Here is a 120,970-nt window from a genome sequence, read left to right on the forward strand (position 1 = left end):
ACCAGCCAAACCCTCCCTAACCCGACGGCCGGCTGCGACACAGCCTGGGCTTGAACCCAGAGTCTCTGGTGGCACAGCTAGCACTGCGATGCAGTGCCTTAGACCACTGCGCTACCCATGAGGCCCTGACTGCTGACATTTTTCATGTGATTCTACGTGTAAAATCAGTGCACACTCGGTTCACAAATTACGTCCAGAGGTGCTAAGTACTCTGGGCCAGCAAACTCTGCTGGTTAGACTCAGTTGTTGTCAAGTTTGTTTTTCCAGTATCAGTGATTATTGAGCTATGTTTGGATAACCACTTGGGAAGCGTGTTATTCTATGAGTTGCCTAAGGGAGGTGTTATCACGTGAAGGAGAAGCGTGTTATTCTATGAGTTGCCTAAGGGAGGTGTTATCACGTGAAGGAGAAGCGTGTTATTCTATGAGTTGCCTAAGGGAGGTGTTATCACGTGAAGGAGAAGCGTGTTATTCTATGAGTTGCCTAAGGGAGGTGTTATCACGTGAAGGAGAAGCGTGTTATTCTATGAGTTGCCTAAGGGAGGTGTTATCACGTGAAGGAGAAGCGTGTTATTCTATGAGTTGCCTAAGGGAGGTGTTATCACGTGAAGGAGAAGCGTGTTATTCTATGAGTTGCCTAAGGGAGGTGTTATCACGTGAAGGAGAAGCGTGTTATTCTATGAGTTGCCTAAGGGAGGTGTTATCACGTGAAGGAGAAGCGTGTTATTCTATGAGTTGCCTAAGGGAGGTGTTATCACGTGAAGGAGAAGCGTGTTATTCTATGAGTTGCCTAAGGGAGGTGTTATCACGTGAAGGAGAAGCGTGTTGTTCTATGAGTTGCCTAAGGGAGGTGTTATCACGTGAAGGAGAAGCGTGTTGTTCTATGAGTTGCCTAAGGGAGGTGTTATCACGTGAAGGAGAAGCGTGTTGTTCTATGAGTTGCCTAAGGGAGGTGTTATCACATGAAGGAGAAGTTGGGGTGGACAACGATTTAAGAGATTGACGGATGAGGCAGCAGCATTCACAATGTGTCCCCAGACCAAGGAGTAAGTTACCATACCGAGCCATACAGTACCTGGTGAGACCGTCTTGATGCGGATGGGATGGAGGCAGGAGTTAAGGACCCCCCGGACATCTCCTAGTGTCATCCCAAACACAGGGGTACCGCCAATCTCTAGGATGATGTCGCCCACTGTGAACCCGCCCCCGGGGGCTGAGGTGACGAATGGGAACTCTCCATAGTCAGCTCCGCCACCCACCGCCACCCCCAGTTCCCCAGAGGAACCAACCAGGGGGATGAAGCTCTCCTGGACCTTGGAGCGCCAGTGCAGCTTCCTCACGGCTGCCTTAGACATAGCAAAAGAGCTGAGGGGAGGGGAGAGAGAGGGAGAGCGAGAGAGCGAGCGAGAGAGGGTGCGAGACAGAAACAGGGAAGACAGTGTCACTGACACAATCGTGTTATTAAAAGGTGTGATTTCATATCTGAGGATTTCATTAACCTGACGTTTCCCAAGGTACTGAAAATGTAAAGAGCATAGCATATCTTCAAAACAAAACAACTGCAGTAAAAGGACTGCGCTGAGTTCAATCTCCTTTAGCACAGAGGACCTGCATGTGAAGCAGAATGACATGGAAACTGTGTGTGTGTTATACAAACACTGTGTACTTGACCGTGGGTCGAACTGAAATACCGTAAACAAACTGTCAAGCGCTCAACTGTCACACTCAATACTGATGCTGCTTTACCTCAATGGAACACTTTCTCTATTGTATATACACAATATGCAACATAAACACACAAAACATACGGGTAGGTATATTCCCATCGTGGCAGTCTGACGGAAAGATCTAGTCTGTTGCCAGGGAGACCTCATAGGGTACTGTAAATGAATGCCTGTTATTGATATGGGTAATTCAATACAAACAGACAATTCTGAAATAAATTGACAGTAAAATGTTGTTGTGTCTCAATTATATCGACTAAGAATTGCATTTACTGTAAAATACTTCTATAAATCCTCTTTCCAGACATGAAGAATCATGATTATTCCATGTTCACTGAAACTCCTGCCGAGGAAACGTTTGCTTTCCAATCAGATATTGCAGCCTATGGAAATGAGTACGCAGTCAAAACAGACGTGTTGCACTGGACATGTTGCACTGTTGCACTGTCAATTGCATGATGTCTAGAATTCCAAAAGAACAGCAATTGTAAGTTGAGTTTGATGCCTCTTCCAACAGTTGACTTTTAAAAAGGTCTTTGTTGAGAGCCAGTGAAGTGGCAGGTGGGCGGCTCAGTGAGAGAGGGCAGGTGCTCCTACACCGTGACTGAGAGAGAGAGAGTGCCTCGGTCTGACAGGATGGGAGCAGTGCTGTCAGACTGTTACACGGGAGACACACGGATCTTAGAGACAAAGAGACGTTACACTTACCCAACACAGGGACGGATGGGGTAGGTGTATGGATGAAAGACTGTGAGACAACCAAACATAAAGATTTTAAGCGAGACACACGGTACTGAGGGACTGGCATATAATGAAAGGCAGGGAGAACAAAAGTTGATATGTTTAAGCACTGTGTGATTATTTTTTGGTCCTAATAATGAGTTCTCTGTTATCACAGAAGGCTCCCTGTGTTGATACCTTAACATGCGGTGACTTAGTGACCCAGGGATGGAGGGGATGGAGGGACAGGATGACTGGCTTTTAGCAGAGGAAGTGAGGACAGCAGGGTCTCCCCCCAGGCCCACCTGCCCAGGGCCAGCACACCTAATGACGCTAATTTATATAGTGTGAGGAAGGGACACGCCTAATCACTTCCTCTTGACTGACTGGCTGGTTGATCAGCCATGTATCCTCCTCCATCTTCCATCTCATCTCCTCCCTCTCCCCTGGCTGGTGGCGCCACAGCTGATAGGACGGGGGAGGGGAAGTGAAGGGGGAGGAGAGAGGGCGGAGGGAGAGATGGGATAGAGAGAGCGTGGGTGTGGGGAGAGGGGAGAGGGGAGAGAGGGAGAGAGAGTGGGAGAGAAAGCGAGAGACAGACACAGAGAGAGAGAGCGAGAGAGGGAGAGAGAGAGAGAAAGAGAGGCACCACACAGCCTGGGGTTGGCAGTGGAGTCGCCGGTTTGACCTTGCAGGGCGACAGGAGCCAGAGCTTGGTTACAGTCTGGTCTGCTCTATGGGGGCCAATGAGTTCTGTTTTATTTGAAACATCTCATCACTATGCCTCTGTTCATCCAGTCTGCGAATTGAATTGATAAAAGAGCAAAGTCAAGAGTAGGTACTGTTTCCAGAGAAAAAAATCTGTAAGACAATTCTGCTTATTTCTTAATTGATCGCTAATTGTCCTCTCTGCACACTCCCTCTCTTTCTGTCCTGCTGTGAAACCTTCTGCAGCTGAACCTCCCAACCATACATCCTTCCACCCACACACACAGAGTACACACAAACAAAGAGACCCCCAATCAATACAACACACGCACCAAATACAGAATGAGCGTGAAACAAGGCATACACAATCTAATGCCGCATGTAAGGGATAATCAACGAGGGGCTATGCTTTCTATGGAAAATAGTGAACAAAATGGAAGGTGTGTTCCACGACGCACTAGCGGAGTGGAACTGACCTTCCACGGAGTTGCATTATTTTCCAGAGAACGCATAGAGCTCCAAGTTGATTATCCCTATAATTTAACACATTTGCAGCGAGAAATGTGTTAATTTGCCAGTAGAAATGTGTTCAACATCCACTGAAGTAGCTAGCAAGTTTACTAGATACACTATATATACAAAAGTATGTGGACAGCCATTCAAATGAGTGGATTCGGCATCTTCAGCCACACCCGTTGCTGGCAGGGGTATAAAATCGAGCACATAGCTATGCAATCTCCATAGACAAACATTGGCAGTGGAATGGCCTTACTGAAGAGCTCAGTGACTTTCAATATCGCACTGTTATAGGATGCCACCTTTCAAAGAAGTCAGTTTGTCAAATTTCTGCCCTGCTAGAGCTGCCCCGGTCAACTGTAAGTGCTGTTATTGTGAAGTGGAAACGTCTAGGAGCAGCGTCGGCTCAGTCGCGAAGTGGTAGGCCACACAAGCTCACAGAACGGGACTAATCAGTGCTGAGGGGCGTAACGTGTAAAAATGTCTGCCCTCTGTTGCAACACTCACTACTGAGTTCCAAACTGCCTCTGGAAACAACGTCAGCACAAGAACTGTTCATCTGGAGCTTCATGAAATGGGTTTCAATGGCCAGGCAGCCGCACACAAGCCTAAGATCACCAAGCACAATGCCAAGCGTTGGCTGGAGTGGTGTAAAGCTCGCCGCCATTGGACTCTGGAGCAGTGGAAATGCATTCTCTGGAGTGATGAATCACGCTTTACCATCTGGCAGTCCGACGGACGAATCTGGGTTTGGTGGATGCCAGGAGAACGCTACCTGCCCCAATGCATAGTGCCAACTGTAAAGTTTGGTGGAGGAGGAATAGTTGTCTGGGGCTGTTTGTCGTGGTTTGGGCTAGGCCACTAGTAAAGAGAAATCTTAACGCTACAGCAAACAATGACATTACAGACGATTCTGTGCTTCAAACTTTGTAACAACAGTTTGGGGAAGGACCTTTCTTGTTTCCGCTTACAATGCCCCCATGCACAAAGCGAGGTTCATGCAGAAATGGTTTGTTGAGATCGGTGTGGAAGACCTTGACTGGCCTGCACAGAGCCCTGACCTTAACCCCATCGAACACCTTTGGGATGAATTGGAACGACGACTGCGAGCCAGGCCTAATTGCCCAACATCAGTGCCCGGCCTCACTAATGCTCTTGGGCCTGAATGAAAGCAAGTCCACACAGCAATGTTCCAACATCCTAGTGAAAGCCTTCCCAGAAGAGTGGAGGCTGTTAAAGCAGCAAAGAGGGGACCAACTCAATATTAATGCCCATGATTTTGGAATGAGATGTTCGACGAGCAGGTGACCACATACTTTTGGTCATGTAGTGTAGCTATAGTAGTTGCCGTGATAACCAAACAAACATACTTGCTAGTTTAGCTAACCATCGGTCCAAGCTTGCCATTATGAAAATTGAATTCAACAATGCCAATAATCTTTTCAATTCAACTTTTGCTTCCAAAAGTACGTAGCTCAAACATATAACATGTAAGAATGAACTATAACCATTGAACTCTACTGTGCAAATTTGACGTGCGTTATAGGGAATGCACACTCTAGAATGCCCTTCAAGACAACCAGAAACAAATATTCAACAATGCCATGGTATAAGAAAACAATAACGCATGACAAATGATATTGGCGTCGACATGTGTCATCTTTTCATCTTTCTGAGCGCATTACCCTGACTCCATCATGTTTGAATGAAATGTAAGTACGTTTTGAGACCCCAAGCGCTCTATCTAAAGATTTCTGTCTTCTGAGCTACATATGCTTAAATGCTATTTTGGTTCCCCCATGTTTGGGTTTTGCATGGCTCTGCCTCTGGCTGTGGTTACATTTACAAGAGATGCCCGCTGTGGTGTGGTGTTCATAGCTGCTGTCTTGATCTCGGTGGCTTCAGGGACAACAGTGTCAGCTCTGGTGAGGCGGAGTCCTCTGAGTCCCGCTCTCTCACACAGAGACAGCCAGTCAACACAGCATAGTTCCCTAGACTTTGTCTCTAGTGCTGTGTGATTGTACTGAAATGTCTTTCAACTGGTTGTGTTCGTCACAAAGTTGCCCTAAGATACATACAACATGTTGAACATTTTAACATTTGAATATTTAAAGAAAGAAAAAATGTGTGTGTCTGTCCTGAAGTCAGTCGTTTAGGAAAACCTGCCCGTTAAAAGATGGTTTAACAGCACATCGCTAAATTTGCAAGACACAAGAGCTGTCAATAGAAATCACACTTCAACTTCCGTAGAGAATCCTTCGGTAAGTCGATAACTCTCTGAAAGACACGTAATACAAATAGAAACAGCAATACTTCAGACTGCAACTGACTGGATTGACAGAGGAGAACACAATATACAGATTCAAGGATATCTAGCACTATAAAAAGCACCCCGTATTGAAAATGCTGGCCTTTAGCAGAGGGAAGAGCTGACCAATACATATCCTATTTCACAGACTTCCTCCTCCCAGTGATCTGTTCTGCCATCTTGTCTTTCAGAGGTAATTTCATACCAGTCCATCCTGACAGAGACCTTAACGTATTCATCTCCCCGTGGAAGCTATTCTTGGAGATCAATCTTCATTCCTATCTGATCGTTATTCTTTAATTCAGAAAGTATGAATAGCTACTGCTTCAGGCTACATATAGAGGGAAAACATGAAAAGCATAAACAGGCATTTGTTTTTCTCCATTTGAAGTATGTACTTTTCACCTCTAAGGGACATACAACATGCTTGTTTTCTTACATTGAATACTAAACAATCCATTTACTATACCGGATTGTAAATAGTTCATTTATCTTCCTCCTGTGAAAATAGGCAGTACTAGGATTGAATACTAATATGAAACCAAAACCAAACAGTCACATACTGTATCACACACTCACATATCACCTACATGACCCTCTCATTGTAATATAAATGCCACCAAACATTACCCCAAACAGAACCCCAAACAGCACCCCAAACAGTACCCCAAACAGCACCCCAAACAGCACTCCAAACAGAACCCCAAACAGCACCCCAAATGGCACCCAAACAGTACCCCAAACAGCACCCTAAACAGTACCCCAAACAGCACCCTAAACAGCACCCCAAACAGTACCCCAAACAGTACCCTAAACAGCACCCCAAACAGTACCCCAAACAGCACCCCAAACAGTACCCCAAACAGCGAGAAACTGCACAATGGAAAGACCCTAGAACCAAGCAATATCTTTAATTTCATGTGAAATTTTCCTGCCGCTTCTTTCAGTTCAGGTTAGACCTCAAGGGTGATAATTTATTCACAACATTAGTTCCCCACTAAAGAGAACACCATTTCAGATGAGGCCTTGGGTTTAGTTCAATCATTCAAGGTCTAGTAAAAAAAAAATGAAAACAAGTCAAGAGACACTATGATTGACATTGGAGGGCGTACAATACTCAAAAACCTTCAAGAAAACAGTGTAAGCAAAATGCCTCAATTAAGACAGTGGCTAATTGAATTCCACATTCTGCAGTGTGTTGGAAAATGGAAGAATTGTGGCGCTCTGTAGATGTATCAGGACAGGACTGGAGAAAACGAGGGGGAGAGAGCATTTAGACAGGCATCATTTGGAGCAGCATATACTATACTTTAAAAGGCCATTGGTCCGGACACAACACAGGCAATAAGCTATCTCAATTGCCTGTCCTGATTACCAATCTCAGTCCTGCTACAGTAGCCCCATGCTTCTTGCTATCTCACCCGGTATCTCACCTGGTATCTCACCCGGTATCTCACCTGGTATCGCCTCTGTAGTGATATTACACAATGCCTTCACGGTGAAGAGACTGTCAGATCTGTTGAGTATCTCAGTGCTTCTAGTGTCAATCTATCTGCCACCCTTCATCCATGTCAACGTGTTTTTATACATAGCTGCAGCTTTATCTCTCCCGACAAGATCTACTCTGATCACAGAAAACTTTGTTCAGGCATTATAAAGAGGAAAAACTAAGACAAAACACGTTTTCAAGTGCTGGTGGAACGAGGTCTGTATTTCTACACATTTACAGGCATTAACACTATTTAAGTGCCCCTGGTAAAAGCATTTAAAAAGCATTTGTAAAGATTGAACACACTGAAAAGATTGAACACAGTGGTTTCTGTTGCCAAGCTGGTATTGTATAACTGAATCAACATTATTGGAAGCCTGTTGGATAAATCAACCTCCGGTTTATTCCTTACATCTAACCCACTGTCACAACATCTCACCCTTCACCTGCACTAAGCCCTTTCCTTCATGAACTCTAACCTGTATTTATCTGAGTTCTCTGCTCCTAATCTCAACTCAAATCAAAATCAAATCAACGTTTATTAGTTGCGTACACACAGTGGTGTAAGGTACATAAGTAAAAAATCCTCTAAAGTACTACTTAAGTAGTTTTTCTGGGGTATCTGTACTTTACTTTACTATTTATACTTTTGACTACTTTTACTTTTACTTCACGACATTCCTAAAGAAAATAATGTACTTTTGACTCCATACATTTTCCCTGACACCCAAAGGCACTCGTTACATTTTTACTGCTTAGCAGGACAGGAAAATGGTCCAATTCACACACTTATCAAGAGAACATCCCTGGTCATCCTACTGCCTCTGATCTGGTGGACTCACTAAACACACATGCTTTGTAAATTATGTCTGAATGTTGGAGTGTGCCACTAACTATCCGTACATTAAAATAACAAGACAATGGTGCCGTCTGGTTTGCTTAACATAAGGAATTTGAAATGATTTATACTTTTACTTTTGATACTTAAGTATATTTGAGCAAATACACTTACTTTTGATACTTAAGTATATTTGAGCAAATACTCTTACTTTTGATACTTAAGTATATTTGAGCAAATACTCTTACTTTTGATACTTAAGTATATTTGAGCAAATACTCTTACTTTTGATACTTAAGTATATAAAAAGCAAATACTTTAAGACTTTTACTCAAGTAGTATTTTACTGGGTGACTTTCACTTTTACTTGAGTCATTTTCAATTAAGGTATCTTTACTTTTACTTTACGTATGACAATTGGGTACTTTTCCCACCACTGCGTACACAGATTTACAGTATACACAGTAGGGCAGCAGTATCCAAGGTGCAGGGTAAAGTACTGGGTGGTAGCTGGCTAGTGACAATGTCTGAGGTTCAGGGCAGGGTACCAGGCAGAGGCCGGCTAGTGATGACTGTTTAACAGTCTGACGGCCTGGAGATAGAAGCTGCTTTTCCGTCTCTCGGTCCCAGCTTTGATGCACCTTTACTGTCTCCACCTGTTAGCAGTGAGAACAGGCCGTGGCTCGGGTGGCTGGAGGTCCTTGATGATCTTCTTGCCTTCCTGTGACACTGGGTGCTGCAGATGTCTTTGAGGGCAGGCAGTGTGCCCCCGGGATGTGTTGGGATGAGTCAGCTGACTGCACCACCCTATGGAGAGCCCTGCGGTTGCGGGCAGCGTAGTTGCCGTACCAGGCGGTGATACAACCAGACAGAATACTCTTGATGGTGCATGATCTTACACCATCCTACAGTGGCTTGTCCGTGTTGGAGGTCAGCCTAACAAAGCATGTTAAATAGCCAGCGACCTTAAATATCAGTGTAACTAATAGAATGGATACAGCGAGGCCACTCTCTTTAACAGACAGGAAATGCAAATGAGGGTTTCTTCTAGCGTTCAATTTTAATCTTGACCTGCATCTTGTTTTTGGACCTCCCCTGCAGAATATTTACGCAAACTAGCTGTGCAGCAACGTGTGTTAAAACTCTCTGATGCTCACTCACTATTAAATCTAGGACATGGGATTGCTCAACACAAAACAGACAGCAGTGGAAGATTTAAAAATAAAAGATTAAATGCTTGTGGGATGAAAAACTAAAAATAACTCCCTCTGTTTCAAACATGCTAGCATGGACACACACACACAAAACCTGTGGCATACATTAACCCCAATGTAAGATGCATTTGTTTGTAAACCCGTCTATCCGATAGATTTTCCATTCAATAGCCTCAATCAGAGATGTTCTCTTCCTCTCCATGAATTGTGTGCGCCTCTAGTCAATTCATGTCATCCTCTTGTACCCCTCTCACAATGGTGCTTAACACACAGTACAGAATGGGAGTGATCTGAGGATAGACGGAAAATGAAACATGCAGACATATACACGGCCCCTCTCTTTAGATGGCAGTCTAAGTAAAGGTGACTCCCTAAGGAGCGAAGTACAGAAGCATTCAGTTGAACCTGAAACGAACACAGTAATGCATGGGGCAGGTAAGCAATGTTATTTAGCCATCCAGTAGTACTCCACTCCTATGAAGAAAAATACAACAACAGGTTCCTTATAAGTCTGCCAGGAAGCATATCACTCCTCAGTGAGGTCAGCGATGAGCTCTCATCGTCAGGCAGAGAGCTCACTTTAATTAAAAGGGTCAGTGAGGCATCGTAGCTCCTTTGACTCAGATTAGGGATAAGTACTCTCTCTGAAACACGAGACAGAGCGGAGAATGAAAAGCAGAAAGGAACGAAGGGGGAAAGAATGAAAGAGAATGGGATAAAAAAAAAAAGATAAATAAAAGAGAGAGAAAGTAGAAATTTAAAAAATAAAGGAAAGCACAAGAAAGAGAGAGGACCAGGAAATAAAGGAAAAATGAAACCATTATGGCTGGCTGTCTTTCTGGAGAAGCAATGAACTGATAAAAGGGAGGAGGAGAGGTGTGGTTTTGTGTTTTGCGAGGCCACAGTACAGTAACCTGAGGCAGAACTGAGGGGGAGTTGGAGAGCGTGTGTGCGTGTGCATGTGTGTTAGAGTGTGTGGGGGAGATTGTGCTGATTCAGTATGGATGGGTGAAGGTGACCCTCCCTCCACACTGCTCCGACAGTTCCCTGCCACCTGACATTGATCCTAGTTTTCACACTGACTCAAGCATACCACCGCCAGGCTTTTCAAATTACTGCAGTGCAATTGTTATTTCACACGCTGTTACTGATTTGTCATTAAATTGATTTGCATGCCCGATTGGAGGGTTATTTACGTCTGCACACTTAGCAAACATGTATCGAGTCAAAGTGTTGCTGTATGTCTGTGTGCCTATCAAATGATATGGATAGATGAGCAACACACATTAAATAGGGAAGAAACAATCTTGGAAATGGGTTCCATTTCTGTTCAGTACTAATAATAGAATGGCCAAGCCAAACATTAACTGCTACACTTGAGACAAGGTCTTAGAATAGACAGTGAACGCTACAACTACAGAATTCCAATGCAGTAACAGAGAGCAAAGATTCGGGCCACAGATGGGGGAGTGTCTGTGTAGCCCTGCCCTGTCAAGGGTAAACTACCGCACATCCTCCGTCCGCCACCTCCTCCTCCCCTAACCACACCTTAAAACCATGAATATGCATGAGTGTGAAGGGAAGAACAAGCACATCGTTAGAGAATCAACAACTCCCTGGTGACATAAAGTAATACTACAAAAGAGAATGTCACTTCCCACTTAATCTGCTACTCTCTCATTAGCTGGTTAGTGGGGAAAATGTTGTAGACTGCTGGCAAACGGCCAAATATATTTCAGGTTAATTGCAGATGGTTAAGACTATGTGAAAGAATGGATAGAAAAAAGGGGGGAGGAAGAGAAGGAGATACGAAGAGATAAAGCACATGCCAAAAACAAGACCTTGAAAATTCAAGGATATGCCATCAGCAACTGAGTCCTAAAATGGGTAAACCTGTGGGTGTCAATAGGTGAGGAGATGAGAGAGACAGATCAGGTCTCTCGGGGATACCGTGTGTGCAGAGCTGTGGAGGGACAGTAGTCTCCGAGTACAAGTGGCTGGGATAGCGCCACACGTTTCTGGTTCGCCTGGACTTAATTCATGATTCATAATACCACTATAACCTTGACTGCTCCCAGAGCCCAGAGCAACGTTCCGTGTGAAGTCAGGGTCACACGTCCATCACTTCAAAACAAGCAGGGACACACCCTGCACACCAACTGACAGTGAAACACACACAGAGACACACAAACAAACATGCACAAGCACACACACACACACACAATCCTACACATGCTTACTTACACAGATATTCAAGAACATGTGTGCATTTCATTTGATTAACAACATACAAGCTGTTTGTCACACAAACACACACTGCACAGTCGATTTTGCAGGCATGAAATATGTCAAATCTGTGTCCATGACAACACTAATTGCAAAACTTGTGCAATACTACTATTACAGTAGGACAACTACTTATTTTACTTCTGTCATTATTAACTGTTCTACATTTTTGTTTGGGTATCACACAGAAATCAAGGCATGAAACTAAATTATATTTCTTACAATGTTGAGACTGTCTTGATTATATTGTCTACTTCTTAGACAATAATATATATTTTTAAAAAATGTAAAAGATGAACAATCACATTCTGACAATACTGTACAAAGAAAACATTCAAGAAGCTAAAACTGAAAGCTAACCTACAGGTAAACTGTTGACCAGTCAACTGTCCCCTTAATCAGGTAGATCTCCTTCCCTCATCCTCTGTATAAGGAGCCCACACTCTCACAACACATGGTCACATTGGTATCCTAATATTTAGGGAAAAATACTGACCTGCCTTGGCGCTGACATACACACATTCTTTTCAAGCAATTTAGCCGATCAACGAGGAGACGTTTAAACGCGTCTATATACATTGACCCGACCGAAACTACACCTTGACCCCAACGGTCACAATTGAATATGAAAAAATAAAAGGCAAATAATTTTCTATTCTAAATGTATTCAATTCCAGCTATTTGAAATCGGACTAAGCGAGTTTATTGACAGCTGTTATCGATCGTTTCGGTAGAGACACTCAGACGCGATGTGCACGCCAGACGGAGTATTTGGACACTGTTGGTACAGGATGCTCTACAGCTGAGCACGAGACCCGTGATCTGACAGAGGAAAAAAACAGTCGGGCAAAAAAAACTGCAAATCTGACAGGTTTACTCTATAAATCAAGAGCCTGGTAGGCTATTCCATGGACAGCCTGGGGTTAGTTGTGATAATGGCTGCATGGCATGCGTGTTTAACTTAACATGTTTAACTCTTCACTTATTGGTTGGTAGCAGAAATGATGGGCTAACACACGAACCTCGTCCAGACACGGATGCTCACCTTCATAATTCCTGCTTTCTTCTCGGCATATCCCTTTGCTTTGTATCTTCTTTTGATAAATCAGTTTGGTTGTAGACGTTAAACCGAATTTTTACACGGTAGTCGAGGCCAATGATGTAAAGAAAAGACACGCGGCGATATTGATTTTAACTGGACAGAGGTGTTACGGAACTGGAGATGCGATGCTGTCAGAGCGCGATAGCGATGCCTTGCGGCAGTTGAACAGGTCACAATTGCGTGGGACTTGAGCATAATGTTCTCGGTCACAAAAAGCAAAGAGAAACAATGATAACGCAAATGAGCACCAAGGGAGGTGGGGGGTGAAGATGGGGGGAAAGAACCGCCCCTACAGTGCAGGCCTCCTGTATTATCCTTCACTTTATTTAGTTTGTCCGATCCGCTCATCTTTTAGCATTAGGCTAGTCTGATGAGAGGTTGACATAACACACATCAAACACAGTATGCTGAAGTTTAAGTAATGGACTAAATTTAAATAACACATTGGACTAACCCAGGTTGGGCTCGAATCTGCAACGCCTATTCTAATATAAAATAAAACATATATTAAAGGTACAATCGACTACTTTTCAGCCTAAAAAAATGTTTGGCTGTACAAGACTCTGTACATGTGGCGGCAGGAAGCCTAGTAGTTAAGAGCGTTGGGCCAGTAAGCTAAAGGTCGCTGATTCGAATCCCTGAGCCAACATGGTGCTGAACCCTGCTATTTTGCCCTTGAGCAAGGCAGTTAACCCCAAACAACAACTGTTCCCTGGGCGCTGATGATGTCAATTAAGGCAGCCACGCACCTTTCTGATTCAGAGGGGTTAGGGAAGCCAGCAAGCATCTGGCCTCTCTTGACAAAAAAAGTATAACAAATTTTCAAATCAGCATTGAGTAAACTGAGCAAAATCAACTGTGAATGGTCCTGGCGCACCCCCAAAAAAGTGTTAGGGGAAGCCAGCTTGGATTTTGGCGTTACTCCTATCAAATCCCATTTTAGAGCATACATCATGGACAGAAAAATGTTGCATCTCGTTGTGTTGTCCTCAGGTGGCTAGCTAGCCTGCTAGCTAAAATTGTCCCGTTCCTAAATTAGCCATGGATGGATAGGGATTTGGACTTGTGGTTTTACTTAATTCTCAGTACTGGCAAATGATTAGAATGGCGATTCTGATCCAACCATTAATAAATACATGGTGCCCCTGGCCTGAGAGGATGGAAGTTAAATATGTAGCTAGATGTAGAATGTTAATGTTAACTAAATAAGGCTGGTCATGAAATGAAGTTAGGCTAGCGAGCAAGCATTTTAGCCAGGTAGCCTAGGACAACAAAAAATAAAAGTGTCTACTGTATGACAGTGTGATAGACCGTTTTGTCAACATGAAAGAGAGGAGGATGGCGTTTCTCTACCAGTAAGGTGAGTCAACATGTTTTCTATTTGCACGAATGCGCACACATACACACATACATAAATCAGAACCATGGACAGCCACATATTTAGCTTACGTTGATTGGACTAAATTGTTTTTGGTATCTTTTAGTTGTCACTGTATTAGACTAAGCGGTCAGAAGTGATTTGTTGATGTTGAAGTTGAAATGGTGCTGGAATAGTGGAGGCAGTTCCTGTTTTCTTTGCAACTTGCGGTAACTCTTTGTGGTTCTAAATCAATAGTTGTATAGTGGTCCAAAATTTTCCAAAACATTAACTTGCTTGACCATGCTGTAGGTCATGTACCTACCTATCTGTCACAATATGCTTTGTGGACTTCACTGGACAGAGGTTGCTACCCGGTTTTGTGAGAAAACAAAGGTGTGGTTGAATTTATTATTATTATTTTCTCGGCCTTTAGGCCTATATATCACGGTTGCAAGACATATTAATTAACAGACTATTGAGCAAACAACGCAATTACCCCAGTGATTTTACCCACGCACCGCTACTTGGTATCTAAACTGATCCATCAAATCGCGCTGTCCGTCCACATAAAACTGCATTACCCAAAACTCTATTTTCTCTCCTCATACATCGCAAAAAACATGGTCCGTGCATATCCCAATATATATCCCATATCCCAAGTTTAAATGTAAAATGGTTATGCAAGGGTTATGTTTAGGGTCGGGACGTCCCAAGCATCCCAAATAGCATTTGCCTTGCAAACATGGCGGCCTCTCAACAGGAGCAAAACAGCAGGAACGTTCCTGTTGATACATCAACATCTAATGCACATCAACAACAAGGAGAGAGGAAATCAGGGGCTATATCTTTTGGTTTTAGCAAAACTGTAAGTAAATTAAAATCTAGTCGGGATGAAGCTATCAACGCAGATGAGCGAGATTATTTAACCAGAGTCGATGGGAAAGAATTGCTAAGGTAAGCTAACGTTAGCTAGCTTCTAATGTTGGTGTCTAAATACAGTTGCATTAATACATATTGTTGCCTAGTAGTCAGCTAATAACGTTACTAGCCTATATGTTGAATAAACATGTTGCTGTCCCTTTATGTATTCGCTAGTTAGCTATGTATTTAGCCACCGGTAGGAAAGACTACGGTTAAGAAACTCTTCGCCGGTAGAGTTGTAGCTACATGCCGGTAGCTACATTTCTTCTTTGGTAATATGGCGGCCCGCAAACAAATATTGGTCCATGTTACTATTCTGTAGTAGCATTGGCTACTATTCAGAGGAACTCCGGAGCTCTGTCAGAGTGACCATCGGTTTCTTGGTCACCTCCCTGACCAAGGCCCTTCTCCAATGATTGCTCAGAAGAGAACATGCAATTCTGGTTCAGCACGTGTAGCCTACAGAGTTACAAGTATTTGCGAATTTGATTTTAATTTTGAAATATAATAGGGCCTATTTGTACAGTGCGTTCGGAAAGTATTCAGACCCCTTCCCTTTTTCCACATTTTGTTACATTACAGCCTTATTCTAAAATGGATTTAATAAATAAATCCTCATCAATACCTCACGATAAAGCAAAAACAGTTTTTAATATAAAAGTTTTTCAAATGTGTTAAAAAATAAAAACGGATACCTTATTTACAGACATATTCAGACCCTTTGCTGTGAGACTCGAAATTGAGCTCAGGTGCATCCTGTTTCCATTGATCATCCTTGAGATGTTTCTACAACTTGATTGGAGTCCACCTGTGATAAATTCAATTCATTGGACATGATTTGAAAAAGCACACACCTGTCTATATAAAGGTCCCACAGTTGTCAGAGCTTGCTTCCCTCTTCCAATAGTCTATTGGTATAAGTAATGGTGAAAAAACAATGTCCAGTAAGCTATTCGAGTCTAGCTTTTCCTGTATGAGACTCCAAGAGTTAAGAAGTGTTTTTTTAAGGAGAGGCCAGCAGAGTACAGGTGCTTGCGTATTGCGCATGAGACAAAGGTTAGAAGCTTCTTATGTTTAACCCATCACAAATCAGTTAAATATAAGGCTAATACTACATTGAATGTATTACCAGAAAGAGGTAGGTTAGGACACCTACAGTGGAATTCGGAAGTTTACATACACTTTAGCCAAATACATTTAAACTCAGTTTTTCACAATTCCTGACATTTAATCCCAGTAAAAATTCCCTGTTTTTTAGGTCAGTTAGGATCACCACTTTATTTTAAGAATGTGAAATGTCAGAATAATAGTAGAGAATTATTTATTTCGGCTTTTATTTCTTTCATCACATTCCCAGTGGGTCAGACGTTTACCTACACTCAATTAGTATTTGGTATCATTGCCTTTAAATTGTTTAACTTGGGTCAAAAGTTTCGGGTAGCCTTCCACAAGCTTCCCACAATAAGTTAGGTGAATTTTGGCCCATTCCTCCCAACAGAGGTGGTGTAACTGAGTCAGGTTTGTAGGCCTCCTTGCTCGCACACACCTTTTCAGTTCTGCTCACAAATTTTCTATAGGATTGAGGTCAGGGCTTTGTGATGGCCACTCCAATACCTTGACTTTGTTGTCCTTAAGCCATTTTGCCACAACTTTGGAAGTATGCTTGGGGTCATTGTCCATTTGAAAGACCCATTTGCGACCAAGCTTTAACTTCCTGACTGATGTCTTGAGATGTTGCTTCAATATATCCACATCATTTTCCTACCTCATGATGCCATCTATTTTGTGAAGTGCACCAGTCCCTCCTGCAGCAAAGCACCCCTACAACATGATGCTGCCACCCCCGTGCTTCATGGTTGTGATGGTGTTCTTCGGCTTGCAAGCCTCCCCATTTTTCCTCCAAACATAACGATGGTTATTATGGCCAAACCATTCTATTTTTGTTTCATCAGACCAGAGGACTTTTCTCCAAAAAGTAAGAGCTTTGTCCCCATGTGCGGTTCCAACCGTAGTCTGGCTTTTTTATGGCGGTTTTGGAGCAGTGGCTTCTTCCTTGCTGAGCGGCCTTTCAGGTCATGTCGATATAGGACTCGTTTTACTGTGGATATAGATACTTTTGTACCCGTTTCCTCCAGCATCTTCACAAGGTCCTTTGCTCTTGTTCTGGGATTGATTTGCACTTTTCACACCAAAGTACGTTCATCTCTAGGAGACAGAACGCGTCTCCTTCCTGAGCGGTATGACGGCTGCGTGGTCCCATGGTGTTTGTACTTGAGTACTATTGTTTGTACAGATGAATGTGGTACCTTCAGGTGTTTGGAAATTGCTCCCAAGGATGAACCATTTTCCAATGATGTCAAGCAAAGAGACACTGAGTTTGAAGGTACAGTGCCTTGCGAAAGTATTTGGCCCCCTTGAACTTTGCGACCTGTTGCCACATTTCAGGCTTCAAACATAAAGATATAAAACTGTATTTTTTTGTGAAGAATCACAACAAGTGGGACACAATCATGAAGTGGAACGACATTTATTGGATATTTCAAACTTTTTTAACAAATCAAAAACTGAAAAATTGGGCGTGCAAAATTATTCAGCCCCCTTAAGTTAATACTTTGTAGCGCCACCTTTTGCTGCGATTACAGCTGTAAGTCGCTTGGGGTATGTCTCTATCAGTCTATCAGCCTCCTGTGTGAGGCTTGCGATTTCTCTTCAAAATAGAGGTCCCGCAATGAAGATGGTAAAAAATAATAATGGTCGAAATTTGTAAAATGTTATTAGGAAATGTTAGCAGACTTAGAATTTTATTTAACAATATCAAAAAAGGAAAATAGTTAATAGCCTTATTATTATTATTATTATTATTATTATTATAATAATCAACTTTAGAAAACACATTTAAATCACATTGTTATTTAGCCCATTCACATTGCACGATGTTCAGTATGTTTTACACAAGCCATTTTTGTCCACATTCACCAGAACAACTGCCCCCTCTCATTGAACCCACAACGTTCAAGGCCGACCTCGGTACTGCAGGCATTGTTTGCAGAGAACAGAATCCCCCATTATAGTGAAGGGGAAAATGGCAATCTTCGTGGTCCATCTTCATGTAAATAAATACATTTCTTGAAGACAATCACAGTACCAATAATTGCTTCTATTACATCAGATGTATGTCCTTGAACCAATTATTTTAAAGAAGTTATAAGGAAAAGTAATAAGGATAATTGACTTTGTATCTAACGGCAGCCTGCAGTATCTTGATATACTCAATGAGAGGGGGCAGTACTGAGCTAGCTTGCAACGTTACTTTCTGGAGTAGCTCAAACTCAAATGTATGTCTCCATAAATTTACCACATTAGACACCATCTTTATTTTATTTATTTTATTTCACCTTTATTTAACCAGGTAAGCAAGTTGAGAACAAGTTCTCATTTACAATTGCGACCTGGCCAAGATAAAGCAAAGCAGTTCGACACATACAACGACACAGAGTTACACATGGAGTAAAACAAACATACAGTCAATAATACAGTAAAAAAAAACAAAAAAAACAAAAAAAAAAAAAAACAAGTCTATATACAATGTGAAAATTAGGTGAGAAGGGAGGTAAAATATAGCAAGTAAAACACTGGAATGGTAGTATTGCAATGGAAGAATGTGCAAAGTAGAAATAAAAATAATGGGGTGCAAAGGAGCAAAATAAATAAATAAATTAAATACAGTTGGGAAAGAGGTAGTTGTTTGGGCTAAATTATAGGTGGGCTATGTACAGGTGCAGTAATCTGTAAGATGCTCTGACAGTTGGTGCTTTAGTGAGGGAGATAAGTGTTTCCAATTTAAGAGATTTTTGTAGTTCGTTCCAGTCATTGGCAGCAGAGAACTGGAAGGAGAGGCGGCCAAAGAAAGAATTGGTTTTGGGGGTGACTAGAGAGATATACCTGCTGGAGCGTGTGCTACAGGTGGGAGATGCTATGGTGACCAGCGAGCTGAGATAAGGGGGGACTTTACCTAGCAGGGTCTTGTAGATGACATGGAGCCAGTGGGTTTGGCGTGCAAAATTATCAATGGTGGGTAGTATATGGGGCTTTGGTGACAAAACGGATAGCACTGTGATAGACTGCATCCAATTTGTTGAGTAGGGTATTGGAGGCTATTTTGTAAATGACATCGCCAAAGTCGAGGATTGGTAGGATGGTCAATTTTACAAGGGTATGTTTGGCAGCATGAGTGAAGGATGCTTTGTTGCGAAATAGAAGCCAATTCTAGATTTAACTTTGGATTGGAGATGTTTGATATGGGTCTGGAAGGAGAGTTTACAGTCTAACCAGACACCTAAGTATTTGTAGTTGTCCACGTATTCTAAGTCAGAGCCGTCCAGAGTAGTGATGTTGGACAGGCGGGTAGGTGCAGGTAGCGATCGGTTGAAGAGCATGCATTTAGTTTTACTTGTATTTAAGAGCAATTGGAGGCCACGGAAGGAGAGTTGTATGGCAAAGCTTGCCTGGAGGGTTGTTAACACAGTGTCCAAAGAAGGGCCGGAAGTATACAGAATGGTGTCGTCTGCGTAGAGGTGGATCAGAGACTCACCAGCAGCAAGAGCGACCTCATTGATGTATACAGAGAAGAGAGTCGGTCCAAGAATTGAACCCTGTGGCACCCCCATAGAGACTGCCAGAGGTCCGGACAGCAGACCCTCCGATTTGACACACTGAACTCTATCAGAGAAGTAGTTGGTGAACCAGGCGAGGCAATCATTTGAGAAACCAAGGCTGTCGAGTCTGCCGATAAGGATGTGGTGGTTGACAGAGTCGAAAGCCTTGGCCAGATCAATGAATACGGCTGCACAGTAATGTTTCTTATCGATGGCGGTTAAGATATCGTTTAGGACCTTGAGCGTGGCTGAGGTGCACCCATGACCAGCTCTGAAACCAGATTGCATAGCAGAGAAGGTATGGTGAGATTATGGTCGGTAATCTGTTTGTTGACTTGGCTTTCGAAGACCTTAGAAAGGCATGGTAGGATAGATATAGGTCTGTAGCAGTTTGGGTCAAGAGTGTCCCCCCTTTGAAGAGGGGGATGACCGCAGCTGCTTTCCAATCTTTGGGAATCTCAGATGACACGAAAGAGAGGTTGAACAGGCTAGTAATAGGGGTGGCAACAATTTCGGCAGATAATTTTAGAAAGAAAGGGTCCAGATTGTCTAGCCCGGCTGATTTGTAGGGGTCCAGATTTTTCAGCTCTTTCAGAACTTCAGCTGAATGGATTTGGGAGAAGGAGAAATGGGGAAGGCTTGGGCAGTGCTGTTGACCGGGGTAGGAGTTGCCAGGTGGAAAGCATGGCCAGCCGTGTTTTAAATGCTTATTGAAATTCTCAATTATGGTGGATTTATCAGTGGTGACAGTGTTTCCTATCTTCAGTGCAGTGGGCAGCTGGGAGGAGGTGTTCTTATTCTCCATGGACTTTACAGTGTCCCAGAACTTTTAGAGTTAGTGTTGCAGGAAGCAAATTTCTGCTTGAAAAAGCTAGCCTTGGCTTTTCTAACTGCCTGTGTATAACGGTTTCTAGCTTCCCTGAACAGCTGCATATCAGGGGCTGTTGTGCTTGCAGAACGCCATAGGATGTTTTTGTGTTGGTTAAGGGCAGTCAGGTCTGGGGAGAACCAGGGCTATATCTGTTCCTGGTTCTAATTTTCTTGAATGGGGCATGTTTATTTAACATTGTTAGGAAGGCATTTTTAAAAATATCCAGGCATCCTCTAATGGGATGAGATCAATATCCTTCCAGGACACTTGCAAGTGTTTCAGGGAGCGTTTTAATGAGTGGAGGTCGTTTGACCGCTGACCCATTACGGATGCAGGCAATGAGGCAGTGATCAGATCTTGGTTGAAGACAGCAGAGGTGTATTTAGAGGGGAAGTTGGTTAGCTATTGCCCGTGTTTAAGGCTTTGGGGGTACCTGGTAGGTTCATTGATAATTTGTGTGAGATTGAGGGCATCAAGTTTAGATTGTAGGATGGCTGGGGTGTTAAGCATGTTCCAGTTTAGTCCTAAACACAAGCTCTGAAGATAGATGGGGGCAATTATGGTGTCCAGAAGCACAGCTGGGGGCAGAGGGTGGTCTATAGCAGGCGGCAACGGTGAGAGACTTGTTTTTAGAGAGGTGGATTTTTAAAAGTAGAAGTTCAAATTGTTTGGGTACAGACCTGGATAGTAGGACAGAACTCTGCAGGCTATCTTTGCAGTAGATCAACAAGCAGTTCTATCTTGTCTGAAAATGTTGTAGTTTGGAATTAAAATTTCTGAATTTTTGGTGGTCTTCCTAAGCCAGGATTCAGACACAGCTAGAACATCCGGGTTGGCAGAGTGTGCTAAAGCAGTGAAAAGAACAAACTTAGGGAGGAGGCTTCTAATGTTAACATGCATGAAACCAAGGCTATTACGGTTACAGAAGTCATCAAAAGCGCCTGGGGAATAGGAGTGGAGCTAGGCACTGCACCTGGATTCACCTCTACATCTGGAGGAGAAGAATAAGGGTACTAAAAGCAATAAGAATTGGTCTCAGAATGTCTGGAACAGAGAGTGGAGGTTTCTGGGGGCGATAAAATAGCATCAAGGTATAATGTACAGACAAAGGTATGGTAGGATGTGAGTACAGTGGAGGTAAACCTAGGTATTGAGTGATGAAGAGAGAGATATTGTCTCTAGAAACATCATTGAAACCAGGAGATGTCATTGCATGTGTGGGTGGTGGAACTAATAAGTTGGATAAGGTATAGTGAGCAGGACTAGAGGCTCTTGAAATAAGCTAAACACTAACAAATGACAAGACATATTGAGTCATCCTTACACAGGACATCGGTAGCAAAGCATAGGATGGAGGTCTGTTGTTAGCCACCTCTTGCGTTCCGTCAGTAGATTAGTGGAGTTCCGTGTTGTAGAGGGGATTAGTCCAAATCACACAACAACAAAAAAATAAAAACAATAAAAACACAGGCTACTATCTTAACCGACTCCCTTGGCTTCAAATGCACTATTGAGTCTACACATAGGAATGAATGGTGTCACGTGATCGATGGCTTTGTCCATTCATATAAACAGTCATTGACGTTCCCCTCTCGCGGCCTCTCCTCGATTTACCTTTGCGTCCTCCTTTTGAAATGGGTCAATCTAATTGAGAAAAGGCCTGGGGGTGCATCCCAATATCTACTTTCTCCTGGAATGTGTACAATCCCTCACTACTTCCCAAAAATCTGGATTGGTGGAGCCATGGGCTCGTGGGAATTTTCACTATCTCTTATACCAGTCATTTCCTTTCAAGTCAGTGAAGGAAAGCAAACCAGTGCACCCTTTGGGAGGAAGGAGAGATAATTGGGACATAGCTTTGCAAAGGCTAATTGTTGTCTAGTTAGTAAATTCCTTCTACCTCCTTTGTCTGTCTTAGTATCAAGCCTGTGGAGAAGCCGAAGGAGCTGATCATTCCACTCATCCAAAGGAATCGCTGGTGCAGCAGGCAGGAAAACAGAGCTGGCCAGGGGCACGGTGATGGTGGGGGGGATAAGGCCAAAACACAACCCCCCTCTCAGGAGCAGGACTCCGTGGAATCACAGGCTGTCAAAGAAATTATTGAAGGTGCATGTCTGTGTGTCAGCTTCAGTTACTACTTCAGTAGTACTAAGAAATTAGCACCTTATCCTAATGTGTGAATCCACCGTTAATACTTGAATCACTCTTTCAATATCACATCTCTCTTTCAGAATCTCAGAGGCAGCTTGACCAGTGGAAAAATGGGGACCAAGCAGACCCCAACCTCACCATCCCCCTGCTGATGCAGAACCAGGCTCCACAGGGGTTTGAGGATGGAGACCACATCAAGGTGGACCTGCGACCAGAGTCTGTAAGTATGGGGCGAGGGTCAGAGGAACCTTATCCGTTACCATCTGGTTCTTGGGTCTTGTTGTGTCAATAGACTGTGAAGTAAATTCAATGCATTTTCACAGCAAATGTTATGTGTGAAGTCAAATTAGGACGGGCAACTTTAACAGAGGGCGACTGAAAGTTGTGTCAGGTTACGAGAGAGAAGTTGATTCCTAAACAGAGATGGAAAGTTATGATAAGCATGAGTGAATGAGAGTGCGCGATGGATTAACAAGTGTGTGAAAGTCAGATCAACAGAATGTCTGCGATGACAGATGGAGGTGGACTGACCAGTTTAACTGGGACTGAAACCAGAGACTGTGTGAAAGTGCTGACCGCAGAATATTTCCACCAAAACGAACCGTGCCAACAGAGAAGTGTGTGTGTGTGCGTGCATGACACGTACTCACTTCAAATCTGACAGCGTCTTACGAACGAGATGACACTGGCTTGCCCTCCCTCTCCCTAGAGACCAACAGTCATCTTCCTTTGTGCATCTCTTCCTCATCACCCATCCGCCACCCTCTCATCACTGTCATCTCACATCTGTCTTGACTCTAGATACAGGGCCTTCAGAAAGTATTCATACCCCTTGACATTTTTCCACATTTTGATGTTACAGCCTGAATTTAAAATTGATTACATTTAAATTATTTTTTGTCACTGACCTACAGACAATGCCTCATAATGTCATTTCAATTATGTTTTTCGAATAAAAAAAAGGTTAAGTATTAAAAACTGAAATGTAACATTAAAAACTGAGTAAACATGTGCTTAACAAGTCACATAATGAGTTGCATGGACTCTCTGTGTGTGTGCGCAAAAATATTGTTTAACATTGTTTTTTTAATGACTACCTCATCTCTGTACCCCACACATACAATTATCTGTAAGGTACCTCAGTCAAGCAGTGAATTTCAAACACAGATTCGACCAGGAAAGTTTTCCAATGCCTCGCAAAGGGCAACTTTTGGTAAATGGGGAATATATACAGTGGGGCAAAAAAGTATTTGGTCAGCCACCAATTGTGCAAGTTCTCCCACTTAAAAATAATCCCACTTGAAAATGTAATTTTCATCATAGGTACACTTTAACTATGACAGACAAAATGAGGGGAAAAAATCCAGAAAATCACATTGTAGGATTTTTAATGAATTTATTTGCAAATTATGGTGGAAAATAAGTATTTGGTCAATAACAAAAGTTTATCTCAATACTTTGTTATATACCCTTTGTTGGCAATGACAGAGGTCAAACGTTTTCTGTAAGTCTTCACAAGGTTTTCACACTGTTGCTGGTATTTTGGCACATTCCTCCATGCAGATCTCCTCTAGAGCAGTGATGTTTTGGGGATGTTGCTGGGCAACACGGACTTTCAGCTCCCTCCAAAGATTTTCTATGGGGTTGAGATCTGGAGACTGGCTAGGCCACTCCAGGACCTTGAAATGCTTCTTACGAAGCCACTCCTTCGTTGCCCGGGCGGTGTGTTTGGGATCATTGTCATGCTGAAAGACCCAGCCACGTTTCATCTTCAATGCCCTTGCTGATGGAAGGAGGTTTTCACTCAAAATCTCACGATACATGGCCCCATTCATTCTTTCCTTTACACGGATCAGTCGTCCTGGTCCCTTTGCAGAAAAACTGCCTCAAAGCACGATGTTTCCACCCCCATGCTTCACAGTAGGTATGGTGTTCTTTGGATGGAACTCAACATTCTTTGTCCTCCAAACATGACGAGTTGAGTTTTTACCAAAAAGTTCTATTTTGGTTTCATCTGACCATATGACATTCTCCCAATCTTCTTCTGGATCATCCAAATGCTCTCTAGCAAACTTCAGACGGGCCTGGACATGTACTGGCTTAAGCAGGGGGACACGTCTGGCACTGCAGGATTTGAGTCCCTGGCGGCGTAGTGTGTTACTGATGGTAGGCTTTGTTACTTTGGTCCCTGCTCTCTGCAGGTCATTCACTAGGTCCCCCCCGTGTGGTTCTGGGATTTTTGCTCACCGTTCTTGTGATCATTTTGACCCCACGGGGTGAGATCTTGCGTGGAGCCCCAGATCGAGGGAGATTATCAGTGGTCTTGTATGTCTTCCATTTCCTAATAATTGCTCCCACAGTTGATTTCTTCAAACCAAGCTGCTTACCTATTGCAGATTCAGTCTTCCCAGCCTGGTGCAGGTCTACAATTTTGTTTCTGGTGTCCTTTGACAGCTCTTTGGTCTTGGCCATAGTGGAGTTTGGAGTGTGACTGTTGGAGGTTGTGGACAGGTGTCTTTTATACTGATAACAAGTTCAAACAGGTGCCATTAATACAGGTAACGAGTGGAGGACAGAGGAGCCTCTTAAAGAAGAAGTTACAGGTCTGTGAGAGCCAGAAATCTTGCTTGTTGGTAGGTGACCAAATACTTATTTTCCACCATTATTTGCGAATAAATTCATTAAAAATCCTACAATGTGATTTTCTGGATTTTCTTTTCTCATTTTGTCTGTCATAGTTGAAGTGTACCTATGATGAAAATGACAGGCCTCTCATCTTTTTAAGTGGGAGAACTTGCATAATTGGTGGCTGACTAAATACTTTTTTGCTCCACTGTATATATATTTTAAAGCAGACATTGAACATCCCTTTGAGCATGGTGAAGTTATTAATTTCACCTTGGATGGTGCATCACTACACCCAGTCACTACAATGATACAGTCATCTTTCCTAACTACGTTTGCCAGAGAGGAAGGAAACCACTCGGGGATTTCACCATGAGGCCAATGGTGACTTTAAAACAGTTATAGAGTTTTAATGATTTGATAGAAAACTGAGGATGAATCAACAACATTGAAGTTACTCCACAATACTAACCTAATTGACAGTGAAAAGAAGGAAGCCTGTAGCGTATGAAACTATTCCAAAACATGCATCCTGTTTGCAAAAAGGTACTAAATTAATACTGCCAAAAATGTGGCAAAGCAATTAACTTTTTTTTCTGAATACAAAGTGTTGTGGTTGGGGCAAATACAACACATTCTTGCTCTGGTGAGTCTGATCCACCTCTACGCAGACGACACCATTCTGTATACTTCTTGCCCTTCTTTGGACACTGTTAACAACCCTCCAGGCGAGCTTCAATGCCATACAACTCTCTTTCCGTGGCCTCCAATTGCTCTTAAATACAAGTAAAACTAAATGCATGCTCTTCAAACGATCGCTGCCTGCACCTGCCCGCCTGTCCAACATCACTACTCTGGACGGTTCTGACTTAGAATATGTGGACAACTACAAATACCTAGGTGTCTGGTTAGACTGTAAACTCTCCTTCCAGGCTCACATCGAACATCTCCAATCCAAAGTTAAATCTAGAATTGGCTTTCTATTCCGCAACAAAGCATCCTTCACTCATGCTGCCAAACATACCCTTGTAAAACTGACCATCCTACCAATCCTCGACTACGGCGATGTAATTTACAAAATAGCCTCCAATACCCTACTCAACAAATTGAATGCAGTCTATCACCGTGCCATCCGTTTTGTCACCAAAGCCCCATATACTTCCCACTACTGCGACCTGTACGCTCTTGTTGGCTGGCCCTCGCTTCATACTCGTCGCCAAACCCACTGGCTCCAGGTCATCTATAAGACCCCTTTAGGTAAAGTCCCCCATTATCTCAGCTCGCTGGTCACTATAGCAGCACCCACCTGTAGCATGCGCTCCAGCAGTTATATCTCTCTGGTCACCCCCAAAACCAATTCTTCCTTTGGCCACCTCTCCTTCCATTTCTCTGCTGCCAATGACTGGAACAAACTACAAAAATCTCTGAAACTCAAAGCAGCTCACAGATTACTGCACCTATACATAGCCCATCTATAATTTAGCCCAAAACAACTACCTCTTTCCCTACTGTATTTATTATTTTTTAATTTTGCTCCTTTGCACCCCATTATTTATATTTCTACTTTGCAAATTCTTCCACTGCAAATCAACCATTTCAGTGTTTTACTTGCTATATTGTATTTACTTTGCCACCATGGCCTTTTTTTGCCTTCACCTCCCTTATCTCACCTCACTTGCTCACATTGTATATATACTTATTTTTCTACTGTATTATTGACTGTATGTTTAGTTTATTCCATGTGTAACTCTGTGTTGTTGTATATGTCGAACTGCTTTGCTTTATCTTGGTCAGGTCGCAATTGTAAATGAGAACTTGTTCTCAACTTGCCTACCTGGTTAAATAAAGGTGAAATAAAATTAAAAAAAAAAAACATTACTGAGTACCACTCTACATATTTTCAAGCATAAGTGGTGGCTGCATCATGTTATGGGTATACTTATAATCACTAAGGACTGGGGAGTTTTTCAAGACAAAAAATAAACTAAGGGAGCTAAGCACAGAAAAAATCCTAGAGGAAAACCTCGTTCAGTCTGCTTTCCACCAGACTGTGGGAAATGAATTCTACAAAGTATTGACTGGGGGTGTGAATACTTAGGTAAATGAGATTTCATTTTCTAAAAGTCACTTTATCATTATGGGTTATTGCGTGTAGATGAGAATTATTATTTATTTATGTTGAATGCAGGCTGTAACACAACCATGTGGAATAAGTCAAGGGGTATGAATACTTTCTGAATGTACTGTATTAGGGAGGGGCTGAGGAGCTGGCTCATTCCACCTCTATGCTTCTCCTACTATTGTGTGATCCCAGCTTCCCCTAGAGCAGACAGAGCCCATAAGGGAGCTAGTGAGGAGCATGGCACTGGGACAGACGGCACCCACAATAATGACAGCGGCATGTCTCTACACTACCACTGATGTGGTTGGTGACCTCAGTCAACTTGGTCTGACTGAGTCTGTCAGCCTAGAGCCAAAGGATTGTATAACAACAACATTGGAATCAGCTATTTCTGTCTGTGTATGGAGTCCGGACATGCACAAGCATCTGTCAGTCTATAGAAACACTATCTGGCAGGCTGACACAAGTGACAATCAGATGTACAGCGCATTAGACTCTACCAGTAGGTGTGTAAAGAGTGATGTCTGTTTTTCTCACTATCTGAGACTGCATATAGAATGTGACGTGTGTCTTCAGTCCACAGAGGCAGACTATGACAGTGTTCCTGTGGAGGTGTACGGGTTAGCCATGCTGAAGGGGATGGGCTGGAAGGCCGGAGAGGGCATCGGGCGGACCTTCAAACAGTGCGTATTCTCTCTCATAGTCAGTCTTCATCCCCAATATCCGTGTTATTTTTAATGCCTTTAAAATATCTGGTTTGCTATGTCTGCTTTATTTATAATGCCAATATTATCCACTCTTGTTGCATCAGGTTTTTGGCATCGGACTTGTATTACAGAAAATAAGTAATGACATGAGATGATTATGCTGTTTTCCTCAGAGTACAGTAAATAATGTAGTTTTAGTAATGCAATCTTACTGTGGTTGGCCACTGTTGTTTTTAATCTTCAAGCCCATCTGTTTGCTAGGCTGCAAATATAAACCCATTGACTCATAGACATAGGGGTCGACCTCATCCCATTGTACTTCCTAGTTCACTCCCACCCAGGGTTGACAGTAAGCCGGAACGGTCCGGTACGAAGTCCCAGCAAAGCAAATAGTGTGGGCTACGCAATACCGGTAAAACATGAGCCTATCACGTTCATTAATACACAGATTCCATGAAAACTGTAGGCTATTACACTTTATCATGACCGCATGGAAAATGATCTAATTGACTTGTGTAGACCTAATGAATGGGCAATTGTCAATGTCATTCATAACACTTTTTGGTGTTTTGTAAGTGATGTCTCTCTACTTTTAGGCCTATCAAATGGCACTGTATGGACGCGGGAATTGTTTTAGAGGGGAGTAGCCTAATTGTTGGAATAGGAACTGATGTCTGGACACTGACTGTAGGCCTCACATGTAGCCTATTATAATAACTTCTGCTGAATGAAGTGTTCCTCGCAGTAAAATTACAGAACAAATCTACATTTTGTCTCAGGAATAGGAGTAGAGAAATAGGATTCCTTTCAGCATCTTGAAAGAATGAAAATATGCGCTTAGGGACCTGTTGTGTAGCCTAAACGAGCAATTTCTTTCAGCAACTTTAAAGCTGACAGTTTCATTTTCGACCACATAAAATATGCATCCAAGATGAACTGAAATACTATCAGAAACATGTTGGATCGTTTTCAAAGCTTTTGATTTCCTTGAAACCGGCAAACTGGCATCATTTGGAAATCTCCATTGTCCCTAAATCCTCGCTCCGTGAGAGAAGCAGGAATGAAAGAACTTTACCGATGTCAACTAGATTTTTGATGATGCATTGATCATTCTTTCGATTTATGACATTGTTCTGGGGAGCAAGGCTTTATTTAGAATTCTAGACAAGCATCAAGTAATGACAGAAGAGAAGCTGCATGTAGGCTATCTAATTATAGACAAGTTGACTAACAAAATGTTGGAAATTATAATCAGAAAAATATCTGAATGAGGCTGAAAAAACACTGTCCTTGAGTAACATGCACATGTAGACTACATGAGCCTTTTTGAAGTAATTGTTTGACAATCGGATTAATGCATGACCGGTTGTGTTTATGCCACATGAAAAGGTAGGCTAATACATTTGAAAAGTTAAAGGACAAATCTTGACTATTAGGCCCATAGAGATGCTATGAAATGAATACAGATTCCATATGTCATTCAATAATAAAAAATAAAGTAGATTTTAAAAAGCTAATTCACACACAGGAGGGATCCCGTACCAGGAAGAATCTACTTTCACCCTGCTCCCACCTAATATCTCTCTCTCCCCTCTCGCTCTAGGGATGTGAAGCCCATAGAGCATCAACTGAGGCCGAAGGGTCTGGGTCTGGGAGCTGACCGCTCTGCTATACGGGACCTGGAGCCCAGCGGGCCCCGGAGGCCTCCCAAGCCAGGTGATGAGCGGAAGGAGGAGACCCTGGTCCTGGGGCCTGGAGGCCATGTGCTGGTGGAGTCTGGAGCACACAAGGACCTGTACGGGAAGGTGAGATATCTGGCTTTGTTTGTCTGGACTCTCTGGAACTACAGAAAGCAACAGCAATCTCCTGAGAACATGACACTGTGGCATATCACTATCTCGTAGGCCATCTTAGGCGTCATATAGTTGTTGTTTCAGAGCAAGACAATTAGCTTTACTTTGCTCACATGTAACTGTCTCTCTACTTGTGCCTTTGCACACTGATGGACTGTTTTGTCTCCCCCTCCTCGCAACACCCCTCCTATTGCCCCAACATTCCTATGTTACAGATTGAAGGAGTTGATCCGGACAATGCACGAGTAGTGGTCAAGCTTGCGATTGGTAGCAAGACTGTGACAATCAGTCAATATGCACTGAAACTGGTTGACCGCACAGAATATGACAAAAACGGCAAAGACCTCAGTAAGTCTCTCCTACCACCATGTCAGTTTTGTGATTGCTCTCTGAAATGACATTGAACCTGTTTACCGTAAAATATTGGAATAATTTAGTTGAGCAAACCGATGTCATACAGGGTCATGGAAATGTTCTTTCCATGACTATTTCCAATATTGTCTTGGCAATACTGAGACACCCACTCACTACATGGATGGAAGGTTCTAGACCAGAACAAGGGGAAAAAAACAGCCGAAGGGCAGACTGGTCTGTTGTTGAGTGATGAGCTGGGCTGATTCCACAGGCTCGCTCTCTCTCCTTTAGCTAAGTGACATTTGAGCCTCTGTGTGAAAAGGAGCCATATGGCCTTTTACCATTCCAACCCAAAACAGCCATGCTGTCACTGCTCTTATTGTCAGTAATCAGAAGGACCCGTTTCTGGAGCGGAGGGAGGTTCACACATAAGCAATGGCCGTCAAATATACACTGGTACCGTTGTTTGTGAACAGGCAAATTGTACTGCTCTCATGTGGCCTATTTGTTATTGCTGAATAGGTCAATATGTATCGGCACTACCATAGCAATAATGCAGATGAGACTGCTTGATCATTGTGATGAAACTGTTTAATGGAGCCCCCTTGGACTGTTTGTGACGTTGCAATTGTAACACTATCTTTCTACCAATCAGGTCGCCTCAGCAGGGCCCACAAAGAGAAGGAGAAAGAGAAGGAGCAGCAGAGACGGGAGGAGAAAGAGAGGAGGAGTAATAAGGAAGAGGAGAGGAAGAAAAGTAGATCTTCTGAGACGGACAGGGATGGAGGGAAGGACCAGAGAAAAAGGAAACATCGGGATTCTAGTCAGGACAGGTAGAGGATCCTGAAAATATGGGCTGAGGTTGGAAGTGTTGGATTCATAAAAAAATGTCAAAAATGAAATACAAGAGGTTAACTAATGACTTGGATTATTCATGTTTATGTTGGATTATCGTAATCCTTCATAAATTCTCAATCTAAAGCAATTATTTACTCATACCATTTAATTTGATAACACATAATGAAATGATTTGAGACTAAATAATTGCTTCAAATGGATTTGTTTTGTTTATCACCTTTTCCCTTCTCTCCTTAGAGAGAAGCCCCAGGCAAAGCTACCTCCTGCTGCCCCCTCCTGGCTCCAGAGGGACCTGAAAGTTCGCTTTGTAGATAAAGCCTTCAAAGGGGGAAAATACTACAATTCAAAGGTATTAACACTAGGGCCACTGGTACACAATTCATTGCCTGTTGACACTTTACAGCCCACTACAGTTCTGTGTTGTTGATCTTCAGAATCAGTTTAATGAATGTCCTATGCTGTTTTTTGAAGATGCAAATAGAGGATGTCTTGTCGCCAAACATCTGTGTGTGTCGTACTGAGGAGGGCAGATTCTTAGATGGTGAGTTCAAGGTTTACTGCTGAATTACATTTTACCTACTCCAACCCATATTCTTATAACTGGTGTTCCCTCTACTCATCTATTTTTTCCTTCAATGATGCCTTTATGTCTTCATGATAACATAGATGTGAAACAGACGATGCTGGAGACCATTGTGCCAAAGACTGACTCTGAGGACATCATGGTTGTACTTGGCGAACACAGGGGGCAGGTGAGTGAGTGGATGGGTTCATCGTTATCACTTTGCCTGTAAAATATCCATGCGGATTTGTTTCATTACTGATTGGATTGAAGCAGTACAAAATGTTGAAGTGTCTGTAGTTAATGACATGGTGTGTTCCAGGTAGGTCGTATTCTCCAGAGGGACCGAGACAGGAGCAGAGCCATGGTGCAGCTGGACAGATATGAGGAGAAAGTCTTCACCCTGGACTATGACTCCATCTGCCATTACGTAGGAGGGGGAGATCACTGACACCCTCTGCTTTTACCATATAACTAGTGATGTACTGTTAAAATATTGGTGGGGGGAATAAAGTAACTCTCCCTATACGTTCGATGCATTTTTCCCACATTAGGTGGGTAAACGCTTGCGCAAAATAAAAAGTTGTGTAAACCGCAAGAGCGTTTATCCTCCACTTCAACACTGATCTCAACCTGCCCCAAACATATGTCGTTTTCATTTTACAAAGTTTGGTCATAAAATGCAAGAGTGTGTATGTACAGTGAGTAACTTTTGTCAGTGTATCTTTGTAATAAAATCATGTCAACAGCAAAGCCATTTTGTCCTTTGTCCTGACTCAAGTGGCAATATTACAACAGTAATGGCACAATCATGCTGTTGGCAATACAGTTGAAGTTTACTTCGGTTGGAGTCTAACTCATTTTTCAACCACTCCACAAATTTCTTGTTCACAAACTATAGTTTTGCCAAGTCAGTCAGGACATCTACTTTGTGCATGACAAGTCATTTTTCCAACAATTGTTGAGACAGATTTTCACTATATCACAATTCCAGTGGGTCAGAAGTTTACATACACTAAGTTGACTGAAGACCTCAGTCTGGATCAGATGGTGTCAAGCGTGTGTGGCGGCAACCAGGTGAGGAGTACAAAGACAAGTGTGTCTTGTCTACAGTCAAGCATGGTGGTGGGAGTGTCGTGGTCTGGGGCTGCATGAGTGCTGCCGGGACTGGGGAGCTACAATTCATTGAGGGAACCATGAATGCCAACATGTACTGTGACATACTGAAGCAGAGCATGATTCCCTCCCTTCGGAGACTGGTCCGCAGGGCAGTATTGCAACACAACGACCAAACACGCCTCCAAGACGACCACTGCCTTGCTAAAGAAGCTGAGGGTAAAGGTGATGGACTGGCCAAGCATGACACCAGACCTAAACCCTATTGAGCATCTGTGGGGCATCCTCAAACGGAAGGTGGAAGAGTGCAAGGTCTAACATCCACCAGCTCCGTGATGTCGTCATGGAGGAGGACTAGTGGCAACATGTGAAGCTCTGGTGAACTCCATGCCCAAGAGGGTTTTAAGGCAGTGCTGGAAAATGATGGTGGCCACACACAACATTGACACTTTGGGCCCAATTTGGACATTTTCACTTAGGGGTGTACTCACTTTTGTTGCCAGCGGTTGAGTTATTGAGGGGACAGCAAATTTACACTTATACAAGCTGTACACTCACTACTTTACATTGTAGCAAAGTGTAATTTCTTCAGTGTTGTCACATGAAAATATATACTTAAATATTTACAAAAATGTGAGGGGTGTACTCACTTTTGTGATATACATATATATATATGGTAATACTAATATATTCAGAATGATGCCCTTAATTTGCCATGTTTACTGCAATAGCATTGCACATGTAGCTTCTTTTCAAAAAGGGAAAAAAACTGCGTAAGTCATTTATTTAGCATTTATTTAGCAAATGCCACTCATCTGATGATCAATGGTAGCCTACAGGTAACATTTCAGTCATACCAAAAAAATACCAAGCAATATTTACACGTGCAGAAGCACAACTTGTTTCCGCCTCACCAGATAAGCTCTGTCAGCAGGAGTCTCACATTCCATGTAGTGTATGGACTGAGAATAGAAAGGTAACTTCATTCCAAACGTAGCAGGCAAGGAGCCCACAGTTGTGTTTCCTGCCGAGTGTGAACCCCTGTGGTCAGTCGTCGTCGTCGTCACTGGGGGGCTTTTTATTGGCTGCGTTGGCCCTGAGTACAGCTCCGGGGCTGGGGTACGGGCGCTGCTGGAACAGAGGCCCTGCTGCCGTGGTGTCCGCCCCTGTCTTCGCCTCATTACGCTTGGGCAAGCCAGTGGACCAATTGCCCCTGTGTGGGGAAAAATACATTTTAGATACATGCAGAAGGACTGTTACGGTGACTGTGTTACGAGTCATGACCGCAGTTCAATTTCCACGTGACTATTGAGTCACGGTAGCTAGGCTTCTTCAACACTGCACTCTGAATGCCGTTGGTCATTAGTAGCCTACCAAACTTGCTAATGGCCGGGTACTCTGAGCTCCATTGTCCCTCTAATCACTGACGTCACTGAAAATGCAATCAAATCAAACTCTTAATGAGAGCCCTGGCATTCAGAGTGAGCGGTTGATGCATGGACTGAAATAAGTGTTTCTATAGCCCATGTTTCACAATATTTCTATATGCTATGCATGAGAACTGAGTTAATGGCCTCTTAATAAGAGGATCCCACAGGCTTTTTTATTTAACCCTTATTTTAGCAGGTAAGTTGACTGAGAACACGTTCTCATTGACAGCAACCACCTGGGGAATAGTTTCAGGGAAGAGGAGGGGGGATGATTAGGTGGCCATGATGGTGCAGTCTGAAAACCAGATTGAGAATTTAGCCAGGACACCGGGGTTAACACCTCTACTTTTACGATAAGTGGCATGGGATCTATAGTGACCACAGAGTCAGGACACCCGTTTAATGTCCCATCCGTAAGACGGCACCCTACACATGTCCCCAATCACTGCCCTGGGGCACTGGGATAAAACAAATTAGACCAGAGGATAGAGTGCCTCCAATTGGCCCTCCAACACCACTATATTTCCACTTTCCTAGTATTAAGCACATTGCTACGCTCCCGAGTCTAAGGCACTGCATCTCAGTGCTAGAGGCATCACTACAGACCTGGTTCGATTCCAGGCCGTATCACAACCGGCCGTGATTGGCCGTCGCACAATTGGCCCATCGTCGTTAGGGTTTGGCCGGTCTAGGCCGTCATTGTAAATAAGAATTTGTTCTTAACGGACTTGCCTAGTTAAATCAATTTAAAAAACAACTGGAGAATGCCTGGCTAGCATGAAAATGAACCGCAGGAGAATCGTCCTCCATTCGATATCCTGCTGCCTACATACAGACTTGAAATCATTGGTCACTTTAATAAATGGATCACTAGTCACTTTAATAATGTTTACGTATCTTGCATTACTCATCCCATATGTATATTCTATACCATCTATTGCATCTTGCCTATGACACTCGGTCATCGCTCATCCATATATTATATGTATATATTCCTATTCCATCCCTTTACCTAGATTTGTGTGTATTAGCTAGTTGTTGTGGAATTGTTAGATTACTAGATCTAGATTGTTAGCTATTACTGTACTGTCGGAACTAGAAGCACATGCATTTCGCTACACTCGCAATAACATCTGCTAACCATGTGTATGTGACCAATAAAATTTGATTGGGTCATTATCATGGACCATTTTGTGAGCATTCTAAATCATAACTAATTTCAAACATATATTATTTAGTATATGTAAGGACAATATTAAATTGAGAATAGTCTGATAGGTGAGAATATCAATCACTTTCCCAGCGTGTATTTTTTGCATTTTTGTAGCTAGCCTAGGCATAGATGTTTGGAAAAGGTGTGTATCACAACTAAAGTGGCCAAATAACTAAGCGCAGCCTATAGACCTAGGACCCCTGAACAGGGTTGGAAAGCCCATAGCCTACAGAGCCTAGTGAGACGTGTAAGCAAAGTCATTACACAATCAAGTGTAAAAAAAAAAATGACTGGCCACTATTTAAAAAGAGGATCCAAGCTTTCTCATGCTGCTATATTTATTGCTCAATTCTTAAAATTAAGCACATTAATCCGCTTTACAACAGGTGTGGCCTACCTGGCATATTACAAATGTAACTGCGGTAAGCGCCTTCTCCATTCAAGTACAGGCTATGGATGGACACATTGTTTTTGTAGGTCATTCTACATTTTTAAAAATTCCACACATACAGTGCATTCAGGAAGTACTCAATCTACACACAATACCCCATCATGACAAAGCAAAAACTTGTTTTTAGATATTTTTGCAAATGTAATGAAAAACAAACCTTATTTAAGTATTCAGACCCTTTGCTATGAGACTTGAAATTGAGCTCAGGTGCATCCTGTTTCCCATTGATCATCCTTGAGATGTTTCTACAATTTGATTGGGGTCCACCTGTGGTAAATTCAATTGATTTGAGAGGATTTGGAAAGGCACCTGTCTATATAAAGGTCCCACAGTTGATAGTGCATGTCAGAGCAAAAAAAGGTTGAAGGAATTGTATCTAGAGCGCCGAGACTGGATTGTGTCGAGGCACAGATCTGGGGAAGGGTACAAAAACATTTTTGCAGCATTGAAGGTCCCCAAGAACACAGTGGCCTCCATTATTAAATGGAAGAAGTTTGGAACCACCAAAACTCTTCCTAGACCTAGCCGCCTGACCAAACTGATCAAACGGGGAAGAAGGGCCTTGGTCAGGGAAGTGACCAAGAACCAGATGGTCAAGCTTTAGTGTCATACCCAAGAAGACTTGATGCTGTAATCGCTGCAAAAGGTGCTTCCACAAAGTACTGAGTAAAGGGTCTGAATACTTATGTTTATTTATTTTACCTTTATTTAACAACCTTCCGGTTACTAGTCCAACGCTCTAACCACAACCCTGCCGCCCCAAATGTAAATCACATGTAAATGTGATTTCAGTTAGTTTTTTTTATACATTTGCAACAATTTATTTTTTTGCTTTATCATTATGGGCTATTGTGTGTAGATTGATGAGATAAAAGCAACAAGTGAATCAATTTTAGAATAAGGCTGTAACGTAACAAAATGTGGAAAAAGTCAAGGGGTCCGAATACCTTCCTAATGCACTGTATATATTTGCGCCCATCTCAGTGAATGAATCCATTGGAGGCTTAGACCAAAAACCCATTTATTCTTGATTCAAAAATGTGGTCGGAGGCTCCATATGGAGGTTGTGACGCCATTGTGAGTTTCCAGAGGCCAAATAGAGCTCTGTAGTGCATCGCCATGCGCCTCCCTAATATTGTAACAATACAGAGGGCACTGTATCAACATGATTGGTTGATGGTAGGTGGGGGCAGTACATCCTGTATAAACACAAACTCACTTCCTTGACAACAGCTCTGCACTGCCCCGTGAAGCGCAAGAAGTATGAATGCCCTGACTTGTTGAGGCCATATCAGTGTAAATGCTGCATGGCCGATGCAGATGTCAGATTGACCTCCGTTGCACAACTCTCTCCAAAATGCACTCCCTCTTGCCAATTTGTGCACATTCATTGTTTGATAACTTAATCGTGTGAATTGTTTGTTTGATTGTTAGTGTATATCAATTCCCCATTACATATATCACCAGTAGTACTTTTACAGTTACTTCCTATAAAATAAAGCAATAAGGCAAGAGGGGGGGGGGGCATATGGCCAATAGACCACAGTTAAGGGCTGGTCTTATGCACAACGCAATACGGAGTGCCTGCACGTATTTGTAAAGTGTATTTGTCTATATATAGACACACCCTACGTGTTTTAATAAAATCAACTAAATGTATTGAGCTCGTCTGATGCTTTAAGCTTACGGTTTGATGCCTCAAGAGGGCACCAGAGAGCTAGATAGATCTTGATAACCAGAAGTTTAAAAAATAATTAAAAGAACCTGACCCAACTATTCTCCTCCCGCTCCTGCTGACATTTGCAGATTCTGCCATTATTCTCCAGAAGTTGCCGGTAATAGTCTATACGAGGAGTCGGCAACCTTTCTCATGTGGAATTCCAATATATGTGCGCAGTCCCTCGGAAATCATTTGGGAAAAATATCCTTTCTATTTTATTTAGCGATGTTCAATTGTATTCTTCTTAGTATAAAATAATGCCACAGGAAGTATAAGCAATCTTGCCTACTAAATGAACTAGTGTAGCCCACAGCCATATGGCATAGCCAGATCAAGGCCTAACATAAGGATGACTCAGAATATGTTATTCTTCCGAAATAGGCTACATTTTCTTTATATAATATTTATTTAGAACTGCCTAAAATAAATAATTGGTTTATTGTGATGGTGTAGGCTATATTAAATGGATTGACAACACTTTTTAAAATGTAGATGTTCCAAAGGTCCGGATCAGTGGCTTGTAGGCTATGCTAAATGTGTTTATGTTAGTTAACGGTCAATACCGTGAGACGGGCAGTTATTTGCATGACAGTTACCAGTTGACATAATTTGATGACCACCACAGCCCTATATACAGGGCAGGAGAAAAAGAGTGCCAGGGATTTCTGACCATGGACATGAAGCTCACGATGCAAGGAAAGGTAGCAATGAATGATTGGGTCGGTGGCCTTACTTGGGAGCATCAGAATAAGCACTGGGGTCCATTGGGTCCATCTCCTCATCCTTCCTCCCTGCAAAATACAGTTTACAGAAACCTGTTAGCAAGTGTACACAAGCCATTTGATTTGGGTATGGTTGCAATATTTGTTTTGAGCAAGAGATGCAATGTTATGAATCTTTACCTCGTTTGTTCTTGCTGTAGGGGGCAAAGTCTTCTCTCCTCTGCATCCGCCTGTCTCTTTCCCTCCCGTCATTCCTCCCTCTTTCCCTCTCCATTTCTGGTTCCCGATCTTTGTCCCTCTCTCGCTCCCTCTCTCTGTCTGGCTTCTCAATTTGTCTCTCTCCTCTGTCCTCCCCAACCTCTGCTTGTAAGATAGAATATTAGAGTTAGTAAGATCAATCAAATGTATTTATAAAGCCCTATTTACTCCAGCCGGTGTCACAAAGTGCTATACAGAAACCCAGCCTAAAATAGACGTAGGCAGAACAGTTGAAACTGGAGCAGCAGCAAGACCAGGATTGTCAGAATCAAATCCATCCTAAATACTGAGTCTGAATACATGAAACAGTCTCCGCTCTACTGGGTGGTCAAGCTAGGACTGTTCTTACCCCTTGACTTCTTGGCAGCTTTGGTTATCACAGATGTGGGGTCGGTCGGGGACAGCCAGGCAACTAGGTCAGATTCCACATTCCAGTAGTATGGCAGACCACTAAGGATACAAAATGCATGTAATTTTAAAGTCAGTCCACAACCAAAAACAAATCACTCCATAAAAGCTGCTGTCCACTAGCCATACCCAATAGGTGTTGTGCAATCTACATGTTTAGTGGAGAATCTGAAAGAGTGCTTACCAAATAGGGTCAAATACTTTATACCAGTTGGGAGGTAAATTCTCACGGGCAGTGGCCTCATAATCTACATTGTTGTCATCATAGTCCTCAGCAATGATCTCCTCATCCGCATCTAGAGACAGGAAGTGTAATGTTTTAGCTACTAGCTAGCATTTTTGCAGTGAGTATTTTTTTAAATGAGTTGTTGTAGCCATACCTTGATCTGAGTGCTTAAGAATCCCTCTTTTGGCTAGGCGAGCCAGTAACGCCGGGGGCAGAGGCATCCTACGGGAGAAAATGAACGATTACCGTTATAGCCCGTTGAGTCGATGGCCCCAAACTAGCTAACTAACTTAGCCATAAATACTATTTTCTAACGTGTAGCTAGCTACCTCACTCGCGTCTGACCGTTAGTGGCTAGCTAACTAACGTTTTCAGCCAATCGAAATTAGCTGTATAGGGAAAACGTTAATGTAATCAAATGTGAATACCAGTTTATAATTACCTGCATCCAAATGTGTCCTTACTTTAGTTCAGATGTGGAGCGAAATCTATCCAGCAGCCAGTCACACAGCCCAAGCGCACAATGATTGCGTCGTTTAGTTGGGGGAGGGAATCGGTTGCCGCTTTCAAAACCGCTGGGAATTCGGAAACATACGAGGTCAAATCATGACGTCAGTGGTCTTCAGGTCTGAAAGTCGAAGCTCTAGAAAGAGGCCCGAGTTCCTGAGTTAGAATTCCGAGTTGAATGACCGTTCAAATTGATTTTTCCCAATCGGAGCTCGTTTTTTTCCGAGTTCCCAGTTGTTTTGAACGCCCTGAAGTCGTAATTCCGATTTTTCCCAGTTCTCAGTTGTTTCGATCGTGGCATTAGTCTCAGAAATATGTCGTCATAGCACGGACAGCAACAACAAACATGGAAGAATATGCCCGTGAACCTTGGTGAAGTACATTTCAGACAGACAATTAAGTAGACAGTTGTCAATATTGGTGCTATCTCTCTTTAGCCAACATACTTTTCTGCTTTACCATAATGGTTATTATGCCATTTATGTCCGAGTCATTACGCAAATGATGGTTGAATTATAGCTAACTAGCAGACTAAACTCCACTCCATCCATGGTGAAGGAAGTTTTTGACGAAGTTCCTTCACCATGGAGTGGAGTTTAGTCCGCTAGCAGTAAGTTATCGTTAGCTAGCTTGCTAAACAAGTTGCGTAACATAGCTACATCTAGCCAGGCATAGCTAGCTCGCTAGACATTGTCTAAGGATGTGGAAGTTTTAGGTACAAACTAATATTACTATTAACTAGTATTAGGTAGATGGTTATAGTATTGTAAAGACCTTGATAGATCATACATGAAAGAATGTCCACAACAGAGGATCGCATTTTCAAATTGAACGTTTTTTTTAACCAGAACTCACACAGGCTACTGTTTGCCCTCTGCTGTTCCACCAACCACAAGGATGCCTGGCACTGAAACATTCCAGGTATTCCTTTGATTGGCAGACAGCAAGGGGGACTGGTATGCTGGATCCGCCAAACCTAGATCAAACTGATAAACGTGCCCTGATAACCACACATTAGAACACAGGCACATAACTGTCCAAGCGGGTCGCTACAGTATATTAGGTAAATCGTTTATATACCAGTAATAGGCCTACATATTTATGCATAGATAGACAAGTGGTTTCTCGTTAATATATGTATTGTGGTTTGTTTACCCATGGCCCCTACACACACTTCTCAGTCCCTGGAGAATAGTAGATGACTGTGGTGGTGCGTTCACCATGGGGGCCATCGGCGGAGGGGTGTTCCAGTCAGTCAAGAGCTTTCGGAATGCTCCTGTGGTGAGTTTGAAAGACTCTCTCTTAGCTTATGAAATATATTTTAAGATCAATATAAGAACAGTGATCGAAAAAGAAATGTCTCCGTCTCTGCACAGGGCTTTCGGCACAGGCTAAAAGGTAGCGCCAATGCTGTGAGATTAAGAGCTCCACAGATCGGCGGTAAGGGTCACTGTCTTTACAGTAGTTCTCTCTTGTACTGCACACAGTACAAACACCATTCACCATCACGAATGCCGGCCATCCCGTCGTCAGTCAGCTGGTTATGATGGTTATTTTATTTTCATGATGGTCTTTATCCATAACTGTCGGTTATACAGTACTAGTGTAAGCCCTATATATCACTAACGGTGTAACGGTGTGTGTGATGTTCCTGCAGGTAGCTTTGCTGTGTGGGGTGGACTCTTCTCTACAATCGACTGTGGCCTGGTCCGTATTCGAGGGAAAGAGGACCCCTGGAACTCTATAACTAGTGGGGCGATGACTGGGGCAGTCCTGGCTGCACGCAGTGAGTGTTGAGACAAACATGAATTTGACAATACATTTATTCTAGATGTAACAGATTTAGTATATTTCATCTTTTTTTCAAGACCCTCTGATCTGAGGCCATCCCCACCCCCTGCCTGACCATATTGCCCCACCCACCCAACAAAGTTAGATTAGCTCAAGGGCTTGACTGTTGGCTTTGTGCCCTCCTTAGGTGGGCCTTTGGCTATGGTGGGGTCGGCCATGATGGGGGGCATCCTGTTGGCCTTGATCGAGGGCTTTGGGATCCTTCTCACCAGATACACCGCACAGCAGTTTCAGAACCGTAAGTAATGTTTAGAGACAGCCCTGGAACCGTTGTAGAAGCCTGATTTGACTGAACTCTGTATGCAGTCAAATAAACAGTGCAGTCAGATCAGTCAAACGTTTGGACACCTACTCATTCCAGGGATTTTCTTTATTTTTACTAATTTCTACATAGTAGAATAATAGTGAAATAACACATGGAATCATGTAGTAACCAAAAAAGTGTTAAACAAATCAAAATATATTTTATATTTGAGATTATTTAAAGTAGTCACCCTTTGCTTTGCACACTCTTGGCATTCTCTCAACCAGCTTCATGGGGTAGTCATCTGGAATGCATTTCAATTAACAGGTGTGCCTTGTTAAAAGTTAATTGGTGGAATTTCTTTGAGCCAATCAGTTGGGGTGGTTTACAGAAGATAGTCATATTTGGTAAAAGACCAAATCCATATTATGGCAAGAACAGCTCATATAAGCAAAGAGAAATGACAGTCCATCGTTACTTTAAGACATGAAGGTCAGTCAATACGGAACATTTCAAGAACTTTAAACGTTTCTTAAGTGCAGTTGCAAAAACCATGAAGCACTATGATGAAACTGGCTCTCATGAGGACCGCCACAGGAAAGGAAGACCCAGAGTTACCTCTGCGGCAGAGGATAAATTCATTAGAGTTAACTGCACCTCAGATTGCAGTCCAAATAAATGCTTCACAGAGTTCAAGTAACAGACCCATCTCAACATCAACTGTTCAGAGGAGACTGCGTGAATCAGGCCTTCATGGTCGAATTGCTGCAAAGAAACCACTACTAAAGGACGCCAATAAAAATAAGAGAATTGTTTGGGCCAAGAAATACAAGCAATGGGCATTAGACCGGTGTAAATCTGTCCTTTGGTCTGATGAGTCCAAATTTGAGATTTTTGGTTCCAACCGCCATGTTTTTGTGAGATGCAGAGTAGGTGAGTGGATGATCTCCGCATGTGTGGTTAACCACCATGAAGCATGGAGGAGTTATGGTGCTTTTCTGGTGACACTGTCACTGATTTATTTAGAATTCATGGCATACTTAACCAGCATTGCTACACAGCATTCTGCAGCGATACGCCATCCCATCTGGTTTGACCCAACACACCTCCAGGCTGTGTAAGGGCTATTTGACCAAGAAGCAGAGTGATGGAGTGCTGCATCAGATGACCTGGTCTCCACAATCACCCGACCTTCAGAGTGAAGGAAAAGCAGCCAACAAGTGCTTAGCATATGTGGGAACTCCTTCAAGACTGTTGGAAAAGCATTTCTCATGAAGCTGGTTGAGAGAATGCCAAGAGTGTGCAAAGCTGTCATAAAGGCAAAGGGTGGCTACTTTGAAGAATCTCAAATATGAAATATATTTTGTTTAACACCTTTTTGGTTACTAAATGATTCCATATGTGTTATTTCATCGTAACAATGTCTTCACTATTATTCTACAATGTAGAAAATAGTACAAATAAAGAAAAACCCTTGAATGAGTAGGTGTTTCCAAACTTTGGACTGGTCCTGTACATTTAGTTGGGAATTGAATGAATGTCATAACCCTAGTTGTATTCTTCTGAAAACCCCCACACAGCAGTAACTACCACAGTTGAAATATGGTTATTTCTCATATCCAGCGAGTCCCTTTGTGGATGACCCCAGCCAGCTTCCTCCTAAGGATGCCAGCCAACAGCAGACTGGGTCCCAGTAGGTTCCATGGAGCTGCCGGGCCTAGCTACAGCCCTGCGTACTGTGACTGACAATCTCAGACTAGAGAGGAGAGGGGTGCTCTGAAACCTGACCTCACTGGTGTAAGCAACCTCACCCTGAACCAGCCTCCATCCTCCCAATGGTCATAAGAACATAGATGCACTTTATTATTATTCCTCAGGGGTAGATTACAGGTTATTTGAGTAATTTGTTTATGAATATGTTTGTGTATACTGGTTCACCAGTGTTCCTTCTGACTGGTCCTGGTCCTTTTATCAGATTCATTTATGCACAAAACCAGGATTTTGTGGTGACTAAGACTTTTGGTGCTGAATAACCGCAGTTACAGAAATAGAATGGGTAGCTAAACATGAATAGGCATTAATACAGGTATGTGTGAGTATGTAATGACTGTATTTAGGATTAGAATTTAGTGTCAGGGGTGACAAAATCAATGCTGTTCAAAACTGATGTAATTGATTTAGCTTGTAAAATATAATGCACTGAGGGAGGAGAACTGCACTATCATTCCATTTCCTCTCCTCATGGCAGCTTTCATAACCGTGAGGCTTATTATAACGGTAGGGATTCAGGGTCACATCACAAACACACTTATCTTTTGATTCCATTTGCAAACTCAGAAGGCAGGAATGGAAGGCCGTGTCCATATGCTCATGTGTTCTGCTGCACTGTTTACCTCGCTCCCTTTATTGCTACTATGCCATGCATTCCCACACATTTCCAAAGCCTAAGCACTATAAGGTCTATCCACTTTGTTGAACCAGAGCACTTTCCTACTCCATCTCTTTATTTGTTATTATGGTCATAAAACTTGAGATGGAGAAGGTTTTTGACACAATTAGATATTATTTTGTCATTCAAAACATGTGACATGTAATGTATAGAATGCTGTACCATATTTGTTGATTTTAATTTATTTATGATGCAGAAAAATAAGTGTTAGCAGTGTAATTGACTGGAAAAAAATAATTAAATTGTTGATTCTGTATGGCTTATTATCCATCCCCTCTGATGCAATCAAGTACGCAGCAATATGGGGGCAGTTGATTATCCTAAGCAAGTCCGCAAACCGAACACGCCCCCTACCATGCTTTGAATTATGGGAGATGTGGTCTGTTATTTGATTGAACATGGAAAAAATGGACGTGCAGCCGCCGCCTATCCGAACCTTAGATGATTTTGTTTTGAGCTCGGCTCAGTTCGCCGTGCCAGATATTCGTAATCTGGAGAGATGGAACAATCGGATCATAAACAACTTGCTGTATTACCAGTCCAACTATTTCGTCTCGTTTTTGACCATCCTGGGAATAGTAGGGTAAGTTTCTGACGTGGTCGTTTTCTGAATGCATGCACAGCTGCTTTTGTTAGCTGCTTTTGTATTGTAGTACGAGTCATCACAAATTCTGTGGATATGGGTGTGTGATGGGTCCATGTTCCATAATCATATATTAGCTAATCGCCATTGTATTGGATTCATGGTCCAATGGGACATAATGAGTTATAACCTATAGAGAAAAGTCAACTAACATCAGCCATCTCTATATCCCTCCTGGTCTGACAGTTATTTCCAGCCCTTCAACCTCTTCTTGGGGGCCACAGTTGTGACATTGATATTCATGGGGTTTGTATGGGCAGCAGAGAACCAGGCCCCCATTAGACGGTTCCGCCGGAACCACCCGTCCCTGGCCCTGGGTGCCATTCTGGGGGCCAGCTACCTCTTCCTCACAGTGCTTGGGGGAGTGGCCGTCTTCCTCTTTGGCATAGCCTTCCCCATCTTATGTTAGTATTTATTCTCTCTTTCACCTCTCCCCATTCTTGTTGCCACAATGTAAACATATACATCTCTCTCTCCCCCTCTCCATTTGTTATACCCCTGACTTCTATTTTCTCTTTCCCTCTATCGCTGTTACAGTGATATTGATCCACGCCTCTGTTAGACTGCGGAGCCTCAAGAACAAGTTGGAGAACAAGCTGGAGAGCATTGGTTTGAAGAGAACACCTATGGGGCTCCTATTGGAGTCACTAGGACAGGAACAGGAAGCTGGATCTTAGAGGGGGAGGAGAGGAGGAAAAAAGGAGATATGTGCCCTGTTCTATTTCAGTCTCTTGCCTCTTGCTCCTTTGGTATGCCCAAATCTGAAAGGAATGGATGAAGCAATATGGTGATGAAGCTAAACTCCATCATATATCCTGTCCTGCCCAGATATGTAATCACAGGGGTAGGTGCCAGAGACTTAAATGGAATGGGGCCTCTCATACTGAGTGCACGAAAAGTAGAGGAAGAGAGGAGGGAAGTAAAGCAAAGATGCAATGATTGTTATGATTTCTCAGTGTCACAAAGGTGGTGTAACAGATTGTAAATTCTGTGGAATCTATTTGGCCTATGTAATGCACACACTAACTGATGTGGGTTCTTCCACCGCGATGTAAGTCATTTTGCACCCCTTGACAAGTTCCTGATATAGAGTTTACATTGTATCGTCAGAAAAAGACAAAAAAAAGACATTGTGCGCTGAAAATCTGCGCTGAGAAGTAAACGTGGCCTCCTAACAGACGTGTGTTGTAAGTGCTACAATAAGATGGTTTTTAAAATGCAATTTTACGCCAGTGTTATGGTTACAAAAAATGATTTTACATAGAAACCTAAAGGTGTTTGATGAGTCACTACTCTGTGACTCCTGACCACACTGCTTTTTGTGTTATTGTACATCTTCTACTATTGTTGGGTTTTGCAATTTAATGCAGTTGAAAGTTTAAATGTGTTTTGGGATGGAAGGGTAACAGTGGATCATCTGTATGCTTTGAATAGAAATATAATTAATTCTACTTCTATAATTTTATTATGCCAAGAATGTTTACCGGGATTATTTATGCCTCTGTCCACGCATTATTTGGTGCCAAGAACATTAATGTCAGTCTGCCTTCATTGTTTAAAATTCTATTCAATTGAGAATATTTTATATTTCTTTGATCATTGCCTTCTATGGACTTAATGTGTGCTTTTTTTTTACAATGCTGTCAACATGTATTTACACTTAATTTACTAAATAATATACCTTACATCTGCAATATCTTGTCATTATGTTATTCTGCAATCAGCCTATTATAAATGATTCGATTTAACGATCAAATTCGAAGAATAGATACAGGCATGGCCAAAGGTTTTGAGAATGACACAAATATTCATTTTCACAAAGTTTGCTGCCTCAGTGTCTAGATATTTTTGACATATGTTACTATGGAATACTGAAATATAATTACAAGGATTTAATAAGTGTCAAAGGCTTTTATTGACAATTACATGAAGTTGATGCAAAGAGTCAATACTTGCAGTGTTGACCCTTCTTTTTCAAGACCTCTGCAATCCACCCTGGCATGCTGTCAATTAGCTTCTGGGCCACATCCTGACTGATGGCAGCCCATTCTTGCATAATCAATGCTTGGAGTTTGTCAGAATTTGTGGGGTTTTGTTTGTCCACTTGCCTCTTGAGTATTGACCACAAGTTCTCAATGGGATTAAGGTCTGGAGAGTTTCCTGGCCATGGACCCAAAATATCAATGTTTTGTTCCCCGAGCCACTTAGTTTTCACTTTTGCCTTATGGCAAGGTGCTCCAACATGCTGGAAAAGGCATTGTTCATCACCAAACTGTTCCTGGATGGTTGGGAGAAGTTGCTCTCAGAGGATGTGTTGGTACCATTCATTATTCATGGCTGTGTTCTTAGGCATAATTGTGAGTGAGCCCACTCCCTTGGCTGAGAAGCAACCCCACATATGAATGGTCTCAGGATGCTTTACTGTTGGCATGACACAGGACTGATGGTAGCGCTCACCTTGTCTTCTCCGGACAAGATTTTTTCCGGATGCCCCAAACAATCGGAAAGGGGATTCATCAGAGAAAATGACTTTACCCCAGTCCTCAGCAGTCCAATCCCTGTACCTTTTGCAGAATATCAGTCTGTCCCTGATGTTTTTCCTGGAGAGAAGTGGCTTCTTTGCTGCCCTTCTTGACACCAGGCCATCCTCCAAATGTGTTTGCCTCACTGTGCGTGCAGATGCCTGCTGCCATTCCTGAGCAAGCTCTGTACTGGTGGTGCCCCGATCCCACAGCTAAATAAACTTTAGGAGACGGTCCTGGCACTTTCTGGACTTTCTTGGGCGCCATGAAGCCTTCTTCACAACAGTCGCTCTAGATAAGAGCGTCTGCTAAATGACTTAAATGTAAATGTAATTGAACCGCTCTCCTTGAAGTTCTTGATGATCCGATAAATTGTTGATTTAGGTGCAATCTTACTGGCAGTAATATCCTTGCATGTGAAGCCCTTTTTTTGCAAAGCAAGGATGACGGCACGTGTTTCCTTGCAGGTAACCATGGTTGACAGAGGAATAACAATGATTCCAGGCACCACCCTCCTTTTGAACCTTCCAATCTGTTATTTGAACTCAATCAGCATGACAGAGTGATCTCCAGCCTTGTCTTCGTCAACACTCACACCTGTGTTAACGAGAGAATCACTGACATGATGTCAGCTGGTCCTTTTGTGGCAGGGCTGAAATGCAGTGGAAATGTTTTTTTGGGGGATTCAGTTAATTTGCATGGCAAAGAGGGACTTTGAAGTTAATTGCAATTCATCTGATCACTCTTCATAATATTCTGGAGTTTATGCAAATTGCTATCAAACTGAGGCAGCAGACTTTGGGAAAATTAATATTTGTGTCATTCTCAAAACTTTTGGCCATGACTGTACATCCTGCCTGGTCACACAATAACAACTGAAAACATGCACCAGCAGAGGTCAGCAGAGGCAAGCACGGAGGGACCCAAATATTCTGTGCAGCATGCTAATGTTATTAATGATAAAATATACAAATGAGTTTGAGGACCACACAACATGTCATCATGTGAGTCCCAGTTTACTTCGATATGATGGTTATTTTATCAATATTTGTGCATAAAAGCATTTCCACTGCCATTTCTCGCATAATAAATTTTACCAACACAAAAAGATCCCATCTTGTGTAATGTATTTTGTTTTGTTTACATTCGTACTGATTGTCTGCTGAATGACCAAAATGTAAATATATAAAAAAAGAAGAAGACTTGCACAGCATGCTGGGTAATTTATTTTAATGAGCTCTACCCACCCAAACAAGTACACATTTGGTCAGAATAAACCAGATCCAAGTCTGAACAATCCTAGACTTCTAGGTTATCTTTCACACGTTTGAACATCACAGTACAGTAAGGCACAATTAAGTACAGTAGAGCACAGTAGAGTACAGTATGGTACGATACAATACAGTAGAGTTTTATTCAGTAGAGTATAGTTTTATTCAGTAGAGTGCAGTACAGTACAATATAGTTTAATTCAGTAGAGTACAGTACAGTTTAGTTCAGAAGAATGGAGTACATTAGATTAAATTAAGGTACAATACAGTACACTACATTTCTTCACTTTACTGTAGTCTACTGTGCTCTACTGTACTGTACAGTACTGTACTATACATTTCTTTACTGTACTGTGTGTGTACTTTACTGTAATGTACTGTAAAACAAATATATATAACTGAGGACGTCCAATAGACGTTACCGTCGGTAAATGTTTAGATGACATTTACGAGAAAAGTAAACCCCACAAGGTGTGCACTGCAGCAACTCTCCTGCACCACTTGTCCGTCTGTCCTTGACTGATCGCTTGCTGTCCATGGTGCTGAAAATGCGTCCAAAAGGACTTGGCGCAAGATGGTCTAGTTGTCCCCATTTTTAAAGAATTTTATAAATCATATCCATGGACCACACTGACCAGAAGTTCCTCCACCCTCCCTTTAAAAGATTTCACGGTCATCCCTTTAAACGGCTCAATTACTCTAATCCTGAGTTCAAGGCTGACTACAGCAGCTCGTTAGCAACCTGCAGAGTGTGTGGGAACGAGTTTATTACTATTATTTGGACATTTTTATCTGTGCTTACATGGTAAAGAAAAATGTTGCCGCATTGGAGCAATAAATAAACATATCAGATTTCATGAGTAATTGCTGTAGAAATAATTCGACAAGGATGGACCAATTATCGGTGTGGAGCACTGACACGGATTGTGAAATGGCTTGCTAACTCTCTCTCCATACGTTTTTTGTTTTCCAATACGCGGGTGCACAGCCAATTTCAACATTGGTTGTCAGTCAAACTCTGCAACTTGCAAAACTATTTGATGGTGGCTCTTTCCCTGAAGCTGAAGGCATATCGTGGTTTTGAACTGCGACATGGCAGGAAAAGGTAAAATATTGGCCATGCAAAACGTCGTTTTGGTTGTTCCCAATCTGTAATTGTAAACGGCTGACCCCGTGACTTTGTTTAGTAAAAGGAGTAAGGGGGAGCTAAGAAAGTTTGCATTCATTGCTGTGCATGAAAGGACTGAAAGTCCATGAAATTGTCATGATACTGTAATTCTAAACGTATCTTGAAAAAAACAACAAACAATGATGTCATACAACCTCAGATTTGGGGTTATAAAAGGGTATGTATGACTCATAAGGCTTTTAATATCCTTCAAGAATCAATGGGCATAATGTCTGTATAATGTATAATGTATTAATATAATAACTCAAGGATCTCTTACAACATAAACCGTTAGTCCTAGTCACTTTCAATAACAACTCTTGTCAGCTTTGTGTCATTATCCAATTAGGCCTACACACAGTACCATTGTCACAAAACACAATAAGGAATTATATCCAACACTTGTGGCTGGGGGCAGTGGGCACATTGTCAAACAGTCCATTTATCACAGCTGTTCTACTCAATATGGCATCTTATGGTTCCATGTAGGCCTATCATACCTTAATGTACCCTATAGGCCTATCATACCTTAATGTACCCTATAGGCCTATCATACCTTAATATACCCTATAGGCCTATCATACCTTAATATACCCTATAGGCCTATCAGACCTTAATGTGCCCTATAGGCCTATCATACCTTAATGTACCCTATAGGCCTATCATACCTTAATATACCCTATAGGCCTATCATACCTTAATATACCCTATAGGCCTATCAGACCTTAATGTGCCCTATCACACCTTAATGTACCCTATAGACCTATCAGACCTTAATGTACCATATAGGCCTATCATACCTTAATGTACCCTATAGGCATATCATACCTTAATGTACCCTATAGGCCTATCATACCTTAATATACCCTAAAGGCCTATCATACCTTAATGTACCATACCGGCCTATCATACCTTAATGTGCCCTTTAGGCCTATCATACCTTAATATACCCTATAGGCCTATCATACCGTAATATACCCTATAGGCCTACCATACCTTAATGTACCCTATAGGCCTATCATACCTTAATGTGCCCTTTAGGCCTATCATACCTTAATATACCCTATAGGCCTATCAGACCTTAATGTGCCATTTAGGCCTATCATACCTTAATGTACCATATAGGCCTATCATACCTTAATATACCCTATAGGCCTATCATACCTTAATGTGCCCTTTAGGCCTATCATACCTTAATATACCCTATAGGCCTATCATACCTTAATATATCCTATAGGCCTATAAGACTTTAATGTACCCTATAGGCCTATCACACCTTAATGTACCCTATAGGCCTATCATACCTTAATGTACCCTATATCCCTATCATACCTTAATATACCCTATAGGCCTATCAGACTTTAATGTACCCCATAGGCCTATCATACCTTAATGTACCCTATAGGCCTATCATACCTTAATATATCCTATAGGCCTATCAGACCTTAATGTACCCTATAGGCCTATCATACCTTAATATACCCTATAGGCCTATCATACCTTAATGTACCCTATAGGCATATCAGACCTTAATGTACCCTATAGGCCTATCAGACCTTAATGTACCATATAGGCCTATTACATATTAATGTACCCTGTAGGCCTATCACACCTTAATGTACCTATAGGTCTACCACACCTTAATGTACCCTGTAGGCCTATCATACCTTACTGCACCTTATAGGCCTATCAGACCTTAATATACCCTATAGGCCTATTATACCTTACTGTACTATGTAAGCCTATCATACCTTAATGTACCCTATAGGCCTATCATACCTTTTATATAATCTGTAGGCCTATCATGCATTACTGTACCTTGTAGGTAGTACAATCATGTCCAGGCTGAAACCAATACCTGCCCAACGCCTGGCCAAATTTCAATAATCTTATCCAATATGTTAATAATACTGTTGTTTCATTAGCCATCTCAGTGGCCTTGTGGTTAGAGTGCCCCTCTTAGATTGGAAGGTTTGGAGTTCGCTCCTCGGCTGGGTCATACCAAAGACTGTAAAAATGGGACAGAATGCGTCTCTGCTTGGCACTTGGCATTAAGGAGATAGATTGGGGGTAAGTCCCTGCGAAAGACTAGTGTCCTGTCTAGGGGGTGTACTTGTACATCAAGCTGCCTCACGCTACAGAAACAGGAGATGGGCTCCTGCTCCTACGAGCCATTCCAGCTCATGCAAGGCTATTTACTTACTCTTGTTTCATTACTGTCGATGAATATTGGCCCATTTTTTGAGTAATTGACACAATATTAAAGAGTAGGTCACTTGATAGATATTGAAGACTGTGAAAAGAAATGGTCCACCACATTTTATACACACAGTAGTGCATAGCAACCACATAACAATAACCTAGATAATGAACTTGGTAAATGAATGGTGACTATCTTCTCTCTGTCTCCTGCAGAGGATGGCGTCTCCTTGGCCGGCTCGGTTGCCGGGGACAAGTCCGACACCCTCGGCTCTGCTGCCTCGGGCAAGAAGAGGGGTGGTGGACAGAAGAAGCAGATACAAGCCAACAAATCTGCTCTCCGAGCCCCTCGAGCCCTCTGCTGCCTCACCCTCAGTAACCCCATCCGCATGGCTGCCTTAGCCCTTGTTGAATGGAAATATCCTTCAATGATGGTGTGTGTGTGTGTGTGTGTGTGTGTGTGTGTGTGTGTGTGTGTGTGTGTGTGTGTGTGTGTGTGTGTGTGTGTGTGTGTGTGTGCGCGCGTCAGAGCATTTAAACCCCCTACTGTGTTGAGAGACCCTATTAAAGTTATCTCAATCGCTTACAAGCATTTTGTGGAACAAATGTTGATTTTCAAAACAGGAGTCTACCAGACACAGAACTCTGTGGCCTTTTGCAAAACAGTAAATGCATTTTCAAAATGCAGTGGCCTTCTCAAAACATAAATACATTCATCCTAACTATATTATACCACCAAAATTCCAAATACATTTATCAAAAGAGTGCAACCAGACTTATCTCTTGAGTCCAAGCAGGCAAAACAGAAAGTTAGTCTGTCTTTTAAAAATCCCAGTAGATCAGTACATTTTCTTTGTCGTCAGTAAATCATGACGATCAAAACCGGAAGTACAACTATCCAAAGGTGCAGAATTATGATCAATTACTCTCTTTTTATGCATATTTCATCAAACAATGTCATACACGTCAAATCAAATATTATTCCTTGTAAAAAAATCAGATTTTAAATAAGGACATTGTGTGCAGGATTCAATTGTTGTGATCATCACAATCCGATTCCATGTATTTAATTCGTAGTCTGGTTTGCTCATAGAAACACAAAATAGAAATAAGGATACTGTAGGTGATTTCAAGAGAGTAACTCAACTGATATGAATGTATAGGCCTCAATCCACACCAAAACAAAGCTCTATAATGTAGGGCTGGGATGATACCAATATCGCAATACTCGTTTGTGTCGTGTCAAGGAAACAAAACACGAAGCGGATTTAACTTCTTTAGGAAACTGCCCTAATGTTGGAAACAAATGTCATTTTGTTGTCATCCAGAATCACATTTATTTATTATTAAGCTGTCGCACACAACATTTTACATACAGCAGGTTTGTAAAGGACCAAAGGGTCAGATATGCTTTGTGTTTTAATATTGCGATACTGGTATTGTCACGGCCCTACTATAATGGAAGGCCAAAATGTTGGAGATGATGACTTAGGAGTAACCCAACTTCATTCGCTGCATCTCTGCATGTCCACAATGTTGAAAAACAATTCAGAAAGACTAGACAGTCCCAACGTAACACTGAATTTTGTATTCATTAAATTACATTTTTATTTAAAGTTTTGCAAAAAAGTGGGCTTAGTCAGGTACAAGGCAAGAAAATTATCAGAATGTCTGTAAATGTATTTGAGCATTTGATCATTGCTGTTCTGCTGTAGATACATTTCAACACAGATCCGAAATTGCTTGACGCGATTGAGAAAAACTGTAAGTCAATGATGCATTCAATGTGGTGTTTAGCATTTAACCTTAACTGTGGTCCTGCAGACCTTTTGATATCTTCATTCTACTTGCTATCTTTGCCAACTGTGTGGCCCTGGGTGTATCTAAACCCTTCCCTGAGGAGGACTCCAATTCCACCAACCACAACCTGGTGAGTTGGTGCACGGCGGCTGATAGAGGCTGAGGTGTCAATCAGGAAGATCATAGAGGCTAAAGAGAGGGTTATTTTGGGAGTGCTATACAAGGACCAAACCTGGGTTAAAATAGAGATATTTGAAATCTGATTCATTTAGCTTGCTTTGGCGCAGTTGAATCAGTGGAATACTTAAAGTGCAAAATCCATCTGGGACTCAGGCAGGCTCAAGCAAATGCTCAAACTATTTGAACCATTTCAAATACTATTTGAACCCATGTCAATGGAATCAAATGACGAGAGGCGATCAGAAAAGCCTGGAAGCCTCGCTGTGAGACGTGGCATATCAAAGGATGTATCAAAATACTATGGAAAACAGGTAGATTACAACAGTTTCAGAGAAGTTAGGGGTGTTATCGTAAAGTGTCAAGCCCCTCAACTCCCCCAGTACACAACCTCATCATGCCGAGTCTGTCTAGTCCATCTGCTTGGCTGTGGGGCAGGACAGTGGTTGGTTGGTACTGTATTTAAATCCCTCCGGCGTGGATCCCTTTATTGGATTAGACTTGTGGAAGGGAACTCAGGCTGAAGTCTGACACTTCACTGTAATACCCCCCTCCCTACCAAAGGGATTCCAGTATGAAATCTTTACGGTAGTTTACAGCACATTAACACTCATAAATAACATACACTATATATACTCAAGTATGTAGACACCCCTTCAAATGAGTGGATTCTGCTATTTCAGCCACACCTGTTGCTGACAGGTGTATAAAAACGAGCACACCGCCATGCAATCTCCATAGCTAACATTGGCAGTAGAATGGTCTTACCTAAGAGCTCAGTGACTTTCAATGTGACACCATCATAGGATGCCACCTTTCCAACAAGTCAGTTCATAAAATTTCTGCCCTGCTAGAGCTGCCCCGGTCAACTGTAAGTGCTGTTCTTGTGAAGTGGAAATGTCTAGGAGCAATAACGGCTCAGCAGCAATGTGGTAGGCCACACAAGCTCACAGAACGGGACCGCCGAGTGCTGAAGCGCGTTACACATAAAAATCGCCTGTCCTCGATTGCAAAACTCACTACTGAGTTCCAAACTGCCTACAGAAGCAACGTCAGCAGATTAACTGTTCGTTGGGAACTTAATGAAATGGGCCGAGCAGGCGCACACAAGCCTAAGATCACCATGCAGAATGCCAAGAGTCGGCTGGAGTGGTGTAAAGCTCGCCGCCATTGGACTCTGGAGCAGTAGCAACACGTTCTCTGGAGTGATGAATCACACTTCACCATCTGGCAGTCCAACGAATCTGGATTTGGCGGATGCTAGGAGAACGCTACCTGCCCGAATGCATAGTGCCAACTGTAAAGTTTGGTGGAGGAGGAATAATGGCCTGAGACTGTTTTTCATGGTTCGGGCTAGGCCCCTTAGTTCCAGTGAAGGGAAATCTTAATGTTACAGCATACAATGACATTCTAGAGAATTCCGTGCTTCCAACTTTGTGGCTACAGTTTGGGAAAGACCCTTTCCTGTTTCAGCATGGCAATGCCCCTGTGCACAAAATGAGGCCCATACAGGAATGGTTTGTTGAGATCGGTGTGGAAGAACTTGACTGGTCTGCACATAGCCCTGACATCAACTCCATTAAACACCTTTGGGAGGAATTGGAACGCCTCATCAAAAGAGAACCACCATGCTCTCCCAGAAGCTTGGCTGGTGTGTAAAACCCGCAAATTCAGGCAAACAAAAAGGTGTGGTTCCCATCTTGTTTGTATGAATTGGAACGCCGACTGTGAGCCATGACTAATCGCCCAACCTCAATGATGCTCTTGTGGCTGAATCGTCCCCACAGCAAAGCTCCACCATCTAGTGGAAAGCCTTGTGGAAGCTAGTGGAGGCTGTTATAGCACCAGAGGGGGGGACCAACTCCATATTAATGCCCATGATTTTGGAGAGAGATGTTCAACGAGCAGGTGTCCACATACTTTTGGTCGTACAGTATGGTGTTAAGAAATACTTGTAGGGTAATTTTCCTCACTTCAGTTACTACAGCTGTCCTGATTTGAATAGAATGAAGCAATCGCTGTCTCCATTCATTGCACTACAGCCTATCGTTCCATAGTGAAGGTACTGTACCTTCTAATCTGTCACATCACCTTGTTTGACCACGATGCTATAGCCAGCTTTTGGCTGCATTCCTATTCCAGCCTGATGCCTAGCGACTGTGGTGCCAAAGATTAGCAGCATTAAGAAGCATTAGTCCAAGGGTTACTGACTAGCGCTCTAGTGGCTGGCTCATTAAGCCTGTTTTGGGCTGTAAGTTAACAGGGCTGAAGCTACTGTAATCACTACCTACAGGGCAGACTCTGGCTACTTCCGAAATGGCTCCCTATTCGTGTGCACTAATTTTGACCTAAAGTATACATGTACAGTATAAGCCATCAACGTGACAGTGCCTGGCTTCCTTGCCACCCCACATGCAGTAGATACATCAGCCTTAAACATTACACCCCTGAATATAACATATGCATTGGATATTAGACAGGTGTTAACCCTGCATTATGAACATCCACAGACATCTTGTAAAAATGTCTGATTACAGTAACGGACAAATTAGGAAGTATGTATATTTGACCATGCTGTCTTCTCCCTCTCTGTGAGTGCAGGAACAAGTAGAGTATGTCTTCCTGGTCATCTTCACCATTGAAACCTTCACTAAGATCCTGGCCTATGGCTTGGTCATGCACCCTAGCGCCTACATCCGCAGTGGCTGGAATTTGCTTGATTTTGTCATCGTTGTCGTCGGGTACGCTAGCTCATGTCTCCGTTCCTCTTCTGTTACCCCCTCCATTCTGTTTATGGTGTTTTAGCTGTATTGTTGTTGTGCGGCTGTTGTTGCAGGTTGTTCAGTGTGGTTGCTGAGGGGACGGCCGACCACAAGCCTGGAGAGGCCCACCACGCAGCAGGCAAACCAGGAGGACTGGATGTCAAAGCGCTCCGAGCCTTCAGGGTGCTGCGACCCCTTAGGCTGGTGTCTGGCGTTCCCAGTAGGTTTGCGTCTCTGTGTACATGTGTGTGTGTGTGTGTGTGTGTGTGTGTGTGTGTGTTTTTCAGTAAAACCCATCTCTCTGCTGGGTGAATGTGTGTGTGTGTGTGCGTGTGTGTGTGTGTGTGTGTGTGTGTGTGTGTGTGTGTGTGTGTGTGTGTGTGTGTGTGTGTGTGTGTGTGTGTGCAGGTCTCCAGATTGTCTTGAACTCCATCATGAAGGCCATGGTTCCCCTACTCCACATTGGTCTGCTGGTCATGTTTGTCATCATCATCTATGCCATCATCGGCCTGGAGCTCTTCCTCGGCAGGATGCACAAGACCTGTTTCTACTTGGGCACAGGTACAAACTTCACTTACAACACAAACAAGTTTACTGCACTGTACTGTACATACACTGCTCTATACTGTACATATACATCCTAACACTATATTAAAGAGTTGCATTTGAGTCATTGTACACAGACATGGGTAAACAAGTTATTTGCATACAAGTTTGTTATCAGCTAATGCTTTGGAAGCCTGGATTTTATATGAGATTTCCATCTTTTTACTAAGAAGACTAAGACATTTGTCACGATGAGTGACCTCCTCATGTTGTCCTCTCTCCCAGAACTGAACGTGGATGATGACCCCACACCGTGTGCGTTTGCTGGAAATGGGCGCGATTGTGTGGGCAATGGGACAGAGTGCAGAGGACCGTGGGAGGGGCCTAACGGCGGGATCACCAACTTTGACAACATCTTTTTTGCCATGTTGACTGTGTTCCAGTGTATCACCATGGAGGGCTGGACCGATGTGCTCTACTGGGTAATATCAGCCTCTCTTTTTTTTCTTGGCTGCATCATAAATGGTACCCTACTCCCTATAGTGTGTTACTTTGACCAGAGACCTGTGGACCCTGGTCAAAGGTAGTGCACTACATAGGGAAAAAGGTGTCATTTTGAATGCACCCCTAGTACTTTCTTCCTATTCTTAACTACTGCTCTGATTTAATTTGACTTAAATTGTCTATCATCACATAAAAATGGAACAGTTTCTGATTATCTATCTATCAATCAATCAATCAATAAATCAATCAATCAATCAAATGTATTCATAAAGCCCTTTTTTAAATCAGCAGTTATCACAAAGTGCTTATACAGAAACCCAGCGTAAACCCCCCAATGCAGATTTAGAAGCACGATTAACAATTCTTAATCTCCCTCTGTCTCTTTCTGTATTCCTGCAGATGAATGATGCAATTGGCTTTGAAATACCCTGGGTGTACTTTGTCTCTCTGGTCATATTTGGCTCGTTTTTCGTACTCAACCTTGTATTGGGAGTGTTGAGCGGGTGAGTGAGTGGAAGTTTGTGTGGATGTTTGTCTTGTGTTACATTTGTGTGTGAAGGTCTTCTCCGAGTGTAGGTTGTGTGCTGACCGTCTATGTGTGCGTCTGTACATGTGTCTGTGTGTGCAGAGAGTTCTCCAAGGAAAGAGAGAAGGCCGTGGCTCGTGGAGAGCTGCAGGATGCCCAGAATAAGAAGCAGATGGAGGAGGATATGTGTGGTTACATGGACTGGCTCATCGAGGCTGAGGATGTGGATGAGGAAGGAAACAAACGTACGGATAACTGACTGACTGAGATACACACGCACATAAATAAATGCACACACATTGAAAACACAGCCTTGCACCCATATAGTCAACCTTTCCTTTGTCTCCTAACAAGGTGCTGCTGTTGCCAAGAAGAAAATGATGAAGAAGTTTGGCTGGTATAAACACAGCGAGGACGGAGGTATGATGGCCTGTCACTCTTCTCACTGTTACTGTCTGTGTATTAATGCAGGAAAACTTAAAACCGTTTTACCTCATTTCTACCAGCATGTCACATGTGCAACCAGAAGGGGAAAAAAACTCTAGACCACCTTCATCGTCCCCACAGAGGCTGTACGTTCATATCCCAACCACAAGTCATGGATTACAGGCAACATCCGCACCGAGCTAAAGGGTAGAGCTGCTGCTTTCAAGGAGCGAGACACTAATCCGGACGCTTATAAGAAATCCCGCTATTTTATTTTTATTTTTTTATTTCACCTTTATTTAACCAGAATCCAATTCGCTATGCCCTCCGACGAACCATCAAACAGGCAAAGCGTCAATACAGGAATAAGATTGAATCCTACTACACCGCCTCTGAAGCTTGTCAGATGTGGCAGCGCTTGAAAACCATTACATATTACAAAGGGAAGAGCAGCCGCGAGCTGCCCAATGATACAAGCCTATCAGACAAGCTAAATGGCTTCTATGCATGCTTCGAGGCAAGCAACACTGGAGCATGCATGAGAGCACAAGCTGTTCTGTGTGATCACACTCTCCGTAGCCAATGTGAGTAAGACCTTTAAACAGGTCAACATTCACAAGGCCACAGGGCCAGACGGATTCCCAGGACATGACCAACTGGCAAGTGTCTTCACTGACTCTCAGGCGTGCATGCTTAGTCCCCTCCTGTACTCCCTGTTCACCCACGACTGCATTACTCCAACACCATGATTAAGTTTGCTGACGACACAACAGGCCTGATCATCAACAATTATCAGACAGCATATAGGGAGGAGGTCAGAGATCTGGCAGTGTGGTGCCAGGATAACAACCTCTCCCTCGTGATCAAGACAAAGGAGCTGATCGTGGACTACAGGAAGAGGAGGGCCGAACATGCCCCCATTCACATCTGTAGTGGAGCGGGTCGAGAGCTTCAAGTTCCTTGGTGTCCACATCATCAACAAGCTATCATGGTCCAAACACACCAAGTCAGCTGTGAAGAGGGCACGATGACATAAGAGGGCACGACCCCCCCCCCCCCCCCCTCCCGTTTTGAGGATCTGGGATCTGTTATTTTATTATTTTATTGTAGAACCTTTTCATATTTTGCAAATATTTTCTCACTCTGCAATATTCTTTAAGGGCTTGTAAGTAAGCATTTCACTGTAAGGTCTCTCTGTAAGGCTCTCTGTGATCTAATCTATGGCTCTGTTATGTGTTCAACAGAATCGGATTCAGACTCTGAATTTGAAGCATATCTAGATGACGACAATGGCTGCTGCGCATCTCTTATGTAATGAAATAAACAAATGTATTTGAATTTCATTCTTTGTTAATTAGATGTCATTGTTATCAATGTTGTCATGTAATGCTTCTTTCTCCTTTTTCAGGGCTAAAATGATGGCCAACAGTTTCTGGTAAGTTGAGTAGGATAGCTCAGTTGTGCCTCTGACTATGATTCAATTATATGACATGCTATTTTATCAAATCGATTCTTTAGTGAATAACAGTTCAAAGTTCATACGAAGTTGACATAATCAGCTCGTGCTGTATTCTGGCTGGTCCAGTTGAAATTCACCATTCCAGTGTGGGGATCTGGTCTCGTACATTTTGTTAGATAGAGTAGTCTTTCAACCGTTCGCAACCACAAGCCGGGGTTTGCTTAGTCTAACGTGAATTTGGTCACAGGGGTTTTTGTACTGGGGAAGAGAAGGGCGTGTTTCATCCCTCTCCAACCAATGTCTGTTCACTTGGGCGTGGCCACTGAGTGAGCATAAGTTTACTTATGAAAACAATTCTCTCATTTAGAAGCTAAAATCAGATTTCGTCATCTCACAAATAGTTTCATATTTAAACATTTAAATTGCGCAACAATTCCATGTGAATCGGATAACTACAATGTGTAGACTTTCCAAGATACAATTTATGTCATCCTATCATCAGATATAATGTCCCAGACAACAACTGATCTGACATCATATTCTTTAAGTACCAATGGACACTTTCAAATGGTTGAGAAAGGGAATTATTGTTTCATTCCCCAACCTTTTGATGTTACCATACTTTCTCTGTGGTACAAAGGGCTTTCCAAGAGTCCATTCTGTAGAGTGGAGAGAAAAGGGGGAAAGGTATTTATGGGGGGAGTCATAAACCTCACCCAACAGGGCAATGTCATGACAGTTCTAAGAATATACACAATATTGTTTTATTTCCTGTTTTTTTTAAATGAGAAAGTACACTACAGACTTTTGACAAAGCCGGTTTCTGACCCTTCCGCTCCTCATGCAACTTGTCTCCTGTCTCTCACTTCACTCAGTGAACAGCTATGCCAACTGAACCACGCCTTTCGGAAGAACTGTCGTGTAGCAGTCAAATCCCAGAACTTCTACTGGCTGGTGCTTCTTCTGGTGTTTCTCAACACTGCAGCCAGCGCCTCTGAACACTACGGCCAGCCCAAGTGGCTCACTGAGATGCAGGGTCAGGATACACTCTCTTCTCTACATCTCTTCCTGTTATTTGTTCTCTCTCCACCTACCTGTATCTGGTCTTTTCTATTTGTTTCTGCTTGTTCTCCTCCCCTCTTTCCTTTTCTCTACGTCATTTTCTCCCTAATTCAGCAGGATGAAATGTTGACATAGACGTCAGGAAAAATATACATAAATACATAAATAACCTTTATTTTCCTTGGTCTTTCCTTCAGAGCGGGCCAATAAGATCCTGTTGATGTTGTTCACGCTGGAGATGCTGTTAAAGATGTACAGTTTCGGTTTCCAGATCCACTTCATGGCTCTGTTTAACCGCTTCGACTGCTTCGTGGTGTGTGGTGGCATCCTGGAGACAGTCTTGGTAGAGTTGCAAATCATCCCTCCCATCGGCATCTCTGTGCTGCGCTGTGTCCGCCTGCTCAGGGTGTTCAAAGTGACACGGTCGGTAACTGCTAGCTTGGTCCCAGTTCTGTTTGTGTTGTCTTGCTCATATTGCCTACGGTCTTGTTAGCCTGGTCCCAGATCTGTTTGGTCTGTCTTGCTTGCTTTGTTCCAGTTCTGTTTGTGTTGTCTTGCTAGCTTGGTCCCAGATCTTTCCAGAATACGCTGCTATGCAAGTCAGACGCACTTCTGAAAGAACTATATGGAATGTCACTCAGCAATTGATACATTTCATGCATGCATTCAGTATGGAAGGCTACTACATACCTCATACCCTCAAACACTGAAACTATCTGTTTCCTGTTTAGGCACTGGGCAGCCCTATCAAACCTGGTCAATTCCCTGCTCAACTCCATGAAGGCTATCTGCTCCCTGCTGCTCCTGCTTTTCCTCTTCCTCATCATCTTCTCCCTGCTGGGGATGCAGCTGTTTGGGGGCAAGTTCAACTTTGATGAGACTCAGATGAAGAGAAGCACGTTTGACACTTTTCCCCAGGCCCTGCTCACCTGCTTCCAGGTAGAATTCTAACACTAATTCTAACACTACTATCGAATTCTCCATACTTTTCATTACAGTCGCCCTCTCTCTGTCTCTGTCTCTCTCTCGTTCCCTGTCTCTGTCTCTCTCTCTATTCAATTCAATTCAATTCAATTCAAGGGCTTTATTGGCATGGGAAACATCTCTCTCTGTCTCTCTCTGTCTCTCTCTCTGTCTGTCTCTCTCTCTCTCTCTCTCTCTCTCTCTCTCTCTCTCTCTCTCTCTGTGTGTCTCTATTTCTATGTATCTCTCTCTCTCTTTCTTTCTTTCACTCTCTCTCTCTCCCCCCTCTCTCCCTCTCCTTTTCTCCTCTGTAGATCCTTACAGGAGAGGACTGGAATGCTGTGATGTATGATGGGATCATGGCTTATGGCGGGCCAGTCTTCCCACAGATGATTGTGTGTGTCTACTTCGTCTCCCTCTTTGTTGTCGGCAACTGTATCCTTTCTGTTAACCGAGACAGGGAGAGTTGGTTATATATATCAAGTCTGCTTTTGTACAATTTACTTATTTATTTTTTATTTAACCTTTATTTAACTAGGCAAGTCAGTTAAGAACAAAATCTTATTTACAATGACGGCCTACAAAGCTATTGAATGTACACACACCTCTATCAATACCGACTGTACTCTATAAGATCGGTATTCACTGTTGTCAAGCTCTTGGTCAATTCCTTGATATCTCTTGATTAGATATCCTGCTGAATGTCTTCTTGGCTATCGCTGTGGACAACTTGGCAGGTGGCGATGGTGGAAAAAAGCAAGTAGAGTAAGTATCACAGAAGCCAAAAAAATGAAATGTATAACTTGATGATCTGGTTATATTACTGGACAGAGCTAAGTAGCATCAGTAATGATGAGAATAAGTAGACATAACTTGATGGTCTGGTTATATTACTGGACATAGCTAAGTAGCATCAGTAATGAGGAGAATAAGTAGACCTAACTTGATGGTCTGGTTATATTACTGGACATAGCTAAGTAGCATCAGTAATGAGGAGAATGAGTAGACATAACTTGATGGTCTGGTTATATTACTGGGCATAGCTAAGTAGCATCAGTAATGAGGAGAATAAGTAGACATAACTTGATGGTCTGGTTATATTACTGGACATAGCTAAGTAGCATCAGTAATGAGGAGAATAAGTAGACATAACTTGATGGTCTCGTTATATTACTGGACATAGCTAAGTAGCATCAGTAATGAGGAGAATAAGTAGACATAACTTGATGGTCTGGTTATATTACTGGACATAGCTAAGTAGCATCAGTAATGAGGAGAATAAGTAGACATAACTTGATGGTCTGGTTATATTACTGGACATAGCTAAGTAGCATCAGTAATGAGGAGAATAAGTAGACATAACTTGATGGTCTGGTTATATTACTGGACATAGCTAAGTAGCATCAGTAATGAGGAGAATAAGTAGACATAAATTGATGGTCTGGTTATATTACTGGACATAGCTAAGTAGCATCAGTAATGAGGAGAATAAGTAGACATAACTTGATGGTCTGGTTATATTACTGGACATAGCTAAGTAGCATCAGTAATGAGGAGAATAAGTAGACATAACTTGATGGTCTGGTTATATTACTGGACATAGCTAAGTAGCATCAGTAATGAGGAGAATAAGTAGACATAACTTGATGGTCTGGTTATATTACTGGACATAGCTAAGTTGCATCAGTAATGAGGAGAATAAGTAGACATAACTTGATGGTCTGGTTATATTACTGGACATAGCTAAGTAGCATCAGTAATGAGGAGAATAAGTAGACATAACTTGATGGTCTGGTTATATTACTGGACATAGCTAAGTAGCATCAGTAATGAGGAGAATAAGTAGACATAACTTGATGGTCTGGTTATATTACTGGACATAGCTAAGTAGCATCAGTAATGAGGAGAATAAGTAGACATAACTTGATGGTCTGGTTATATTACTGGACATAGCTAAGTAGCATCAGTAATGAGGAGAATAAGTAGACATAAATTGATGGTCTGGTTATATTACTGGACATAGCTAAGTAGCATCAGTAATGAGGAGAATAAGTAGACATAACTTGGTGGTCTGGTTATATTACTAGACATATCTAAGTAGCATCAGTAATGAGGAGAATAAGTAGACATAACTTGATGGTCTGGTTATATTACTGGACATAGCTAAGTAGCATCAGTAATGAGGAGAATAAGTAGACGGTGGACAAAAGCAAAGTGGTGAATTAATGGTTTTGCAGAGAGAAAAAGGATGATGAAGAGGACTGGGACGAAGATGAAGACAAAGAGGAAGATGCGGCGGTATGTACCGAAATATTGTTTCAGGGGACCAACACAGTACAATATTTTCTACAGCAGCTACTCTTATGGGCTGCAACCTTATATAACCGATAATGGTTTAGAAGGAGTGTCTGTGCTCCTCAGTGTTTTAAAAATAAAAGAGAATCTCATGTTTGCATTTCTTTTTTGCTCGCTCGTTCCTTGTGCAGAATGAGATGGATGACTGGGAGGAGAATGAGGAGTTGAGAGCCATCGAGGGTCTGGAGGGTAAGTGTCGTTCCGTACACCTCAGAAGGGTTCTCGTCAGACTGTGTGACACATGGATTGCTCTCTAAATCGACTGATCTGATCAACTCCCCTCTCTAGGAATCATGCCTGTGAAGCCTGAATCCGCTCCAAAAGAGAAGATTGAACCCATTCCAGATGGGAGCTCCTTCTTCATTCTTGGAAAAAGAAACTGGTAAGTCACAGCCAAGGAGCCCTATGGACCCTGGTCAAAAGTAATGCACTATATAGGGAATTGTGTGCCATTTCAAAGTACTCATATCACTTGCATCGTCTCTCCTCTCCCTTCAGCCTCCGAGTGGCCTGTCACAACCTCATCCACCACTCCTACTTCACCAACCTCATCCTCGTCTTCATCATCGCCAGTAGTATTTCTCTGGCCGCTGAGGATCCAATCAGAGCTCACTCCTTTAGGAACAACGTATGGCAACATTTTAAAAATAAATCCCTCTCGATATCTACTCAGCCAACTCTCAGTCCCGCCCTCACAACCAAGCACTAGCGCCCAATCAACATCTATAGTCTATAACCGGCATTCAAAACTACCGTTCACACTCTCACTCATTCAGTTGTATAACTGACTAGGTATCACCCTCTTTCCCTTTCCACCACCAAATAGTGTTTCTGAATTGTTGCCATGATGCTGACGTAGGATATCTTCTATATCTTCAGATGCTTGGCTACGCTGATTATGCGTTCACCTCCATATTCACTGTGGAAATCATACTGAAGGTAAAATGTGACCAGATATGCAAATGAAATGGGTCAAGCACTTTTGGGATCATACTACGTTTTGGAATGTTACTTCATTGTGAATTGACAATGATCTGCATAGGCTATCTTTCCTTCAGGCAGTAGATCTACGTCTATCTATAAACATATATGGGAGTGCACATGGCAGTGTAAATAGCATTTAAAAACCCTCTTAACTCTTGTGATTTTTCTCCCTCTCCAGGTGACGGTTTTTGGTGCGTTCCTTCATCCTGGTTCCTTCTGTAGGAATGCCTTCAACCTCCTGGACCTTTTGGTTGTCAGTGTGTCTCTCGCGTCCTTCTTCCTCCAGTGAGTACCTGTCGGGATGTTATCCAAGTGGGCTCGAACCTCAGGCACATAGCTGAAAAGCTTGTGCCTGAAGTCGAGCAGGAGTCCCATTGACAGTATGGTACAACCATTTTCAACCAACCTTTACTTAGCGGTACTGTCTTTGTTATTCTCATAAACTTCTGCTTCCATTTGCAGTTGGAACTCCAGAAACCAGAGAATAGATATTAAATTAACTTTTTGTAGAGAGTGAGAAATGGCCTCTCACATGTGTCAATCTTTGTTTGTGTTGTTTGGATCGCACTGTGTGACGCCTTATTCTACATGTGGCTGTTTCGCTTACAAATGACTAGTTCCTGCTGAGCTGTTGTGAAATGCCTGATGTCTGGCAGCTAAAATGGTGAGGAAACTCCTCATACAGCACAGACATTTCAGTTCATATTTTTCTGAATATTCTCAGCTTTTTGGATTCCAGCTGCAACTATGAACAGAAGTTTGTAAGACACTGGTGTCTTCTGAATCAAGAACGAAGAAAGTATCGCCAAGTAAATGTTGGTTGAAAACAACTGTACCAAGACTAGTGGACCACCGACTCAAAGGCCATCACAAGCTAGTTAGCTAGCTATACAGATGAATGTAAGATTTGATCAGCTATCGGTGTGTGTGTGTGTGTGTGTGTGTGTGTGTGTGTGTGTGTGTGTGTGTGTTGTTATGTATACTGTATTTTTTGTATCTTACGAAATACATACTCTGGCTACACAATACATTTCCCATTTGCAAAGACAATACATGTTGAATTGAATTGGTTCTGTCCTAAAAGGGACATTGGAAGGATGATGAACTGCCGTTCCTTTACAGGTCAATGGACAGTATTGGCCCTGGTTATATAGACATAATACTGTAACAGCACTCTCTGCAGGTCAGACAAGAAAAGTGCTGTGTGGATCATTCCAACACTCGTATCTGCTTCTCTTATACTCTCAGTTCCAGCGCTATCTCTGTGGTCAAGATTTTCAGGGTACTCAAAGTGCTCAGGCCTCTTCGAGCAATCAACAGAGCCAAGGGACTCAAGGTAATCATTTGACCACTTTAACCATCTCTCTCTCTTTCTCTCTCTCTCAATTGAATTCAAATGGCTTTATTGGCATGGGAAACACACGTTTGCATTGCCAAAGCAAATGGAATAGACAAAAGGGAAACATGAGTAAACATTACACTTACAAACGTTTTAAAAGAATATAGACATTTCAAATGTTACATTATTGGTTATGTACGGTGTTGTAACAATGTGCAAGTAGTTCAATTATGAATGGGAGAACAAATAGAACAATCAGATAAATATAGGTTGCATTTACAATGTTGTTTGTACTCCATTGTTTGCCCCTTTCTCATGGAAACGGGCCACAAATCTTTCTGCTGTGATGCACACTGCAGTATTTCAGTGTTTTATTTCTTTTCAAATTCTTTGTGGGTCTGTGTGATCTGTGAGAAATATGTGTCTCTAACGTGGTCATACATTTGGCAGGAAGTTAGAAAGTGCAGCTCAGTTTCCACCTCAATTTGAGGACAGTGGGCAAATAGCTTGTCTTCCTATAGCGGCTTCTCTCAATGGTAAGGCTATGCTCACCGAGTCTGTACATAGTCAATGATTTTCTTAGTTTGGGGTCAGTCACAGGGGTCAGGTATTCTGCCACTGTGTACTCTCTGTTTAGGGCCAGATAGCATTCCAATTTGCTCCGTTTTTTCTTTGATTCTTTCCAGTGTACCAAATAGTTATCTTTTTGCTTTCTTATCATTTGGTTGTGTCTAAATGTGTTTCTATCCTGGGGCTCTGTGGGGTCTGTTTGTGTTTGTGAACAGAGCTCCAGAACCAGCTGGCTTAAAGGACTCTTCTCTAGGTTTATCACTCTGTAAGTGAGGGCTTTGTGGTGGAATGTGTGGGCATCGCTTCCTTTTAGGTGGTTGTAGAATTGAACAGCTCTTTTCTGGATGTTGATAACTAGTGGGTATAGTCCTAATTCTGATCTACATGCATTGTTTGGGGATTATGCGTTGTAGACAAAGTATATTTTTTGCAGAATTCTGCAGGCAATCTCTCAGTTTGGTGTTGGTCCCATTTTTGTTAATTCTTGGTTGGTGAGTGGACCCCAGACCTTACAACCATAGAAGGCAATGGGTTCGATAACTGCTTTAACTATTTTTTGCCAGATCCGTATTGGGGTGTTGAGTTTTATATTCCTTTGGATGGCATAGAAGGCCCTCTTTCCTTCTCTCTTAGATCGTTCACAGCCTTATGGAAGTTACCTGTGGTGTTGATGTTTAGGCTGAGGTAGGTGTAATTCTTTGTGTGCTCTAGGGCAACAGTGTCTAGATAGAATTTGTATTTGCTGTCTTTGCTACTGGACCTTTTTTGGAACAGCATTATTTTTGTCTTATTGAGACTCACTGTCAGGGCCCAAGTCTGACAGAATCTGTGCAGAAGATCTAGGTGCTGCAGTAGGCCCTCCTTGGTTGGGGACAGAAGCACCAGATCATCTGCAAACAGTAGACATTTGATTTCAGAGTTCAGTAGGGTGAGGTCTGGTGCTGCAGACTGTTCTAGTGCCCTCGCCAATTCATTGATAAATATGTTGAAGAGGGTGGGGCTCAAGCTGCATCCCAGTCTCAGCCCACGGCCCTGGGGAAAGAAATCTGTGTGTTTATTGCCAATTTTTACTGCATACTTGTTTGTGTACATTGATTTTATAATGTCATATGCTTACCCCCCAACACTGATTTCCATCAATTTGTATAGCAGACCCTGTTGCCAAATTAAGTATAACACTTTTTTGAAATCAACAAAGCATGAAAAGACTTTCGTTTGCTTTTGTTTTGCTTTGATTGTTTGTCAACAATTGTGTGCAGGGTGTACACATGGTCTGTCGTATGGTATTTTGGTAAGAAGCCAATTTGACATTTCCTCAGGACATTGTTTTCACTGAGGAAATGTCTGAGTCTTCTGTTGATGATACTCCTGGGGATTTTTCAGAGTTTTCTGCTGACCCATATTCCACTGTAATTATTGGGGTCAGATTTGTCTTCACTTTTGTGGATTGGGTTGATTGGGCCTTGGTTCCAAATATTAGGGAAGATACCAGAGTTGAGGATCATGTTGAAGAGTTTAAGAATAGTCCACTTGAATTTGTGGCCTGTATATTTGAGCATTTTGTTTAGTATACAATCAACACCAACGTTTTGGGTTGGAGGGTTTTTATTTTGTCCTGTAGCTCATCCAATGTAATTGGATAATCCAGTGGCTTTGGTAGTCTTTAATAGCTAGTTGTAAATTTTGTAAATGATCATGCATATATTTTTGCTCTTGGTTCTTTCTTATATTTCCCGAAAAGATTGGAGAAGTGGTTTACCCATACATCTCCATTTTGGATAGATAACTCTTTGTGTTGTTGTTTGTTTAGTGTGTTCCAATTTTCCCAGAAGTGGTTAGATTCTATGGATTATTCAATCCCAATGAGCTGTTTTCTGTCATGCTGTTCCTTCTTTTTTTCTGTATTTCTCTCACACACACTCTCTCTCTCTCTCTCTCTCTCTCTCTCTCTCTCTCTCTCTCTCTCTCTCTCTCTCAAATAACTGTACAAACGTGCTCTTGTGTCTGCGCTTTTGCTGACAGAACGTAGTGCAGTGCGTGTTTGTGGCAATCAAAACCATCGGAAACATCTTGATCGTCACGACGCTCCTCCAGTTCATGTTTGCTTGTATTGGAGTGCAGCTCTTCAAGGTACTTGGTCATTGCTTATTTGAAAACACTCCGTGTGGTGCCTTCTCGTTATAAAGTCATGTTTGTCTGCTCTGTGTGTTACAGGGAAGATTCTACAGTTGCACCGATGAAGCTAAACACACTCCATATGAGTGCATGTAAGACTTTTATTTTGTCTTTCTCTTAGCCAATGCCTCACTCAAATTCCTGTCATTACATACTATATTTTATTACTAATAAGCATAGATTTGTGTGTGTGTGTGTGCGTGCGTGCGTTTTGTGTTTTAGGGGGACGTTTGTGGTGTATAAGGATGGTGATATGAATCACCCTATGGTGAGAGAGAGGAAATGGCAAAACAGTGAATTCAACTTTGACAATGTGCTGCAGGGCATGCTGGCCCTGTTCACTGTGTCTACATTTGAAGGCTGGCCACAGTGAGTACTAAGACCACGCATGAGTACATACGATGACTATCTGTTTATTCAGTAAAGCTGTTGTTCTTGTGTAAATATCTCTTATTATAAACTCGTAGGCTGCTGTACAAGGCCATCGACGCCAATGCTGCGAACCACGGCCCTATCTACAACTACCGTGTAGAAATCTCCATATTCTTCATTATCTACATCATCATCATCGCCTTCTTCATGATGAACATCTTCGTGGGCTTCGTCATCATCACGTTCCGTGAACAGGGAGAATCTGAGTTCAAAAACTGCGAACTGAACAAAAATCAAGTTAGTTGTTTTCCTTGAATAACTTATTACGACACTCATCATAATCACAAAGCTACTGTACCATATTATCATGTGAAAGCCCTTCAGTCTACTGATATTGCGAGTTTTCACTTCACTTCCCACCTTCTCTGTGTCTCCTGTCCTGCCCTCCACAGAGACAGTGTGTACAGTACGCTCTGAAAGCCCTTCAGTCTACTGATATTGCGAGTTTTCACTTCACCTCCCACCTTCTCTGTGTCTCCTGTCCTGCCCTCCACAGAGACAGTGCGTGCAGTACGCTCTGAAAGCCAAGCCCATCAAGATCTACATTCCCAGAAACCCGTCCCAGCTGAAGTTCTGGAAGATCATCGCCTCCAGCCAGTTTGAGTACATCATGTTTGTCTTAATTCTTCTCAACACCCTCACCTTGGCTGTGCAGGTACAATAATCATAATGTACACATCATGTATATTACAACAGGAATAAGATTGTAAATCGTGTTTCTAGAAAATGATTGGAAATATTTTACATCGTTTATCACGAGGAAGATAAATTCAAATTCAAATAAATGAATGTCCTCTCCCTGCAGCATTATGAGCAGTCTAAAACATTCAACTCTGTGATGGACATCCTCAACTTGATCTTCACAGCCCTATTTACCATAGAGATGATCATCAAGCTACTGGCTCTCAGAACACATGTGAGTTCAACAGGCGTCCACTGGACACATTTTGATATAAATACTGTGTTCTAATGTTCCATGTTCTGATGTTCCGATGCCATGTTCTAATTTTCCAATTGCATGTTCTAATACCATGTTCTACTGTTCCAAAACCATGTTCAAATTTTTGTAATTATTTTAACTAGGCAAGTCAGTTAAGAACAAATTCTTATTTTCAATGACGGCCTAGGAACAGTGAGTTAAACTGCCTGTTCAGGGGCAGAACGGCAGATTTGTACCTTGTCAGCTCGGGGATTTGAACTTGCAACCATTTCTAGTTACTAGTCCAAGGCTCTAACCACTAGGCTACCCTGCCGCCCCACGTTAATGTTCCGATACCACGCTCTAATGTTCCGATACCACGCTCTAATGTTCCGATACCACGCTCTAATGTTCCAATACCACGTTCTAAAGATCCATACTATTGACGGTGTTTGTGTGTGTCTGTGTATCCAGCAATATTTCATCGATGCCTGGAACTCCTTTGACGCTCTGATTGTTGTGGGCAGTGTGCTAGACATCGTGGTCTCAGAGCTCAGTGTGAGTACTCTCTCTGTCTCTCCTTTAGCTGCTTCTTGTTTCCTCATGTCTTCCATCTTCAACCCTTCTCTTTTACTTCAGGGAAACGTGATACTTAGAAAAGGCTTGCAATATAGGCCTGCAAAACGGTTTGTGTACAGTTATTCATTGTAACATCTCTGTCTAACAAACACATAGCTTTATAAAGCGCGTGTGTGTGTTCTGTCAAATACTAAATGATATCTTATGTATATTTTCTGTTTTCTTCCTTGTCTCTGGTATCTTTGAAACTTCTCATCAATCCAGGGAGGGGACGAGGATGTTGAAGTAAGACCACGTCAGGAAAAGCAATTCTCTCTCTCTCTTTGTCTTTCTCTCTTTCTTTATCTCTGTCACTATCTGTCCCTCTCTCTCTCATTTGAAAAAAAGATCGTATATCCTTTCCCCTGTCTATCCATGAATAGTGTGAAAACAAGCAGCTGTTCTCTAAACCTCTGTGTTTCTCTCCAGGCAATCGAGGCCGCAGCCCAAGCTGCGGCTGTAGCCGTACCCGGAGCTCCGCCCGTGGCCAAGAAGGAAAGCGGAAAAGTGTCCATCACATTCTTTCGTTTGTTCCGAGTCTTGCGATTGGTCAAGCTGCTCAGCAAAGGGGAGGGCATTCGAACCCTCCTCTGGACTTTTGTCAAGTCCCTCCAGGTCAGTGCTAGGTTCAAACAGATGCCAAGACACACAGACAGAGACAGACCGACACTGGTGTATAATTTATATTTGTTAAACAAAATGTATGTCTATACATCCCCCTCTTTCACAGGCCTTGCCATATGTCGGTCTACTTATTGCGATGATTTTCTTCATCTACGCTGTGATCGGCATGCAGGTGGGTCTCCTTCCATTCATTGCATCCCTTTCTTAAGTCTTTAAAATGCAGCTGGTGACAATATGATCTGTGCTCTAACCTTTTGCAGACATTTGGAAAGATTGCTATAGATGACAACTCACATATCAACAGGAACAACAACTTCCAGACCTTCTTCATGTCTGTCCTGCTGCTCTTCAGGTGAGTTTTGCAGGACAAAGAGGTAAATAGTAGATAGTTAGAAGCTCAACCACAGTCTATTTTTCTCCCCCAGCTCTCCACTTCCATTTCTGCTCTTATTTTTCTCTCCTCTTCAACCTTTCATCTCCTCTCCTCTCCTCTCCTCTCCTCTCTTCTTCCTCCTGTATCTCCTCTCCTCTCCCCTTCCTCCTGTGTCTTCTCTCCTCTTCCTCCTGTGTCAACTTTCCTTTCCTTAGTCCTAACTTGTGTGCTCTTCTTGCAGGTGTGCCACCGGAGAGCAGTGGCAGGAGATCATGTTGGCAGCGTTGCCAGGGAGACCCTGTGACCCCGAGTCAGACTTTGAGCCCGGGGATGACAACATGTGCGGCAGCAACCTGGCTTACATCTACTTTATCAGCTTCTTCATGCTCTGCGCTTTCCTGGTGAGACAACTGTCTGTGAGAGGTGTCTTTTGCCAAAGAGAAATTCATCTCAATGAGACCAACTTGTGTACATAAAGGTTCATTAAAAAGATGTTGATTGCAGCCAATTTGAAGCAGATCAGCTGTGATTGATACACTCTTTGTTCCTCTTCTCAGATCATTAACTTGTTCATTGCTGTCATCATGGACAACTTTGAGTACCTGACCAGAGATTGGACCGTACTGGGTACTCATCACCTGGACGAGTTCAAACGAGTCTGGTCGGATTATGACCCAGAGGCGACGTAAGAGACCCCTCTCTCGATCGTTTTTTAGATTTTTCTTTTCAAATTGAAAAAGGATAAACGGGATTTGGCCTTTATTCAGGAAACCCGTTCTGTATCTCTGTCCTCTATCTTCCTTTTACTTCTTACTCTCTTCTCGTCCATCCCTTTCCCCCATTTGGTCCTTTAATTGTGCTGTTTTTGTCTGTATTGCAGGGGTCGAATCAAACATATCGATGTGGTCACTATGCTGCGCAGGATCCAGCCACCCCTTGGTTTTGGCAAACTGTGCCCCCATCGTGTGGCCTGCAAGGTAGGGCAGATCGCATTTTAATGTTAAAGGTTGAATAAATGAAATTATAATAAACGTGTTAACTTCTAATATTTATATAATTGAATGTTTGATATATGTCAGATATTGTGCAGTGAGAATTGACTCTATTTCATCTGCTTGCTTGTCCTGTTAGAGGCTGGTTGCTATGAACGTGCCGCTGCAAAGCGACGGGACAGTCACCTTCAATGCCACCCTGTTTGCGCTGGTCAGAACCTCACTCAAGATCAAGACCGAGGGTCAGTCAGGTCACATACACAGAGTGTATCATTCACACATTATTATTTAGTGCAGTGGTGCTTGGGGCCTTTACTCCTATGTTTTTAAAGGTCTTGTGTCTCTCCACTAGGGCCTGTTGACCAGGACAACGAGGAGCTCAGGGCCATCATTAAGAAGATATGGAAGCGCACTAAGCCCAAGCTCCTTGAAGAGGTCATTCCACCCCCTAGAGGTAAACCATAGGAGGTGCCATTTCAGCCAACTAGACAGACGTATTACCGTATGCTACTGTATAACCACACAGACCACTCTAATGGTAGTTTTTGCATTCTACAGAAATAAGTTACAGAAACACAGGTTTCTTTCTGTATCTCCCTATTGTCTGTGTTTTTTCTCTCTTTTAGTTCGTCTCTATCACTTGCCCATTTGCCTCCTCCCTTTGTTTAAGATGTATTTTTTTCCCTGTTCTCCTCCTCTGTTGCGATTCTTCCTGACTCAGGGGAAGAGGTGACTTGTGGGAAGTTCTATGCCAGCTTCCTGATCCAGGACTACTTTAAAAAATTCCGCAAGAGGAAGGAGCGGGAGAGGAAGAAGAAGGGAAAAGACAAGAAAGACTCACTCCAGGTATACCAGTTACCTGTTAACATGTTGTGGTAAACCGTGGGGTGTTGGGTTGAGCGTGCAGAGATTGACACAGAGACAGGGAGGCTTTATTCCATTAAAACCTGTTAGGACTCTAGGGGGAGTATTTTCATTTTTGGGAAAAAACGTTCCCGTTTTAAACGGGATATTTAGTCAGGACAAGATGCTAGAATATGCATATAATTGACAGCTTAGGATAGAAAACACTCTAACATTTCCAAAACTGTAAAGATATTTGTCTGTGAGAATAACAGAACTGATGTTGCAGGCGAAAGCCTGAGAAAAATCCAGTCCGGAAGTGCCCCATATTTTGAAAGCGCTACGTTCCAATGAGTCCCTATTGAGCTGTGAATGTGCTATCAACCAGATCACGCTTTCTACGTATTCCCCAAGGTGTCTACAGCATTGTGACGTAGTTTTACGCATTTATGTTGAAGAATAGCCGTAGGCGGCTACATTGCGCAAGTGGTCACCTGATGCCCCCAGAGAGATTCTCGCGTAAAATACAGAGGTAGCCATTACTTCAATCGGTCCTACTGAAAAACTAATTGTCCCGACGGATATATTATCGAATAGATATTTGAAAAACACCTTGAGGATTGATTATAAACAACGTTTGCCATGCTTTTGTCGATATTATGGAGCTAATTTGGAATATTTTTCACGTTTTCGTGACTGCAATTTCCGGGCGATTTCTCAGCCAAACGTGAAGAACAAACGGAGCTATTTCGCCTACAAAAATAATATTTTTTGAAAAAAGGAACATTTGCTATCTAACTGGGAGTCTCGTGAGTGAAAACATCCGAAGATCATCAAAGGTAAACGATTTAATTTGATTGCTTTTCTGATTTCCGTGACCAAGTCACCTGCTGCTAGCTGGACAAAATGCTATGCTAGGCTATCGATAAACTTACACAAATGCTTGTCTAGCTTTGGCTGTAAAGCATATTTTGAAAATCTGAGATGACAGGGTGATTAACAAAAGGCTAAGCTGTGTCTCAATATATTTCATTTGTGATTTTCATGAATAGGAATATTTTCAAGGGATATTTATGTCCATTACGTTATGCTAATTAGTGTCAGGCGACTGTCAGGCGAAAACCTCTACTGACTCTCCATCCCGCATGCGGGAGCGTAATCAGTAGAGGTTTTAAAACAACTTCACTAATACAGAAAATAAACATAACAAAGAAAATCACTGAGGTTTGGCTCGGTCCTTCTTCTCTCCTTTTGCTTGGTGTCGGTCTCTCCCCGTTCTCTCTTGTGGTATGCCACCGTGCTCCTTTTATTTGGCCTCCTTTTATTTGGCACTTTCCTCTAAGTGATCAGGGTGATGGTCAGTGATCAGGGTGAACTTCCTCCCGAGGAGGTAATACTTGAGGGTGTGCGAAAATAGCGCATCCTTCAGGGCCTGGAACGCTGCCTCTGTGTCCTCCGTCCATCGCACCAACTGGGTTAGTCGTGCCTTTGTTAAGTCTGTGAGGGGAGAAGCTATTGCGGCAAAGTTAGGTACAAATCTACTGTAGTACCCTGCTAACCCCAGGAATGACTTCACCTGCCTTTTGGTTCAGGGGGACCGGCCATTCCTTAATGGCAGCGATTTTTTTTCTTCTTGGGGTTTCACTTTTCCCCTCCCGATCTGATAGCCCAGGTACTCCACCTCGGCGTAGCCCAGCTTGCACTTGTGTAGGTTCGCGGTCAGACCTGCATCCCTTAGCGCATCAACCATGGCCTGCAACCTACCCAGATGTGACTCCTAACTGTCACTGTGCACAATTATATCATCCAGATAAGCAGCTGCGTACTCACTGTGCGGCCGCAGGACACGGTCCATGAGTCGCTGAATAGTCGCTGGTGCCCCGTGGAGCCCGAAAGGCAGAACCCGGTAGTGGTATAGCCCCCCCGGGGTGGAGAAGGCAGTCTTCTCCCGGGAAGCCGCTGCTAGTGGCACCTGCCAGTACCCCTTCATCAGGTCCAAGGTTCTGATGTATCTCGTCATTTCCAAGATGGCGTAGCAGTAAGTCGTCCTGTCGTATCGTCTCTCTGTAAATATCGTCTCTTTTTCGTTTAGTTTTAGATATTTTTCTTCGCATATCTTTAAAAACATTTTGCTAAACCTAAGCTTCCAAATACTCTCCTGCAACCCGCCTCACCCAATGTAGCTACTTTTCCTAAAGTATTTATATTCACTTCGGAACCGGAACCCCTCAACTGAAGCTAACCACCAGCTATGCTAGCGGTCTTCGGCTAACCGGTCATCAGCTAACCTTTAGCTCGGAAAGCTCTCGCCAGTTCGAACAACGCGACGCTAACCAGAGCATAACGGACCTATTTATTTTTTATCCCCGGATTCCCACCGTACACGGAACATTTTTCAGCTGGATCTTCACAACTAGCTATCGAGCTAAACCGCAACCCTGGTAGATTACTCCTGGCTAGCGTTTCCACCCACGTAGCTTGAAGCTAACCCGGCCAGACCTCCTGTGCTCCTAGCATACTCCTGAGGTACAATAACCGGACTCACGACCGGTCTATCGATGTCACTGCATTAAGAGGAATAAACAGACTCACCCCACCGCGACGTCCTCCAAAGGCTAACTCTCTAGCCCTCGCTATCTCCTTGCTTGCTAATTCGGCATGCTAACTGCTAGCTTGTTTAACCCAGGTCCGCTAACTACTACCTTGTTTAACCAGGCCTGCTAATCTGTTAGCTTGTTCGCACAGGCCTGCTAACCGTCTGCATCGCCGCGTCCCAAACACGCAGTGGTCCATATGTACTTTCTATCTCTTCCCGATTTAAAAAAAAAAATTGTTTATACCTTCCGGAAACCTGCCTCACCCAATGTGATACGGAATCGCTATTATTTTTAATTTTTAGAACACACTCAAGAACCTCCAGAAGCTAACCAGCTAACTAGGTACAAGCTATTTAGTCATTGTTAGATTCTTAACCTGGATAACACTCGCCAGTCCAGCCCCCCTGCCCCATCCACCGCTGCCCCTGGACTCTGATCACTTGGCTACATAGCTGATGCACGCTGGACTGTCCATTAATCACGGTACTCCATTCTGCTTGTTCGTTTTATCTGTCGGCCCCGTTGCCTAGTCAATGCCATTTTACCTGCTGTTGTTATGCTAGCTGATTAGCTGTTGTCTCACCCACTGTTTTAGCTAGCTTTCCGAATTCAACACCTGTGATTACTGTATGCCTCGCTGTATGTCTCTCTCAAATGTCAATATGCCTTGTATACTGTTGCTCAGGTTAGTTATCATTGTTTTAGTTCACAATGGAGCCCCTAGTCCCACTCCTCATACCCCTGATACCTCCTTTGTCCCACCTCCCACATATGCGGTGACCTCACCCATTACAACCAGCATGTCCAGAGATAAAACCTCTCTCATCATCACCCAGTGCCTGGGCTTACCTCCGCCGTACCCGCACCCCACCATACCCCTGTCTGCGCATTATGCCCTGAATATATTCTACCATGCCCAGAAACCTGCTCCTCTTATTCTCTGTCCCCAACGCTCTAGGCGACCAGTTTTGATAGCATTTAGCCGCACCCTCATACTACTCCTTCTCTGTTCCGCGGGTGATGTGGAGGTAAACCCAGGCCCTGCATGTCCCCAGGCACCCTCATTTGTTGACTTCTGTGATCGAAAAAGCCTTGGTTTCATGCATGTCAACATCAGAAGCCTCCTCCCTAAGTTTGTTTTACTCACTGCTTTAGCACACTCTCCTAACCCTGATGTCCTTGCCGTGTCTGAATCCTGGCTCAGGAAGGCCACCAAAAATTCAGAGATTTCCATACCCAACTATAACATCTTCCGTCAAGATAGAACTGCCAAAGGGGGAGGAGTTGCAGTCTACTGCAGAGATAGCCTGCAAAGTAATGTCATACTTTCCAGGTCCATACCCAAGCAGTTCGAACTACTAATTCTGAAAATTACTCTCTCCAGAAATAAGTCTCTCACTGTTGCCACCTGCTACCGACCCCCCTCAGCTCCCAGCTATGCCCTGGACATCATTTGTGAACTGATTGCCCCCCATCTAGCTTCAGAGTTTGTTCTGTTAGGTGACCTAAACTGGGATATGCTTAACACCCCGGCAGTCCTACAATCTAAGCTAGATGCCCTCAATCTCACACAAATCATCAAGGAACCCACCAGGTACAACCCTAACTCTGTAAGCAAGGGCACCCTCATAGACGTCATCCTGACCAACTGGCCCTCCAAATACTCCTCCGCTGTCTTCAACCAGGATCTCAGCGACCACTGCCTCATTGCCTGTATCCGCTACGGTGCCGCAGTCAAACGACCACCCCTCATCACTGTCAAACGCTCCCTAAAACACTTCTGTGAGCAGGCCTTTCTAATCGACCTGGCCCGGGTATCCTGGAAGGACATTGACCTCATCCCGTCAGTTGAGGATGCCTGGTCATTCTTTAAGAGTAACTTCCTCACCATTTTAGATAAGCATGCTCCGTTCAAAAATGCAGAACTAAGAACAGATACAGCCCTTGGTTCACTCCAGACCTGACTGCCCTCGACCAGCACAAAAACATCCTGTGGCGGACTGCAATAGCATCGAACAGTCCCCGCGATATGCAACTGTTCAGGGAAGTCAGGAACCAATACACGCAGTCAGTCAGGAAAGCTAAGGCCAGCTTCTTCAGGCAGAAGTTTGCATCCTGTAGCTCCAACTCCAAAAAGTTCTGGGACACTGTGAAGTCCATGGAGAACAAGAGCACCTCCTCCCAGCTGCCCACTGCACTGAGGCTAGGGAACACGGTCACCACCGACAAATCCATGATTATCGAAAACTTCAACAAGCATTTCTCAACGGCTGGCCATGCCTTCCGCCTGGCTACTCCTACCGCGGCCAACAGCTCCGCCCCCCCCGCAGCTCCTCGCCCAAGCCTCTCCAGGTTCTCCTTTACCCAAATCCAGATAGCAGATGTTCTGAAAGAGCTGCAAAACCTGGACCCGTATAAATCAGCTGGGCTTGACAATCTGGACCCTCTATTTCTGAAACTATCCGCCGCCATTGTCGCAACCCCTATTACCAGCCTGTTCAACCTCTCTTTCATATCGTCTGAGATCCCCAAGGATTGGGAAAGCTGCCGCAGTCATCCCCCTCTTCAAAGGGGGAGACACCCTGGACCCAAACTGTTACAGACCTATATCCATTCTGCCCTGCCTATCTAAGGTCTTCGAAAGCCAAGTCAACAAACAGGTCACTGACCATCTCGAATCCCACCATACCTTCTCTGCTGTGCAATCTGGTTTCCGAGCCGGTCACGGGTGCACCTCAGCCACACTCAAGGTACTAAACGACATCATAACCGCCATCGATAAAAGACAGTACTGTGCAGCCGTCTTCATCAACCTTGCCAAGGCTTTCGACTCTGTCAATCACCATATTCTTATCGGCAGACTCAGTAGCCTCGGTTTTTCGGATGACTGCCTTGCCTGGTTCACCAATTACTTTGCAGACAGAGTTCAGTGTGTCAAATCGAGGGCATGCTGTCCGGTCCTCTGGCAGTCTCTATGGGGGTGCCACAGGGTTCAATTCTCGGGCCGACTCTTTTCTCTGTATATATCAATGATGTTGCTCTTGCTGCGGGCGATTCCCTGATCCACCTCTACGCAGACGACACCATTCTATATACTTTCGGCCCGTCATTGGACACTGTGCTATCTAACCTCCAAACGAGCTTCAATGCCATACAACACTCCTTCCGTGGCCTCCAACTGCTCTTAAACGCTAGTAAAACCAAATGCATGCTTTTCAACCGATCGCTGCATGCACCCGCATGCCCGACTAGCATCACCACACTGGATGGTTCCGACCTTGAATATGTGGACACCTATAAGTACCTAGGTGTCTGGCTAGACTGCAAACTCTCCTTCCAGACCCATATCAAACATCTCCAATCGAAAATCAAATCAAGAGTCGGCTTTCTATTCCGCAACAAAGCCTCCTTCACTCACGCTGCCAAGCTTACCCTAGTAAAACTGACTATCCTACCGATCCTCGACTTCGGCGATGTCATGTACAAAATTGCTTCCAACACTGTACTCAGCAAACTGGATGCAGTTTATCACAGTGCCATCCGTTTTGTCACTAAAGCACCTTATACTACCCACCACTGCGACTTGTATGCTCTAGTCGGCTGGCCCTCGCTACATATTCGTCGCCAGACCCACTGGCTCCAGGTCATCTACAAGGCCATGCTAGGTAAAGCTCCGCCTTATCTCAGTTCACTGGTCACGATGGCAACACCCATCCGTAGCACGCGCTCCAGCAGGTGTATCTCACTGATCCTCCCTAAAGCCAACACCTCATTCGGCCGCCTTTCGTTCCAGTACTCTGCTGCCTGTGACTGGAACGAATTGCAAAAATCGCTGAAGTTGGAGACTTTTATCTCCCTCACCAACTTCAAACATCTGCTATCTGAGCAGCTAACCGATCGCTGCAGCTGTACATAATCTATTGGTAAACAGCCCACCCATTTTCACCTACCTCACCCCCACAGTTTTTATTTATTTACTTTTCTGCTCTTTTGCACACCAATATCTCTACCTGTACATGATCATCTGATCATTTATCACTCCAGTGTTAATCTGCAATATTGTAATTATTCGCCTACCTCCTCTTGCCTTTTGCACACATTGTATATAGACTCCTCTTTTTTTCTACTGTGTTATTGACTTGTTAATTGTTTACTCCATGTGTAACTCTGTGTTGTCTGTTCACACTGCTATGCTTTATCTTGGCCAGGTCGCAGTTGCAAATGAGAACTTGTTCTCAACTAGCCTACCTGGTTAAATAAAGGTGAAATAAAAAAATAAAACATTTAAAAAAATAAATAAAAAAATCCCCATGTGGTCGATCAGTTCATCCACCCGGGGCATGGGGTATGCATCGAACTTACTGACCTCGTTCAGGCCCCGGAAGTCATTACCGAAGAGGACGGTTCCGTCCGATTTCGGAACCAACACTATGAGGCTAGACCACTCATTGTTTGATTCCTCCAGTACCCCCACTCCAGTACCCAGCATTGTCGTCACTTCGCACTGGACCGCCAATCTCCGGGCTTCTGGTATCCGGTATGGCCGTTTACGCACTTTTTCTCCCAAACGGGTGTGGATATGATGTTCCACGAGATCCGTGCGCCCCGGCACCTCGGGGGAAACACAGCCGTATTCTGCTGGACCAACTCTCTGCGCTCTTGTCAGCTGAGTCGGGCTGAGGTCTTCCCCCATTGCAACTTCGACGAGGGCGGGCCCTGCTGTGGCCGGGTCCATGTTACGCACAGCACCTCGCGTGCATGCCATTTCTTCAGTAAGTTCACATGTTAAAGCTGGAGGGGTTTTCTCCGCCCCGGTTGGCGGACCTTATAGTTGACGTCACCTACCCGCTCAACGATGTCGTAGGGCCCATGCCACGTAGCCAGGAATTTACTCTCCGTTGTAGGGATTAGCACCAAGACCTTCTCACCTGGTTGGAACTCTCGTGGTTGGGCCCGTAGACACGCTCCTGGGCCATGTGCTCTCTCACCACTGGCCAAATCACCGTCATCCTCTCCCTCATCTCCTCCCCATGTTCTACTAAGCTGTGAAGGGGGGTCAGCTGCTCTTCCCAGACCTCCTTGGCAAAGTCCAGCAGCCCGCAGGACCGACGGCATACAAGAGCTCAAAGGGGGAGAACCCTGTGCATGCTTGGGGTACGTCGCGCACTGAAAATATCAGGTGGGGCAGCAGCTGGTCCCAGTTCCTCCCATCTTTCTCGATGACCTTATTCAGCATCTGTTTTAGGGTCTTATTGAAGAGTTCCGCCAGCCCGTCTGTTTGTGGATGGTACACACTGGTCCTCACCTGTTTTATTCGTAACAGATTACATCACACGAGACATGAACGCGGTGCCCTGGTCCGTCAGGATTTCCCGTGGAATACCCACCCTGCTAAATAAATGGAAGAGCTCCCGTGTGATACCTTTTGATGCATAGTAAATCAAATCAAATCAAATGTATTTATATAGCCCTTCGTACATCAGCTGATATTTCAAAGTGCTGTACAGAAACCCAGCCTAAAACCCCAAACAGCAAGCAATGCAGGTGTAGAAGCACGGTGGCTAGGAAAAACTCCCTAGAAAGGCCAAAACCTAGGAAGAAACCTAGAGAGGAACCAGGCTATGTGGAGTGGCCAGTCCTCTTCTGACTGTGCCGGGTGGAGATTATAACAGAACATGGCCAAGATGTTCAAATGTTCATAAATGACCAGCATGGTCAAATAATAATAATCACAGGAAGAACAGTTGAAACTGTAGCAGCAGCACGGCCAGGTGGACTGGGGACAGCAAGGAGTCATCATGCCAGGTAGTCCTGAGGCATGGTCTTAGGGCTCAGGTCCTCCGAGAGAGAGAAAGAAAGAGAGAATTAGAGAGAGCATACTTAAATTCACACAGGACACCGGATAGGACAGGAGAAGTACTCCTGATATAACAAACTGACCCTAGCCCCCCGACACAAACTACTGCAGCATAAATACTGGAGGCTGAGACAGGAGGGGTCAGGAGACACTGTGGCCCCATCCGATGATACCCCCAGATAGGGCCAAACATATAACCCCACCCACTTTGCCAAAGCACAGCCCCCACACCACTAGAGGGATATCTTCAACCACCAACTTACCATCCTGAGACAAGGCAGAGTATAGCCCACAAAGATCTCCGCCACGGCACAGCCCAAGGGGGGGGGGGGGTGCCAACCCAGACAGGAAGATCACATCAGTGACTCAACCGACTCAAGTGACGCACCCCTCCTAGGGACGGCATGAAAGAGCACCAGTAAGCCAGTGACTCAGCCCCTGTAATAGGGTTAGAGGCAGAGAATCCCAGTGGAAAGAGGGGAACCGGCCAGGCAGAGACAGCAAGGGCGGTTCGTTGCTCCAGAGCCTTTCCATTCACCTTCACACTCCTGGACCAGACTACACTCAATCATATGACCCACTGAAGAGATGAGTCTTCAGTAAAGACTTAAAGGGGTTGAGACCGAGTTTGCGTCTCTCACATGGGTAGGCAGACCATTCGGGATTGCCTCAGGACACTGGGTGGCGTAATCCATGATTACCAGGATGTATTGGTGTCTCCTCGCGGTCTTCACCAATAGACCCACCAGATCCATTGCCACCTGCTCGAATGGCATTCCTATAATGGGCAAGTGAACCAAAGGGTTTTGATAATGCCCCCTCGGAGCTGTGATTTGGCACTCCGGGCAACTAAGGCAGTAGTCCTCCACGGCGTGCTTGACTTCAGTCCAGTGGAACCAGTTCCTGATCCGCTCCCTGGTTTTCTCCATCCCCAGGTGTGCCCCAAGCAAGTGGGTGTTAGCAAGCTGCAACACAGTCCTAACATACTGGCTGGGTATGAGTAACAAGTCTTTTGTCTCCCCATTATGCTTTACTACATGATACAATAAATTCTGCTTGACTGCGAAGTGGGGGTAGCGCCAATCACTCGTTCCCCGGTTCTTCCTTCCTCTCTCGTGTGAGCCACTGCAGGTGGGCCAGGGTCACCATGCTGCCAGAGTCCAGCAGAACGCTGGTGTCGATGCTATCGATCCATACAGGAACCATCGGAGGGGCCGTCATGGAGTGCGCCCAACAGGAGGTGACGTAACTCGCCATTCGGGTTACCCCAGAGCTGGGGGATGCGGAGGGCATGGCCTCCTCCCGGAACGGGACAGCTCCATGCAAGGTTCCCCGGCTCACTGCACTCATAGCAGCATCTCTGATCTGGGTCCATCAGCCGCCGACGTCATCAGTTTGGGTCACCCTCCCGCTTCACAGCCTTGGCTGGTTTCGTCAGGCCCCCTTCAGCCCCTCGCCTCTCTTTGTGTTGTTCGTCCCCCTCGCAGCGTCTCCTCTCTCCGCTCGGGCCCCTCTCAGCAGGTCATGGGTGTTCTGGTGAATTTCCACCGCTGTCAACAATTCCTCCAGGGTCTGGGGGTTCTGCATGCTCACCGTCTTCTTCATCTCGTATGGCAGGGCCCGAAGGTATTTATTCGGGAAGAGCTTGTCGAGCATCGGGAGGCACGGTACTTCCGTCAGTAGCCAGCCCTTGGTCAGGCGCACCAGGTCGCTCTTCTGAGCACGGGGGGAAAGGGTGGGGTCAAAGGCCCAGTCGTGGACCAGTTGTGCACAGCGTGCGAGATTGAACCCATAACGGCTCAGTATCTGCCGTTTGAGTCCCTCATAATTCGCGGCCTGGTCAGTGTTCAAATCAAAGTAGGCCTTCTGGGCCTTCCCAGAGAGGTAGGGTGCCAACAGGCTAATCCACTTGGGCTTGGGCCATCCTTCCCTCTGTGCCGTCCTCTCGAAGGTGCACAAATACGACTCCACGTCACCTTCTTTCGGGCCAGACTCCTGAGCCCTCCCAACCTTCAACTGGGCTACCTCCGCTACCAGTCTGCGGTTTTGTTGGTGCTGCTCCTCCAGTGCTTGCTCCTGGAGAGCCTGTTGCTTCTGCTGGCTGAGGATGAACTGAGCCACCAGCTCCTCCATGGTAATCTCCGTACGCTCGACCACACGGCACCCAGAGCTACTGAGATGCACGCATTCTCCACCATATGTGGTAAACCGTGGGGTGTTAGGTTGAGCATGCAGAGGTTGACACAGAGACAGCGAGGCTTTAGTCCGCAAAAACAACTTTACTAATACAGAATATAAACTTAACGTCTTATGGGCAGGTGGGAAGGTAGCGTCCCACCTGGCCAATATCCGGTGAAATTGCAGAGTGAGAAATTCAAACTTAATAATTATAAATATTTAACTTTCATAAAATCACAAGTGTAATACATCAAAATAAATCTGAACGTCTTGTTAATTAATCCAGCTGCTGTGTCAGATTTCAAAAATGCTTTACGGCGAAAGCACACCATGCGATTATCTGAGGACAGCGCCCCTCATGCAAAAGCATGAAAAGCATATTTCAACCAGGCAGGTGCGCTACGAAAGTCAGAAATAGCGATATAATAAATGCCTTACCTTTGATGATCTTCTTCTGTTGGCACTCCAAAAGGTCCCAGATACATCACAAATGGTCATTTTGGTCGATAATGTCCTTCTTTATATCCATAAAAACTCAGTTTAGCTGGTGCGCTTCAGTCAATAATCCACCCAGTTTCCCTCCATCAAAATGCATACAAAATGAATCGCAAACATTACTAATAAACTTTTCCAAACAAGTCAAACAACGTTTATAATCAAACCTTAGGTACCCTAATACGTAAATGAACAATCAAATTTAAGACGGAGAATCATTATTGTCTTTACCGGAGAAAAATACCAAAGAACGCGCTCTCTTCCACGCGTTTGGAAACACTACAGCCAAAATGGGAGCCACCTAGAAAAACTACATTTTCCGGCTCATTTTTCCAAAAACCAGCATGAAACTCTTTCTAAAGACTGTTGACATCTAGTGGAAGCCCTAGGAACTGCAATCTGGGAGGATTTCGCCTTATAATAAAAGTGACAACCATTGAAAACAGTGGTAGGCTGAATTTTTGTTTTTGGGATGGTTTGTCCTCTGGGTTTCGCCTGCCATATCAGTTCTGTTATACTCAGACATCATTTTAACAGTTTTAGAAACTTTAGAGTGTTTTCCATCCAAATCTACCAATTATATGCATATCCTAGCGTCTGGGCCTGAGTAACAGGCAGAAAATTCTGCCCCCTACCCAAGAGAGGTTAACAAAGAAAATCACTGAGGTTTAGCTCGGTCCTTCTTCTCTCCTTTCACTTGGTGTCGGTCTCTCCCCGTTCTCTCTCACGGTGTGCCACCGTGCGCCTTGCTTTTCGCCTCCATGGCTGGTTGTCAGATGTCTGTGTCGGGGTGCCCAGCTCCCGTCTTCCCAGCAGAGGGAGCCAACGTCGCCTCATGTACCTCCCCTCTATTACCATTCCCCGGGGTAGACCTCTTGGGATACCACAACGTGTTGTTACTGTTTGGTGTCTTTGTGTGTGTGTTTGTGTATCACACTGTGTGTGTTTGTGCATCAGGCAGGGCTCAGGTCACTGCAGGCACTGGCCCCAGAGTTGCATCTGGCCTTGGCAATGGAGGGAGAGGATGAGGAGTGTGTGGAGGGAGAGTTGGATGAAGAGTTCTTCAAGGTAAGTGATTGAATGTCATTAGTGTATCAAAATAGTATATACTGAAGTGATTGGTCTGTCCTCTGTATTTGACATTGCTCAAATAAGCAAATATCACATACAATAGGTAAGCATAATACATGTTTATAATATTTACAACAAAAACAGTTGACTGTATATTAATGCAAATCTCTTTGTTTCCTCCTCCCTCCAGTATGACAACGTTTTCGAAGATCCTGGCACCTCTGCCACAAGTACTCCATCCACCACTCACATGCCAGGTGACATAGAGGAGGGCACCACCACTATCTTCATGGAGCCCTTCGTCGAGCCCACAATATCCAGCAACGTGATCACAGAACAGCCATTGACAGTCAGCGAGAAACCAGCATCAGCTCTCTCATCCTTTGATGTAGTGATGGAACAGCCCACGAGATCTGAGGCCATCCCTCCACCAGAAGACACACCAGCCCCGCCCCAACCAGCCCCAGCCGCATCACCACCAAAAGATCCATCCCCTCCCCAACCAGCACCAGCCGCAAACCCACCAAATGCCCCATCCCAGCCTCAACCAGCCCCAGTTGCATCCTCACCAAATGTTGCTTCTCTACCACAGGTGGTTACTCAATCCCCACCTCAAATAGTGTTAGCCCCACCAGAACCAGAGGCACCTCAAATAGTGTTAGAGGCAGCCCCTGCCCCACCTCAACCAGAGCCATTGATGGAGGGAAGAGGAGGTGAAACTTCCACTACACAGCAGGTGTACTACCCACAGTACCCAGTGAGCATGCCAACAAACAACGGGTGAGTGGAAAAGGGAGAGAAGAGGATCTGGGTGAAAGGGGTTGAAGAGCCGGTGTGTGTGTGTGTGTGTGTGTGTGTGTGTGTGTGTGTGTGTATTCATAAGTGTTCCCTTTCCCTCAACTTCACAGGCATGTGTATCAAGAGCAACCTGTAGCATCCCCTATCCCGTCAGAGTACATGCAGAGTCCTACTCCTAACTTCACCAATGGGAGAGCTGCAGGAGTGCCCTACGCCAATGGAAATGGCATGAATGGGAACGTCTCCAATGGCGGTACGAATGGAGGTAGTGTGAATGGAGGTAGCATTACCGGAAGTAGCATGAGTGGCTACACTGGCAACGGTTACAACGGAAATGGATACAATGGAAACGGCTACAACGGAAACGGCTACAATGGAAACGGCTACAATGGAAACGGTAACGGATTGGAGCAGTATGTCCGGAGACGTGTTCTTCCTCCCACTCCTGCAGGTAATCATCACATGGTCTCAGTCTTTCTCCTCAACACCAGTAGAATCAGTAGAACTAGAAACACCCAGTGACCATCTTAGTACATTTCCATGTATTTTCCCTTCCAGGTCGCAAGCCGCCCTCCTTTAACATCCAGTGTCTGAGGGCACAGCATAGCGCGGATGACATCCCCATCCCTGGCACGTACGAGAGTAACTCGCCCCCATGCAGATCCAGACTGGTAAGACACAGACACATGCAAAAGAATAGCCAACCAATGCTCACATGAATCAGAGACACCTTTTGATTTGGTGCCAAATTTGGAATTGAAAGCGTTTTAATGTAATAATAGAAATCAAGATTTTAATCATTGTCTTCCATCCTCCTCCAGAACCTTGACTCCCGCCGCAGCAGTGCCTCCTCCATGTCCTCTGCTTCCTGGGCCAACAACGGAGGAGGACATGCAGGGTCGATGCCAGGAGCAGGGGTGTCAGCAGCATCATCAGCAGCAGCGAAGAGAGGGCGTCTGCTCTACGCCCCTCTGATGCTGGTGGATGAGGCCAGGGGCACCAAGCAGTTGTGGGGAGACAGGACCCAGGCCACCTCCAGCCTCCCTGCTATTGCAACCAGGCCCAGTGGCTGGTACCCTGGAGCCCCGACACTCCCTGTGCCCACCCCCCAGAACAGGAGCTACACCAATGGCAGGGTGCCCTCCCAGATCAGCCAGAGCCTCATAGAGAAGGGCAGTGCAGACAGTCTGGTGGAGTCGGTAAGTGATGGATGAAATAGTATGTCCTGATGAGAGTAAGATAAAAGTCCCAAGGCTACTTACTGCTTAGGATATACAGTACTTATCAGTGTAATAGTGAGTGGAAAAGTCAAGAGCACTCCAAGCCTCAGTAATTCACCTCAATTCACCTTTGTTATGAATTTCAATTTGACTACAATGTAAGTTAGTCAGTGATTTAAACCCCATGAAAGTTCCTCTATTTATGAATATTCAATAAACACTTGTAAGCTGTAGGTGGGAGAGAGAGAGAGAGAGAAAAGAAAGAGAGAGAGAGATATTTGTGTTCACTGTTTCACAACTCTCCTTACTCTCCCACAGATCCTGATATCGGAAGGCTTGGGCCTCTATGCAAGAGACCCAAAGTTTGTGAACTTCGCCAAGCGAGAGATCGCGGATGCATGTAACATGACCATTGATGAGATGGAGAACGCAGCCACAGACCTGCTGACCCGTTCGGCAGGCCAGCCAATAGGACGCTTCGAGGAGGAGCTGGCTGACGAGATGAACTGTGTGATTTCCTACTGAGACTAGAGAGAGGAAACAGAGAGGAAGGGAGGGGAGTGGGAGGGAGAGGGAGGGAGGGTGGGAGAGTTGGAGGGCAAGGAGATAGAGCCTTACCTCTTTGTCTACATCAACATAGGGGGTAAGGATGGCGAGGAAAGCTGTTGATCTTAGCAAACTGTCAATGTCTCTTTGATCAGGGTAATTTTCTCTTCCAGATCTTCTCAGGTAATTTGGCTTTGTTGAAAGCATCAGTGTGTCTTGAACAAGAGCCTGAAATAACCATACTACATTTGACAGCATATACATAGAGCAACTATTGAGGTTTGGCCACAATACGCTTGAAAAGTTATTTCCAATGTAAGAGTGCACAGTACTATAGCCTTCCAAACGGGATTACAATTCTTATTCTACCATGAAGTATTTATCGCTATGTCAAAAGCGGCACTTTCTGCCTTGTATTTCCATTTTGTACTGAGCTTGATTTGCTGTCCCTTTATGTAACCCAAAATCATACAATCCCCCTGCTAAGACCATAGAAATATATTAAAAGCAGAGGCATAAATCCAATAAATAAAGAAACACCTTGTCTGTTGTGCAAGTGAGCTCCAGTTGTAACTACAGATCATGAAACAGGGTTTGTGTGTGTATCGTGTCAGTGGCCCAGTGAAGCATTAGCCTAGCGTTAGCATTAGACATTTGAACCATGTCATGTATGATTATGTCAACAGAAATGCCACAGAAGATTCTCATGACAGTCACCGTAGTCTTCCTCGGTGAGAAACTCTGACTTCGGATTTATGTACATATGCGGTCAAGAGGAAAGCAGCTTGTAAACGTAATAATAACAATTGTTAGTTTTGTTTTATTGTGACTGCTAATACTTTGAAATGTCAGGTATTTCTGTGTGTACAATCAATAAAGTGTCATGTCTTTTTCTCAAAGTTGTAATGCAGATCATTTAGTGACACTGGAATTCCGTCATTAAACATAGTGGAGACAGGACTTGTGTTAAATAATGGGTAAGCATGTAGTTATTTGTAATCTGGTAAGCACTGTATATATCTAAACAACTATAGAGCGTGATCTTAAGGAACAAAACGCACACAAAAGAAACACATGAATTCCATAATGACTCATTAGTGCACTGGCAGATGGAGAGCATCTGTGTTTCCTCGTTCCCACTCCATTCTACATTTAGAAACTCCTCTTTAATTACCATGGCAACACTTGGCTTAGTGGGTGATTTTCAGGTGTTATTGTTTTTTCAGAAAGGAAGATAAATAAGGACTTGCAAGCCTGGTCATGGTCAGCGCCCGCTGCTTAAACTAGGCTACTGGAGATCTTGTTTGATTTCTCACATCATGAGCAGCCGGAAAGGTGATACAAAATACTGTGTTATAAAGCAGATAGAATATAACTCCATAGATGTATTAGGCACTTTTAGATCCGTTGCCTGTCATGTTGGTGTAATGTGACAATAAAACACAATGGTAGTAGGCTTAATAGTATCAAACAGTGTGAAATGGTTTACAGATGTATGAGCGTCGAAACTGAAGCCCTGAAGCGTAGACTTGTTGGCAGTGCGGCTCGATTTTATTCTACAATATAATGTTGAAATGTTACACCTGCCCAGTGCCCACCTCCTAACCAACGTAGTAAAAGACGCAAGCATGCACACATTAGTGTAGTCTCTCTGTTATCCCTGTGGCAATCTCTGTAGTCCCCTAGGATAATGCAGCCATATGATTGGCCAGGCTGTCGAGCTCGTCATTACTCTATGTCCAATGACTTCTCTGACGTCTTTACGCTCCAGATGTCCCCGACGAGTTTATGACGTATTACAGCTATTCCCATCTCTTTACCCTTGTCCCCCGGTGGGCTGTTCAGAATGTAACGCCTCCCTCCCCCCACCCCTCTGATCCTCTTATCGACAAGCAGGCGGCCAAGATGGATGTTGTGAACCAGGTAGGGCTCTGGGATGAAAATCAGCAATATCAAACATTGTTTTCATTTAATTTAAATATCTGATGAGCCATCGTTTGGCACTCCTGCAGAATGCGCACTTTGACACTGTAGCAGTTTGGGGGAAACAATAGACCATCATCATAACAGGAGGAGGGCGCGCTGTGATTGTAAAGCCGCGGACCGTTAGTCTGAAATGCAGTGCTTCTAGTGGTCGTCTCATGTGAACGAATTGCCGAGCACTGACCGCAAAACACCGCAATAGAGGCGTGATAGATTGCATGTGGTTCAGCCAATTTTGCACCAGCAATGGACTGGTGCAGTGGAGCGGTTGGCTCATAAATAGACCATGGTCCAAAAGTCCAAAGAATTGGACAAGATACTCTGCGCAATTATTATTATTTTTGAACAGCATTTCAAAACACGCAGACAAATAGGCTCAACACATCCAGGTTATTATTTGAGCTGACAGCTATTGGTAGTAGGACATGCAGAGATAATTGCTCTGCACTGCACACAGCCACTGCTATTTAACTAATAGAATCGTTGACTGAATGTGTTGTGAGGGGGTTATTTGTCTCATAGTCTATCTATTAAGCCTATGTGTTGTGTGCAGGGCAGCCTATGTCATAGGGTGGAAAGGAGACTGAAAATCAAGCGACTGATCCTATTTTGTGAATACCGCAATATAAGACGTGATGCGTCTCTAAATGTAGCAAGGTTTATAATAGGCCCATCAATTTATTAGGGGCGGCAGACCGACCGGGGGTTAAAAGTAAAATATGGCGAGGTGAGTCGATAGTCTATGGCTTCGGCGTGGCGCTCACAGACCGACACGCCGCTTTCATTTGCGACTGATGGGGCGCATTCACCCGCACATGGCAAGGGTTTACAAATTATAGCAAAAACTAAGGGCCCACCCCGGTGACTTGAGCTTTTAGTTCTGTCTCAATTCCTAGTAGAGTGCTTGTCAGTCAAGCGTTGGGGAACAGAGAAACGTGTGTGATAAGCAGCTTTGTCTAATTCTAATACTGGCAGTCTATCGCTCTTCCTCCCTCTCTCGCTCTGTCTCTCCTTCCCTCTCCATCGTCTCCCCTAAACGATGTGTGCTTTGTCACCCGGCCTGTCGCGCCCCAAGTAAAACAATACAATTACTGTAGCGTACTAGCCTTTTGTGATGACCATGCGAACAAATGACAGCATGAGAAAGATTATCGTATCACCGCTCCCGAAAAATACATTGAAAATAATTGACAAGTCCAAACTCTGGGTTAACAACATATATGCTGACAATTCATGTAGGCATACACACTACAAGCATCCAATCGATCATTCGAGTCTGTCAGATAACCTATGTGTCCTGATGCTTGATTGTGCGCACGGCTTATGATTGTGAGTACTCATTCGAGTGTTTTAATTTGTAAAGAATCTAAGCTTTTCGATAAATTCTGAAGACAATGTTGATTTCTGTGTTGATAGTTGGTGGCCACCGGGCAGTTCACCATAATCAAACAGCCTTTGGGATTTATGAAAATCCTACAATGGGTAAGTTACCGTTTTCATACAATGTTTCATTATTTGGTTTATGATGGGAGTGAGCGTGTGAGATGTCAAAGTGCGCGCACGTATCCTTTCTGCGTGCATGCGTGGTTATGGAAGTCTACGGAGAGTATTACGTAGGACTATTGCATGCATAAAATCTCACTGTGATGGTTTCAACCAATACACTTAAAATCTATAAATGATAGGCTAATATATTATGCTATAGGTAGGCCCTGTTATAGTGATGCTGTGTCTCTGTACGGTGTCAGAACGTGTCCTTCTGTCACGCAGAGGTCAGAAAAAGCTACGTGAAGCTTTGTGCTCGTGACGACACACAGGCAGCGCGAGGCGGATGACACTGCCCATCCTCCTACTCCCTGCTGCTACTCGGTCACCACCGGCAAGCAGGTCTCTTGAAAGCTCGATGTCGTTTCAGTTATACCATGTTACTGTAATTCGATCATGGTAACTGTTACAAATCTCTGTTCAAATCATCCAGCCCACCGTTTCTGTCTCCTCCCCTGTGGAGTTTGTTGTGTAGACCTATCTGATCCACCATATGGTTCTCACAGCACCTTAACCTTTTGACCTGTAATCTATCTGGTGACCATATTTCATGCATTTAGGTGTAGTTACTATAGTTGCTTCTTTATGAGCTGTGTAGTTGCTCACTCCTAGGTCTAATCACATAGTGTTACCTTTTATTTTTAAATACAATTTCATGTTTTGGAAGTGCTGCATTGACGTTGCTGCAGCATCGCCTGAAACAGGCACTGTCCACTGTCAGGGGTTCTGAAATGTCAAATCGCAGGTTTTAATTGACCGCTCTCCATGGTGCTGAATCTGAATCTCCGCTGTAAGTGCTATTTGCTTACCTTTACAAGTCTGTTTACCTTTACAATTCTTCATGTTACAAAATCACCACAATGTTCTATATTATACACCTCGACCATCCGTTGTATTGTGCTGCAGCATGACCATCTTTGATGGACAATTCATGATGAATCTGTGATAAAGCATTCCACAGGCCAATATCACAAAATGTACTTGGCATGCACATCAATTCTTGATGTTCTCTTTTTTTTCTTTATTCAGTAACACTGGAGGCACAGTGTGACCCCTCTGCCAAAATGTTTTGTGCCAAGGGCTAGATCTATTCTTCTATGATGATAGGCTATCTCAATTCTACAAAGAAGAGTCTCATTGAATCTCACTGAGAATAATGATGTAAAGCAGGAATTACTGTAATAATTTGGACAAAATATGAATGTACTGTGCACTATGTATTCAATCTGTAATTAGGAACACCTCTCTAGCACTTTACACCTCTCTAACACCGCTTCTTTCTCAACTATTTGTAATTACAGCATAAGAACTAGCACACACATGCTAACTCAAAGAGATACACGCACACACACAAACACACACACACGCTGACGATACACAGCTATTACTCACCACTTACTCACACACACTGTCGCTAAACAGAACAAATCCATGTATGCCCTCATTGAGGAAGGTAAAAGTAATAACGTCGCTTCCTTCCATGTTCCATTTTGACTCACTTTGGTAGAACGCCACGACAATTGGTTGATTGAAAGAATAGGATGAATATATGAGAAGACACATAGACCTACATACACAAAGCAACATCAGATTATCATCAGAAGATACCCAAACAATGTTCTACTCTAATTCACAGCAGGACAGAATAACACAGGGCAGCAGAGACTGAGAGAACAAATCTGACAGAATGACTTTGTCTGTAGTCCTTCCCCGGGGGACTGCTAGTGCTTGAACATCACATCGCTGCTTCTCTGGGTCACATGGTTAACTAACCTCCATGGATACAGCAGCACACAGGCAGACCAGAGCATTCTACCCATTTACATTTACATTTACATTTAAGTCATTTAGCAGACGCTCTTATCCAGAGCGACTTACAAATTGGTGCATTCACCTTATGACATCCAGTGGAACAGTAGTGCATCTAAATCTTTTAAGGGGGGGGTGAGAGGGATTACTTTATCCTATCCTAGGTATTCCTTAAAGAGGTGGGGTTTCAGGTGTCTCCGGAAGGTGGTGATTGACTCCGCTGTCCTGGCGTCGTGAGGGAGTTTGTTCCACCATTGGGGGGCCAGAGCAGCGAACAGTTTTGACTGGGCTGAGCGGAACTGTACTTCCTCAGTGGTAGGGAGGCGAGCAGGCCAGAGGTGGATGAACGCAGTGCCCTTGTTTGGGTGTAGGGCCTGATCAGAGCCTGGAGGTACTGAGGTGCCGTTCCCCTCACAGCTCCGTAGGCAAGCACCATGGTCTTGTAGCGGATGCGAGCTTCAACTGGAAGCCAGTGGAGAGAGCGGAGGAGCGGGGTGACGTGAGAGAACTTGGGAAGGTTGAACACCAGACGGGCTGCGGCGTTCTGGATGAGTTGTAGGGGTTTAATGGCACAGGCAGGGAGCCCAGCCAACAGCGAGTTGCAGTAATCCAGACGGGAGATGACGAGTGCCTGGATTAGGACCTGCGCCGCTTCCTGTGTGAGGCAGGGTCGTACTCTGCGGATGTTGTAGAGCATGAACCTACAGGAACGGGCCACCGCCTTGATGTTAGTTGAGAACGACAGGGTGTTGTCCAGGATCACGCCAAGGTTCTTAGCGCTCTGGGAGGAGGACACAATGGAGTTGTCAACCGTGATGGCGAGATCATGGAACGGGCAGTCCTTCCCCGGGAGGAAGTGCAGCTCCGTCTTGCCGAGGTTCAGCTTGAGGTGGTGATCCGTCATCCACACTGATATGTCTGCCAGACATGCAGAGATGCGATTCGCCACCTGATCATCAGAAGGGGGAAAGGAGAAGATTAATTGTGTGTCGTCTGCATAGCAATGATAGGAGAGACCATGTGATGTTATGACAGAGCCAAGTGACTTGGTGTATAGCGAGAATAGGAGAGGGCCTAGAACAGAGCCCTGGGGGACACCAGTGTTGAGAGCACGTGGTGTGGAGACGGATTCTCGCCACGCCACCTGGTAGGAGCGACCTGTCAGGTAGGACGCAATCCAAGCGTGGGCCGCGCCGGAGATGCCCAACTCGGAGAGGGTGGAGAGGAGGATCTGATGGTTCACAGTATCGAAGGCAGCCGATAGGTCTAGAAGGATGAGAGCAGAGGAGAGAGAGTTAGCTTTAGCAGTGCGGAGCGCCTCCGTGATACAGAGAAGAGCAGTCTCAGTTGAATGACTAGTCTTGAAACCTGACTGATTTGGATCAAGAAGGTCATTCTGAGAGAGATAGCGGGAGAGCTGGCCAAGGACGGCACGTTCAAGAGTTTTGGAGAGAAAAGAAAGAAGGGATACTGGTCTGTAGTTGTTGACATCGGAGGGATCGACTGTGTAGGTTTTTTCAGAAGGGGTGCAACTCTCGCTCTCTTGAAGACGGAAGGGACGTAGCCAGCGGTCAGGGATGAGTTGATGAGCGAGGTGAGGTAAGGGAGAAGGTCTCCGGAAATGGTCTGGAGAAGAGAGGAGGGGATAGGGTCAAGCGGGCAGGTTGTTGGGCGGCCGGCCGTCACAAGACGCGAGATTTCATCTGGAGAGAGGGGGAGAAAGAGGTCAGAGCACAGGGTAGGGCAGTGTGAGCAGAACCAGCGGTGTCGTTTGACTTAGCAAACGAGGATCGGATGTCGTCGACCTTCTTTTCAAAATGGTTGACGAAGTCATCTGCAGAGAGGAGGAGGGGGGAGGGGGAGGAGGATTCAGGAGGGAGGAGAAGGTTGCAAAGAGCTTCCTAGGGTTAGAGGCAGATGCTTGGAATTTAGAGTGGTAGAAAGTGGCTTTAGCAGCAGAGACAGAAGAGGAAAATGTAGAGAGGAGGGAGTGAAAGGATGTCAGGTCCGCAGGGGAGGCGAGTTTTCCTCCATTTCCGCTCGGCTGCCCGGAGCCCTGTTCTGTGAGCTCGCAATGAGTCGTTGAGCCACGGAGCGGGAGGGGAGGACCGAGCCGGCCTGGAGGATAGGGGACATAGAGAGTCAAAGGATGCAGAAAGGGAGGAGAGGAGGGTTGAGGAGGCAGAATCAGGAGATAGGTTGGAGAAGGTTTGAGCAGAGGGAAGAGATGATAGGATGGAAGAGGAGAGAGTAGCGGGGGAGAGAGAGCGAAGGTTGGGACGGCGCGATACCATCCGAGTAGGGGCAGTGTGGGAAGTGTTGGATGAGAGCGAGAGGGAGAAGGATACAAGGTAGTGGTCGGAGACTTGGAGGGGAGTTGCAATGAGGTTAGTGGAAGAACAGCATCTAGTAAAGATGAGGTCGAGCGTATTTCCTGCCTTGTGAGTAGGGGGAAGGTGAGAGGGTGAGGTCAAAAGAGGAGAGGAGTGGAAAGAAGGAGGCAGAGAGGAATGAGTCAAAGGTAGACGTGGGGAGGTTAAAGTCGCCCAGAACTGTGAGAGGTGAGCCGTCCTCAGGAAAGGAGCTTATCAAGGCATCAAGCTCATTGATGAACTCTCAGAGGGAACCTGGAGGGCGATAAATGATAAGGATGTTAAGCTTGAAAGGGCTGGTAACTGTGACAGCATGGAATTCAAAGGAGGCGATAGACAGATGGGTAAGGGGAGAAAGAGAGAATGACCACTTGGGAGAGATGAGGATCCCGGTGCCACCACCCCGCTGACCAGAAGCTCTCGGGGTGTGCGAGAACACGTGGGCAGACGAAGAGAGAGCAGTAGGAGTAGCAGTGTTGTCTGTGGTGATCCATGTTTCCGTCAGTGCCAAGAAGTCGAGGGACTGGAGGGAGGCATAGGCTGAGATGAACTCTGCCTTGTTGGCCGCAGATCGGCAGTTCCAGAGGCTACCGGAGACCTGGAACTCCACGTGGGTCGTGCTCGCTGGGACCACCAGATTAGGGTGGCCGCGGCCACGCGGTGTGGAGCGTTTGTATGGTCTGTGCAGAGAGGAGAGAACAGGGATAGACAGACACATAGTTGACAGGCTACACAAGAGGCTACGCTAATGCAAAGGAGATTGGAATGACAAGTGGACTACACGTCTTGAGTGTTCAGAAAGTTAAGCTTACGTAGCAAGAATCTTATTGACTAAAATGATTAAAATGATACAGTACTGCTGAAGTAGGCTAGCTGGCAGAGGCTGCGTTGTTGACTATGTAGGCTAGCTGGCAGTGTCTGCGTTGTTGACACTACACTAATCAAGTCGTTCCGTTGAGTGTAATGGTTTCTACTGTGCTACTGTGCTGCTATTTGGGGCTAGCTGGCTAGCTAGCAGTGTTGATTTACGTTACGTTGCGTTAAAAGAACGACAATAGCTGGCTAGCTAACCTAGGAAATCGCTCAAGACTACACAATTATCTTTGATACAAAGACGGCTATGTAGCTAGCTATGTAGCTAGCTACGATCAAACAAATCAAGCCGTTGTACTTTAATGAAATGAAAAATTTGATACTACCTGTGGAGCGAAGCGAAATGCGACCGGATTGTTGAGTGCGGAAGTTCTGTTACGTTAAGGACGACAAATAGCTGGCTAGCTAACCTCGGTAAATTAAGATAATCACTCTAAAACTACACACTCTAACTACACAATTATCTTGGATACGAAGACAGCAAAGACAACTATGTAGCTAGCTAACACTACACTAATCAAGTCGTTCAGTTGAGTGTAAGTTGTGCTGCTAATCGGTAGACGGTGGACTAGCTAACGGTAGACGTTAGGTAGCTAGCTAGCTGCAGGGCGGTGTAGACTGCGTTAGGACGACGAAATACGATAATTACGCAATTATCTATGATACAAAGACGGCTATGTAGCTAGCTAAGAAGAAAAATTGCTAAGATTAGACAAATCAAACCGTTGTACTATAATGAAATGTAATGAAATGTAATACTACCTGCGGACCGAGTGCAGATGCGACCGCTCTGTTCTCAGAACGTAAACTTTCCAAGAACGTAAACTTTCCATTTACAAGTAGCTCCACGGTTGCATTACAGTAATTTAAGATAGGTCTAGCTAAAATCTCGGAAACCCGGAACTAAAACCTTGCGTAATTGCATCAGATGCTTGATTATGTTCTGGGGGTAGATGTTTAGGAAAAGATACTAACGAAACTAGCAGGGTCTCCACAACCTCCTAAACAGAAATTCTCAGCCAATGCACCGGAACTACTGTGACCTTACCATACTATATATGTTATGTAGTCTATCCACTACAGATTAGCCTGCCTATAATCATGCGTCATGTCAGTTCATTCATATGGCAATACAGTACCTGTACAGTACACACACACCTTGCTGCTCCTGATTTTCTGCATGTGTGATGGATTTGAAGGTCACATGGGTGTTATTGGTTTGAATTATTAATCTTCTGAAAGCAGAAGTCCTAGGGTGTTGCCCTCTGTACTACAGCGAGATAAATGGACTGTCACTATAGCCTAGATTCTTCTCTGTCACTATAGCCTAGATGTGTAGTGCGGAAAATATATGTTTGTGCTTTAGGATCCTCAACCCTGTTTTGTGTTTCTTTGAGAATGAATCAATGATGATTGTGTGTGTGTGTGTGTGTGTGTGTGTGTGTGTGTGTGTGTGTGTGTGTGTGTGTGTGTGTGTGTGCGTGTGTGTGTGTGAGAGAGATGGAGACAGCGAGTGTGTGTGTATGGGAGAGAGTATATGTGTATGTGTGCATTAGTGTGTGTGCGTGTGTATGACTCATTGCTGTTGTACTCTCTCTTGGGAGCTGTGTGCTGACGAAGCCTAGTTTTGATGGATGATGGGAGACACATTGAAATCTCCCCAAACAACCTTAAAGCTGTATAGAGAGTGGTTAACCACTGTGTCTACCATAACAACACCCTGCCCCAGGTTATGCTTGTGAAAGAGGGTTATTGTGTCTTAACCTGGGATTTACAGTTTACTGCTCAATTTACAGATTTGCTTTAGTGATTCATTCAGTGCATCGTTGTACTGTAAGACCAGTTTTCATACTGTGTGGTCAATACATTGACAGAGCTGGACTTCAATTGAGCTATCCATTGAATTGATAATAATGTATCCCTCAGATCTGTAACACTCTAGCCAGTACAGATGAACAGTTCCTCAAATGTCTACCTGGACTATTTGCACCCCCCTTTTTTTACGCTGCTGCTACTCACTGTTTATTATCTATGCATAGTCACTTTACCCCTACCTACATGTACATATTACCTCAATTACTTTGACTAACCTGAATCCTCGCACATTGACTCAGTATTGGTACCCCCCCGTATATAGCTTCGTTATTGTTATTTTATTGTGTTATTTAAAACAAAAAAAACGGGTTAATTTAGCAAATATTTTCTCACTCTGCACTGTTCGTTAAGGGCTTGTAAGTAAGCATTTCACGATATATTAGGCGCATGTGAGAAATATAATGTGATTTGATTTGAGTATTCTCTAAGTGGTTACAGGTGTTGCTCATCAAAGCTGCTGATTGTAGGAGTGTATAGTGTGATGAGTTTATATGTTAAAGCTTTGCAGACTTATTGCCTGGGCTCTCTGCCCACTCCACTGCCCCTTGCTTAGAGGAGGTGTGATTGGTTGAAGCTGTTAGTTCCATCACACTTTGGGTTCCTGCCAAACTCGGCAGCAGAAATAAGCTTGAGAGCATACAACCAGTACTTACATGTTGATGGCTAGACTTGTGGTCCTACAATGTCCATTTATACTCTTGTATCAATCAATATATTAACTTCAGTTATCCATTTACCCTCGTTTATTTAGGAATATCTGTGGTTTCAGTCTTGTCTGACTCAGCTATAAAATCTGATGAGCAGGTAGTTATAAACGGTGCTGATTCTAACTCAGAGAGTGTGTGTACTCGTGTGTTTTTTATTGGGGGGGGGTTAAATCAAATCAAATTTTCTTAGTCACATGCACCGAATACAACAGGTGTAGATCTGTATATCTTACAGTGAAATACTTACTTACAAGCCCTTAACCCACAATGCAGTTTAAATACAAAAATACAAAAAATACAAATATTAATTAAGAAATGGAAGTAACAGGTAATTAAATAGCAGCAGTAAAATAACAATAGCGAGACTATATACAGGGGGGTACCGGGACAGAGTCAATGTGCGGGGGCACCGGTTAGTCGAGGTAACTGAGGTAAGATGTACATGTAGGTAGAGTTATTAAAGTGACTATGCATAGATGGTAACAACAGAGAGTAGCAACAGAGTAGTAGTGTAAAGGGGGGGGGGGGCAATGCAAATAGTCTGGGCAGCCATTTGATTAGATGTTCAGGAGTCTTATAGCTTGGGGGTAGAAGTTGTTTAGAAGTCTCTTGGACCAAGACTTGGCGCTCTGGTACTGCTTGCCGTGTTGTAGCAGAGAGAACAGTCTATAACTAGGATGCTGGAGTCTTTGAAAATTTTTAGGGCCTTCCTCTGACACCGGCTGGTATAGAGGTCCTGTATGGCAGGAAGCTTTGCCCCAGTGATGTACTGGGCCGTACCCACAACCCTCTGTAGTGCCTTGCAGTCGGAGGCCGACCAGTTGCCATACCAGGCAGTGATGATGCAACCAGTCAGCTGCTCTCGATGGTGCAGCTGAAGAACCTTTTGAGGATCTGAGGACCCCATGCCAAATCTTTTCAGTCTCCCTAGGAAGAATAGGTTTTGTTGTGCCCTCTTCACAACTGTCTTGGTGTGCTTGGACCATGTTAGTTTGTTGGTGATGTGGACACCAAGGAACTTGAAGCTCTCAACCTGCTCCTCTAGAGCCCCATCGATGAGAATGGGGGAGGGGGGGGGGGGTGCTCGGTCATCTTTTTCCTGTAGTCCACAATCATCTCCTTTGTCTTGATCATGTTGAGGGAGAAGTTGTCCTGGCAGCACACAGCCAGCTCTCTCACCTCCTCCATGTAGGCAGTCCCGTCGTTGTCGGTGATCAAGCCTACCACTGTTGTGTCATTAGCAAACTTAATGATGGTGTTGAAGTCGTGCCTGGCAGTGCAGTAATAAGTGAACAGGGAGTACAGGAGGGGACTGAGCACACACCCTTGAGGGGACCATGTGTTGAGGATCAGCGTGGTGGATGTATTGTTACCTACCCTTACCACCTGGGGGCGGCCCGTTAGGAAGTCCAGGATCCAGTTGCAGAGGGAGGTGTTCAGTCCTAGGGTCCTTAGTTTATTAATGAGCTTCGAGGGCACTGTGGTGTTGAATGCTGAGCTGTAGTCAATGAATAGCATTCTCACATCGGTGTTCCTTTTGTCCAGGTGAGAAAGGGTAGTGTGGAGTGCAATAGAGATTGCATCATCTGTGGATCTGTTAGGGCGGTAAAGCAAATTGGAGTGGGTCTAGAGTTTCTGGGATAATGGTGTTGATGTGAGCCATGACCAGCCTTTCAAAGCACTTCATGGCTACAGACGTGAGTTCTATGGGTCGGTAGTCATTTAGGTAGATTACTATTGACTATGGTGGTCTGCTTGAAACATGTTGGTATTACAGACTCGGACAGGGAGAGTTTGAAAATGTCAGTGAAGACACTTGCCAGTTGGTCAGCGCATGCTCGCAGTACACGTCCTGGTAATCCATCTGGCCCTGCGGCCTTGTGAATGTTGACCTGTTTAAAGGTCTTACTCACATCGGCTGCGGACAGCGTGATCACACAGTCTTCCGGAACTGCTGGTGCTCTCATGCATGTTTCAGTGTTATTTTCCTCAAAGCAAGCATATAAGTAGTTTTGCTCACCTGATATGCTCGTGTCACTGGGCAGCTCTCTGCTGCGCTTCACTTTGTAGTCTGTAATGGTTTGCAAGCCCTGCCACATCCGACAAGCGTCAGAGCCGGTGTAGTACAATTCGATCTTAGTCTTGTATTGACGCTTTGCCTGTTTGATGGTTTGTCGGAGGGCATAGTGGGATATTATCAGCTTTAATATTGTCAGATTTAATATTGCAGATAGATAGATTGTGGCTTCCATCAATATAATTGTCTGCATAACTTCCAATCCCCCATATATACAGTACCTATAAGGGCACAAGGCGAGACCCATATGCAGACACAGGAGGCAGATGGTTGAGCTCCAATATTTATTATAACATAAGAGGTAGGCAGAAGGCAGGTCGGGTACAGGCAACAGTTCATTAACCAGGTCAGAGTCCAAACAGTACAGGGCGTTAGGTAGGTTCGAGGTCAGGGCAGGAAGAATGGTCAGGCAGGCGGGTTCTCTGTCAGGACAGGCAAGGGTCAAAACCAAGAGGTCTAGGAAAAACAGAGACTGTGAAAAATAGAAGCTAGGAGATAAACGCTGGTTGACTTGGCAAACAAGACTAACTGGCACAGAGAGACAGAAAACACAGGGATAAATACACTGGGGGTGATGAGCGACACCTGTAGGGGGTGGAGACAAGCACAAGGACAGGTGAAACAGATCAGGGCGTGACAGTACCAGTCAGTTTGAACACCTACTCATTCAAATCAAATCAAATCAAATCTAATGTATTTATATAGCCCTTCGTACATCAGCTGATATCTCAAAGTGCTGTACAGAAACCCAGCCTAAAACCCCAAACAGCAAGCAATGCAGGTGTAGAAGCACGGTGGCTAGGAAAAACTCCCTAGAAAGGCCAAAACCTAGGAAGAAACCTAGAGAGGAACCAGGCTATGTGGGGTGGCCAGTCCTCTTCTGGCTGTGCCGGGTGGAGATTATAACAGAACATGGCCAAGATGTTCAAATGTTCATAAATGACCAGCATGGTCGAATAATAATAAGGCAGAACAGTTGAAACTGGAGCAGCAGCACGGTCAGGTGGACTGGGGACAGCAAGGAGTCATCATGTCAGGTAGTCCTGGGGCATGGTCCTAGGGCTCAGGTCAGTTGAAACTGGAGCAGCAGCACGGCCAGGTGGACTGGGGACAGCAAGGAGTCATCATGTCAGGTAGTCCTGGGGCATGGTCCTAGGGCTCAGGTCCTCCGAGAGAGAGAAAGAAAGAGAGATGGAGAGAATTAGAGAACGCACACTTAGATTCACACAGGACACCGAATAGGACAGGAGAAGTACTCCAGATATAACAAACTGACCCTAGCCCCCCGACACATAAACTACTGCAGCATAAATACTGGAAGCTGAGACAGGAGGGGTCAGGAGACACTGTGGCCCCATCCGAGGACACCCCCGGACAGGGCCAAACAGGAAGGATATAACCCCACCCACTTTGCCAAAGCACAGCTCCCACACCACTAGAGGGATATCTTCAACCACCAACTTACCATCCTGAGACAAGGCTGAGTATAGCCCACAAAGATCTCCGCCATGGCACAACCCAAGGGGGGGCGCCAACCCAGACAGGACGACCACATCAGTGAATCAACCCACTCAGGTGATGCACCCCCTCCAGGGACGGCATGAGAGAGCCCCAGTAAGCCAGTGACTCAGCCCCTGTAATAGGGTTAGAGGCAGAGAATCCCAGTGGAAAGAGGGGAACCGGCCAGGCAGAGACAGCAAGGGCGGTTCGTTGCTCCAGAGCCTTTCCGTTCACCTTCCCACTTCTGGGCCAGACTACACTCAATCATATGACCCACTGAAGAGATGAGTCTTCAGTAAAGACTTAAAGGTTGAGACCGAGTTTGCGTCTCTGACATGGGTAGGCAGACCGTTCCATAAAAATGGAGCTCTATAGGAGAAAGCCCTGCCTCCAGCTGCTTAGAAATTCTAGGGACAATTAGGAGGCCTGCGTCTTGTGACCGTAGCGTACGTGTAGGTATGTACGGCAGGACCAAATCAGAGAGATAGGTAGGAGCAAGCCCATGTAATGCTTTGTAGGTTAGCAGTAAAACCTTGAAATCAGACCTTGCTTTGACAGGAAGCCAGTGTAGAGAGGCTAGCACTGGAGTAATATGATCACATTTTTTGGTTCTAGTCAGGATTCTAGCAGCCGTATTTAGCACTAACTGAAGTTTATTTAGTGCTTTATCCGGGTAGTCGGAAAGTAGAGCATTGCAGTAGTCTAACCTAGAAGTGACAAAGCATGGATTAATTTTTCTGCATCATTTTTGGACAGAAAGTTTCTGATTTTTGCAATGTTACGTAGATGGAAAAAAGCTGTCCTTCAAATAGACTTGATATGTTCTTCAAAAGAGAGATCAGGGTCCAGAGTAACGCCGAGGTCCTTCACAGTTTTATTTGAGACGACTGTACAACCATTAAGATTAATTGTCAGATTCAACAGAAGATCTCTTTGTTTCTTGGGACCTAGAACAAGCATCTCTGTTTTGTCCGAGTTTAAAAGTAGAAAGTTTGCAGCCATCCACTTCCTTATGTCTGAAACACAGGCTTCTAGCGAGGGCAATTGTGGGGCTTCACCATGTTTCATTTCAAGGGTTTTTCTTTATTTTCACTATTTTATACATTGTGGAATACTAGTGAAGACATCAAAACTTTGAAATAACATGGAATAATTTAGTAACCAAAAAAGTGTTAAACAAATCAAAATATTTGAGATTTTATTTTAAGTTTTAGATTCTTCAAAGTAGCCGCCCTTTGCATTGATGACAGCTTTGCACACTCTTGACATTCTCTCAACCAGCTTCACCTGGAATGCTTTTTCAAAAGTCTTGAAGGAGTTCCCACATATGCTGAGTACTTGTTGCCTGCTTTTTCTTCACTCTGTGGTCCAACTCATCCCAAACCATCTCAATTGAGTTGAGGTTGGGTGGTTGTGGAGGCCAGGTCAACTGATGCAGCACCCCAGCACGCTCCTTCTTGGTCAAATAGCGCTTACACAGCCTGTAGGTGTGTTAGGTCATTGTCCTGTTGAAAAACAAATGATAATCCCACGAAGTGCAAACCAGATGGGATGGCGTATCGCTGCAGAATGCTGTGGTAGTCATACTGTGCCTTGAATTCTAAATAAATCACAGACAGTGTCCCCAGCAAAGCACTCTCACACCATCATACCTCATCCTCCATGCTTCATGATGGGAATCCCACATGCGGAGATCATCCGTTCACGTACTCTGTGTCTCACAAAGACACTGCGGTTGGAACCCAAAATCTCGGTGTCTCACAAAGACACTGCGGTTGGAACCCAAAATCTCAAATTTGGACTCATCAGACCAAAGGACAGATTTCCACCGGTCTAATGTCCATTGCTCATGTTTCTTAGCCCAATCAAGTCTCTCCTTATTGGTGTACTTAAGTAGTGATTTCTTTGCAGCAATTTGACCATGAAGGCCTGATTCACACAATCTCCTCTGAACAATTGATGTTGAGATGTCTGTTACTTGAACTCTGTGAAACATTTATTTGGGCTGTAATTTCTGAGGCTGGTAACTCTAATGAACTAACCCTCTGCAGCAGAGGTAACTCTGGGTCTTCCTTTCCTGTGGTGGTCCTCACGAGAGCCAGTTTAATCATAACGCTTGATCGTTTCTGTGACTGCACTTGAAGAAAGTTTTGAAATTTTCCGGATTGACTGACCTTCATGTCTTAAAGTAATGATAGACTGTCATTTCTCTTTGCTTATTTGAGCTGTTCTTGCCATAATATGGACTTGGTCTTTTACCAAATAGGGCTATCTACTGTATACCACCCCTACCTTGTCACAACACAACTGATTGGCTCAAACACATTGAGAAGGAAAGAAATTCCACAACTGGACTTTTAACAAGGCATACCTGTTAATTTAAATGTATTCCAGGTGACTACCTCAAATCAAATCAAATTTATTTGTCACATACACATGGTTAGCAGATGTTAATGCGAGTGTAGCGAAATGCTTGTGCTTCTAGTTCCGACAATGCAGTAATAACCAACAAGTAATCTAACCTAACAATTCCAAAACTACTACCGTATACACACAAGTGTAAAGGGATAAAGAATATGTACATAAAGATATATGAATGAGTGATGGTACAGAACGGCATAGGCAAGATGCAGTAGATGGTATCTAGTACAGTATAAACATATGAGATGAGTAATGTAGGGTATGTAAACAAAGTGGCATAGTTTAAAGTGGCTAGTGATACATGTATTACATAAAGATGCAGTAGATGATATAGAGTACAGTATATACATATACATATGAGATGAGTAATGTAGGGAATGTAAACATTATATTAAGTAGCATTGTTTAAAGTGGCTAGTTATATATTTTACATCAATTTCCATCAATTCCCATTATTAAAGTGGCTGGAGTTGAGTCAGTGTGTTGGCAGCAGCCACTCAATGTTAGTGGTAGCTGTTTAACAGTCTGATGGCCTTGAGATAGAAGCTGTTTTTCAGTCTCTCGGTCCCTGCTTTAATGCACCTGTACTGACCTCTCCTTCTGGATGATAGCGGGGTGAACAGGCAGTGGCTCGGGTGGTTGTTGTCCTTGATGATCTTTATGGCCTTCCTGTGACATCGGGTGGTGTTGGTGTCCTGGAGGGCAGGCAGTTTGCCCCCGGTGATGCGTTGTGCAGACCTCACTACCCTCTGGAGAGCCTTACGGTTGTGGGCGGAGCAGTTGCCGTACCAGGCGGTGATACAGCCCAACAGGATGCTCTCGATTGTGCATCTGTAGAAGTTTGTGAGTTCTTTTGGTGACAAGCCAAATGTCTTCAGCCTCCTGAGGTTGAAGAGGTGCTGCTGCGCCTTCTTCACGACGCTGTCTGTGGTGGTGGACGAATTCAGTTTGTCCGTGATGTGTACGCCGAGGAACTTAAAACTTACTACCCTCTCCACTACTGTCCCATCGATGTGGATAGGGGGGTGCTCCCTCTGCTGTTTCCTGAAGTCCACAATCATCTCCTTTGTTTTGTTGACGTTGAGTGTGAGGTTATTTTCCTGACACCACACTCCGAGGGCCCTCACCTCCTCCCTGTAGGCCGTCTCGTCGTTGTTGGTAATCAAGCCTACCACTGTAGTGTCGTACGTAAACTTGATGATTGAGTTGGAGGCGTGCATGGCCACGCAGTCATGGGTGAACAGGGAGTACAGGAGAGGGCTCAGAACGCACCCTTGTGGGGCCCCAGTGTTGAGGATCAGCGGGGTGGAGATGTTGTTACCTACCCTCACCACCTGGGGGCGGCCCGTCAGGAAGTCCAGTACCCAGTTGCATAGGGCGGGGTCGAGACCCAGGGTCTCGAGCTTGATGACCTCATGAAGTTGGTTGAGAGAATGCCAAGAGTGTGCAAAGCTGTCAACAAGATAAAGGGTGGCTACTTTGAAGAATCTCAGATATAAATATATTTGGATTTTTTTAACACTTTTTTGGTTACTACATGATTCTATATATGTTATTTCATAGTTTTGATGTATTCACTATTATTCTACAATGTAGAAAATAGTCAAATAAAGAACCCCCCACAAAAAAAACTTTTGACGGAGGATAAGTTCAATAAAGTTACCAGCCTCAGAAGTTGCAGCCTCAAATAAATGCTTCACAGAGTAACATACACATCTAAATATCAACTGTTCAGAAGGGACTGTGTGAATCAGGCCTTCATGGTCTAATTGCTACAAAGAAATCACTACTTAAGGACACCAATAAAAAGAAGAGACCAAAATAACATGAGCAATGGTCATTAGACTGGTGAAAATCTGTCCTTTGGTCTGATGAGTCCAAATGTGAGATTTTGGGTTCCAACAGCCATGTCTTTGTGAGACACCGAGTAGGTGAACGGATTATCTCCACATGTGTGGTTCCCACCGTGAAGCATGGAGGAGGAGGTGTGATGGTGTGGGGGTGCTTTGCTGGTGATACTGTTGGTGATTTATTTAGAATTCACGGCACACTTAACCAGCATGGCTACCACAGCATTCCACAGCATTCCACAGCTAACACAGAATTCTTCCATCCCATCGGCTTTGTGGTTAGTGGGACTATCATTTGTTTCAATTCAAATCAAATCAAATTTTCTTGGTCACATACACATGGTTAGCAGATGCTTGTTGCAACCAGCAAATCAGTGTGAACAGACAAAGCATCTTAATTAACCAGGCCTTGAAGTTCTTGTTTGTTGCATATCAAGGAAAATGATGATCATCTATGTTACTGTGAATAATAGACTACAATCTTACAAGAGGATCATTTGGCAAACGTTGTGAATTTAGAGTAACTATGTTGAAGGATGTGGGAGAGCTAAGTAGCCTGGTGCTAGATCTGCCTGTTCTTCTAACTAAAAGTATCATCCTCTCCCCTCACACTCCTCTACAATCATTATTAAAACCTGTTGATAAGGAGAGGAAGTGGAGGAGGTGTGACTGTGTTAGTGCTGTAGATATAAATGAGACGAGGAAATAAGTTAGGAGTACCATCTGTACTGTTTTTCATCAATAGAGAAGTGTGGATGAATCTGTGTATATTTGAAGGCTCGACAAAGCCATGTTGAAATATATTCTGAGTATTTACAGCAATTGTATTCCAGAGTATGAGAGCAGATTGGTATACAGATAGGTGCACTTGTCCGTGTGTGTGTATTTTTGCAGCTGCTCACACATGCGTCCATGACTGTGTGTGACTGTGTGTGTACAGTAGCCCTGTGCAGCGTCCTTTAGCGACAGATGGAGGAGCACCTCCGTCAGATTAATAGCCGGATTTTCCATCCAATCGGATCTGGCCTGCAGGGAAGGGAGGGTGTGGTAAAAATAGCTGGCTTTCTAATCTCCTATGTGTGAGAGTGTGTCTATGTGCACGCTCGTGTGTGTGTAAGAGAGTAGATAAGCGTTCACGTGCACAAGCGCTGGGTTTAAAGTACTCTACTACTGTAGTAATGTAGCCTGATGCCAAGAGTAGATCATAACTTATTTGGTACAACAGATAGGACATCCATATCAACCAAACATGTTATTTTACATTTCTTGTATTTTCTTAATAGCTCAAGTGCACAACTTTAGGTGTCGGGGTAACCATGGCAACAAGTGTAGCTCTGTAACCTGGCGATATAGCCACATTGATTTGCACTCTGGGTGCCTTTGTCAACAGCCTGCTGTGATTGGTGGAACATTGGAGTGCAGAAGACACAGCAGGTGGTGAAACCACAGTGTCAGCTTCTTCAGTAACAGTAGACCTTTAGCGGGGGTTGCCATTATACTGCATGGACTTTCCTTTCATCAACACCTATTTCAGACCAAACTAGGGTTATGCTAATTCCTAGACAGAGCACAATCTCCAAAGACTCATTCCAGTATAAGTGCAATTTAATATAAGTATTTAGCTTCTCCCCACATTTCTTATTTAATAGAAGCATTTTGTTTCTCCCCACATGTCTCATTTATTAGATGTATTTTGCTTCTCCCCACATTTCTCATTTATTATGTCACTGTCTTCCTCCTCTTCATCTGAAGAGGAGAGGCGAGAAGGATCGGAGGACCAAAACGCGGCGTGGTTTGTGTTCATCTTGATATTTAATAAAGAAAACACTGAACACTGAAACACACTATACATATTAGATGTATTTTGCTTCTCCCCACATTTCTCATTTATTAGATGTATTTTGCTTCTCCCCACATGTCTCATCCTTACAACCCTATTTTTTCCCCATTCCTTTGATCTCACTACTAAATTGTTCAGCCTCTTCTCTTTCACTTTCCTTTAACTTTGACGTCCTGTCTCTAACTCTTCTCATCTTCTCTCCCCCCCCTGTATCTTTCAGATCTTTGCTATCTTTGCTTTCTCGACATGCGGCAGCTACTCTGGCATGTTCAAGATGAGTGTGGAGTGTAAAAACCGGTCAGAGAGTGACCTGAGCATTGAGGTGGAGTTTGAGTATCCATTCAGGTCAGTAAGCCTAATCAGTCACACGTAGCCCCCTGAACCCACACAAATATGGTTTGTCGGTCATTTTTACAGTACCACTGGGCTGCAAACGTCATGGATGGAATATTAATCTATATTAAACTATATTAACCCAATTTGACGTCTCTCTTCCTCTCTCTCTCTCTCTCTCTCTCTCTCTGATTCCCATCTTCTCTGTCTTTCTCTGTCCCTTGTCCTTGCCAGGCTACATCAGGTGTACTTCGATGCCCCAACCTGTAAGGGGGAAAGCCCTGAGCGTCTGTTCCTGATCGGAGACTACTCCTCCTCAGCTGAGTTCTTTGTCACCGTCGGTGTCTTCTCCTTCCTCTACTCCATGGCAGCCCTTTCTGTGTACGTTTTCGTTCTGGAGAAATACCGTGAAGGCTGCAAGGGAGCCCAGATTGTGAGTTTGTCTTTCAATCTTCTTGTATCTAGTAGGCATCTTCCAAACCATATTCCACTACCTCTGCTACTATTATTCATATTCTAGTAATGATAATGACGTTAATGATGATGACGCTGATGAGATTGATTACATTTCTGTTGAGGATTTGAGATTGATGATGATGCATGTGTCTCATGATTTATAACTTGATGCTCCTCAGGACTTCGTTGTGACGTCTGTGTTCACCTTCTTCTGGCTGGTGGCTTCTTCTGCCTGGGCTAAAGGTTTGTCGGATGTGAAGGCAGCCACCGACCCAGACAAGGTCCTCTTACTGATCGAGGCCTGCGACGAACCGGAGAACCGCTGCCGTGAAGTCCACGACCCTGTCGTCTCTGGTCTCAACACATCTGTGGTAAGTTTTTCAGGATTGGTGTATTTAGTAAAAGTGCTGACTGCTGAGGATATGACAGAAAAAAACTGTACTACTACATATTGACTTCTTCTTCTTCTTTTTTTCAATTCATCCCCCAGGCGTTTGGCTTCCTGAACTTGATCCTGTGGGGAGGAAACCTGTGGTTCGTGTTCAAAGAGACCGGCTGGATGGCAGCCTTCGGAGGCACGTATGCACCTTCCCAGGAGAAGGCGCCTGCTCCAGAGTCCTTTGGCCAGGAAGGCTATGGGCAAGAGGGCTACGCACAACAGGGGGACGCCTATGCCGGCACCCAGGGAGGCTACCAGCCTGACTATGGCCAGGGCGGATACACCGAGGGAGGCGGAGACTATCAGCAGGGGGGATACGAACAGCAGCCCACCTCCTTTGCCAATCAGATGTGAGCTGGTCCACCCTACAGCATCTGGAAGCTGGTGAGTGTCAGTACATATGTTGGAGCAACACTGAGAATTCCCGAGGTAATCGACTGAGAAATACTGTATAAATGTTACTCTTCCAAAGGGAATACAGACTATGTGGCTTTATGTATACATTAGTTGTAATTTATTTATTTATTTCTCTCTCTCTCTCTCTCTCTCTCTCTCTCCTCTCTCGCTCTCTCTCTCCTTCTCTCTCTCTCTCTCTCTCTCCAGGGCCACCCTGTGATTTGGGAGTGTGGTGCCTGACCACCATCCACAATTCCCCACTCCTCTGTTTGTCTGTTTGTGCATCTGTGAGTTGACAAGAGGAGGGAGGGATGGAAGACGGTGGGGTCTTGGGAGGGGAATTTAGCAACACCGTGTCCGTTTGGGTTATTTTGGTGAGCGGGAAATGGGTCCTTACAGTAACATGCTGTTTCTTCTGTTGATGTATTTAACTGTAGAAGACAACAGGGGGTTTTCCATTTGGTCATATGAGGAAAAACTTGAATACAATATACAAAAAACTACAAAGATCAATCTTATAAGGGAATAACACTTAAATGGACAATAATGGTAGTAGTATTTAAGAATGTATTTGTCTGTGCTGTGTAAATATCAACATATTAATATATAAATATATGTACACAGTTGAAAAATTGTGCACTCCATATTAGTTGTTATACAACAAATGTAGAGCGCAGAGTTATTCAATTGTATTTATTTCAGTTCTGTTTATAGGTCACATAGTTCTACCCTCATCGTGCTCTAATATTTATGTTGTGTGTTTATTTTATTTCCCAATATTCGTTTTTATTTCTCATTTTGATGTTTTTGTTTATTCATTTTCAGAATAGAGTTACCTCTTTTCTATTTTCTCATTGCGCTTTTTTATTTGTTCAACATTACTGAATGAGTTTGTGACTGTGACAGCAGTGGAGAGGTGTTAGCAGTGATTTATGTGTTTAACATAGGTTACATTCATTACAACTTGTGTTCATTGCCGTTTTATGTTTTTCCATCAAAATATTTCTCAAGCAATGATTTGGCTATGTTTGTTCCAGAGAATCTCTTAAAAGCTGTAAAAAGTCAAAAATGCATCTAGGATAATGAAAAAGTAGTTAGCACGGTAGCACTTGGTATTTTGCTAATATTATGCTGTTCCTAAAAACTGCTGTACGTAGTGTTCTATCAGCACTCTTAGAGATGATGTGAGGTTGTGAATCAGGGAAGACAACTGATGTTGAGGGGCATCACTTTTTTTATTTGGATTGTAATGTAGTTTAGAAATCGGCATCTGAAAAATTTGGTCCAGAACCCATTCCTGTTTTAATATAGTCTAGGGATGAGTCATCAGACAGAGTTAGTCATCATGTTTAATCACCATTTATAATGCTCGTCTGATCATAACGCATGCAAATATTTACACAGAAAAAAAATCAGTATGGCACAATTTGCGCCGTTTTCAAGACCATACACAAGCCATAGGAAATAATGATAGTACTTTTAACATATTAATATAGCCAACTGAGGTGTTCTGAACAGTATCTTATTTCCATGTAAAAACATAAATCCTGCATCCCCCACAACACCCCTTTACTCTCAAAACAAAGGAGGTTTTGCATGTCTGACTCTTGGACTAAAAGCAGCCTGGAACAAAAGTGAAGGGGGAAAGGCAAGTGGCATATAAGTGTTAGAGCATATTAAGTAATATGATGTACGTTTGGCTCATCATAAGGTGACAGCACAGAGCAGCTCCGATATATTTCACACAAATCACACAGAGTACATGTGCTACAATAATCAGGTTGGCCTACCCGCTGTACTGCCAATCCTCTGTTTGGATAGAAGAAAAACTGTATTGCCAAATGATAACAGGACAGGTGCATATTGAGCGATAGATTTTGCTTCCACAGTTATCATCACAATGGAAACTGATATTGTTTTTCATTCATATTATTCCGTTATGCAGTTTTGGATGAATTCCTTTTTTTGTATAATTTTTTTCTTTATCAGGCGGTGTAGAGACACCTGACTTTCTATCTCTTCCTCTGTGTTCTCTCTCTCTTTCTATCTCTCTCTTTCCCTCGCTCTCTCTTTTTTCTCTCTCTCTCTCTGTAGTTCTTATAAATATGCTCAATGAAATACATATACTCTGTTGTTAGTGGTGAATGATGTCTTGTGATACTCTTTACGCCTTTGGATAGTGCTGTGTTTATTGTGTATGATGTATTCTTATTAGTATTTATGATCATGACTATGACAATATATCCATTGTATTCTTATTCTATGGAATCCATGTGAAACAAAATCAAATAAACTTGACATTATTCTGTTGAAGGTTAAATGCCTTGTCTATGTCTCTAATCTTAGCGATCATATGTATTGTTTATGCTGTGCTATGTTGATTTTTTATTCATTTTTGTTGAACCTTTATTTAACTACAGCACATTGCTGAGTCAAATAGGAATCCTGACTTAATGAAGTGGTGATTAAAGAGCTCAGCCATGTGCTTCTTGTCAGTAACAACCACATCATCAACATTAAGGGACATGGGCAGCTGTGAGGAGGAGGGTTTATTCTCCAGGTTTATTCTCCAACCGTTTTCCAGAACTTCTAGGGGTTCGACCCACAGAGAGAGAACTGCTCCTTAAAGTAACTAACTTGAGCCTGAGTGCACTTATTTCTCATTTGCCTGAACGAGAGCCAGTCAGCCTGAGTGTACGTATGCCAAGCTTTTCGCCAAGTACAATTCTTGAGGTGGAGTAACTCTGCAAGAACACGGTCATACCAGGGGCTGAAACTGTTTTTAATCCTAATATTTTTTATGGGGGCGTGTTTGTTAACAATAACACTGAAAATATAAAAAAAGAAGGTCCAAGCGTCTTCAACAGAGGGGATAAAGCTGATTCTATACCATTTTACAGAGGCCAATTTATGAAGGAAGGCATGCTCAATCAATTTTTTTAGCAAGCGTCTACGACAAATCACGACAGGTCGTTTCACTGAGCAGCCATTATGAATACAGGCTGTAAAACAGTGATCACTAAGGTCATTACAGAAAACACCAGACTGACACTTATCAAGATTATTTTTGAGGATAACATCGAGGATAGTAGCAATTTCTGGGTGTTTGGAGTCATACCTTGTGGGATTGGTAATAATCTGAGAAAGATTTAGGGAGTCCCATTGCTTTAGGACTTGGTCAGGTGGTTTAAGCATGTCCCAGTTTAGGTCACCTAGCAGGACAAATTCAGACTCAGTGTAAGGGGCCAGGAGAGAGCTTAGGGCAGGTAGGGTACAGGCCGGAGCTGATGGAGGACGATAGCACCCAACAACAGTCAACAAAGAGCTATTTGAAAGTTTAATGCTTAAAACCAGCAAATCAAATTGTTTGGGGACAGACTTGGTGGAGACAACCGAGCACTGAAGGTGATCCTTGGTAAAGATTGCTACTCCCTCACCTTTGGAAGATCTGTGTTGCCAAAAAAGTTATAACCAGAAAGGTTAACATCAGCATTCAAAACACTTCCTTAACCATGTCTCAGTAATGACCAACACATCTGGATTGGAGCTGTGAACCCACACTTTCAATTGATCCATTTTAGGTAATAAGCTTCTAGTGTTAACGTGCAGAAAACCCAGGCTTTTACGAGAACAGAAATCAGTGAAGCGGATATCAGAGCACAAGTCAGAATTGGGGCTAATGACAGTAGATAGGCCAGGGTGTGAATGCACATTTCCAGATATCATCAGCAGTAATACAATCAGGGCACGGCATAGGACAGGGAGAGCTCTGCAGTGTTGATTTATGACATCTCAATGTGCATTAGATGGCAACAAGATCATATTGTACAGCAATTTCATCAGGTAACATGAATACAAAGCTGGCGAGAGGTAGCTAGAATAAGACGGGAGGCCAAAAGTCTGTGTAACCAATAGAGAGTCAGAGTCCTGAGTGTGGGAACAAACTTAGTCTGTCCCACAGTTTGGTAAAGAAAGTTCGTAGTCAACAAAGAATGCTTGAGTTATGAGGCAAATAGCAAAATAGAAAAATGCACAAGAAAATAAATATATATATAACGACTTGGGGCTAGCCATTGTAAGTTCAGAGTCACTCGCCCCAACAGTGCATGTGTGCTGGAGGTGGGTGAAAGCTCGGGAGAGGAGGGGGGGGGTTGTGGTGGGGGTACCTGTACCAGACAGGGGGAGGCAGGCCAGGGCAGACAGTGAACAGAACGCCAGGTGGAATCCAAGCAGCAGTTCAGCAGGCAACGGGAGTAGGTGTCACACCCACTTGGGAGAAGCTTTTATTTCTTGAGGCAGATTTCTTGTAGAAAATGCCAGTGGATGGTCATTGAACAGCGGGAGGGGGCCTCAAATGGGGCTTCAAAGACTCCCGCCACTTGTTGGGCCCAAAAGCCTCGACACCTCTTACCTCTCATTAATGAACAATCAATAAACAACACAGTTGTACTCTATGTGCTGATGTTCAGCAGTGCCCGGAGCTCATTATGAGGTTCACTGAGGGTATAAATTAAGCAGGCCGACTACATCACATGGCACACGTCACCACCTTCTAAACGCATGCAGTTCTGCTGCTTTGCCACATGATGGCATGATATCTGTTTCCAGAAATCTACAGTTGAAATGCAATGAATGTTTTTTCATAATCAGTGTTGATAAAATATTCAAACCTATTTTAAATATGGTTTAAAAAAATCTCAACTGTTGGGAATAAATACAGGAATTATTCTAAATCGACCAATACGTGGGTTTAATGAACAATCAATAAACAACAGTTTTATTATATTCCTATTCTATACTACTCTATTCTGCATAGAGCAAAGCAGACCTAAGTGAAATAACACATTTTATAAAAGATCATGTGTCATACATCCCTAAGCATAGCGGCAGCTGTTCCCAGTCTTGTTTGCTCTGAAAACAACTGCTCACATCCCCCTGGGTAAGAAAGGTGCGCGCTATAAAGTGGCTTTGTAACGGGATTCTTGTGTCGAAGGAGAGGAGGACCAAAATGCAGCGCGATAGTTGTCCATGGTTTTTTAATTAGAAAACACATACCCAAACAACAACTTGGGGGGAAAACCAGAAACCAGTCCCGTGTAACACTAACACAGGAAACAATCACCCACAAAACCCAACACCAAACAGGCTACCTAAATATGGTTCCCAATCAGAGACAATGACTAACACCTGCCTCTGATTGAGAACCATATCAGGCCAAACACAGAAACAGACAAACTAGACACACAACATAGAATGCCCACTCAGATCACACCCTGACCAAACAAAACATAGAAATATACAAAGCAAACTGTGGTCAGGGTGTGACAGGCTTCTCGTATGTGCCCGACAAGTATTCGCCAACAGTACTGTTCGGCACGTACGGGAAGTGACTTTTTGCCCGCAACTTTCAGGCCTACCAGTAGCCTATCAGTAGGCAGTTCTAGTTGTCAAGAACATAGTCGACGCTGTTGCCAAAGCAGAGACTTGTCACACAAAAACCGCATAGGGTAGATAGGCCTACTGCTTTCCGGTTCTACCCACTAGACATGAAACCATGTTGAATGACACATACTGTTACTTTCAGTAATCCCAAACTAACAGTGAATCAGAGCAACAGCAAAAACCACCCTCCTGCGCAAACAGCCCCCCTATATTTAACTTTTCTCTAGAAATATGGGTAGGGTTGGCGAGGGGAGGTGGTTTTTCCACAACTGTTGCTCTATTACAATGTGGAATTCCTGAAAGTAACGGCAATAAAAATGTAAAGTAAGTAAAAAGCCACGGCCCAGTTTGCCATTACCGTTCTCCTAGCAACAGTATATTGTGCTGGCAGCACGATCACGGATAAGAGCATCCATGCAAAGACATGCTAAACTTTGGGAATATCAACATCAAAATATGGCACTCTAATGCAGTACAACTGTTTTCCACAGCACTGCAACCACATTTGATGGATCATTTCATTTATTTCACTTTTAATATTGTACTATTTATTACCAAATGTATTTGGAAAGTTTACACAAATACTGGTATGTTGAATGATAGTGTGTAGCCTATTTTTAAGGAAACACTTTTAATGAAAAATAAATATGTGTTATTTAATTACTCAATAGAGTCTGCAAAAATGTAATGGATGGGTCTCTTATGCTGGGCAACGGGTTTAATACAGTGTTGGGGACTCCTTACTCCACCCACTCCATTCACTGCAATGCAATGCAATCAAATGTTATTTGTCACATGCACCGAATACACTTTACAGTGAAATGCTTACTTACAAACCCTTAACCAACAATGCAGTTAAGACAAACAAGGTTTAAGTCAAAAATATAAATAAAAGTAACTAATAATTAAAGAGCAGCAGTAAAATAATAGTAGCGGGGCTATTTACAGGGTTACTGGTTCCGAGTCAATGTGATAGCGTGCGTCTCGTTGAGAGGTGTAGGAGTCAGGCGCAGGAGAGCAGGGATGTCTGTTTTTGTAAGAAAAGCATTTTTTTGTCCAAATAAATAACATCAAATTGATCAGAAATACAGTGTAGACATTGTTCATGTTGTAAATGACTATTGTAGTTGGAAACGGCAGATTTTTTAATGGAATATATACATAAGTGTACCGAGGCCCATTATCAGTAACCATCCCTCCTGTGTTCCAATGGTACGTTGTGTTAGCTAATCCAAGTTTGTCAATTTAATAGGCTAATTGATTATTAGAAAACTATTTAGCAATTATGTTAGCACAGCTGAAAACTGTTGTTCTGATTTAAGAAGCAATACAACTGGCCTTTTTTAGGCTAGTTGACCATCTGGAGCTTCAGGATTTGTGGGTTCAATTACAGTCTCAAAATGGCCAGAAACAAATAACTTTCTTCTGAAACTCATCAGTCTATTCTTGTTCTGAGAAATGAAGACTAGTCCATGCAAGAAATTGCCAAGAAACTGAAGGTCTTGTACAACGCTGTGTACTACTCACAGAACAGCGCACACTGGCGCTAACCAGAATAGATAGAGGAGTGGGAGCCGACAGTGCACAACTGAGCAAGAGGACAAGTACATTAGAGTGTCTAGTTTGAGAAACAGACACCTCACAAGTCCTCAACTGGCAGTTTCATTAAATAGTACCCTCAAAACACCAGTCTCAACGTCAACATTAACAAGCTGACAAGGTTTTCATCGGTTTTCAGTTGCGGCTGAACAGTTTGTTTGTGTGTTTAACTCTGCCTGTAAACACGCTGGATGATTCAGAATCCATTGAAGAGCTTAAACGATTCATTGACGAGAGATACTTACGAACTCAAAGAAACATGTTGCTGGTTTTGGAAGATTCAAGCATTGTTAAGGACAACCAACCAAATCAACAAAACAAAACCAAACCAGGTTGGCCAATAGGTATCAACGATGGAACCAAACCATCCCCTAGTAAGAGGGCGCGAGTGGGGAGAGGTTTACTGATATGGATGTTGACTTGTTAAAATCCATCGATGAAAGGCTTGCCAAACTTGATATCTTGGATATATTGCGAGAGGACATCAATGCATTATGTGCTAGTTTTGAATTCAGCCAACGTCAGATTGATGATCTAAGGAAAGAGAACATGGCGCTGAAAGGTACTGTAGACTCTATTCATAGCAAGGTGGAGGTGGTGCAAAGGGAGAACAAACAACGTAAAGAAACCTTGCTTGATGTACAGTGTCGATCAATGCGGAACAATCTAATATTCTCAGGGATCCCAGAGAATGACAACAGCAGAGGCTGTGAGGACACAGTCCGAGACTTTATGTCAACTCAACTAAAACTGCCCACTGATGTTGTGCGTAATGCCACTTTCTCCAGAGTCCATAGAATAGGTAAGGACTATGGAAATAGGCCACGGGATATTATTGCACGTTTTGATACATTTAAGCAAAAGGAAATGACGAAGAACATGGGGATAGAACTCAGAAACACTGATTTTGGAATGAATGATCACTTCCCCACTGAGATCAATGAAAGGAGAAAAAAACTATATCCCATCATGAAGGAAAAGCGTTGCCTGAATCAACAAGTCTCCATGGTGATAGATAGACTTTATATCAACGGGCAATTGTATCAGGACTCTAGAGTAACTCCCTGGCTATTTTAATTTAATGTTCAAATCTGAGTTTGTGTGTTGTAGTGTATCATGACAACTTCCACTATCACGAATACATGCTCTATTGATCTCCACTTGATAAGGAAAGGGCTGCATATAGCTCAGGTTAATGTATGTAGCCTTCTTAACAAAATACATGAGGTTTTTAACTTGGTCAACATAAAATAATATTCATATTTTGGCTTTGACCGAAACGCATTTAGATGCATCTGTAAATGATGGGCAAATGAACATTCAAGGATCTAGTCTACTGAGAAGGGACAGGAATAGGAATGGTGGGGGTGTAGCACTGTATATTCAGAATCCTATACCTTTTAAGAGAAGGGATGACCTTAATGTAGGTCAAATAGAGGCACTATGGGCTCAAGTACATCTGCCTCACCAGGCACCCATATTGGTAGGATGTGTGTATAGACCTCCTAGCTCTACGGTGTCCTATCTGGATGACTTATGTACTGGGTTTGACCAGGCCACAGATGGCAACAGAGATGTATTTATCTTGGGTGATTTTAATATAAATTGGAAGGATCACAATAATTTGAATAGAACCAATTTGATGAGATATGCCAAGAACTGTGGTTTGAAGCAAATGGTTAATGATACTACTAGATCTTCAATTAAGTTGGGTCATCGTTCAGACACATGCATTGATCTGATTTTCTGTAATATACCATTGCAATGCTTAAAAGCCAGATCAATGCCAGTGGGCTGGATAGACCATAATATTGTGACCATAACTATGAACACCAAGGTTCCAAAGAAACCCCCTAGGATTGTGGTCAAAAGAAATTTAATCAAAAGAAAACATTTAATCA

At 43.6% G+C, this 120,970-nt stretch overlaps 7 protein-coding genes across 11 annotated transcripts in view; 5 read left to right on the forward strand and 2 right to left on the reverse strand.

Moving 5' to 3' along the window:
• LOC115102368 (membrane-associated guanylate kinase, WW and PDZ domain-containing protein 2-like) overlaps positions 1–12,547 on the reverse strand; it is a 46,272-nt gene extending 33,725 nt beyond the window's left edge. Inside the window, 2 exon segments of the mRNA XM_065005442.1 lie at positions 1,075–1,364; positions 12,299–12,547. Of these exon segments, the coding sequence (XP_064861514.1) occupies positions 1,075–1,364; positions 12,299–12,381 (373 nt within the window). The 5' untranslated portion in view covers positions 12,382–12,547.
• A 2,425-nt stretch (positions 12,548–14,972) lies between these two features.
• On the forward strand, positions 14,973–32,696 carry LOC115102370 (G-patch domain and KOW motifs-containing protein-like). Of its 2 annotated transcripts, none has more exons than XM_029622269.1 (11): positions 14,973–15,218; positions 22,630–22,817; positions 22,943–23,082; positions 28,186–28,292; positions 29,920–30,121; positions 30,385–30,517; positions 31,179–31,356; positions 31,619–31,730; positions 31,853–31,922; positions 32,048–32,133; positions 32,266–32,696. In XM_029622269.1, the coding sequence occupies exons 1-11, from the start codon at positions 15,007–15,009 to the stop codon at positions 32,392–32,394; spliced, it is 1,557 nt and encodes a 518-aa protein (XP_029478129.1). In that variant the 5' UTR covers positions 14,973–15,006; the 3' UTR covers positions 32,395–32,696. The 2 variants fall into 2 exon arrangements, with proteins under 2 accessions (XP_029478129.1, XP_029478130.1); XM_029622270.1 differs by having other exon boundaries at positions 32,270–32,696.
• A 1,141-nt stretch (positions 32,697–33,837) lies between these two features.
• Positions 33,838–40,043, reverse strand: pqbp1 (polyglutamine binding protein 1). Of its 3 annotated transcripts, none has more exons than XM_029622274.2 (7): positions 39,952–40,043; positions 39,642–39,709; positions 39,446–39,557; positions 39,203–39,303; positions 38,776–38,958; positions 38,607–38,664; positions 33,838–34,272 (listed from the first exon to the last, which is right to left on the reverse strand). In XM_029622274.2, the coding sequence occupies exons 2-7, from the start codon at positions 39,706–39,708 to the stop codon at positions 34,107–34,109; spliced, it is 687 nt and encodes a 228-aa protein (XP_029478134.1). In that variant the 5' UTR covers position 39,709; positions 39,952–40,043; the 3' UTR covers positions 33,838–34,106. The 3 variants fall into 3 exon arrangements, with proteins under 3 accessions (XP_029478134.1, XP_029478133.1, XP_029478135.1); XM_029622273.2 differs by having other exon boundaries at positions 39,930–40,029; XM_029622275.2 differs by having other exon boundaries at positions 38,776–38,955; positions 39,930–40,027.
• Positions 40,044–40,098: 55 nt separating this feature from the next.
• LOC115102373 (translocase of inner mitochondrial membrane 17 homolog B (yeast)) lies at positions 40,099–44,792 on the forward strand. 2 transcript variants are annotated; one of them, XM_065005443.1, is made up of 6 exons: positions 40,099–40,366; positions 40,843–41,275; positions 41,371–41,434; positions 41,652–41,780; positions 41,973–42,083; positions 43,713–44,792. In XM_065005443.1, exons 2-6 carry the CDS (start codon positions 41,216–41,218, stop codon positions 43,784–43,786), a joined length of 438 nt encoding a protein of 145 aa, XP_064861515.1. In that variant the 5' UTR covers positions 40,099–40,366; positions 40,843–41,215; the 3' UTR covers positions 43,787–44,792. The 2 variants fall into 2 exon arrangements, with proteins under 2 accessions (XP_064861515.1, XP_029478137.1); XM_029622277.2 differs by having other exon boundaries at positions 41,176–41,275.
• Positions 44,793–44,836: 44 nt separating this feature from the next.
• Positions 44,837–48,813, forward strand: LOC115102372 (PRA1 family protein 2-like). The gene is made up of 3 exons (XM_029622276.2): positions 44,837–45,121; positions 45,368–45,585; positions 45,719–48,813. Exons 1-3 carry the CDS (start codon positions 44,937–44,939, stop codon positions 45,856–45,858), a joined length of 543 nt encoding a protein of 180 aa, XP_029478136.1. The 5' UTR covers positions 44,837–44,936; the 3' UTR covers positions 45,859–48,813.
• A 5,376-nt stretch (positions 48,814–54,189) lies between these two features.
• LOC115101902 (voltage-dependent L-type calcium channel subunit alpha-1D-like) lies at positions 54,190–89,551 on the forward strand. The gene is made up of 45 exons (XM_029621357.2): positions 54,190–54,271; positions 56,920–57,059; positions 57,155–57,300; positions 57,489–57,641; positions 57,912–58,108; positions 58,530–58,633; positions 58,759–58,901; positions 59,011–59,076; positions 60,327–60,393; positions 60,491–60,517; positions 61,417–61,577; positions 61,801–62,026; positions 62,335–62,542; positions 62,881–63,001; positions 63,256–63,331; positions 64,804–64,864; positions 65,053–65,110; positions 65,210–65,303; positions 65,420–65,549; positions 65,801–65,860; positions 66,084–66,190; positions 67,154–67,241; positions 69,837–69,944; positions 70,029–70,081; positions 70,212–70,358; positions 70,457–70,658; positions 70,918–71,076; positions 71,227–71,337; positions 71,815–71,898; positions 72,184–72,204; positions 72,388–72,573; positions 72,689–72,754; positions 72,843–72,934; positions 73,197–73,356; positions 73,513–73,640; positions 73,836–73,932; positions 74,087–74,189; positions 74,300–74,401; positions 74,669–74,793; positions 86,875–86,985; positions 87,179–87,768; positions 87,897–88,237; positions 88,345–88,457; positions 88,608–88,985; positions 89,325–89,551. The coding sequence occupies exons 2-45, from the start codon at positions 56,995–56,997 to the stop codon at positions 89,529–89,531; spliced, it is 6,042 nt and encodes a 2,013-aa protein (XP_029477217.2). The 5' UTR covers positions 54,190–54,271; positions 56,920–56,994; the 3' UTR covers positions 89,532–89,551.
• A 1,863-nt stretch (positions 89,552–91,414) lies between these two features.
• Positions 91,415–112,324, forward strand: LOC115102374 (synaptophysin-like). Its single transcript, XM_065005444.1, has 7 exons — positions 91,415–91,475; positions 92,952–93,017; positions 110,625–110,749; positions 110,972–111,170; positions 111,373–111,564; positions 111,684–112,016; positions 112,236–112,324. Exons 1-6 carry the CDS (start codon positions 91,458–91,460, stop codon positions 111,984–111,986), a joined length of 903 nt encoding a protein of 300 aa, XP_064861516.1. The 5' UTR covers positions 91,415–91,457; the 3' UTR covers positions 111,987–112,016; positions 112,236–112,324.
• Positions 112,325–120,970: the final 8,646 nt, after the last annotated feature.

The sequence above is a fragment of the Oncorhynchus nerka genome, linkage group LG20 (assembly GCF_034236695.1).
Source record: "Oncorhynchus nerka isolate Pitt River linkage group LG20, Oner_Uvic_2.0, whole genome shotgun sequence".
NCBI classification, from domain to species: Eukaryota; Metazoa; Chordata; class Actinopteri; order Salmoniformes; family Salmonidae; genus Oncorhynchus; species Oncorhynchus nerka.

Excerpts from the sequence above, each read along its gene's own strand:
- LOC115102370 (XM_029622269.1), top strand. The coding sequence starts at position 15,007 with ATGGCGGCCTCTCAACAGGAGCAAAACAGCAGGAACGTTCCTGTTGAT. Across the intron at positions 31,357-31,618 it reads CGGGATTCTAGTCAGGACAG|AGAGAAGCCCCAGGCAAAGC; the intron begins GTAGAGGATCCT and ends TTCTCTCCTTAG. Across the intron at positions 32,134-32,265 it reads TTGGCGAACACAGGGGGCAG|GTAGGTCGTATTCTCCAGAG; the intron begins GTGAGTGAGTGG and ends GGTGTGTTCCAG.
- pqbp1 (XM_029622274.2), bottom strand. The coding sequence starts at position 39,708 with ATGCCTCTGCCCCCGGCGTTACTGGCTCGCCTAGCCAAAAGAGGGATT. Across the intron at positions 38,959-39,202 it reads AGCTGCCAAGAAGTCAAGGG|CAGAGGTTGGGGAGGACAGA; the intron begins GTAAGAACAGTC and ends CTATCTTACAAG. Across the intron at positions 34,273-38,606 it reads GCTTATTCTGATGCTCCCAA|GGGCAATTGGTCCACTGGCT; the intron begins GTAAGGCCACCG and ends TTCCCCACACAG.
- LOC115102373 (XM_029622277.2), top strand. The coding sequence starts at position 40,341 with ATGGAAGAATATGCCCGTGAACCTTG. Across the intron at positions 41,781-41,972 it reads GGCAGTCCTGGCTGCACGCA|GTGGGCCTTTGGCTATGGTG; the intron begins GTGAGTGTTGAG and ends TGCCCTCCTTAG. Across the intron at positions 42,084-43,712 it reads CGCACAGCAGTTTCAGAACC|CGAGTCCCTTTGTGGATGAC; the intron begins GTAAGTAATGTT and ends TCTCATATCCAG.
- LOC115102372 (XM_029622276.2), top strand. The coding sequence starts at position 44,937 with ATGGAAAAAATGGACGTGCAGCCGCCGCCTATCCGAACCTTAGATGAT. Across the intron at positions 45,122-45,367 it reads ACCATCCTGGGAATAGTAGG|TTATTTCCAGCCCTTCAACC; the intron begins GTAAGTTTCTGA and ends CTGGTCTGACAG. Across the intron at positions 45,586-45,718 it reads CATAGCCTTCCCCATCTTAT|TGATATTGATCCACGCCTCT; the intron begins GTTAGTATTTAT and ends TCGCTGTTACAG.
- LOC115101902 (XM_029621357.2), top strand. The coding sequence starts at position 56,995 with ATGCACCCTAGCGCCTACATCCGCAGTGGCTGGAATTTGCTTGATTTT. Across the intron at positions 58,109-58,529 it reads GGACCGATGTGCTCTACTGG|ATGAATGATGCAATTGGCTT; the intron begins GTAATATCAGCC and ends GTATTCCTGCAG. Across the intron at positions 69,945-70,028 it reads TTGGAGTGCAGCTCTTCAAG|GGAAGATTCTACAGTTGCAC; the intron begins GTACTTGGTCAT and ends TGTGTGTTACAG.
- LOC115102374 (XM_065005444.1), top strand. Across the intron at positions 111,171-111,372 it reads GCTGCAAGGGAGCCCAGATT|GACTTCGTTGTGACGTCTGT; the intron begins GTGAGTTTGTCT and ends GATGCTCCTCAG. Across the intron at positions 111,565-111,683 it reads CTGGTCTCAACACATCTGTG|GCGTTTGGCTTCCTGAACTT; the intron begins GTAAGTTTTTCA and ends TTCATCCCCCAG.